At 46.2% G+C, this 144,179-nt stretch overlaps 5 protein-coding genes and 1 pseudogene across 5 annotated transcripts; 1 reads left to right on the top strand and 5 right to left on the bottom strand.

Moving 5' to 3' along the window:
- Positions 1-23,522: 23,522 nt before the first annotated feature.
- Positions 23,523-24,461, bottom strand: LOC135873598 (olfactory receptor 52N4-like). Its single transcript, XM_065398226.1, has one exon. The coding sequence runs from the start codon at positions 24,459-24,461 to the stop codon at positions 23,523-23,525; it is 939 nt and encodes a 312-aa protein (XP_065254298.1).
- A 36,154-nt stretch (positions 24,462-60,615) lies between these two features.
- Positions 60,616-61,560, bottom strand: LOC135884172 (olfactory receptor 52P1-like). Its single transcript, XM_065411468.1, has one exon. The coding sequence runs from the start codon at positions 61,552-61,554 to the stop codon at positions 60,616-60,618; it is 939 nt and encodes a 312-aa protein (XP_065267540.1). The 5' UTR covers positions 61,555-61,560.
- A 10,941-nt stretch (positions 61,561-72,501) lies between these two features.
- Positions 72,502-73,341, top strand: LOC135873589 (olfactory receptor 52P1-like; annotated as a pseudogene).
- Positions 73,342-79,326: 5,985 nt separating this feature from the next.
- On the bottom strand, positions 79,327-80,265 carry LOC135887604 (olfactory receptor 52P1-like). Its single transcript, XM_065415326.1, has one exon. The coding sequence runs from the start codon at positions 80,263-80,265 to the stop codon at positions 79,327-79,329; it is 939 nt and encodes a 312-aa protein (XP_065271398.1).
- A 19,360-nt stretch (positions 80,266-99,625) lies between these two features.
- Positions 99,626-100,624, bottom strand: LOC135882811 (olfactory receptor 52R1-like). The gene has a single exon (XM_065409840.1). The coding sequence runs from the start codon at positions 100,622-100,624 to the stop codon at positions 99,626-99,628; it is 999 nt and encodes a 332-aa protein (XP_065265912.1).
- Positions 100,625-126,776: 26,152 nt separating this feature from the next.
- Positions 126,777-127,730, bottom strand: LOC135873582 (olfactory receptor 52N2-like). The gene has a single exon (XM_065398203.1). It carries the CDS (start codon positions 127,728-127,730, stop codon positions 126,777-126,779), a length of 954 nt encoding a protein of 317 aa, XP_065254275.1.
- Positions 127,731-144,179: the final 16,449 nt, after the last annotated feature.

Here is a 144,179-nt window from a genome sequence, read left to right as displayed (position 1 = left end):
ATGTGTAACTTTGGGGAACACACTTTCTGCGTAAGGTGAATTTAACATCACTGCATGAGACGGCTTCCCACAGACTGGTATCATATAAAACCTTTTGACTGTACTATTTTAGTATGGAGTTTGAGCAGTAAATCTGGCATTGTTTATTTGCCCTTTTGAACATTATAAGAAATGAAATTTGGGTCAAGGAATTGACTACAATGTGATCACCAACCAGTATGAATCACTCCTTTCTTACAGGCTATGTCTACACTGCCACTTTCAGTGCTAAAACATTTGTCGCTATGGGGGTGTAAAGAAAACCAAACAAACCCTGAGTGACAAAAGTTCTAGCACTAAAATGTGCCAGTGTAGACAGAAAAATCTTCCACTTCTCATTTGGGGTGGTTTTCCTGTAAGGTGAGTTGTGTAGACATAGACTCCAATTTCAGTTTGTAGCCACAATTGAGGCACCCACAGAAATATTTCTCTGAGCAAAAATCCCATTGAAACTTATGAGCCTTTAGCATTAAAGAAATTAAGGAAAATGTTAGTTTTCTTTTTCTCATCGTGCTCCAAAGAAAGATTCTGCAAATGGTAAATGCTGTTTCAAAACTGCTACAATGCAAAGACACAGACCTATACAAAGCAGCAGGATTACTTCCCAAAGCCACTGAACTTGTAGCTACATTTCAAATTGACTTCAAAGAAGTCAAACGTTCAGCCAATAAATTATGAGAATAATGGGGCAGACAAATCAAGTCTGAAGAAAAGTGCTTCAGAAAGGCAGGGGAGCAGCTCGTTTTATGGCAGACCAGGGAGGAGAGAAGACCTGCTACCATCATCTCCAGGGTAGATGAGCTGAGGGAAGGCAGAATCTTCCCCTGAACAACTGCCCATAAGTCCTTCCCTGTGCAAAGGGAGGGCCAACTGCAGGGACAGCCCAAGAGGGAAGCATTCATCTCTCATATGTATGCTGGGCTTGATTAGAATAATAGACTATCAGGGTTGGAAGGGAGCTCAGGAGGTCATCTAGTCCAACCCCCTGCTCAAAGCAGGACCAATCCCCAGACAGATTTTACCCCCATTCCCTAAATGGCCCTCTCAAGGATTGAACTCACAACCTTGGGTTTAGCAGGCCAATGCTCAAACCACTGAGCTATCCCTCCCCCCAAGAATTGAACTCACAACCCTGAGTTTAGCAAGCCAATGTTCAAACCACTGAGCTATCCCTCCCCCCAATTTTAGATTGAGCCTTTTTATTTGCTCTTTGGATTACCACAGCATGGGAGAGCCTTTGGACTGAGCTGGCCCTTGGAGATTGGCCCATACCCCAGGAAGAGGCCGTTGCTGCTGTGATACAGGAGGGCCAGGGAGGAGTGGTAGAGGGTATATAAGCCCTAGGCTAATTAAGGCGTGGTTCCCTGTAGACTAAGGAGGGTGGCTACAGGTTAATTGGAGCACCTGTAGTCAATTAAGGCCCTGTTAGCAACCTAATAAAACCCCCTGCTTTAGGCAGTCAGGAGAGAAGGAGGAAGGAGAGAGGACTGGAGCTTGGAGGTGTGCTGTGAGACTTGGAAGGTAAGAAACCTGGAATAAGGTAGACCCTGCCCCAGCAGGGGAGGGAGACCTCCTCCCCCAGCATTTAAGGACCGAAGGACCTCCCACCCAAGGGGGAAGAGGGTAACAACCTGCAGGGGTTGAGAGGGGCTAGGGCTCAGAGTAAGGAGCAAACACAGACTCCTACCCTGCTTCCCTCCTTTACCACCTTCACGGACCACTAGTGGGGCCCTCGGAGCCCCAAGAGCAGGTGCAAGGGGTGGCATCTTAGCACCTCTGCCAAGAAAAGCACAGGATCCACCATACTACATCGGTCATCTTGTCATACGTGGTGTCAGGAGTGGGATCTCTGCACCGTGAACATAATCCAGGGTGGGTCACAACCACCCTGCCTCAAGATGGAGGATGTGGTCAAAGCACTGGTGCAAGCCACTGCCGCCCAGCAGGAGGCTACCTGGGTCCAGACAGCTGCCCAACAGGAGGCCATGCGGCTGCAACAAGAGACCAATCACCTGCTGATGACCCAGGCCACCCAAGATCAAGCCATGCTACAGGAACTAGTGAACCAAGTGAAGGCCCTTATGGAGCTGAGCTGTGGGTATGATGGGACATTGACCAGCTACTGTCTGCAGAAAATGACCCGGGAGGATGATGTGGAGGTGTACCTCCTGGCCTTCGAGAGGACAGCCCTGAGGGAGGCCTGGCCCCGAGACCAGTGGTCAGGTATCCTTGCCCCATTTTTGTGTGGGGAGGCCCAGAAGGCCTACTATGATATGACCGCAGAGGAGGCAGCAGATCACCCCCAACTGAAGGCGGAGATCCTGGCCAGGGCAGGGGTAACGATGGCTTTGCAAGCCCGGAGGTTCCATGAATGGCAGTACTGTGAAGACAAGACACCACGATCACAACTATTTGACCTAATCCACCTAGCCCAGAAGTGGTTACGCCTGGAGACTATCAGCTCGGAGAAAGTGATGGAGCTCCTGGTGCTGGACCACTATACAAGGGGACTACCCTCGGGCCTCCGAGCCTGGGTAGGCCAGAATGACCCCTCCACCTATGACGAACTAGTCACCCTTGTAGAGAGGCAACTGGCAGCCCGTGAACTGTTTGAAACCTCGGGAGGTGAAACACAGCGTTTCAGGAAACCAGCCCCGACCCCAAGGCCCCGGAGCATCGAGAACTACAGGAAAGCAATAGCTGGAAGAACAGGCACCAAGGAGCAGCCTGAGGCCCCAAAGGGACCTGGGGGGTCCGAGGGGAGAGGGTTGGGGAAGCGAGTCAGAGGGCCCAAGACAGAGGGCAACCTCCGGAATGAGATATTGCTGTTTTGAGTGTGGGGAGTTGGGGCATATAGCAGCCCAGTTCCCCAACAGGGAGGAGCCCATGCAATGTAATCGGGGGATCCTGGCCTAATCAGCCTGGTAGGGGTCGCGACGGCCCAACATGAGTACACCAGGCCGGTAAAGATGAATGGCATTCAGACCATAGCTTTGGTGGACTCTAGGAGTGCTGTCACATTGGTCTCAGGGAAGTTAGTGGAGCAAGACCAACTGAGCCGGGCCAAGAGCACTGGAGTGACATGTGTCCACAGCACAGTAAATTTCTACCCCACAATTCCAATATGGATTGAGATCCAGGGAAATACTACCAAGATGACTTCAGGGGTGATCCCCAAGCTCCCCTACCCGGTCTTAATTGGCAGGGACTTCCCTGGGTTCGAGAGCCTACTCCCCCACATCAAGTTAGGGGAGAGAAGTAAATCCCAAGCAGAATTTGAGGTGCCCATGGATGACCTTACCACAATTTTTGCTGGGTTTTCCCAAGAGTTATTTTCATCCCTCAGGAAATCCCAGAAATCCAGATGGGGAAGGAGGGCAGACAAAAGATTAGGAACCAGGATCTGGGCAGCAAACCAGAGAGCTGCCCTGGTTGGGAAGAGGCCCCGTGGAGAACCAGAGATGGCCCCCAGCATGGGCGGAAGCACCCCAAAAGAAGGAGGGAAGCCCAAGTCAATAGAATCAGGCCAGATTGGTCCCGCAAGTGAATGTTTTGGGCAGGACCAAGTCAATGACCCACTATATGCAAACATGAGGGAGGCGGTAGTAGAGGTAAATGACGTGCCAGTAGAAGGGAAAACCAAAGGCCCAAGGCCATACTACTGAATCAAGCAGGATCTGTTGTACCGGGTAGTGCCAATACGGGAGGAAGTAGTAGAACAGCTCTTGGTGCCATGGAAGCACACAAGGGCCGTATTAGCTTTAGCTCATAGTCATCTGTTTGGGGGACATTTAGGAGCAGACAAGACCCTAGATAGAGTCCTAAGAAGGTTCTACTGGCTGGGGGTACGGGCAGAAGTCCAACGCTATTGCACCTCCTGCCCAGAGTGCCAGCTGCATAGTCCCCGACATCAGTTAAGGGCCCCGTTGGTACCCTTGCCTATAATAGAAGTTCCTTTTGAAAGGATAGCAATGGATCTAGTGGGCTCACTAGAAAGAATGGCCCAGGGCCACCGAAGCATACTTGTCATCCTGGACTATGCTACACAGTACCCCGAAGCCATTCCTTTAAGAAACCCCACGTCCAAGGCAATTGCAAAAGAACTGGTGCAGGTTTTTGGTGGGTTAGGCATCCCTAAGGAGATCCTGACAGACCAAGGGACTCCCTTCATGTTGAGAGGAATGAAAGGCTTATGTACCTTGCTCCATGTCTAAGCCTTACGGACCTCGGTCTATCATCTCCAAACAGATGGTCTGGTTCAGCGATTTAACCACACTCTCAAGAGTATGATCCGAAAGGTGGTGGCCCAAGACGGAAAAGACTGGGATACCCTCCTACCGTACCTGATGTTTGCAATACGAGAAGTTCCCCAAGCATCTACTGGTTTCTTGCCCTTCGAGCTACTGTATGGACACCACCCACGTGGCATATTAGACATTGCGAAGGAGGAATGGGAGGAACAACCCAACCCAGGGAAGAATGTCATTGCACACGTAGCCCAGATGAGAGAATGAATAGCCCAAGTGACCCCCATAGTACCAGAGCATTTGGAGAAAGCACAAGAGGCCCAACGAACCTAGCTCTGTTGGTGTGCGGTGCCATCTGCTGTCGTGCTGGGTGATAACAGGGTTGGGAGAGGATGAATCACCAGTGTGAAAAGCAGTGTGAAAAAAGGACAACCTAGCTGGGTGGTTGGAGGGGTGCAGAAGTTCCCTCGGCTCCCAGACTGCACACTGAGGATGAAAATGTGTCACACTCATACTCTTCGGAACCCACGTTAAGGCTCAAGGCACTTGTGACACAAGCATAGGGGAGGATCTGTATCCCAAACAAAAGATCCAGATGTAGCAGTTGTTTGACTCCTTTCCCACTGTGTTCTCACCCTGGCAGGGCACAGCTACGTAAAGTACCACCCTAGTGAAATGGCCCTAGTGCAACAGATTAGTGAAATTCTGAGGCTGTTCTTTCATACAATGTGGGACAAAATGTGAGGAGAATTCCAGGACATTTTGGCTCGGGGAGTGGTGAAGGAATCGGAGTGCTAGTAATGGTTCTGACACAGGTTAGCACAACCCATTTCTGCATGGATTTCTGAAAGATCAACACATTAATGAAATTCTATGCTTATTTGATGCAGAGAGTAGATGAACTATTAGAACAGTTGGGAGCTGCCAGATATATATATCCACTTGAGACATCACAAAGGGATACTGGCAAGTAACTTTGATGCCATATTCCTAGGAGATGAAAGCCTTTTCCAAGCCATTTGGCTTGCTTCAATTCAGGATTTCATCTTTTGGCCTCCACAGGGTGGCAGTGAATTTCAGAGTCTAACGGAATGAATATTACAACTGCTTAGGTGGTATGCAGTGATACGCTGCTACAATCAATTGAAAATGATTTTTGGTCTTGTATGGTGTGGCAGCATTCCCACACATAGTGCAGATGACAGTACATTACATACAGAAAAGAAAGCAATCGTCAGTTGTTAGGCTGAACAGTCTGCAAGACTCAGTTTCCCCTGAGAATCTGAGTCCTGGGAATTGGCAAATCATTTCTCTCCCAGGGCAGGGTCTCAGGTCTATTTTCTGCTCTTCCTGCTTGCTGATCTTGGAGCGGAGGGAATTGTAAGTGAGTCCTGGCCAACCTGAGAGTCCACAGGTGAATTATAAAGGTCGTTGTCCGGCATGCTGAGTCTCAGACATTTGAGATTCATACGCTGATTCTCAGGGCTCTGCCTTCCTGTCGCTGTAAGGAGATTTCCTCTCTCTGCTGAGCGGGATTTTGGTGAGTTGCCTGTTTCTGCATTAAAGTTAGTGCTAAGGGCTCAGGAAGGGATCCTGGGTTCAAGTCAAGAACTGTTTGCGCAAGAATTCACCAGCACGGAGACTTGAACTGTTTAGTATTGTCAGAAACACAAAGGAATTTACCTGGTAAAATTGGAACTACAAATATATTGGAAATAGTTTAGACAAGTATTTCTTTTTCAGATCAGTTCCTTGTCAATTACTGTGTCCTTCTATCTGTCTCAGTAGCTTCCTTTTTGGGCTGTGTGGTTTTCCCTCTGGTTCACTTAAGTTTTCCGATTCAGTAACTTCACTGTGCTTTAAGGAAGTGCAGCCAAAGCCTCTGCAGTGGGTATCTGGGTTACCAGAGGGTTCACGACAAGAATGGGTTGCACAGGGGTCAGATTCTGCTCTCACATTCTGCCTTCAGTGGCCACTCCTGAGAGCAAAATCACGGCTCACGTGTTTTGGAATCCCCATCTTTCATATACGGTCTCAGAATGCCACATCAACTGGGGCTTTCCTTCAGACTCAGCGCTCTCTGTCGCAGACCGGAAGCCGTGATTTTTACTGCTGGGAGCTGAAAGTTAAACACTGAGGGTGAATCTGATCCCAATGGCAAAACTCCCAACACATCCAGGAGTTCACCCTAAATCAACACCTAGGGACGGAACTAAATGACTTGATTTACTCGAACCATGAGCCTCCAGTGACTTCAACTGGAGTTGTCACATGGCCTTTGAACTGAAAAAAAAAAAGAACTGACAGGAGAGAAGAGTTGCTGAAATCTCAAACTTAGAGGTTCAAAGAAATTAGTATAACAATTTTTTGTATGGAGAGAGGGGTTTGCTCTCTCTGTGCTCCTGCGTCTCCCATTCAGCAGAGAATGAGAAGCACAAAACTGCAGTAATAATATCAGCATGTCTCTGGCTTAGAGGATGTCATGGAAATATCACCTGGGGAGTTCCAGGAATGCACGATGTGTGTGTGGGGAGGGAGCAGGGGGGGAGCCAGCAGGAAATGCAATATCCAGATCACAGTGGCATGGAGTCCTAAAATGAGGCGATATAGAGAATGCACATCCTGCCTAATGCACAAACCAAAGATGCGTAAGGAGCATCCTGGGGTAGGGGGTGTCTCAGACTGTAACATACTTTGGACCACACTGTAGCAGGTTGTCTCTGACACCATTCTCCATCCGGACCATCCCTCCTCTCATGAGCAATCCCAGTACACAACTGCAAACACGGAAAAGCAGCCTCAGGAAGGGGTGTCTGGGTTTCTAGCGGGCTGCAATACGTCGAAGCTTTGTGAAGTTTTGTGGAAGAGTTACTCACGCTGGCTCCTTTTAGTCTCCACGTCATATCTCCCTCCCACCGGGTTAGTCCATCTGTCCTTCCCTGCACAGGCTGAGCAGTTGCTGAGGTTCCCTTTGCCCCCAGAAAGGCAGTTCAGGCTGATCTCCCCGGTTTCCCTGGTGCAGGCAGACACTGAATTTAACCTAGTCTGAGGAGATATTTCTGTGAGCTGTCGCTGTGGGATCTGGCCCATGGTTTTGGTCCTGGCTGAGGGATATCACTGTGTGGCAGGGCTGGAAGTTGTGGGGGTCGGGAACTGAAATCGACAAGTGACCAGCACTGGGGGACGTGGGGCAGAGAACGGGATGTACATGGTCAAGCAGGCAGTTCTGAGTGTTGAGAGTGTGTGGAGTTGCATGTACTCTTGTGATTGTGAGTACAAAGCCAGTGCTGGGACCTTCCCTGGCCCTGAGTGTGTTTAGGAGATCTCAGGGTCTCCTTGCCCTGGCAAGTCACAGAATTGCAGCGTGGGTGTCACAGCCTTTACTCAATTCTATCTGAAGTTATGAACACTGACTATGTATCTGTATTTCAAATGTAGTTAGACCTGGGTACAGCCCACGAGGCAACATTCTTTCAGTCTAGTTAGCTGGATGGGAAGGGCCTATTCAGGACAATGAGCCATTAGGGAAGACAGTAGGCCACCGGAAAAAAATTATCTCCAACCTTGTGAGGCTTCCTGGGAATGCTCCAGACAGTCATTAAGGAATGGAGGTTTTGTATTTACAAGAGCATGTGACCTGGCCACATATCTCTGGACTCCATCTTGGGATGTCTCTACTTTTACCGCAAACTGGTGTGAGAACCAAATTTTGAAACAAAGGGTTTCTGACATTTGTTAGTTATATAAGGCAGGGGGTGACGTCATTGGTGGTTCATCAATCCCCAAACAAGAGGAGGCGTCTGGGGGGGAAATCTCAGCTTGGTTACCAGAAGTGTGCATTCTCCTTTCCATATTGAGGGAGGGGTGAACTGGATAACAAATTCATACTGGATGGAGTTTGGACCAGGGCAGGACAGTAAAAGTTTGGGGTTGTCGGCTAGGGAGCTGATGGTTATTTTGGTTGTATCCTCTCTATTATTGGTTCATCCAGTGGCTGGTCAGAGAGCCTGCATGTAATTGCCCCTCGGTGTGTCCCTGCTTGTGTGAATGTTGGTGGAGGTGCAGGACCAGGAGTGGGTCTGCGGCTTGTTCCAGCAGCACAATGAGAGAGGGAGCCCAGGCTGGTGAGTCAGTAGGCTCTGTGGTTCTCCAGTTCTAGGTGTCACCCTTGGGGGAACCCGACACACTTTGCTTCTCAGCTGCTTAAGTATCCCATCACACTCCGAACCCCTGTCTGCACTCTCCTTCCCCATCCCAGTCTGCCCCGATTCCAACAGCATGCTGGTCACCAGTATCTCCTCCATGCTTCCCAGTCATCCTTGCCTCCCACAATCTCTGAGCTGCTCCACTCTCTCCACAACTCTTGCTCTGCAGGGTGTGAGGTGCCTCCCATCACACCTGCTCCCTTGGTTGGGGAGTAATCAGTGACTGTATCTCACCTGTGCAAGCTTCTCTTTTTACATCCATACACACGGTGTGGCGCTCCCAGGGCTGCTACACAGGAAGAACTCACAAACTGAGGACAATGCACATTATATTATGAGAGCAGGAAACTCTGGGATATGTGAGGGCCTAGATAAATACAGCTGCCACATGTAGTAGCCAATGGTAGCAGCCTGAAACAGTGGGCCACTAGCAAAATGAACATTATGCCCAAGATGCTCTGGGACCATTTCTAGCCAACACTGTTAGTCATTAATGGCAAAAGTTGAACATTCATTCCTCAGTGTGGAGATTTTATGGGGTCAAATTATTATTTTTATTTTTATGTCATCTCCAAATTTCATCGATATTCAGGCATGAGCAGGGTAAGCAGCTGAGTTGCTGGCACGTGTCTCTGCTTACACTTGTCAGGTAACATCTATAACTTATGTCTCAGCCAAAGCTGGGTGCCTGCAAGAAAGTGTCTCGCAAGAAGAAACAAGGGTAGTAACCGAGGTGCTGGCCTGTAGCCTTAAATACCAAGACCCTTTTGCCCTTCCTGACCATTTTGTTGAGCACAAAGTCATAGTGTTTCCATGGGAGAAACTTGGTTCCTTCCCAACATAGGAAATGTGTCGTATATCAGACTTGTCCAGGTGCTGCAGAAGAAGGTCTTAGAAACCCACTGATGTGTGATTTGCCTGTGATGAGGGTGTCAGCCTAATAAATAACAGTTAGAGATTGACTTGAGCCCTGAAATATGTGCACGTATGAATTTTCCAACATATTTATTTAGCTGTAACTTTTGAGACTAGATAATCTCACTTTCCATGTAAATGTCCAAACCCTTCCTGTTTCTTACTTACCTCATGGACCGAACTACCTTTCTACCAGTCAGTATTTTCCCCATACCACTCCTCCTGGAACCCAGTGTTTTGCTCAGTTTCTGTCCGTGCTTGCACTGTGAGCAGGGTTTCACAGAGCTGTGTATCATGACACCCAGATCCCTGTCCTGAGTTCACACATTTAAATTAGAACACTGTTACGTGATTGAGGAGCTCATGTTTTCCCCTCCAATGGACACACACGTTGCAGTTATTGACATCAAAGATCATCTGCCATCATGCTGCCCATTCACTGGCTTCATTGGCTTTCTTGATGTGTAATAACTATAAAATATTTACTGTTCTATTTCCTATAAATCGGGTAACCCACCTCTCTACGCTTCTATCCCTTCACAAGCACCTTGAGTATTTCCGAGGCCATTAGACCCATTGAACAACTCATGGCAGGTATCAACCTCACCCCTTCTGACCCTTCAACTTTCATCATAACGGGCATCTCTGGCCTGGAATCTGCCCATGAAAGGATTTCTATCCCTTTGTTTATATCCTACATTATCAACCTGCTGGGAAATGCAATGCTTCTCTTTGTTGTAGGCAGAGAGCAGACCTTGCAGAAGCCCATGCTCCTGCTGCTCTGCATGCTTTCGCTCACAAACATTGCCACATCTACCTTCGTCGTGCCGAAGGCACTGTGTATATTTTGGTTCAATTTGAAAGGCATTACTATGGGTGGCTGCCTCACCCAGATGTTCTTCCTTCACATGATTTCTATTATGCACTCAGCCATCCTTGTAATAATGGCCTTTGATCGCTATTTTGCCATATGTAGCCCTCTGACATATGCCACCATCCTCACCAATGCACGAATAGCTAAGCCAGGGCTGGTGGGTTTGATAAGAGCTGTTCTCTCCGTTCTCCCCTGCCCCTGCTCCTGAACAGGCTGCCCTTCTGTGCCAACCGCAATATCCCCCATACGTACTGCGACCATATGGCTGTGGTGAAGATGTTGTGCGGGGACATCGCAGTCAACAAGATGTATGGTTTGGTGATAGCATTTTGCGCATCGGTTTAGACCTGACACTCATTGCCCTGTCCCATGGTCTAATCATCAGGGTGGTCCTCAGAATCTCCTCCAAGAAAGCCCATCAGAAAGCCCTCAGCACTTGCTCCGCCCACAGGTGTGTGATGCTGACATATTATATTCCCGGCCTCTTCTCCAACCTGACACACCATTTCGGTCAGGGCATTGCTCCCCACATTTACATAATATTGAACAACCTCTATCTTGTTGTTCCTCCCATGCTCAACCCTATCATTTATGGGGTCCAAAACAAAGAGCTTCGTGACAAAGTGGGCAAATGCACCTGCAGAAGTTAATCGCTGTGGGGCCACTGCTTTGAAACCTGTGTGACAAGAGGGGAAAGGAGATCTCCTTGTTAATCAGGGGTGCTCTGTCCTAGTTTGGCTGAACACACCATTGTGCAAGTTCACATCCTGAGAAGTTCCTCACACCTAATGTCTTATCGCTCTATCACCAACCACTGCTCTCGCCATTGCTGAGTTCCCTCTCTCTAACCATCACCTGTCCTTTTTCTTTGTCACCCATCAGACCCTAACCCCACACACCCTGTCACTCGACCTTTCCATAACTCCTAGGATACCAGAAGATACTGCAACATTCGGATGCAAGGTGGCTTTTCTGTTAATGTGGACAAACTCCTGCTGGGGCTTGCAGCTTTTTTTTTTTTGATTAATTCTGTACTGGATATCTAACGAAAGCTTTCATTTGTTATTTGATGTATAGACCAATGTGCTAATAAAAAAAAAACACCTTTGTTTGAAGAAATAGATTGGGCTATTATTGGGTTAGGGTTTATGTGGTTTGGAATTATTAATGCAATAGAAATCTGGCAAACCTGATGTGACGTTACTGACATAACCTGTGACCTTATAGATCATTGTTGCAACCACTGTTATATATTTGCAGCAAATATTGTACAAAGTTTGTCGTGTAAGGTATCTATGGAAAGGTTATGATTTGCGGATTATAAGTATGCTATCTCTATCGGTGTGTCATTATTGTAGTTGAAGTTATGAATATTGGCTATATACTTGTATATCAATGTGTTTTCATTCTAAGTAGCCTCAGTGAAACATTTGGTCACCTTCTTGAGAAGGGACTATTCTCAGTAAGTGTGACGTTATTGATATAATCTGGGACCATATAGATCATTGTTGCAATCAAGGTCCTGTAGTGGCACGCAAATCTTGTATAAAGGGGGTCAAATGAGGTGTCTAAGACAAGGTTATGGTTTACTGGTTATGATTAGGCTGTCTATATGTGTGTATCAATTTTGTAGTTGAAGTTATGAATATTGGCTCTATACTGTCTGTATTTCAAACTTATGCTATGCTGCTGGGTGACATCCCAGACAAACTGGTGTTAGCTCTGCCTAGCCTGCTTGATGGCCCATTAAGGACCATCAGCTATACAATGGACCCATTGAGAGAAGGCAAATATGCCTTGAGACTCAGCAAAGTATGCAGGGACTGGCCCATGTGACTGCAGACTCCATCTTACTGTAATTTTCCACAGTAAGAACAAAGAGGTGTTCTTACACCTGGAAAAGACTATATAAGGCTGATTCCTCATCTCCATCTTGTCTTCAATCCTGCTTCATACCTCTGGAGGAACTTTGCTACAAACTGAAGCTCTGAACAAAGGACTGAGGACCCATCCCAGCGGGGGATGTATTCCAGAGACTTGATTTGAACCTGCAGTTTATTCTATCGCTGCTGCAAGCCTGAACCAAGAACTTTGCCATTACTGTATGTAATTGATTCCACTTAACCAATTCTAGCTCTCATCTCTATCTTTTTCCTTTTGTCAATAAATCTTTAGATTTTAGATTCTAAAGGATTGGCAACAGCGTGATTTGTGGGTAAGATCTGATTTGTATATTGACCTGGGTCTGGGGCTTGGTCCTTTGGGATCAGGAGAACCTTTTTCTTTTACTGGGGTCTTGGTTTTCATAACCATTTGTCCCCATAACGAGTGGCACTGGTGGTGATACTGGGAAACTGGAGTATCTAAGGAGATTGCTTGTGAGACTTGCGGTTAGCCAGTGGGGTGAGACCGAAGTCCTCTTAGTCTGGCTGGTTTGGTTTGCCTTAGAGGTGGAAAAACCCCAGCCTTGGGCTGTAACTGCCCTGTTTGAGCAATTTGTCCTGAGTTGGCACTCTCAGTTGGGTTCCGCCAGAACCGCATTGTCACAGTAAGTGCCCAATAAAGAAACACTTAAATGACAATGGACTTTGGAACATGCCAATCCACATCTGAGCTTTCCTGGGAACATTCAAACTAACATGTAAACAATGGCTCGGCCAGTAAAGAACTGAGTCATGCGTAGACATCTGGCTTGCCCACGTGACTCCAGGCTCTGTGCATGACATTTTCACCAGATCATTGATCATTCTCATTGCCCTTGCATGAACCCTTCTAGATCTGCAATATCCTGTGTGAGAAGGGTGCCCAGTACTGTACAGACGAGTTCAGAGGAGGGTGAAACATTGACTGACTCTTTTCATGGCATTGTATTTCCTGTAGGATTCCCCATCCCACAACTCCTGGAACCCAAAGTTTTGCTCAGTTTCTCTCCGTGCTTTCACTGTGAGCAGGGTTTCACAGAGTTGTGTTCGTGACACCCAGATCCCTGTCCTGAGTTCAGACATTTAAATTAGAACCTTGTTACGTATTTGAGGAGTTCAAGTTTTTCCCTCTAATGGACACACATAGTTGCAGTTATTGAAATCAAAGTTCATCTGTCATCAGGCTGCCCATTCACTGGCTTGATTAGCTTTCTAGATGTGTAATAACTATAAAATATTTACTGTTCTATTTCCTATAAAGCAGGTAACCCACCTCTCTACGCTTCTCTCCCTTCACAAGCGCCTTGAGTATTTCTGAGCCTGTTAGACCCATCGAACAACTCATGGCAGGTATCAACCTCACCCCCTCTGACACTTCCACTTTCATCCTAACGGGCATCTCTGGCCTGGAATCTGCCCATGAATGGATTTCCATCCCGTTCTCGATATCCTACTTTATCGGTTGGTGGGAAATTTCATGCTTCTGTTTGTTGTAGGCAAAGAGCAGACCCTGCATAAGCCAATGTACCTGCTGCTCTGCATGCTGGTGCTCACAGACATTGCCACATCTTCCTTCGTCATACCAAAGGCACTCTGTATATTTTGGTTCAATTTGAAAGGCATTACTCTGGGTGGCTGCCTCACCCAGATGTTCTTCCTTCACACTATTTCTATTACGCAGTCATCCATCCTCGTGACAATGGCCTTTGATCACTATGTTGCCATATGTAGCCCTCTGAGATACGCCACCATCCTCACTAATGCACAAACAGGTAAGTTAGGGCTAATGCGTTTTATAAGAGCCGTTCTCCTGTTCTGCCCATGCCCCTGCTCCTGAGCAGGCAGCCATTCTGTGCCAACCGCATTATCCCTAACACATACTGCGAGAACATAGCTGTGGTGAAGATGTCATGTGGGGACAGCACACTCAACAAGATGTATGGCTTGGTTATAGCATTTGTGGTCATCGGGTTAGATCTGGCACTCATTGTCCTGTCGTATGGCCTGATTATCAGGGCCGTCCTCAGAATCTCCTCCAAGAAAGACCACCAAAAAGCTCTCAACACTTGCACAGCCCACATCTTTGTGATGCTGATGTATTATACTCCCTCCCTCTTCTCCATCCTCACAAACCGGTTCGGTCAGGGCATTGCTCCCGACATTCACATCACCTTGAGCAATCTCTATCTTGTTGTTCCCATGCTCAACCCTATCATTTATGGGGTCAAAACCAAAGAGCTTTGTGACAAAGTGGGCAAATACACTTGCAAAAGTTAATTGCTGGGGGGCCACTGCTTTGAAACCTGTGTGACAAGAGGGGAAAGGAGATCTCCTTTTTATCAAGGGTGCACTGTCCCAGTTTGGCTGAGCTCAGCATTGTGTAAGTTCACAGTCTAAGAAGTTCCTCACACCTAATATCTTATCACTCTATCACCAAGCACTGCTCTCTCCATTGCTTAGTTCCCACTCTCTGACCATCACCTGACCTTTTCCTTTCTCACCCATCAGACCCCAGCCCCACACACCCTGTCTCTCGGCCTTTCCATAACTCCTAGAATAGCAGAAGATACTGCAACTTTCAGATGCAATGTGGCTTTTCCATTAATGTGGACAAACTCCTGCTGGGTCTTGCAGCTTATTTTTTTTATTCAAAACTGTACTAGATATCTAATGAAAGCTTTCATTTATTTTTTGATGCATAGACCAATGTGTTAATTAAAAAAAAACGTTGTTTGAAGAAATAGATCGGGCTACTTTTGGGTTGTTTTTTGTGTGTGATTTGGAATTAATAAGGCAGGAGAAATCTGGCAAACCTGAGCAGCACCTCAATGTGGCTGGAGCCGGAGAAGCAGCAGCAAGAAACACAAGGGCCAGAAAAACAGCCCGGGAGGCAGAGTCGGGCTGGAGCCAGAGAAGCAGCACTGAGCCAGAAGAGTCAGGGCTGGGCTGGAGGCAGAGCAGCGGTGCTGAGGCAGAGCTGGGGAGCTGCATCTGGAGCAGACCAGAACCGGGAGCTGGGTTAGCACAGACCAGCTGCTCCAATGGGGAGTCACAGCTGAGCTAGAGCCGGGAGCTTCAGGGAAAGAGCCAGAGCAGTGGATGCTGGCTATGCCCCAAGGAACAGCAGAACAAAATGAGTAGCTGGTGGACGTCACCAGACAAGGGGCCTATAAGGCTGAACTCAGAACCTGGAATGTGAATTTGATGAGAGGTCAGATGCTGGGGAGAAGGGTTCTGCCGCCAAGAGGCTGAAGGCATGTGGCCACTGCCAGAACAATTGTGTGACACCAATGGTATCACTGCAGGGCAGCCACAGACTGGGCAGGAGGCCTGGGACATGTGAGGAAATGACAGTGAACTTTCCTTACATCCCAGAGACAGCTGTTTGCTATGTCCCTGTGCCCACACAGTGAGGTTTCTTCTTTCCTTGAAGCTTTCCCATTTTTTCCTTATTTTTCTTATAGTTTCTGTTTAAGAAATTATATTTGGTTAGAATTTAATGTAGTGATCAGTGGGTCAGGGAAGCATCCGGTGTGACTACAGTATCCTGGAGTGAGGACACCCTAGGCCCTGATCTAAGTGACCATGATGAGACTGGGGGTTCAGCCTCCAGGAATCCTGGTGTGACGTTATATGAGTATAATATTATATCTCATTGAAAGGTGCCTCAGGGCCAGAAAGAGTTAATTAACTCATAGACTGACAAGACTCATGGCTGAACTTTAAAGACTTGTTAGGAAGATATGTAAATGATTGTTGGGTTATTGAGTTAGGTTAGAATAGAACTTTGAAATGCAGCCTGCTTTGTTAGAGATAGAAGGGTAGATGTTTGCTCAGGTCGTGTGATGTAAACAAACAATTCTTGTCTATTACTTTGATTCAAAGATCAAAATAGGAATATTAACATTTATGATGACACTTGAGTGAAACAGTATTATTGTCTGTATGTCTCTTTGAAGGTTGTGGTAACCTGTATATAAACTGTTTAATGGATAAATTACCCTATGCTAATTGCCATGGTGTTTGGGAGACAGAAAGTTAAGCCTATTGTTCTCTCATGCCAAGAGGCTGCTGGAAATGAATAAAGACCCTGCAACACGATCCTCCTTTATCTCAGATCTGCTTAGGGTTTCAAGACGGGGAAACCCTAAGCCATTAGAATTGAGATTCCCTAGTCATTGGCTGGAGTCACCCTTAATATGGACATTGGAGTATAAGCAATATACTATTTTTAAAAGAACTTTTGGCAACTACAAACTCATCATCTCTGCTATGTATCTGGACCTCAAGAATTGAACTCATGTCTGTGTGTATATTGATCGTTCAACCAACTCTCTCTCTCTTTTCTTTTTTAATAGATTTTAGTTTAGTTAATAAGAATTAGCTATAAGTGTTTATTTGGGGTAAGATCTAAGTTATAATTTGACCTGGGTGTGTGGCTGATCCTTTGGGATTGGGAGAACCTTTTCTGTCACATGATGAGATAATAGTTTCAGAAATTATCATCATCCATTTGACATGTGTGCCTGGATGGAGGCCTGAGGCTGGGTACTTTAAGGGAACTGCGTTGTTTGGACTTCTGAGTAACCAGTGAGGTAATACAGAAGCTGTTTTGTGCTGGCTTGGTAAATCTAAATATTGGAATATCCACCAGCTTTTGGGCTTGTCGATCCCATCCTGTGTGCAGTTGTGAAATCTTCATATACATGAAAAAAGCTGAAATGTGTAACTTTCTGTCTAAAGTGAATTTAACATCACTGCATGAGATGCCTTCTCAAAGGCATAGCTTCTGATTTCAGTTTTTAGACCACAATTGAGGCACCCATAGAAATATTTCTCTGAGCAAAAATCCCATTGAAACTTATGAGCCTTTAGCATTAAAGAAATTAAGGAAATTTTTAGTTTTCTTTTTCTCAATGTGCTCCAAAGAATGATTCTGCAAATGGTAAATGCTGTTTCAAAACTGCTACAATGCAAAGACAAAGCAGCAGGATTACTCCCCAAAGCCACTGAACTTGTAGCTACATTTCAAATTGACTTCAAAGAAGCCAAACATTCAGCCAGTAAATTATCAGAATAAGGGGGCAGACAAATCAAGTCTGAAGAGAAGTGCTTGAAAAAGGCAAAAAGGCCAGGGAGCAGCTCGTTTTATGACAGACAGGGAGGAGAGCAGACCTACTAGCAACAGCGCCAGGGGAGATGAGCTGAGGGAAGGCAGAATCACCCCCTGAACAACTGCCCAAAGGTCCCTGCCTGAGCGAAGGGAGGGCCTGCTGCAGGGACAGCCTGAGAGGGAAGCATTCATCTCTCATACGTACGCTGGACTTGATTGATCCCCTTTATTTGCTGTTTGGATTACCACAGCATGGGAGAGCCATTGGTCTGAGCTGGCCCTTGGAGATTGGGCCATACCCATACCCCATACCCCAAGGTAAAGTCATTAGTTTTTGCCCTCTTTATCACTGAAAGAGAGATATGCACAAACAGTTAGCCTCCTCAAGTAACAATTACTTACACTGGGTTCCTCCCCCAAGGCCCCAACCGCTGGCCAGTGAAAAACAGAACCATATTTTAAAGCAGGCTATGGCCTGACGGCTCCCCAAGTTTCAGCCCCCTTACCTGAGTTACTCCAGCATCAGTAGGCTCAGCAGCAGGAGGAGTCCCTCAGCTGGGCCAGATGTAGGAGCAAGACATCAACCAAAGAGCAAGGGCATATAAATGCCATGGGCAATTAAGTGGTGCAAAGTCCAAAGGCGAGAAAGTGAACTAGGGACACTAGAATAAGCAAAGTTGTGTCTCGGTCTTTCACATTTACATTGGAATATTACAAGACATTTTCATTTTTTGAGTACAGTGAGCAGGCAGATGTTTTCTACTTTCCCTGCAGACAGTTTTCCAGTGGTTTGAGAGACTTCCCATGTGCCAAAAACGGAATAAGACATTGGAAAATATATGAAAAAAGCTTCAGAAATATATACCCTCTGCCATACACAAATAGTATTCTGAAAGGTGGCATTTTTTTCAAACAGTCAAAAGAAGCGGGCTCTACAGTGGCACAGTTATGAAATTCTCACAAGATGCCGTTACATAAAAAGAGAGACTATGCTGCAAGAATCAACAATGCACTTCTTTACCTGGCTAATCAAGGAATTGCACTGCGGGGTTAGGATGCAAGAGACAAATCAGCAAAAGGGAGAAACTTTCTGGAATTATGCAGTTTGTTTTCACTTATGATGAAGTATTTACCAAATAAATAAATAAACCCCCCAAAAGCCCTACGTGATATTTTCAATTTCACAAACCGCTCAATTCAAAATGAACTTTTCGAAATTACTGCTGATATTGTGAATAGCATAATCATTCAGAAAGTTCAGGAACATGGCTTCTGTACTGTTCTTGGTGACAAGGACTGCAGTTTTAAACAAGAAGAAATGGCAGTCTGTTTGAGCTACAAAGAAAATCTGCTAAAACAACAAGGAGTCCTGTGGCACATTAAAGACTAATACATTTATTTGGGCATAAGTTTTCTTGGGCTGGAGCCCAGTTCGTGAGAGGCATGAAGTGGAAGCTTCAGTTTGTCAGGTATATATACACATGCAAAGATGGGTGTGTTACATTACTGTGCAGAGGACCAGTGCTAATGAGGTCAATTCAATCAGGGTGGATGTGGCCCACTCCCAACAGCTGATGAGAAGATGTGAATACCAATATATATATATGCCATTACGTGGTGTGATTGAATGGGACTCTTTCATTTGACTGTTTCCCATCAGATCCTACCCATATTTTGTCAGCTTCCATCCTCTCCTTCTCATTAGGATATAGAGAATCTCCATTAATAGATGTATGGTATGCTCTCCTTGAAACAGACTGAGAACTGTTAACATCTCTTTGTCATGGTTTTATACACAATAGCTCCAAGATTTCACTCTGTGAAACACTTTCTGAAAAGTACAGAAAAGACAGAGCTCTGTCCTGGGCTCCAACAAAGAGCCAAACTGAGGTGCAGGACAAGGAGGAGCATAAGAGAGTTATACATAATATTACCTCAGAATCCCCCATTCAGTAAAGTCACCCAGCACGGCATCCACCTGAGACAGGAAGCTATACAAATCCTTCTTAGTAGTTGTTCTCTACTTGCCTTGCCTGTAAAGTGTTAAGAAGTCTCACTGAAATGCTTAGGTAAGAGGAACTCCATTGGCACCTGGCCAAAGGAGCCAATGGGAAGACTAGAAACTTTTAAAATTGAGAAAAAAAACTTCCCCTTCGTCTGTGTGTTGTTGTTCTATTGGCTGGAGAGACACAGAGCAGCAGGTATGCTATGAAGCTTGGGCCAGGTATGAAAAATCATCAGCATTATACCTAGAAACTACACATTTGGAACCACAGATACGTAAGTAGCACAGGAAATGTTTAGTTCCACGTGATCAGGTTTATCTCTTTATTTTGGGCTTGTGGATTCCTCTGTGCTAAAAAAAGGTAGGGTGACCAGATGAGAGGAAGAAAATATCGGGACACATGTTGGGGGGGGGGCAAAAAAAAAAAGGCGAGTGCTGCCGGTGGAGGGGAAAAAAAAGAAAAAAAGCTGGCGGAGCGAAATATCAGGACAAACACCTAAATATCGGGATGGTCCCGATTTTATCAGGATGTCTGGTCACCCTAAACACAGGTGTTTTTGTAACTTTTAAGCTGGACCCCAAGAAAGCCATTATTGGTGTTTAATCCTTTCAGTTGCTCTTTTAAAATCTAGCATCACCTGGATTTTCCAGATGTGTTTTCTTTCTTTTTTTTAAATAAAATTTACCTTTTTAAAAAACAGGATTGGATTTCTGTGTCTGACATAGTCTGTGCCTATATTTCTCAGTTAGCTGCTAAGAGGAGTTCAGCTGGTGAAAACAGCTCATTTCTTTTTCTTTCATTTTCTTGGCTCTTTCCCGGAGGAGGGGTGAAAGAGCGTGGGGTACGCCACAGGAAGGAACTCCCAAGTGCGCCTTCCTGGAATCTCAAAGGGGGTTTTCACTTGGGTGGTGGCAGCATTTACCAACCCAAGGTCAGGGATCTGTAACCTTGGGAGTTTAATACAAGCCTGGAGTGGCAAGTATTCATTTTTAGAGTCCTTGCAGGCCCACACCTTCTTCACTTGACACGCCAGAGTGTGGAATCAGCCTTGACAGCCCCCATTCCTACTCCTCTTCACATGTGGGGGAGGCACAGGGGGAGCTGATCCTACACACATTTATCTCCTGTGCACCCTCCTGCCTGAATTTGGGGAGGCAGCCCCTGGGACCTAGCGAGAGAAACTTCTGATCCAGGGAAGCAGGGATGAATCTTACCTGCTGATGATGGGAGGGCACACTTTAAAGATTCCCCCCAACAGCTCCAGTCACGCCCCCCCTCCCAGGCAGCCTTCTCCTCACCCTCAGTTTCCCTATTGGAAACGGTTGCTGTACCCCTACATACCTCTCCCTACGGAGCTAAAGTAGCAGCCTCTCCCTGCGGCTCCCAGCTATTTGGTGCACGTGCTGTTTGTTTACCACTCTTGGTCCCTGGCTCCAGCAGGTTCTGTGCAGCAGGGGGGGCGGCTCGGCAGGCAAACCCTGGCAGAAAACTTTGGGGGTTATATGACCCTGCATATCCCCTCATGTGTCACTTCTTTGCGGGGGAGGGATGGGAGCAGGCTGCAGCCTCCCCAGTTAGTGTAGTAATCACCTGTGTAGAATGACATGTGTGCTCCCCTACCTGTCGGCAGTGCCAGGGAAAGAGTGAGCCCTTTCCTGGGCAAGTGTGGGACTCTTAGTGCAGTCCCACCCCCCAATCTAGATAGCAGGGAGGCTCCAAGCCCCCAGCTGGCATATTGGGGGTAGAAATTGAGAGAGGGGAAAGGATCAACTCTAGAGGCAGGACCCTAGATCGCCGTTTATTGCATCCGAATTGTAACAAACTTGCAAGCTGCACTGCCCATTCCCCTCCTCCCTAAGCCTGAGGAGTGAGCCCCAAGGTTTGTTTGCATTTCCCCTTTATTGTAAGCATTAGCCCTCCCCCTAATCGGGTGGGCGGTTCTGATCTTGGCCCAATAATTATCCTCTAATTACCCACTAAATTCTCTGCCCTTGTTTACTGTTTATCACTGCCATGCCCTTTGGTTGCCTTACAGGGGTTGTTTTTGAGCACTTGAGTCCGGTAGCTTTTGCATGTTTCTGTGTCTTGCATCACAGAACTTTCCGTATTTGTGTCTGTCAGCTCTTACTAGACAGATTTGAGCATTTAGCTGTTTAACACCTGAAAGCTTGTGGTTTGGGGGCCTCCCTCCGGAGCTCTACCAGATAGATTCAATGTCAGATAGAGCCAGTCCCCAACACAGGACACAGAGCTGCTGGCATATGCCCCTGTCCTCCTCCTTTCCCCCACCAACCGCAGCTGCCCATCCCAGAGATCAGATTGGGAGCCTCTTCCAGCCCAGCCCCACTCCAGGCATGGCTTCTAATGCAGGGGGCCCTCTGTCCTGGGAGAATGGGGAGCCCTGTGCACCCCTGATCCCACTGGAGGAGTTACCTGGCTGAGTGCCTGTCTGGTCAAGCTGCAGCTTGGGTCCACCCTCTCCAGTGCTGTGTGTCTCTCACCTGGCAGACTGGTTGCCTGCCTCCATATGCCCAGCTGGCTCTTGGTCGGCAGATGACATCACGTGGGAGGTGCCAAACCATGCCCCGTACAGTACCTCAATATGAGACATCGCCCACATAGAAGGCCAGCCCTGGGTTTTACCCCCAGACTTATTTTGATCACTTAGGACAAGGTGACCCCACTCTGGGTGCTTTCTCTGCCCCAGCCTTTTCCCTGACCTGCTGAACACTGCATGACGTTAAAACCACATACAATTTATTAAACAACATAAAAAATAAATGGAAAAGGTTTAGGGAAACAAGGAACCCCGCTCTGTGGGCACAGGGACACCACAAACCGCTGTCTCTGGGATGTAAGAAAAGTATAGTCTCTTCCTCACACGTCCCAGGCCTCCTTCCCAGGCCCTGGCTATACAGTACTGTCTCTTATGACACATCACTGCTGCTCTGCCTCCAGCCCTGCTCTGCCTTCTGGGCTCCTTCTCTGGCCTTCTGACTCCGACTGGGGCTAACAGATTTCTGCTGCATTAATAGCCCAAAGTCACTTCAAAACTAACTTCAAAGCAGCCCAATTAATTTCTTGAAACAAAGTTGTTGTTTTTCTTTTATTCACACACTGGTCTATAACAAATGAAAGCTTTCATTAGATACTTAGTACAAATTTGATGACAAAAAAATGCCCACATGCCCCAGCAGCAGGTTGTGCACATTAGCAACAAACGTAACAGATGACAAACAAATTCAAAATCAACCCCCCAGTACTGGGACCTGTATCCCTGTTGAGGGTTGGCAGCTGTTTCAAACAAAAAATGACAAATGATGGCATTAAAAATAGCCCCAACGAAGCCCAAAACATATGTACTGTAAAAACAAAAATAACATTATTATATTATTTATTCCCAATTGCATTCAGTGACGGTAGTGAATGTCCACATTTTGTGTTGAATTAGTTTGTTACTGTTAGTCTGTGTTGAATTAATTTGTTACTGTATCAGAGGGGTAGTCATGTTAGTCTGAATCTGTAAAAAGCGAAAAAGAGTCCTGTGGCACCTTATAGACTAACAGATGTATTGGAGCATAAGCTTTCGTGGGTGAATACCCACTTCGTCAATGGGTATTCACCCACGAAAGCTTATGCTCCAATACGTCTGTTAGTCTATAAGGTGCCACAGGACTCTTTGTTGCTAATTTGTTACTGTTAGTCTTTATTTGCTTTATCCTCCAGGTTTTCTCAAGGATTGGAGGTAAAAAAAATTGCTCACCAGATGAATGTACATATGATAAAGAAGTTCAGCATTATAGGATCTTTCTTTTCTCTTTGGCTATATGAAAGTCTAGGTTCTCTTCCTCAATCTGATCAGGAACATAGTCACGCAGGCATTAATGGAAAGCAACCTTGCATCAGACAGCTCCAGTATCTTCTGGTGGTCTAAGAGTTACAGAAAGGCCAAGTGACAGGGTGTGTGGAGCTGGGGGCTGACGCGAGCCAATGATAGAGGACTGATGATGGTGAAAGAGAAGGAACAAAGCAACAGAGAGAGCAGTGCTTGGTGATGGAGTGACAAGACATTACATGAGAGGAACTTCTCAGAACTTCCACAATGCTGAGATCAGCCAAACTGGGACAGAGAACCTTGATTAACCAGGAGATAACTTTTCCCCAGATGTCACACAGGTTTAAAGTCAGTGGCCCCCAGTGATCAACTCCTGCAAGTGTATTTGCCCACTTTGTAACGAAGTTCTTTGGTTTTGACCCCATAAATGATAGGGTTGAGCATGGAAGGGATGAGGACATAGAAGTCAACCAAGATGATGTGAATGTGGGGAGCGATGCCCTGACCGAACTGGTGTGTCAGGCTGGTGAAGAAGATGGGACTATAAAACATCAACATCACACAGATGTGGGCTGTGCAGGTGTTGAGTGCTTTTTGGGGGGCTCTCTTGGAGGAGATTCTGAGGACAGTCCTGATGATAAGACCATAGGACAGAGCAATGAGCATCAGATCTGACCCCATGAGTACAATGGCCATCAGCAAGCCGTATGTATTGTTGACTGTGATGTCCCCACAAGACATCTTTGCCACAAGCAGGTGCTCACAGTGCGTGTGGGGGATAATGTGGCTGGCACAGAATGGTAGCCTGCTCAGGAGCAGGGGCAGAGGCAGCATGAAGACAGCAGACCTTATCAAACTTGCAAGCCCTAGCTTAGCTACTCGTGCATTGGTGAGGATGGTGGCGTATCTCAGAGGGTTACATATGGCAACATAGCGATCAAAGGCCATTGTCATGAGAATAGCAGACTGCATAAAAGCAACTGTGTGAAGCAAGAAAATCTGGCTGAAGCAGCCACCCACAGTAATGACTTTCAGATTGAACCAAAATATACACAGTGCCTTTGGCAAGATGAGGGTACACTTGGCGATGTCTGTGAGTGCCAGCATGCTGAGCAGCAGGTACATCGGCTTGTGCAGGGTCTGCTCTTTGCCTACAACAAAGAGAACCATGAAATTTCCCAACAGGCTGATAATGTAGGAGGTAGAGAAAGGGATGGAAATCCAGACGTGGGCATCTTCCATGCCAGGGATCCCCATTAGGATGAATGTTGATGGGTCAGAGTGGGTGAGGTTCAAAGCTGCCATGAAGTCGTCAATGCGTCGATTAGTCTTAGAAATGCTAACGTACCTTTGAAGGGAGAGAAGCTCAGTGAGGGGGGTTACACACTTTATACAACAATTAATATAGTAAATATTTTATAGTTATTACCAACCTAGAATGGGTGGTGAGCAGTGAGGTGACAACATTTGCAGATGGCACCAGATTATTTAGGTCACAGTCAAGTACGGAGAACTTCTCAGGGGGAGAGAGCCAAGCCAGGTTAATGGGGAGCATGTTGGCAGATGAATTTTGATGTCAGGAACTGCAATGTGTATGGCCAATGGAGGGGAAAGCTTGAACTCCTTAAACACCAGCAAGGTTGTAGTTTACCTGTATGAACTCAGGACAGGGATCTGGGCATCTTGGTACACAGACAGAAATTAAGCAAAACATTGGGGTCTAGGAGGAGTGGTATAGAGAATCATACAGAAAATACAAAGCCATGAGATCAGTCAGTCAATGTTTCACCCTCCTCTGGACTCCTCTGTGTAGTACCGGGCACCCTTCTCGCATAGGATATTGCAGAACTAGAGGGATTCAGGCAAGAGCAACAAGAATGATCAAGGGCATGGGAAAACTCATATTGAGAGAGAGGTTGAAAAGACTAACAAATTTATTTGAGCATAAGCTTTTGTGGGCTACAGCCCACTTCTTCGGATGCATAGACTGGAACATATATTGAGGAGATATATATACACACATACAGAGAGCATGAACAGGTGGGAGTTGTCTTACCAACTCTGAGAGGCCAATTAAGTAAGAGAAAAAAACTTTCGAAGTGATAATCAAGATAGCCCAGTACAGACAGTTTGATAAGAAGTGTGAGAATACTTACAAGGGGAGATAGATTCAATGTTTGTAATGGCTCAGCCATTCCCAGTCTTTATTCAAACCTAAATTGATTTTATCTAGTTTGCATATCAATTCCAGCTCAGCAGTTTCTCGATGGAGTCTGTTTTTGAAGTTTTTCTGTTGCAAAATTGCCACCCGCAGGTCTGTCATTGAATGACCAGAGAGGTTGAAGTGTTCTCCCACTGGTTTTTGAGTATTATGATTCCTGATGTCAGATTTGTGTCCATTAATTCTTTTGCTTAGAGACTGTCCGGTTTGGCCAATGTACATGGCAGAGGGGCATTGCTGGCACATGATGGCATATATCACATTGGTAGATGTGCAGGTGAACGAGCCCCTGATGGTATGGCTGATGTGATTAGGCCCTATGATGATGTCACTTGAATAGATATGTGGACAGAGTTGGCATCGGGCTTTGTTACAAGGATAGGTTCCTGTATCAGTGTTTTTGTTCAGTGATGTGTGGTTGCTGGTGAGTATTTGCTTTAGGTTGGGGGGTTGTCTGTAAGCGAGGACAGGTCTGTCTCCCAAGATCTGTGAGAGTAAAGGATCATCTTTCAGGATAGGTTGTAGATCTCTGATGATGCGCTGGAGAGGTTTTAGTTGGGGGCTGAAGGTGACAGCTAGTGGTGTTCTGTTATTTTCTTTGTTGGGCCTGTCTTGTAGGAGGTGACTTCTGGGTACTCGTCTGGCTCTGTCAATCTATTTTTTCACTTCAGCAGGTGGGTATTGTAGTTTTAAGAATGCTTGATAGAGATCTTGTAGGTGCTTGTCTCTATCTGAGGGATTGGAGCAAATGCGGTTATATCTTAGAGCTTGGCTGTAGACAATGGATCGTGTGGTGTGTCCTGGATGGAAACTGGAGGCATGTAGGTAAGTATAGCAGTCAGTAGGTTTCTGGTATAGGGTGGTATTTATGTGACCATCGCTTATTAGTACAGTAGTGTCCAGGAAATGGACCGCTTGTGTGGATTGATCTAGGCTGAGGTTGATGGTGGGATGGAAATTATTGACATCATGGTGGAGTTCCTCAAGGGCTTCTTTTCCATGGGACCAGATGATGAAGATGTCATCAATGTAGCTCAAGTAGAGTAGGGGCGTTAGGGGACGAGAGCTAAGGAAGCGTTGTTCTAAGTCAGCCATAAAAATGTTGGCATACTGTGGGGCCATGCGGGTACCCATAGCAGTGCCGCTGACTTGAAGGTATATATTGTCCCCAAATGTGAAATAGTTGTGGGTGAGGACAAAGTCACAAAGTTCAGCCACCAGGTTAGCTGTGACATTATCGGGGATACTGTTCCTGATAGCTTGTAGTCCATCTTTGTGTGGAATATTGGTGTAGAGGGCTTCTACATCCATAGTGGCCAGGATGGTGTTTTCTGGAAGATCACCGATGGATTGTAGTTTCCTCAGGAAGTCAGTGGTGTCTCGAGGACAGCTTGGAATGCTGGTAGCGTAGGGCCTGGGGAGAGAGTCCACATAGCCAGACAATCCTGATGTTAGGGTGCCAATGCCTGAGATGATGGGGCATCCAGGATTTCCAGGTTTATGGATCTTGGGTAGCAAATAGAATACCCCTGGTCGGGGTTCTAGGCATGTGTCTGTACAGATTTGTTCCTGTGCTTTGTCAGGAAGTTTTTTTAGCAGATGGTGTAGTTTCTTTAGGTAATCCTCAGTGGGATCAGAGGATAATGGCCTGTAGAATGTGGTGTTAGAGAGCTGTCTAGCAGCCTCTTGGTCATATTCCAATTTATTCATGATGACGACAGCACCTCCTTTGTCAGCCTTTTCATTTATGATGTCAGAGTTGTTTCTGAGGCTGTAGATGGCGTTGTGTTCAGCATGGCTGAGGTTATGGGGCAAGTGATGTTGCTTTTCCACAATTTCAGCCTTCGCATGTTGACGGAAGCAATCTATAACCTGTCTGGTCATTCAATGACAGACCTGCGGGTGGCAATTTTGCAACAGAAAAGCTTCAAAAACAGACTCCATCGAGAAACTGCTGAGCTGGAATTGATATGCAAACTAGATACAATCAACTTAGGCTTGAATAGGGACTGGGAATGGCTGAGCCATTACAAACATTGAATCTATCTCCCCTTGTAAGTATTCTCACACTTCTTATCAAACTGTCTGTACTGGGCTATCTTGATTATCACTTCAAAAGTTTTTTTCTCTTACTTAATTGGCCTCTCAGAGTTGGTAAGACAACTCCCACCTGTTCATGCTCTCTGTATGTGTATATATATCTCCTCAATATATGTTCCATTCTATGCACCCAAAGAAGTTGGCTGTAGCCCATGAAAGCTTATGCTCAAATAAATGTGTTAGTCTCTAAGGTGCCACAAGTACTCCTGTTCTTTTTGCGGATACAGACTAACACGGCTGCTACCCTGAAACCTGTTGAAAAGACTGAGATTGTTGCCTTACAAAGGATACAAAGAAGAGGGAACATGAGAAATGTCTATAAAATACTGACTGATAGCGGGTAGATTGAGAAAGTGTTCTCCCTGTCTCCTAACACAAGATCAAGTGGACGTTCAATTAAACTGAAAGGGGGCAAATTCAAAAAAGATTTAAAAATGCTTTTTTCACTCAATGATTAATTAGACCAATGAACTCATTGTCACAAGAGGTAATTGAGGCCATCAGCTAAGCAAGGATCAGGAAGGGTTTGGTCATTCACATGAGCAGTAAAACTACCCCATTATACTAGTTACAGCTAAATAAATATTTAAGAAAACGTATACACCAATGTGTGCCAGGGCATAAGTCAGTCTCTAGGTTTTAGGCATTAGGCTGACACCCTCTTGAGGCTCAAGTCACCTCACCCATCCATCTACTGCTCAGATTTGTACACATTCTCCTGCAACACTTGAGGCAGGAATAGATAGACCATAGGTCTGATCCAGGATGCAATGCCTATACTGGAAAAGAGCCAAGTTTCCCCCATGGAAACGGACATTATCATGCTGAGCTATGACTTTGTGCTCAACAGAATGGGCAGGAAGGGCACTAGGGTCTTGGTAATTAGGGCTACAGGCCTGCACCTCTGTTACTTTCCGTGTTTCTTTTGGTGAGACACTTTTTTGCAGGAACCCAGCTTTGTCTGAGACATAAGCTACAGTTGTTAACTGACAAGTGTGAGGAGAGACACATGTCAGCAACTTAGCCGCTTATCCTTCTCATGACTGAATATTGATGATGTTTGAAGATGACACAAAAAATGGGGGATCATAAATAATGAAGAGGACAGTTTAGTGATTCAGAGCAATCTGGATTAATTGGCAAACTGGGTTGAAGCAACACATGTTCTAACATAGCTATGTAGATATCTACATCTAGGAACAAAGAATGTAGGTGATGCTTCCACGATGGGGGACTCTCGTTGGAAGCGCAGTAACTCTGAACAAGATTTGAAAGGATAATTAGCTAAACATGAGCTCCCAGTGTGACCCTGTGGCCAAACATGTCAATGTGATCTGTGGATGATAACCAGGAGAATCTCAAAGAGAGAAACTTATTTTACCTCTATATTTGGCACTTTTGCGACTGCTGCTGGAATCTTGTGTCCAGTTCTGGTGTCTACAATTTAGAACAAAGTCACAAGAATTAGTAACATGTATCAGTGGGGTAGCCATGTTAGTCTGTATCCACAAAAACAACGAGGAGTCCGGTGGCACCTTAAAGACTAACAGATTTATTTGGGCATAAGCTTTCGTGGGTAAAAAATACAACTTCTTCAGATATATTTGGGCATAAGTCCCCTTCATCAGATGTGTGGAGTCAAGAATTAGTAAAATATTAGAAACCCTGCCTTATAGTGATAGACACAATGATCTCAGTAATTTTAATTTAACAAAGGTAGTTGAGAGGTGACTTAATAACAGCTATAAGTACCTACATGGGGAACCAATATTTAATAATAGGTTTTTCAGCCTAGCATACAGAGGTGTAACAGGATCTAATGGCCAGAAATTGTAGTTAACGAAATTCTGACTGGAAATAAAGCATATATTTTTTAAACCATGAGAGTAAACTTTGGAACAATTATCAAGAGTCTTGGCACATTTTTCATCACTGCTCTATAGGACATCAGAACAGGTGATCACAATGATCCCTTCTGACCTTGGAATATATGAACATCTCCCCAGGCGTCAGCTGGAGACATTTTGCCTACAAGATTGAACCTCAGCTTACTGAAGGATTTCTTTCCGTTCATGACCCTGTTGACTATAGTCCTGTGGGGAGAAATTCTCATGTGACTGCAGCATCTTGGAAATGTTACACTCGGGGTGTATTTCACGAGGCTGAGAGATCCCATGGATGAATGTTTTAGGTGATAAAATTAATGGCTTGGGAACATAAAATCGTTGTACTGAGGAATGAATATACAACAATCACCATGAATGGCTAACAGAGCTGGCAAGCAAATGGTCCCACAGCATCCTGGGTTTAACATCTGTTTTCCAGTGGCCCACTCTTTTGGGCAGCTTCCAGTTACAGCTCCTGCATGTAACAACTGTACATATCTATCACGTGTTTCAGAGTTGCCGGCTCTCATTATATAATGTGGATAATCCTCAGCTTGTGAGTTGTTCCTGTGTAGAAATCTATGAAGCACCATGCAGTGTGTATGGGTGTAACAAGAGAAGCCACATAGGTGCCTGCCTTGGCATTCCCCCCCCCCCACACACACACACACACCGGGCAGCAGCTACATCCTCTGGTTTCCCCGAGAAGACCAAAAATTTAGTCAGGGGTCTCTGGTACAAATCATGTACAGGTAATGGAGCTGTGAATTTTGGTTTATTGCCCATGACTTGTCCATGTGTTTTACTAAAAATGCCCATAACTAAATGTCTGCAGTGTTCTCAGGAAGACTCACCAGGTGGGAGATAAGTTTCTCCTAAGGCCTATTGTTTTCCCTTATGGCTCATTGTCGGTGTTACCCAGGTGTAAATACATGTGAAACACAGATATGTAGTCAATATTCATAACTTCAGATACTAAAATGATACATGCTTAGAAATAGGACAATCATATTCAGAAAATCATATATTTTCCAATAACATGTTATATAACCTGTCTTGCATAAAATGTATTATAATTATGCTATAATCATGTCATAATAATATCACTGTGAAGAATATGTGGTGCAATCTCACACAAAGATAAATGCTTCTTTTCTCCAGTGAAATGCCTGAAATTACATAACAACAACAGTTGGAAACAAAACTGAATAAAGGTTAAGATAGGGCTAAATGCAGTCAGGGCCAGAAAAGAACACAGTGCTGACCTTGGACCAACAGTCACCAAGAAAAATTTAATTTCAGCAGCGTTGCCCATTTGTCCATGTATATGCCGCTCCCCACCCCCACCCCCAGCAGCGCTGCTCACCTGTCCCTGTACACCTCTCAGTGCAGCCTGCTTCTCAGTGTACACTGCCCTCCCTCCCTCCAGAACCCCAGCACTGCCTGCATGTCCATCTATACACTGCTCCCCACCCCCACAACCCCAATTGCTGCCTGCCTATCCGTGTACATCCCGCTCCCTGCCCCACAATGCCCAGTGCTTGCCACTTGTTCCATGCAGGTCTCCCCCCACCACAACTTCCAGCCCTGCCACACAGTGATACTCCTCACCCAGGACCAAAACCAGGTGCCAGACCCCACAGCGACAAGTCACAGAAATACCTCCACAGACTAGGTTAAACTCAGTGTCTGTCTGCACCGGGGAAAAGGGGGAGATCAGCCTGAACTGCCTTTCTGGGGGCGAAGGGAACCCCAGCAGCAGCACAGCCTGTGCAGGGAGGAGAGATGGACAAACCAGGTGGGAGGGAAGAGGACGTGGAGACTAAAAGGAGACAGCATGAGTAACTGTTCCTCAAAATGACACAAAGCTTTAACGTATTGCAGCCCACTAGAAACCCAGACACCCCTTCCTGAGGCTGTAGTGGGGTTACTCATGGGAGGAGGAGGGTCTGGATGGGGGATGTTGTCAGAGACAATCTGCTACAGCGTTGTCCTCATGACGCCTCTTTGGTCTGTGCATTAGGCAGGATGTTTATTCCCTATTTCACCCAGTTTCAGGACTCCACACCACTGTCTCCCCCCTCCCTGCCCCACATACACACACTGTGTGTTCCTGTCCTCTCCAGAACCAGGGATGCAAGGGCACAGGGAGAACAGACCCCTCTCCCTCACTAAAAAGAATTGTTATCTTCATTGTTCTGAACCTTTAAGCATATGAGTTTGAGATTTCAGCAACTCTCCTTTCCTGTCAGTTCTTCTTTGGTCCAAACGAGCTCACCCATCCTTAGAGGCCATGCGACCACTCCAGTTGACATCACTGGAGGCTCATGGTTGGGGTAAATCAGGCCATTTATTTAAGTCTCTAAATGTTGATTTAGGGTGAACTCCTGGCCGTGTTGGGAGTTTTGCCATTGAACTGAATGGGACCAGATTCACTCTCAGTGTTTAACCTTTGGCTCTGAGCTGTGAAAATCATGGCTTTGAGTCCTGCTACAGAGAGTTCTAGGGTGCTGAAAGAGTTTGAAGGAAACCTCCTGTTCATTTGGCGTTCTGTAACCAGATATGAAAGGTGGGGATTCCAGAACACATCAGCCTGATTTTGCTCTCACGGAAGCCAGTGTCAATCTGGAGCGACCCAGTGAAGGCAGACTGCGAGAGCAGAATCTGGCCAGTGTGTGACCCATTCTTGTTGTGAGCCCTCTGGTAACACAGATACCCATTCCAGTTCAAGTCACTGGAGGCTCATGGCCAGTGTAAATCAGGCCAATTGTTTAAGTTCCTATATGTAGATTTAGGGTAAAATCCTGGCCGTGTTGGGAGTTTTGCCCCGATGTCAATGGGATGAACATTTCATCCTTAGTGTTTAACTTTTGGCTCTGAGCTGTGAAAATCACGGCTTCGGGTGCACCTAGAGAGAGCACCATTCTGTTAGGGTGCTGAAAGTGTTTGAGACCGGGCATGAAAGACGGGAATTTCAAAACACGTGGACCCGGATTTTCCTCTCAGGGAGGCCAGCGTCACACTGGAGTGATCCAATGAAGGCAGAATGTGAGAGCAGTATCTGGCCAGGGTGTGACCCATTCTTGTTGTGAACCCTCTGATAACACAGATACCCACTGCAGAGCCTTCGGCTGCACTTCCGGAAAGGGCAGTGAAGTTGCTGAGTTGGAAAAAATAGAATGAACCAGAGGAAAAACCTCACGGCCCCAACAAAGGAAACTACTGAAACAGACAGTAGGACAGAGGGACTGATCTTAAAAACAATTATTTGTCTAATCTATTTCCAATAAATTGGTAGTTCCAATTTTACCAGGTGAATCCCTGGGTGTTTCTGACAATACTAAACAGTTCAAGTCACCGTGCTGGTGAATTCCTACACAGACGGTTCCTGACTTGAACCCTGGAACCCTTCCGGAGCCCTCAACACTAACTTTAATGCAGAAACAGGCAACTCACCAAAATCCCGCTCAGCAGAGAGAGGAAATCTCCTGACGGACAGAAGAAGGCAGAGCCCTGAGAATCAGTGTATGGATCTCACATGGCTGACTCACCATACGCTGGGCAACAACCTTTATGATTCTCCTGTACAGTCCCTGCAGACTCTCAGATTGGCCAGGACTCCCGGACAATTCCCTTGACTCCATGAGCCATTGGATGAGCAGAAAATAGACCCTGGAGAACTTCAGCATGAGAGCATCTCCTGGGAGTGAAGAAATGATTATCAGATAACAGGGGCACAGATTGTCAGGGCAAACTGAGAATTGCAGACTGTTGTTCAGCGTACCGATTCACAATGGCTTTTTTCCCCTGTGTAATACACTATGTGTGGGAATGCGGCCACAAGATATGGGACCAAAAACCATTTTCAATTGACCCTAGTAGTGTACTGTTGCATACCACCCATGCAATTGTAATATCCAGTCTGTTAGCCTCTGAAAGTCACTGCCACCCTCTTGAGACCAAATGACTTGATAATGAATTGAGGCAAACTTGACAAAGCCCTGGCTGGGATGATTTAGTTGGGAATTGGTCCTGCTTTGAGCAGGGGATTGGACTAGTTCTCCTCCAACCCTAATCTTCTATGTTTCTATAAGGACGTGGCAAAGGCTTTTTTCTCCCAGGATTCTGGCATTGAAGGTCTTTGCCAGTATCCATTTGTGAAGTCAAAAGTGGATATCTATCTGGCAACTTCCAACTGTTCTAATAGTTCATTTACTCTCTGCATTGGGTAAGCATCACGTTTCAATACAGTGTTGATCTTTCAGAAATTGATGCAGAAATGGGCTGTGCCATCCTGCATCACAGCTAGTACAGTAACTCCTCACTTAAAGTCATCCTGGTCAACGTTGTTTCATTGTTACCACGCACCGCACCATAACAACTCTAACTCAGGAACCAACCCATGCAACAAACCTCGATGCCAACTCTGCCCACATATCTACACCAGCAACACCATCACAGGACCTAACCAGATCAGCTACAACATCACCGGCTCATTCACCTGCACGTCCACCAATGTTAAATATGCCATCATGTGCCAGCTATGCCCCTCTGCTATGTACATTGGCCAAACTGGACAGTCACTACGCAAGAGGATAAATGGACACAAGTCAGATATCAGGAATGGCAAGATACAAAAACCTGTAGGAGAACACTTCAACCTCCCTGGCCACACAATAGCAGATGTAAAGGTAGCCATCTTACAGCAAAAAAACTTCAGGACCAGACTCCAAAGAGAAACTGCTGAGCTCCAGTTCATTTGCAAATTTGACACCATCAGATCAGGATTAAACAAAGACTGTGGCCTGGTCTGCACTAGGCGTTTATGTCGAATTTAGCGCCGTTACATCGAATTAACCCTGCACCCGTCCACACCAGGAAGCTACTTAGTTCGAAATAGAGCTTTTTTAAATTCGACTTCTGTACTCCTCGAAAACGAGAGGAGTAGCGCTAAATTCGACATGGCCATATCGAATTAGGCTTGGTGTGGATGGAAATCGACGGTAATAGCTCCGGGAGCTATCCCACAGTGCACCACTCTGTTGACGCTCTGGACAGCAGTCCGAGCGCGGATGCTCTGACCAGCCACACAGGAAAAGCCCCGGGAAAATTTGAATTCCTTTTCCTGTCTGGCCAGTTTGAATCTCATTTCCTGTTTGGACATCGTGGCGAGCTCAGCAGCACTGGCAACGATGCAGAGCTCTGCAGCAGAGATGGCCGTGCAATCCCAGAATAGAAAGAGGGCCCCAGCATGGACTGATCGGGAAGTCTTGGATCTGATCTCTGTGTGGGGCGATGAGTCCGTGCTTTCCGAGCTGCGCTCCAAAAGACGGAACGCAAAGATCTATGAGAAGATCTCTAAAGCCATGGCAGAGAGAGGATACAGCCGGGATGCAACGCAGTGCCGCGTGAAAATCAAGGAGCTGAGACAAGGCTACCAGAAGACCAAAGAGGCAAACGGACGCTCCGGATCCCAGCCCCACAGATCCCGTTTCTACGAGGCACTGCATTCCATCCTAGGTGCGGCCGCCACCACTACCCCACCACTGACCGTGGACTCTGAGGATGGGATATTGTCGACGGCCGCTTCCTTGGACATGTTAGCGGACGGGGAAGATGAGGAAGGAGATGAGGAGGACGAGGCAGTCGACAGCGCTTACGAAGCTGATTTCCCCGACAGCCAGGAGCTCTTCATCACCCTTACAGAGATCCCCTACCAACCCTCCCCAGCATTTAACCCGGACACAGATTCAGGGGAAGGATCAAGCAGTAAGTGTTTTAAACATCTAAACATTTATTTTTAACAAAACTGGAATATTAAGAATAAGAACAATGTGTTCTTCATGATTTCTTTACTCTGGGCGCTTAAGTATTCAGTTCCAACTATTTAAAAAAAATCTAACAGTGTCCGGTTGTGCATGATTCTGCTGCCCAAGCTGCTCCACTCTTTAGTCCCTGCCACTGCAGCTATATTAAAATGCGGTCTATATGTCCGGGGATAGAGCTGAAATCCTCCACGGACATCTCGAGGAAGCTCTCCTGAAGGTAATGGGAAAGCCTGTTCATCAGGTTCCTGGGGAGAGCGGCCTTATTGGGTCCTCCGAAGTAGGAGACGTTCCCGCGCCAGGAGATCCTCAAGTACTCCGGGATCATTGCCTTGCACAGCATGGTGGCATAGGGCCCTGGTCTTTGCAAGCTTTCCCGAAGCATCCTTTCCTTATCGCTGTCCGAGATCCTCATTATTGTTATGTCGCTCATGATGACCTGCTTTGAATTAGGTAGGGGACTGTTAGTATTGGAACTGCTTGCAAGTTCCTTTACAGAACTGTAACCGCTGGTTTACAGCCACGCGGTGGAGGCGGGAGAGGGGCAGCATACAGGGATCTTTCCCTGGGACATCCGCGAGGGGGTGGGACAGGGCCAGAGTTCATGCTTGGCCGATTGCTGGCAGCAGAGACTGGCATTGCTTTCAATGTGAATGGAGGCCAGTGGTACTACAAAAGTTTTAAGCAGCCACAAGTCTACGGCAAACCATGTCTGCCTGCTACAGAAATTCCGGTGTCCTGCCCCGCTTCCCAGATCAGCAGTGCAAGACCCCAGGCACTGAAGGCGAGGTCCGAAAATTCGACCTTGTCCTGAGTGCGCATGTGATAGGTGCGGTGCATGGTCTTGTTCACAGAGAAAGACTATGTTCTTTGTTCACAACTACATGTATGTTTCGGAGGAATTCACTACCTTTTTCTCATTCCCACAGCCACATCTGCGACTGTCTCCCAACCCAGCCTGGCATCACACTCCCAGAGGCTAGCGCACATTAGGCGGAGGAAGAAGAAGACGCGAGAGGACATGTTCTCAGAACTAATGGGCTGCTCCTGAGCCCAGGCAGCACAGCAGAACCAGTGGAGGGAGAATTTGTCCCAAATGCACCGGACACACATGGAACGTGAGGAGAGGTGGCGGCAGGAAGACCAGCAGGCGACTCAAACGTGCTTGGACTTCTGAGGGAGCAAACGGACACGCTCCGGCGCCTTGTTGATGTTCTGCAGGAACGGAGGCAGGAGGACAGAGCCCCGCTGCAGTCTATCAGTAACCGCACTCCCCCGCCACCAAGTCCCATACCCCCCTCGCCCAAAGTCCAAAGAAGGAGGGGTGGCAGAGTCCGTGAAAACTCTCACTCGACCCCTGCAGACTGCTCAAGCACCAGAAGGCTGTCATTCCCCAAAATTTGAAAAGTCCTTTCCTGCCCGCCTCACCCAAGCCCCCGTCCAAGTTTCACCCCCCAGTTTCATGTGTGGTTGTTAATAAAAAATACGTTTCTGTTCATTACTGTTTCAATCATGTTCTTTTGTGGGAGAGTCTGTCTGAAGGGGGGAAGGGGCTTGGTAATTGGACAGGACAGTCACCTTTAGCAGGGTACAGAGGCAGGGGCAGGTCCAGCAGCAGGGCACATACACAGTGCAGTGACTAGTTACCCTGGTCAGTCTGGGAGGTGGTTTTCATGTTCTGTGCGTGGGGGGGGGGTTGCTCTGTGACTTTGTGGCGGGGGAGGGCAGTTACAGATCTTATGCAGCGGTCCCTGTCCTGGATCACAGAGCCACGCAGCAGGGGATCTGTAACCCTCCTCCCCCTGCCATAAAGTCACATAGCCCCCACATACACGCAGTCCCGCTCAGGAGGGCTGGCAGGCTCCGTTGAAACAACCAGTCCGCCACTGCGAATCCTGTCATTCCTGGAGTTTAGAAGGATCATTTGCATCAGTACACTACACCCGCTCCCCACCACAGTCTGCGTCCCAGGTTTAAAACATTCCCGCGAAAACAGTACTAAAGACAACGGTGTTCATTAACAAAATAAAACTAATTTTATTTTTTTGGAAGGGGGTGGAGGGGGTCTGTAACTGGAGAGGATAGTCAACATTAACTGGGTAAAGAAACGGGGGCAGGTTCCGCTTCTCTGTACAGAACCTTAAAAGTCACTGGTTACCCTGCTCACTGTGGAACCTAGCTTTCAAAGCCTCCTGGATGCACAGCGCGTCCCGCTGGGCTCTTCTAATCGCCCGGCTGTCTGGCTGGGCGTAATCAGATGCCAGGCTATTTGCCTCAACCTCCCACCCCGCCATAAAGGTCTCCCCCTTGCTCTCACAGAGATTGTGGAGCACACAGCAAGCTGCTATAACAATGGGGATATTTGGTCAGTAAGCTTCTCCATCTCCCCTTGAGACGGCCAAAAGCACACTCCACCACCATTCTGCACTTGCTCAGCCGGTAGTTGAAGAGTTCTTTTTCAGTGTCCAGGGCGCCAGTATAGGGCTTCATGAGCCAGGGCATTAGCGGGTAGGCTGGGTCCCCAAGGATCACTTTAGGCATCTCCACATCCCCAAGACTTATTTTGTGGTCCGGGAAGTAAATACCTTCCTGCAGCCGTCTAAACAGACCAGAGTTCCTGAACACGCGAGCGTCATGAACCTTGCCCGGCCATCCGACGTTGATGTTTGTAAAACATCCCCGATGGTCCACCAGTGCTTGCAGCACCATTGAAAAGTAGCCCTTTCTGTTAATGTACTGGCTGGCCTGGTGCTCCGGTCCCAGGATAGGGATGTGAGTTCCATCTATAGCCCCACCGCAGTTTGGGAATCCCATCGCGGCGAAGCCATCTATGATGACCTCCACGTTTCCCAGGGTCACTACCTTTGAGAGCAGTACCTTAACGATTGCGTTGGCTACTTGCATCACAACAACCCCCACGGTAGATTTGCCCACGCCAAAGTGGTTCGCGACAGACCGGTAGCTGTCTGGCGTTGCAAGCTTCCAGAGGGCTATGGCCACTCGCTTCTGGACAGTCAGGACTGCTCGCATCCGGGTGTCATTGCGCTTCAGGGCAGGGGACAGCAACTCACAAAGTTCAAGGAAAGTCCCCTTCCGCATGCGAAAGTTTCGCAGCCACTGGGATTCGTCCCAGACCTGCAGCACTATGCGGTCCCACCAGTCCGTGCTTGTTTCCCGTGCCCAGAATCGCCGTTCCACAACATCCACATGACCCATTGTCACCGTGATGTCCTCGGCGCTGGGTCCCGTGCTTTCTGACAGGCCTGTGCTACTCTCAGACTTCAGGCCCTCACTGCGGTGCCGTAGCCTCCTCGCCTGGTTTATCTGCATCTGCCTCTGGTAAAGGTGGATGATAACCTGCGAGGCGTTGACAACGGCCACAACTGCAGCGATGGTCGCAGCAGGATCCATGCTCGCAGTGCTGTGGCGTCCGCGCTGGCACTGACCGGAAAAGTGCACAAACTGATTTCCCGCCGGCGCTTTCAGGGAGGGAGGGAGGGTGGTAGTGACGGACAGATGACGACAATTACCCAAAAGCACCCTCGACCCTTTTTTTTTTACCCAGAAGGCATTGGCGGCTCGACCCAGAATTCCAATGGGCAGCGGGGACTGTGGGAACTGTGGGATAGCTGCCCACAGTGCACCGCTTCCAGTGTCGACGCTTTCCCCGTTAGTGTGGACTCACAAAGTCGAATTACTGTCCTTAGTGTGGACACACACGTTCGACTTTGCAATATCGATTCTACATTTTCGATTTAAGAGAAATCGAACTACCCTTGTAGTGTAGACATACCCTGTGAATGGCTATCCAACTACAGAAGCAGTTTCTCCTCCCTTGGTGTTCACACCTCAACTGCTAGCAGAGCACCTCACCCTCCCTGATTGAACTAACCTCGTTATCTCCATACTGATTTATACCTGCCTCTGGAAATTTCCATTACTTGCATCTGAAGAAATGAGGTTCTTACCCATGAAAGCTTAAGTTCCCAATACTTCTGTTAGTCTTAAAGGTGCCACAGGACCCTCTGTTGCTTTTTACAGATTCAGACTAACACGGCTACCCCTCTGATACTTTAAAAAATTGGCGACTTATTAGCTATCCTGCAGTCATTTGGTACAGAAGCTGATTTAAATGATAGATTACAGACTACAGTTAGCAATTCTGCAATTTCACATTTGAGTTCCTTTGGAACTCTTGGGTGAATCCCATCTGGTCCTGGTGACTCAGTACTGTTTAATTTGTCAATTTGTTTCTAAACCTCTTCTAATGATACCTCAATCTGGGACAGTTTCTCAGATTTGGCACCTAAAAAGAATGGCTCAGGTTTCAGAATCTCCCTCACATTCTGAGCCATGAAGGCCAATGCAAAGAATTTATTTAGTTTGTCCATGATGGCCTTATCGTCCTTGAGTGCTCCTTTAGCATCTCCATCATCCAGTGGTCTCACCAACTGATTAGCAGGCTTCCTTCTTCTGATGTACTTAAAATATAATTTTTACTGTTACTTTTTGAGTTTTTGTCTAGTTGTTCTTCAAATTCTTTTTTGGCCTTCCTAATTATATTTGAACACTTCATTTGTTAAAGTTCTATTTTCGTCAATGGAATTTAACTTCCACCTTTGTAAAGGATTCCTTTTTTCCTCTTTCTGCTTCTTTTACTTTGTTTTTCATCTGCGGTGGCACTTTTTTGGTCCTCTAACAAGTTTTTTTTTAGTTTGGGGGATACATTTAAATTGAGTCCCTCTTACAGTGTCTTTAAAAATTTTCCATTCACCTTGCAGGGATTTCATTTTTGCACTATACCTTTTAATTTCTGTTTAACTAACTTCCTCATTTTTGTGTACTTCCCCTTTCTCAAATTAAATGCTACCATGATGGGCTCCTGTGGTGTTTCCCCCCTCACCAATAGGGATGTTAGATTTTATTATTTTTTGTCACTATTACCAAACGGTCCAGCTATATTCACCACTTGGACCAGATCTTGTGCTCCACTTAGGATAAATCAGAAATTGCCTCTCCTCTTGTGGGTTCCAGGACCAGCTGCTCCAAGAAGCAGTCATTTAAGGTGTCAAGAAACTTTATCTCTGCATCCCGTCCTGATGAGACATGTACCCAGCCAATATGGGGATAGTTGAAATCCCCCACTATTACTGAGTTTTTAATGTATATAGCCTCTCTAATCTCCTTGATCATTTCACGGTCACTATCACCATCCTGGTCAGGTGATATCCCTACTGCTACACTCTTATTATTCAAGCATGGAATTATTATCCATACAGATTCTATGGCATGGTTTAATTCATTTAAGATTTTTATTTCATTTGATTCTATGCTTTCATATATAGTATCACTCCACCATCAGCATGACCTGCTCCGCCCTTCCAATATATTTTGTTCCCTCGTATTTACTGTTTCCCATTGATTATCCTCATTCCACAAAGTTTCTGTGATGCCTATTATATCTATATCCTCATTTAACACAAGGTACTCAAATTCATCCATCTTGTTTAGACTGCTAGCATTGATATATAAGCACCTGAAAATGGTCACTCTTTAGCTGTCTGCCATTATGTGAAGTAGTTGAATGAGACTCATCTTCATTTCTCATCAGATCCTACTTGTATTTTATCATCTTCCATCCTCTACTCTTTACTAAGATATAGAGAATCTCCATTAACAGATATATGGTTCTCTCTCCTTGAAACTGACTGGGAACTATTAATATCTGGAGTACTGTGTCCAGTTTTGGGCCCCACACTACAAAAAGGATGTGGAAAAATTGGAAAGAGCCCAGCAGCGAGCAACAAAAATGATTAGGGGGCTGGAGCACATGATTTATGGGGAAAGGCAGAGGGAACTGGGATCATTTAGTCTGCAGAAGAGAAGAACAAGGGGGGATATGATAGCTACTACCTGAAAGGGGGTTCCAAAGAGGATGGATCTAGTCTGTTCTCAGTGGTCGCAGATGACAGAACAAGGAGTAATGGTCTCAAGTTACAGTGGGGGAGGATTAGGTTGGATATTAAGAAAAACTTTTTCACTAGTGTTAGAGCAATGGTCAACTATTTGCCTATTATCCCAGATGTATCCTGTTTTCCCGCAAGTAGCTGCTTTCCCATACATTGCACAAGATAATCAATCAAGGAAGTCCAACAGATGTATCCTATTTACCCCTAGAAAGGAACTTAAAATTCCTTAGGTTAGCAGAATGTATGCACGCTAAGTTGTTTGTTTCTGTGTATAAAAAAGGCTTGCTCTGTGCTTGCAAGTGTGTTCCTCCCTCTGGCAATAGTTGAGGGAGACACCCACTCAGCTGACTGATCAATAAAGAACTTGAAGCCGTCTTCTAGACTCCCGTGCCTCCTTGGGGTAATTGGGCAGCTCCAGGGGGAAACGAGCCCATTTGGCTAACAATGGCGACTCCACCGGGACTTCTCTCCCTGTAGAGGACACTGACCGACGACCGAGGGCGATTCCGAGGAGTGGCCACCTCGAGCTGTTGGTTTGCTCGGGCCTCAGGTCGTCACAATCGGTCGGGGCGGCTGCGTCCTCTCTGAAGAGAACTCTGAAGGACACGGAAGCAAGACGGCTTCAGAAGAAGGGGAAGTCTGACTGCCGGACGTGGCCACTTCGGGCGGTAAGAGCGTTTACCTCCTGGGTTTGAGGAATAATGCCCCCGAGGTGTGGGTTGGATGGTGGAAATCCCCTAGGCAGCCTGTATACGGGAAGGTATATTAACTTCATTGTAGCTTTGTGAATGTCTTGTTGTTGTGTTTCTGGTTAAAGGGTAAGCAAGTAACAGCCAATGAGTAACGTCACTAACTCCACAAGTCCATGGGCCGTTTTTAACAATTATTGGGACTTGGAGCAACCTCAGGGATTACTCTTGTTTCTGGGAGGGGTAATCTTGTTTCTCCTCTTAATGGTATGATGGAAACCGAGATTGTAACTGATTAAGGGATCTGTGTGAAAGATGAATGAGTGCCGCTGACAGGTCTGAGGCTTAAGCTCACTTCAGCTGCCCCAAGACTCCTGCGAGGGGAAACCCGGTGACCAGGATATCTTGATTGCAAGGGGGGTCAGCCGAACCTCGTGACCCAGCGGATATCTGAGTTAGGACTAGATCCCTACCCCTTCCCCCTCTTGATACCTCTGTCTCGGAAAACTCTGGGTAAAGCATAATGGGGTCCGGACAAAGCACCTTCTCCGGGACACCCCTGGGATGTATGCTGGATAACTGGAAGGCGTTTAGACGCCAGGCTGATTATGGAATTGTATTATGTAAAGACAATCTTGTGAAATTCTGTACTCTTGAATGGACGACATTCGGGGTGGAATGGCCCGAGGGAGGGACGCTCAAACCAGGGATTGTACAAGCTGTACATAGCATTGTGACCCAGGACGGGCATTGGGACCAATATCCCTATATAGATATTTGGCAGGACCTTGTGGCCAATCCTCCCCCATGGTTGCAAAAATGTAGATCACAAACTATTAAAACCTTAATGGCCCGTGCCCCTGTTAGGAAACCCTGTCCCCCTGTTAAGAAATCTTGTCCACAGGCTGTGATTCCCTCTGCCCCTGATCCTATGCCCCCCTCCCCCTTTATATCCCGGCCTCCCGGCTCCGGTACCCTCAATTGGAGTCCCCACCCCCTCCTCTGAGGATAATGCCTCAACTGAAAGGGGTGAGCCAAGCCACCAGGGCTCTCCCAAACAGGAGCCTCCTCCAACCTCCCTGGGCTCTCCTGTGTCTAAGCACACCAGGAGCAAGACTGGCCCTGTAACAAATCAGAACTCCGTAACGCGGTGGAGAATGTCATCTGATTATAACCCTGGGGATACTAAGTTTACCCTTATTAGCCCATCGGGCAAGAGTGGTCCGATACACGAAATGCCCTTGCAACAGAATTATTTGTGTCCACTGCGGGAGGCTGTAGCCCCCGGTGGTGACCTCACTATGATATATGTCCCCTTTACCACTAGTGATCTATACAATTGGAAACAACAAAATCCCCCGTTCTCGGAAGATCCTGCCCCGCTAACAGCAGTGTTTGAAACCTTAATTACGGCCCACAACCCTACCTGGGGCGACATGAGGGTCACTCTTAACACTCTATTAACCGCGGAAGAAAGGCATTTAGTCCTTTCAAGGGCCCGCGAGTGGGTAATTGAGATGGGGGAGACTCGGCCACGGTAGCTACGCGGTTGCCTGAAAGCCCTCCTAACTGGACACATGATGACGCGGCAGGCTGGGCCTCTCATAGCCAATACGCCACGGCTATAGTCCAGGGGATGAAACGCTGTATTAGAAAAACCCCAAACTGGGCCAAATTATATAATATAAGACAGGAAAAGAATGAAAACCCAGCTGCCTTTTATGAGCGGTTTTGTAATACCTGTAAAAGATACACAGACCTCGATCCTGAGGATATCAATGGGAAGCGGGTACTAATCCCCCTTTTCATTGGGCAGTCCTACGAGGACATTAGAAAGAAGCTGCAAAAGTTGGAGGGGGCGTCGGGCAAGAATATAGAGGAACTTTTAGAAATTGCAATGAAGGTTTATGATCGGAGGGATGATGAGGAGCGAAAGAAAGGGGCCCGCGTTTTAGCCATGGCCCTAAGGGAAGGATATGAGGAAAGGGGGGACAAAGTTAAGGGACGGCCAGGGCCACCTGGGAAGGGGAGGGGCCCTCGCCTGGGTCGAAATCAGTGCGCTATCTGTAAGGAAGAGGGGCACTGGAAGAATGAATGCCCCCGGCGACAGGCCATGGGAAGGGAACGTAAAGATAAATCCCCATCCCTTCCCATCCTCTACAACAGTACGGGACGTTCAGGGGAGGGATCTTCCCCATAGCGGGACCGGAGGACCCAGCGGCCCCTCCTGGCGGCGCAAGCTGCCAGCCTGGATCCCACGGTAAAAATTAAAGTGGAGGGCCGCCCAATTGAAGCCCTTATTGATACTGGGGCCACCCTTAGTTTGCTCCCTCTTAATAAGGCTCCCCGAGGTAGAGCTCGGGAACGTGCCATGGTCCAGGGGATAGAGGGACAAACTACAGCTTTGGAAAAAACTTTGCCTCTCCTAGTAAAAATAGGGGACCATCAAATTTCCCACCAGTTTGTTTGCAGCCCCTCTTGCCCCATCGCGCTGCTCGGACGAGATATTCTTACTAAACTGCAGGCAGAAATCTCGTTCGATAAAGGGACTATGGAAGTTAGACTCCCTAAGCAGCAGTCCTCCAATTACCAGATGGCCCTGATAAGTGCTGGAAATCACTCCCCAGAATGCCAGGGGAGGAGTGAAGAGAGCCAGCTGTCAGGGGTTAACCTTGAGGTTTGGGCAGAAGAGGGAGGCGTCGCTCGGGCCCGGAATGCTTCACCAGTGCATATTTCCCTTAAGGAAGGAAGCAGCCCGGTCCGAATTCGACAATACCCTCTTAAGCTGACCACTAGAATCGGGTTAAAACCTCTGATTCAAAAGTTTCTGCAGTGCGGGTGGCTCAGGGAAGGCACGTCCCCATACAACACTCCGATAATGGGGGTACCTAAACCTAATGGGCAGTATCGGTTGGTCCAGGACCTAAGACAGATTAACAAGTTAATAGAAGCTCCCTATCCAGTCGTCCCGAATCCCCATACTATTCTGGGCCAAGTTCCCAAAAACCACAGTTGGTTCTCTGTCATAGATTTAAAAGATGCCTTCTTTTCCATCCCCCTTGATTTGGAGTCTCAGAGACTGTTTGCCTTCGAGTGGGAGGACCCAGATACCCACTACAAAGCTCAATACCTCTGGACGGTTGTCCCACAAGGACTTACCTGTGCACCCGAGATTTTTGGCAGCCAGTTAAGAAGGGACCTCACCCCATTCCTGGCTAGACACCCCTCATGTAACATAGTCCAGTATTGCGATGATTTGCTCTTAAGTACTGGAACAGAGGCAGCCTGTAAAGAGCAGACTATAAAGCTCCTTAATTACCTTGGGGCACAGGGGTATAAGGTCTCAAAGGAAAAAGCACAACTGGTTAGGCAGCAGGTCACTTTTCTTGGGTATCATTTATGCCAAGGAAGTCGCAGTTTGGGTAAAGAAAGAATCCAGGTTATACTTAATAGCCCTCAACCCCGGAGCCCCCGAGAATTAAGGGCTTTTCTGGGATTGACTGGCTTTTGTCAGCTCTGGATCCCTGACTACGGGGGAAGGGCCAAACCACTATATGAATCCTTAACTAAAGAAGGTCTGCTCCATTGGACGTGGACCAAAGAGATGGAAAAAGCATTTCGAGAGCTAAAAGAAGCCTTGGTTAAGCCTCCTGCTCTAGCCCTCCCCGACCCTCGGAGGCCATTCACACTATATGTTCATGAGAGGGGAGGGGTGGCTGCTGGAGTTCTGTGCCAGAGGTCGGGACCAACCTGGCGACCCATTGGTTACTACTGAAAGGTGTTGGACCCTGTCGCCAAGGGGTGGCCTGCCTGTTTACGGGCCGTTGCAGCAACCGCTCTCCTTGTACAGGAGGCTGAAAAATTGACCCTGGGAGGGGACACTGAGGTTGTGGTTCCCCATGGGGTGCCTCAAATACTGGGGACGGGCGCTGGGGAAAAGCATCTAAATCCCAGCCGACATACCAGATATGAAGTAGGGCTCTTGCTAGCCCCTAACCTAACCTTTAGGACAGTTAGCTCCCTCAACCCAGCTACCCTATTGCCCGACCCTCGGGTTTCCCATGAGACCGCCCCCACTCATGACTGTATTGAAGTCTTGCAACAGGAAACCAAACCCCGCCCTGATCTTTCAGACTTGCCGTGGCCCAACCCTGAAATTGAAGGGTACGTTGACGGGTCCAGCTATGTGATAGATGGCAAGCGGTTCACCGGAGCAGCAGTAGTAATTAAGGACAAAGGAATATACAAGTTTAAATTCAGCCCTAATTTGTCCGCCCAAGCGGCGGAGCTAGTGGCTGTTATCGAGGCGCTCCGGTTGGGAACTGGGCAAACTATTAACCTGTATACTGATAGCCGCTATGCCTATATGGTTGTACATGCTCACGGGACCCTGTGGAGAGAAAGGGGATTTATCACAGTGTCAGGCCAAAGAATTGCACATGGGAGTCTCATCAAAACACTTCTTGAGGCTTTGATGCTTCCCCTCCGGGTTGCCGTGATACATGTGCGTGCCCATGGAAGGGCCTCGGATGCCGAACAACGTAGATATAATCAATTGGCTGATCAGGCCGCAAAGGAGGCCGCACAGGAAGGGGCCTCATGGCTCCTCTTGGTTCAAGATACAGAAGCTAAATACCCCCCTCCCCAATATACAGCTGAGGAGGTATGCCACGCACAGGCTGCGGGGGCCCGGCAGGTTCCCTCGGGATGGCGGAAATTACCGGGGGGGAAAATTTTCGTCCCCCGGCCAGTGCTTCAGGAAATTCTTCGGCACATGCATAAAGAAGGACATATGGGGTCGGGGGCAATGGTTGATTTGGCCACCCGATCCCTTAAAGGGCTGGACATGCACATGGAAGCCCAGAGAATAGTTAGTAATTGCCCTGTCTGCCAACGAACTAACCAAAAGGGGTGTGGCCCTCCCGCCTCAATGGGAGGCCAGCCATGGGCCACGTACCCTTTCCAGAGATGGCAGGTTGACTTTGCAGAAATGCCCCCTTGCAGGGGCTATAAATACTTGCTCGTATTTGTGGATCAACTTACGGGATGGGTAGAGTGTTACCCCACCCGGCATTGCCAGGCCCGGGCTGTTACTAAGGCCCTGTTGCATGAAATACTTCCCCGATTCCACCTCCCCGAATCCTAATCCCGGGGTTCCGGGAGGATGTAAACTGGGAAATGGGGAAGGACTCCTTATGGAAACAGGTCTCGGGGCTGCAATCTGTTTTGTTACAGCTGCATTGATACGCGGTGCCTTTTCAGGCCCTTCCCTTGGATCAGCCCGTGCACCCATTCCAGATCGGTGATCAGGTCCTTGTCAAGAAGTGGAAGCGTGACCCCCTCACACCACGGTGGGACGGCCCGCACACTGTCTCGCTCATCAGCCAGGCGGCAGTTAAAGTTCTTGGGAGTGACAAATGAACACACCATACGCGGGTAAAACGGTTTCTGAACCAAAACCCGGAGACTGAATCAGCAGAAGAGGACACCAGCCCTCTGCCCGCCCCGGTTCCGGATGCCCGGGGTGGCACAGGCGAAGACTCCACCTGGGAGTATCAGCATCTGGACGGACTAAAGGGGCTGTTTAGAAAAATATAATGAAATTGTTATTAATATCCCTGTTTATGTACTTCCATCACTATTATGGTTGGGAGAATAGGTTTGTACAGCTGGGGGAGACAATAGCAAACTCCTTTAACCTCAGTAACTGTTGGGTGTGTGGAGGCCCAGGGGAATTAAATGAGTGGCCTTGGGTAGCCCAGCCGGTACAGCCCAAATGGTGGCTCAGTAATTTAAGTGTAGTCCACGATGGATCGGGAGTTTGGACTGAGGATAGTAGCCCCTGGCGACTTTATGCTTCTTGAGTGGGTGTTCTCTGCCTTAATCGGACAAGGCGGAAGGGAGAGGGAGTGTACTTGGGAGAAAGCAAGTGTGATTGGACTCTATCCCTAGGGTATGACTGCTGGGATCGCTATTGTCGCCCGTACGACTGTTCTAAATATCAGGGGCGATGGAACCAGACCCATGTAAGGCTTACCAATAATAGTTGGGTAAGATGCTCCTTCCAACGCTATACGGGCGAAGGTTGCAAGGTGGCAGGATGGGATAGGTTCTTTGATAGACTATTTTTAGTTTGCCCACGAGACAATACCACTAGTAAGGACCACGTGGTACGGTGGCATCGTTGGGCATGGCAGCATCAGAATGGAACTCGAGCATGGGGTTTCAGCCAGTTCTGGTCTAGCACCAATCAGCTAAAATGGGGCTGCGATTGTGTCTGGAAGGCGGGGGCTGGGGCGTGGAAATGTAATTATTGCAACTCAGATGATGGACATGTGGGGGGACCTTTGGGGCCAAGTAATCCTTTATATTTTGACCACATGAAGGACGACGAGGATGACGAAACCTGGACTGGCCCCTTTGCTAATGGAACCTGGGCTCTAAAGGGCCATTATTGGATCTGTGGATCCTATGCCTACCGAAGATTGCCTCCAAACTGGTCAGGAATATGTTATGTTGGATATATAAGACCCTTGTTCTTTCTGTTACCCCAGATGCAGGGAAATAAGTTGGGAATTAAGGTGTATGATGATTTAATTAGAGAAAAGCGGTTCATAGACTCCACCCTGGCCGCCAAAAGCTCCCAAAAGTGGGGAGCTCAGGAGTGGCCCCCTGAAAGAATTATACAACACTATAGACCGGCCACTTGGAACCCTAATGAGTTAATATCCAGGGCCAGAGAACCTATTTATAACCTAAATCGAATAATCAGGTTACAGGCTGTTTTGGAGATCTTAACTAACCAAACAGCCACAGCTCTCGATCTCTTGGCCGATCAATCAACCCAAATGAGGAATGCAATCTATCAGCACCATATAGTCCTTGATTATTTACTAGCAGAGGAAGGAGGGGGTTGTGCAAAATTAAATGAGTCTAATTGCTGTTTACAAATCAACGATAATGGAAAAGCGGTAAAACAGCTAACGAAGGAAATGAGAAAGTTAGCCCATGTCCCAGTTCAGACCTGGGGAGGGTGGAATATGGACTGGTTTACATCCTGGCTACCGCAACTAGGATGGCTTCAAAAAGGTTTTCTCCTCGTTGTACTCTTTATTATAACCCTATTAATTCTAGCTTGCTTTGCTCCCTGCATAGTTGCATTGATCCGACGAATGACTAATCAAATTGTATACCAACAAATGATGGCACTATACCAGCCGGTAAAAGCTGAGGATTGGGGGCCGTAAAGCTCTCAAAATGCTTTTAAGGGGGGAAAATCCTGTTAGAGCAAAGGTCAACTATTTGCCTATTATCCCAGATGTATCCTGTTTTCCCGCAAGTAGCTGCTTTCCCATACATTGCACAAGATAATCAATCAAGGAAGTCCAACAGATGTATCCTATTTACCCCTAGAAAGGAACTTAAAATTCCTTAGGTTAGCAGAATGTATGCACGCTAAGTTGTTTGTTTCTGTGTATAAAAAAGGCTTGCTCTGTGCTTGCAAGTGTGTTCCTCCCTCTGGCAATAGTCGAGGGAGACACCCACTCAGCTGACTGATCAATAAAGAACTTGAAGCCGTCTTCTAGACTCCCATGCCTCCTTGGGGTAATTGGGCAGCTCCAGGGGGAAACGAGCCCATTTGGCTAACACTAGGAGGGTGGTGAAGCACTGGAATGGGTTACCTAGGGAGGTGGTGGAATCTCCTTCCTTAGAGGTTTTTAAGGTCAGGCTTGACGAAGCCCTGGCTGGGATGATTTAGTTGGGGATTGGTCCTGCTTTGAGCAAGGGGTTGGACTAGATGACCTCCTGAGGTCCCTTCCAACCCTGATATTCTATGATTCTAGTAAAAATAACAGGAGTACTTGTGGCACCTTAGAGACTAACAAATTTATTAGAGCATAAGCTTTCGTCTGCTACAACCCAAAGCTTATGCTCTAATAAATTTGTTAGTCTCTAAGGTGCCACAAGTACTCCTGTTATTTTTGCGGATACAGACTAACACGGCTGCTACTCTGAAACCTATGATTCTAGTAATGTGTCCCCAGCAAGAAAGCTGCCAAGACTGACACAGCATTGATGGGTGTGGTTTCAGAGCTAATATATCTTCATTCCTCATCTTGTGCTGCCCCTTGATACAGAGCAGTTGTTGGAGACTAGGAGCACTGAAAATGTCAGCCGGAGTTCCTCAGCCCCCTCATATCAGTCCCATCCATGGGAGCTGGCGTACTCATTGTTCTGTCACAGGGTTATAACGGACTGCAATAGTCATCTAGTCTAACCCCCTGCCAAGATAAAGGATTTGTTGTGTCCAAGAGACATGGCTATCCATCTGCCTTTCGAAAACCTCCAGTGAAGAAGCTTCCACAATCTCCATAGGCAGTCTGTTCCATTGTCCTACTGTTCATACAGTTAGAAAGTTTTTCTTGAGATTTAATCTAAATCTGCTATGCTGGGTTTTTCCACCAGCCCAGGGAGTTCTTGACCTTGGTGGGCAGTGCCAGAGTTTTGTGTAGTCTGTCTCTGTTTGCTCTGTAGATCGAGCTGAACCACAGGTGGAGGTGGTATATGAAGCCTGGCATGAGATAGCACCACTGTGTCAGCCACCATATGCCCCAGAAGGTGGAGGCAGTGTCTGGCTGATATCTGAGGAATCTTTTGCATTGACTCTATGAGCGTGGCCAAGGAGAGGAACCTGTGCTGAGGCAGGAGCGCTTTGGCCTGTAACGATTCGAGGTTGGTCCCTATGAACTCTAGGCTCTGTACCGGGGTGAAGGTTGATTTTTGGATGCTGATCTGCAGACCCAGTTCCATAAAGAAGTCTAATGCAGTGTTGGTGGAACCTGGCAGGCCTTGTTGAAGGAGCAGGCTGTGAGGGGACAATCGTCTAAGTAGGGGTACATCATGATTCCTTGGGAGCACAGGTGAGCGGCCACTCCTGAGAGAACCTGGGAGAATACTCTTGGAACTGATGATAGCCCAAAGGGGAGTATTATGTACTGGTAGTGGTCTTGTCCTAGGGTGAATCTGAGGAACCGTCTGTGAGACAGTCAGATTGAGATATGCAAATAGGTGTCCTGAAGGTCAAGGGCTGAAAACCAGTCTCCCTGTTCCAATGCTGGAATAATCATTGCTAGAGAGACCATCTTGAATTGTTGAGCTTAAACAAACTTGTTGAGTGATCTGAGGGCTAGGCTGGATCTCCAACCTTCCTTCTCCTTGGGTATTAGCAAATAGCAAGAGTAAAAACCTTTGCCAGGTAGATGTTGAGGTGAAAAAGGAACGAGCACTTTAAGAGCCCAGTGTGAAGACCATGGTTCAAGTTTGCTATCCAACCATTAGCAATGAAAACATTTTCATCTCGTCCCTGAAGTGACACATTCAGAGAGTTCAGTCGCTCTCCAGTTGTATAGCATTTCCATGACACTCTTTGGATATCCTTGTTGTCATATCTGGCTGCATTATTCATATTGTTGGCAAGAAAAAATATGAACTTCACAGAGACTTCTCAGCATCTTGCCCTTGGACAGCCAACAAACTTTTGCATGTAACAACCACTGTGTGAAGTTTGCCCCCATCTCTTCACATAAAATGTCAAAACCCCTTGAATTAACCAGACGCGAGTTTATAAAGTTTATAATTTTTACTGCAACTGAAAGAACACTGCTGAGCAACTCTGCCATCTTCTTAGCAGCCAATGCCTGTCTGTGGATCATACAATGATTCCACACTGCTGTGGGGTCACTTCTTGTACCCTTATCACAAGCCTGCTATGCTGTCCCATCATAAACCATGATACATTGCTGCAAATTCCAAAACAGTGTCGTGGACAAAATTATTATATCAGTGGCCATCTCCACAATATGGCATGAAACTGTGTCGTTAGAGAATGGGATCACATCTAGTTGTGATGCTGCTTTCTCTGCTATCATCACCACACATATCATTTGCAGTTGGAAATAGTAGTTTCTCACCTGTGTTGTGTGGCTTACCAGCTTTGGCAATGTGAAAAGCCACACAGTAAGAAACCTCAGTAGCCTTCATGTTACCAGGGCTGTACACTTCAACAACTATTTTTGTCCTGTTAACTCATTGAGCTTCCTCTGAAAAAACGTGATGGGTTTAGGTATTAAGGTAGGGTGTCTTGTTTTGAGATGCTGCCGTAGCTTGCAGGGCCACATATTATTGTTTGCCAGTACTTTGCAACGTACAACACATGGAGGCCTCGGTGCATCGCTGGAACAATTGGCTAGGTTTTCAGCTCCTTCATACAAATCCTCGTCACGTGCAGAATTAAGCGTATTTGGCTGAATGACGCTCAATTGATCAGCACCTACCTGTAAGCTTTGAAAGTGATTGGAAAGCTGTGCATTTATTATATTGAGACACCTGTAAAACATGTTCACTTTGAAAAATATTTCTGAGTTGGCAAGTCTTTCACCTTTTGATGACTATTGTTGGTTGGCAGGGGAGTGCCAACTAGTAGTCTGGGCTTAGGCCTGTGACATGCAGGGGGTTGTTGGTAGGGGAGTCCAGGCCATTCCAGCGCACCGGGCTTTGACTCATGGCCCTTTGGGGGACTGTCAATACTCTGACAGCTGGGAATGAAAAGGCGGCATGGGTGGTGCATGGTTCTGGAATTTGGGGAGGCTGGCCCAAGCACTGGAAACTCCCCGGCACCCGGACCATGGCCCCTGCCCCCTGTTCCACCTCCCTTCTGCTAAGGCTCTCCTTCCCACCGCTGTCAAGTCCCTCCCCTCCTCTACCTCCCCTTCCACATGGTCCCACTGCTCACTGAGTTCCTCCACCCCCCATTCCCAGGACTCCCACCGTCCACCATCAGCTGAGTCCCTACCTCCTCTCCTCTCCCTCCTGTACCCCAAGGCCCAACCACCCACTGCCCACAAAGTCCCTCCACACCCCCATGCCTGAGACCCCACCACTCGTTGAGTCCCTCCATCTCTGGGTAAGGAAGTTTCAAGTTGATTGAAGGGGCACTTGCATATTTACTGAGCAGTCCATCAGTGCCCCCGGTCACATTTTAGCTATGTCCATTGACTGGGATGAAAACCTGTGATTACAATCACCTAACGGTCTGTCCAACACAGGAAAATACAGCTGACTGCTCCATTTTCCTTTAGCACTCTCATTTTTAGCTGGCTGATATTCTCTCAGAGTACTTGTAAGAACTGTACAGCCAAGAAAGTTTTTTTTTCCCCCATAGGTCGTTTGTGAGCATACTCTTCCTCTACACCAGGGGTAACAGGGACATCATGCAGCTCACAGAACTTTTGGGCTTCCTCCAAAAGAGCATCCTGCTTAGCGCTGGGTGGCATATGTTCTAACGCTTGGACAGTTCCCTGCTGTGCACTGCAGACCTGAGAAAGTACCGTGCCTTGTTTCCATAGAGCTTTGCATGCTACATGAATCATACTAAGAACATAGTAAAAAAAGACCAAGCACATACAAAAATGTATATTCTGCCCATTCTTCAACAAACCAAATGCTCCAATAAATCTTTGGTAGGGAGGCTCTGGCAGTCCCAACAAGCTGCTGAGAAGTGCCCTCATGGAGTTCTGTGCAAGAGATGCATTTTTTCCATCTGGATGACCATTTCTTGTCACTTAAACTGGACAATTTCAGTTTCACTCCAATCGTCTTCTGGCCCTTCAAGTAAGCATGGTGTGTGCCCGGCTGTGAAAAGAAGGTAAACAAGCCCTCTAGACTGTAAAAAAAAATCATGTTGCTATCCTGCTTACTTTGTATGCCTCAAATAACACCAAATACAATTCATGGGCCATGCAGTGTATATATATATATAGCCGGGGGGTGGGAGAATGATCTTGCAGCATTTTTGGAGGTACTCCAGTTACATTACCTGCCATGACAGTGGCCCCATCATAACACTGTGCTACGACCAGCAAATTTGCAGTCCCTGATGCTTGTAAAAACCATTTACTGCTGTGATAGATGGCACCAGCATCCCCATGCTCAGAGCAATCAATAAATCCGAGAAATCATTCCTTTATTTCCAGGTTTCAGAGTAGCAGCCGTGTTAGTCTGTATCCGCAAAAATAACAGGAGTACTTGTGGCACCTTAGAGACTAACAAATTTATTAGAGCATAAGCTTTCGTGGGCTACAACCCACTTCTTCGGATGCATATAGAGTGAACCATATATTGAGGAGATATATATACACACACATACAGAGAGCATGAACAGGTGGGAGTTGTCTTACCAACTCTGAGAGGCCAATTAAGTAAGAGAAAAAAATCTTTTGAAGTGATAATCAAGATGGCTCAGTACAGACAGTTTGATAAGAAGCAAGTGTGAAAATACTTACAAGGGGAGATAGATTCAATGTTTGTAATGGCTCAGCCACTCCCAATCCCTATTTAGCCCTGAGTTGATTGTGTCTAGTTTGCATATCAATTCCAGCTCAGCAGTCTCTCGTTGGAGTCTGTTTTTGAAGTTTTTATCTTAAAACAGAAAAACTTCAAAAACAGACTCCAACGAGAGACTGCTGAGCTGGAATTGATATGCAAACTAGACACAATCAACTCAGGGCTAAATAGGGATTGGGAGTGGCTGAGCCATTACAAACATTGAATCTATCTCCCCTTGTAAGTATTTTCACACTTGCTTCTTATCAAACTGTCTGTACTGAGCCATCTTGATTATCACTTCAAAAGATTTTTTTCTCTTACTTAATTGGCCTCTCAGAGTTGGTAAGACAACTCCCACCTGTTCATGCTCTCTGTATGTGTGTGTATATATATCTCCTCAATATATGGTTCACTCTATATGCATCCGAAGAAGTGGGTTGTAGCCCACGAAAGCTTATGCTCTAATAAATTTGTTAGTCTCTAAGGTGCCACAAGTACTCCTTTATTTCCAGATTTTCTGTCTCTCTCACACAGCCTGTCATTTCTCCTTGTTTAAAACTGTGTGCTCTGTCAACAAGAACAGTACAAAACCCATTGTCCTGAACTTTCTGAATGATTGTGCTTTTCACAGTATCAGGAGTAAATTGTTAAGGCTCATTTTGAGTTGAGTGGCTTGTGAGATTGAAAGTACCACTCTGTTTTTTCCCTTTGTTTCTTCTTGTTATTTTTTTGTGAATGGTTCATCATATTGTGAAAACAAATTGCATAGTTACAGAAAGTTTCCAAGGTTTGTTAATTCTTCTCGCTCTTCCTGCCCCTGCAGTGCAATTACTTGGTTAGCCAAGTAAAGCAGTACATTGGGGATTCTTGCAGCATAGTTTGAATTTGACAACTGTGTCAGTACAGAGCCCACTTCTTTTGACTATTTGAATAAATGCCACCTCTCAGGACACTGCTTGTGTATGGGAGATTGAATGTTTCTGAAGCTTTTATCATCTATTTTTCCAGTCTCTTACTCCTTTTTGGTGAATGCAGGATCTCTCAAACCACTGGAAAACTACCTGCAAGGAAAGCAGAAAACTGCATCTGCCGTCTCACTGTACTTGAAAAATGAAAATGTCTTGTTATATTCCGATGTCAATGAGAAAGACCAAGACACAACTTTACTTATTCTAGTTTCCCTAGTTTGCTTTCTCCCTTTCTTTGGACTTTGGACCAATTAATCACCTATGACATTGGCATGCCTCTGCTCTTTGTTTGATGTCTGGTTCCAATACCTGGCCCAGCTGTGGGATTCCTCCTGCTGCTCTGCCTGCTGCTATTGGAGGGACTCAGCTCAGGGGGCTGGAACACAGGGGGCCAGGAGGGCACTTTTAAATGTGATTCTGTTTTTCACTGGTGAGTGGCAGGTGGTAGGGGCCTCAGGGGAGGGGTGTCTGGGTGGAGTAGAGGAAGGACTCAGCAAGCTGCGAATGGAGGGGACATGAAGGAGTGGGGTGCGGGAGAGGAGGGAGTAAGGACTCAGTGAATGTCATGGCATACGCGGGGTCCACCAGGGGGATGGAGGGGGGAGAGATTTGATGAATGGTTGGCTGTGGGGCCCTCTCGGGGGAGGAGAGAAAGGATTCAGTGAGAAGCAGCGGGGGCCTCAGCAGAAGGACGGAGCAGGGAGAGGAAGAGGTGGAGCATGGGCGGTGCCACAGGAAAAAAGCGAGAGGGGGTATCTGGGGCAGAGCACAGGTGGGGCCACCACATCCCAGGGGTCCACGCTCTCAAAGGTGGCGGGACAGTGGCTGCACCACAGGGGAGGTTTAGCCTCCCATGGCCTATTATGCCTGCCGCCTATGTCAGGCAGCGCTCCCTGGGTCACTTCCTACCACCTCCCTGAGAATGTCCCAAAGTCTTACTCTGGGGTAAGGCAGCATGAAGGGTGTCTGTTCACCCAGAGGCACCTTCTGGTGTCTGCATGTAGCGAGGTCATTCACTTTTCCTCTCAGACAGCAACTGACTCTTCCTGTGGTTTGGCCCAGCATCCTGGGGCCAGCGCTATCCAAGGTCTCTCCCCGATGGGGTAGTCCAAACAACAAATAAAGTGGATCAATCAAGTCCAGCATTCATATGAGAGATGAATGCTTCTCTCTCAGGCTGTCTCTGCAGCAAGCCCTCCCTTCGCTCAGGAGGGGACCTTTGGGCAGTTGTTCAGGGGGAGATTCTGCCTTCCCTCAGCTCATCTCCCCGGGAGCTGCCGGAAGCAGGTCTGCTCTCCTCCCTGGTCTGCCACAAAATGTGCTGTTCCTCTGCCTTTTTGCCTCTCTGAGGCACTTCTCTTCATAATTTATTCGTCTGCCCCATTTTTATGATAATTTACTTGCTGAATGTTTGGCTTTTTGAACTCAATTTGAAATGTAACTACAAGTTCAGTGGTTTTGGGAAGTAATACCGCTGCTTTTTATAGGTCTGTGTCTTTGGATTGTAGCAGTTTTGAAACAGCATTTACTGTTTACAGAATATTTCTTTGGAGCACAATGAGAAAAAGAAAACTAGAATTTTCCATTAAGTTTTTTAATGCTGAAGGCCTATAAATTTCATTGGCATTTTTGCTCAGAACAATTATTTCTATTGGAGCCTTCATTGTGTCTAAATACTGAATCTGAGAAGAAGGAGTGATTCATACTTGTTCTTTGTCAGTTGCACGGTCAATTGCTCAACCAAGCTTTCACTTGTTATGAAATATATTCAAGAGGTCAAATAAACAATGACAGGTTTACTGTTCTAACCACATAATAAAATAGTACAGGAAAAAGGTTTTTTACGAAACCAGTTTCTGGGAAGCCATCTCGTGCAGTGACGTTACATTAACCTTATACAGAAAGTGTGTTCCCTAAAGTTACACATTTCAGCTTTTATCATTTATATGGAGATTTCACAAGTTACACATCTCTTTACCCGTCACTAAAATCCAACCCATCAGGTTGTCCCAATTCCCTAATGTAAGTGAGGAACTATTTTGGGGAACTTTCCTGGGTTCTTCACTACCCCAGGTGTATTGGCTAGTGAAAGGGTCTGAGTCCCCACTCCCTTTACCCAGAGGCCTTCCTGACCTCAAGGACTCCCCTTCCACTCTCTTGTGTGGCAGAGACCTCATAAGGGTGACACAGCTGGGCCCAGGATTCCTGGGAAGCTGAACCCCCATTCTCATCGTGGTCACCTAGAACAGGGGCTAGGGTGTCCCCACTCTGGGATGCTCTCTTCACACCGGATGCTTCACTGACCCACTGATCACTGCATTAAGTTCAAAACAAATATAATTTATTAGAAAAAATGGGATAGGTTCAAGGAAACAAGGAACAGGGAACCCCATTCTCTGGGCATGGGGACATCAGAAACAGCTGTCTCTGGGATGAAAGGAAAGTTCACAGTCTGTTCCTCACACATCCCAAACCTCCTGCCCAGGCCCTGGCTGTGCTGTGATGATACCATGGGTCACACACTTGCCTTGGCAGGGGCCAGACACCCTCAGGCTCTAGGTGGCAGGACCCTTCTCCCCAGCATCTGCCCTTCTATCAGATTCCTGTCCCCCATTCTGAGTCCAGCCTTCACGGCCCCCTTCTCTGATGACGTCTCCCAGTGCTGGGGCCTCTACCCATTGCCCCACCTTGATCTCCCCAGCTGCTCATCATGCTTGGCTGCTGTGCTACTTGTGGCACAGGCAGTGTCCACTATCCTGGCTCTGGCTCCGCAGCTCCCTGCTGTAACACCACTGGCTCCCCATTGGCAGAGCTGGTCTGTGCCGACCCAGCTCCCAGTTCTGGTCTGCTCCAGGTGCAGCTCCCCAGCTCTGCCTCAGCACCGCTGCTCTGAGTCCAGCCAAGCTCCGAATGTGGGACTGCTTCTCTGGCCCTTGTGTTTCTGCCTGGTGGTTTGCTAGATGTCTACTGCATTAGTAGGCCCAAATCACTTTAAAACCAACCTAAAAGTAGTCCAATATTATTTCTTGAAAGAAGTTTTTTTTATTAACATATTTGTCTATACAAGTAACAAATGAAAGCTTTTGTTAGATACCTAGTACAGATTAGGTTAAAACAAAAAACAAAAAACAAAAAACAAGCCCCAACAGGACTTCATCCACTTTAGCAACAAAGCTATGAGATGACAATCATATTCAAAATCGAAACCCCAATGCTAGTACTTGTATCCTAATTGAGGGTTGGCAGGTGTTTCAAAGAAAAATGGGTGAATAACAGTGTTAAAAATAGCCCCAAATATGCCCAAAATGTATGTAGTGTAAAATCAGTAATAATATTATTTATTTCTAATTCCATTCAATGATGGTAGTCAATGTCCATATTTTGAGTTGAATTAGTTTGTTACTGATAGTCTCTAAAAGGCAACATTTCATCATAGCTGTCTTCATCAGAAGTAGAATGCTTCTGCTGCTGGTCATACATGTCAGCAGTGACCAGTGCAATCATTTCTTACATTGGTGGAAACTGTTCACAACAGATTTTGTGTTGTTGCATCTACATCCTAACACGAAGAATGTTTACTAAAAGTTCCTCTTGCATCTGGTAGCACAGGTTTGTTTTTCTCAAATTCATCTGAGAAAAGAGTCTTTCAACTTTAGCGTTGCTAAAAGATAGGAACGACAACGAAAAAGCAAACAAGGCAAGTTCACTAAAGACTTTGTCCCCAGTGGCATTCATGTGTTCAAGACCTTCAACCCAAATCTGCACTACTTGGTTGTTCTGAGTATGAGGCCAGTGAACCATAGGCAAAACTCTCCACTGCTGCTCCAACTGTTCAAGGTCTCCACAAAGCAATGGCAAAAATGAGATATCAGCCAATCTAGGTCGTGAAGGACTTAGTACTGTAAGTGATTCTATAACCTGGACATTTGATGGCAATCTCTGTTTCATGTTTTACAAACCCCAAGACCTACTTTTGATGTCTTCAACAACGGGAATGGTTAGTGTGTATTTTGAAAGTTCCAGCTGAAAATGACTCCAAAATCAACAGTGCAAAGCAGTAAGTTATTTGACTCCAAGGTGACATCGTAATTTAACACAGCAGTCTGTTGCCTGGGGTTTTAAGAGCCCACAGCAGGGGCAACTTAAGTATTTCACTCTGGGCGGTGTCAGGAATAAATCAATGGGAACACAGCAATTCTGTCTCATAAAGGATTAAATGCAAGTAAGCATGCTCTTGGCCAGCACTTCAGTTTATTAGATTTAAGCACACACAGACATAAACAATAGGCTTAGAACATCCCAGATAGTAACCTAACATCTGGAACGGTATTGAGTAATTAACGGCAGGTTCACAGTGGCCAGTTGCTCAGCAACCAGGGAGAAAGGATGTCAGGAAAAACCTCTCTCAAGGTGGTTTCAGAGGACTTCTCCAAAGTACGCTGTATTAGCTAATCTTTTATAACTTCTACAAAACGCATTGGTCATAGTGTCCACTACTGGATCATCACCTTTCCTCACTTTCAATAAACTTCTAATATCAGAGGCAACTACACTCAAGGTTTCCATCCATTTACAATTTTTCATTCTCACTTATTTACTTCTCTTTTCCCTCCTCCCATTCTGATTAGTAGAACCTGCCACCTAGATTTTGACTTTGCATCTAAAAGCCTGATTTCCAATTAACCCTATACTGTGTTGTGTTCTATTTTATTAATTCATAGTGGCTGAGTGCACAACATATGGTTGCAATTGGATTGATCGCATTCTGCAGTATACGCCCCCATATCCAGAGTAACAGAGTACAGTTCTCAAAAACACACAGTTTCATATCTCTCACCAATAAGTCTAGTACAATGTCCTCAATTCCTGCAGCAGCTTTCCTGTATTAGCACTTTCCAATGGAAATATTTGGTGTATCCTCCAGGCTTCCTAAAGGATTAGACATAGAAAAATCAGGTGAATTGTGCTCACAGAATCACTGTACATATGACAAAGAAGTTCAGCATTGTAGTTGCTTTCTTTGTCTTTGTCTAGCAGAAAGCATAGCTTGAGTTCATCGAACTGATCTATAACCATGTTCACACAGGGTCTAATGCACAGCCACATTGCTTCACAAAGCAGTACTATCTTCTCATGGTCTGGAAGTCATGGAAAGGCGAAATGACAGGGTGGGTGGAAGTGGGGGATGATCGGTGACACTGAAAGAGATCAGGTGATGGTCTGAGACAGGGAACTCAGCAACGGAGAGAGCAGTCCTTGGTGATGGAGTAATAAGATCTTAGATGTGAGGAACTTCTGAAACTCTGAACTTCCACAATGCTGAGCTCAGCCAAACTGGGACAAAGCCACCTTGATTAACAAGGAAATATCCTTTCCCACTCTTGTCACACAGGTTTAAAATCAGTGGACCCAGGTGATCACCTTATACAGGTGTATTTGCCCACTTTGTCACAAAGCTCTTTGGTTTTGGCCCCATAAATGATAGGGTTCAGCATGGGGGGGATTAGGCAATAGAGGTTGGCCAATATGATGTGAACGTAGGGAGCGATGCCCTGACCGAACCGATGTGTCAGAGTGGAGAAGAAGAAGAAAGGATAAGACATCAACATCACACAGATGTGGGCAGTGCAGGTGTTGAGGGCTTTCTGGTGGGCTTTCTTAGAGGAGATCCTGAGGACAGCCCTGATGATCAGACCATAGGACAGGGCAATGAGCATTAGGTCTGACCCAATGAAGACAAAGGCTACCACCAAGCCATACAGCCTATTGACTGTGATGTCCCCACATGACATCTTTGCTATAGCCATGTGGTCGCAGTACGTATGGGGAATAATGTGGTTGACACAGAATGGCTGCCTGATCAGGAGCAGGGGCATGGGCAGAATGAAGAGAACAGCTCTTATCAAACCCACGAGCCCTAGCATAGCTATTCGTGCATTGGTGAGGATGGTGGTATATCTCAGAGGTTTACATATGGCAACATAGCGATCGAAGGCCATTGTCACGAGGACAGCTGAGTGCATCATAGAGCCCGCATGAAGGAAGAACATCTGGGCGAGGCAGCCACCCACAGTAATGCCCTTAAAATTGAAGCAAAATATACACACTGCCTTTGGCACGACAGAGGTAGATATGCTGATTTCTGTGAGCGCCAGCATGCAGAGCAGCAGGTACATCGGCTTGTGCAGGGTCTGCTCTTTGCCTATAACAAACAGAACAGTGAAATTTCCCAACAGGCCGATAATGTAGAACATAGAGAAAGGGATGGAAATCCAGATGTGAGCAGCTTCCAGGCCAGGGATGCCCATTAAGATGAATGTTGAAGGGTCAGAGGGGGTGAGGTTGAAAGCTGCCATGAGGTGGTTGATGCGTTGATCAGACTCAGGAAACCTCAAGGTGCCTGTGAAGGGAGATAAACACAGCAATGGGGTCATACACTTTATAACAAATAGGACAGTAAATATTTGATGGCTATTAACAATCTAGAAAGGGGTTGAGCAGTGAGGTGGCAACATTTGCAGATGGAACCAGTTTATTTAGGTCATATGCAAGTCCAGAGAAGTCCACAGCGGGAGCTAACAAGCAAGTGAATGGGCAGCATGATGGCAGATGAACTTTGATGTCAAAAATTGCAATGTGTTTGCCCACTGGAGGGAAAAGCTTGTTCTCCTCAAACACCTAGCAAGGTTCTAATTTAACTGTATGAGCTCAGGACAGGGACCTGGACATCATTGTACACAGCTCTGTGAAACCCTGCTCACAGTGCAAGCATGGACAGAAACTAAGCAAAACATTGGCATCCAGGAGGCGTAGGATGGGGAATTATATAGAAAATACAATGCCATGAGATCAGCCAGTTAATATTTCACCCTCCTCTGGATTCTTCTGTGTAGTACTGGGCACTCTTCTCACACAGGATATTGCAGAGTTAGAGGGGTTCAGGGAAGGGCAATGAGAATGATGAAGGACCCTGGGAAACTCTCTTAAGAGAGAGGTTGAAAAGATTGGGATTGTTACCTTACAAAGGAGATGAATAAGAATGGATATGAGAAAAGTCTACAAAATACTGAGTGGTAGAGACGAGATCGAAAAAGAGTTCTCCGTGTCTCATAGAACAAGATCAAGAGGATGCTTACATGATGGGGGACTATCATGGGAAGCACAATGACTGAACAAGGTTTGGGGGGTGTGAAGGGATAATTAGCTAAACATGAGCTATCAGTGTGACCCTGTGGCCAAAAGAGCCAATGTGATTCTTGAATGATAATCAGGGGTGTCTCACGGAGAGGTAGAGATGTTATTTTACCACTGTATTTGGCACTAGTGCGACTGCTACTGAAATCTTGTATCCAGTTCTGGCGTCCACTATTAAGGATGGATGTTGGTACACTGAAGAGCATTCAGAGAAGAGTCACAAGAATTATTAAAAAATTAGAAAACCTGCCTTATAGTGATAGACTCAAGGAGCTCTATCTATTTAGTGTGACAAAGTTCCTCCTCTATCTTGGTGGGTCCTGCGCATATTGGCGGATTTTCTTGCCTCAGAGATTCATCATGTGGGTTGGGGAACAGCCCAGAGACCTTCCCCTCTGGGAGAACCCACAGTCCAGGTCAATTGGGAGGTTTGGGGGGAACCCGGGCCCGCCCTCTACTCCGGGTTCCAGCCCAGGGCCCTGTGGACTGCAGCTGTCTATAGTGCCTCCTGTAACAGCTGCATGACAGCTACAACTCCCTGGGCTACTTCCCCATGGCCTCCTCCAAACACCTTTCTTATTCTCACCACAGGACCTTCCTCCTGGTGTCTGATAACGCTTGTGCTCCTCAGTCCTCCAGCAGCACACCCTCTCACTCTCAGCTCCTTGCGCCTCTTGCTCCCAGCTCCTCACACTCGCACCACAAACTGAAGTGAGCTCCTTTTAAAACCCAGGTGCCCTGATTAGCCTGCCTTAATTGATTCTAGAAGCTTCTTCTTAATTGGCTCCAGGTGTCCTAATTAGCCTGCCTGCCTTAACTGGTTCTAGCAGGTTCCTGATTACTCTAGTGCAGCCCCTGCTCTGGTCACTCAGGGAACAGAAAACTACTCATCCAGTGACCAGTATATTTGCCCTCTACCAGACTCCTGTACCCCACTGGTCAGGGTCTGTCACATTAGTTTAACAAAGATGGTTAAGGGGTGACTTGATAACAGTCTGTAAGTATCTACATGGGGAACCAATATTTAATTATAGGCTTTTCTGCCTACCATATAGAGGTGTAACATGATCCAATGGCTGGAAGTTGAAGTTAAATAAAATCTGACTGGAAATAAGGCATGCATTTTTTAAGCAGTGTATGTAATTAACTATTGGAACAATTTACCAAGGGTCATGGTGGATTCTCCATCACGGAGAATTTTTAAATGAAGGTTGCTCCTCTAACAGATCTGCTCTAGGAATAATTTTCAGGAATTTCTCTGGCCTGTGCCCTACAGGAAATCAGACCAGATGATCACAATGGTCCCTTCTAGGCTTGAAATCTATGAACATGTCCGGAGTCAGCTGGAGGCATTTTGCCTGCAAGCTCGTGCCTTTTTTTCTATTCATGACTGTTTTGAATTTAGCCCTATGAGGAGAAATTATCATGTGATTGTGGCGCCTTGAAAATCTTACACTGGGTGTCTATTTCTTGAGGCTGAGGGCGCCCGTGACACTACAAGGATGAATGTTTTAGGTGAGAAAAATAATGACTAGAGCCTGTAAAGTCTCCGCACTGAGGAATGAATGTACAACCCTTGCCAAAAATGGCTAACAGAGATGGCTAGCAAATGGTCCCAGAGCATCCTGGGTTGATCGTCTGTGTCCCAGTGGCCCACTGTTTCAGTGCCTGTGTCTCCTGCACATGGCAGCTATATTTATCTAGGCCCTCACATGTCCCAGAGTTGCCCGCTCTCGTTATATAATGTGCAAACTTCTCAGCTCGCGAATTGTTCCTGTGTAGCAGCCTCCAAAGCAGCATGCAGTGTATGGGTGCTCCAAGAGAAGCAGCACAGGTGTCGTGTGTGAGATTTCTCACCGGTGAGACGGAGTCACTGATCTCCCCCCAGTCAAGGGAGCAGGTGTGATGGGAGGCACTTCACTCCCTGCAGAGGAAGAGCTGTGGGGAGTGTGGGGTAGCTCAGAATGACTGGCAAGCATGGAGATAACATTGGCGACCAGTGTGCTGTTGTAATCAGGGCAGCCTGGGATGGGGAAGGAGAGTACAGATGGGAGGTCAAAATATGATGGGAGATTGAAGCAGCTGAGGAACAAAGATCAATGGTTCTTTCCACCAGTGAAATGCTGGAAGTTACATAATTAAAATTCAAGAACTACAATTGGAAACAAAATTAAGTAAAGGTTGTGACACCCAGTCTGCAGTTCTGTGGCTTGGCAGGGCAAAGAGACCCTGAGACCCCACCACCAATACACTCGGGGCCAGGAAATGACCCAGCGCTGGCCTTGGACCAACAATCACAGCGAAAAATTTAAGTTCAGCATCACTGTCCCCTTTCCGTGAACATGCTGCTCCCAGCCTCCGCAACGCCCAGCACTTCCCACCTCCCCATGTACCCCCTGGCTGCCCCACACCCCAGCACTGCCTGCCTGTCTATTTACACTCCCCTGCTAGTCCCACAACCCCCAGCTCTGCCTGCCTATCCATGTATACCCCCTGCCTACTCACACAACCTCCAGCACTACCCGCCTGTCCATGTACATGTCACTACGCACACCCAGAACTCCCAGTACTGCTCTCCTGTACCTGTACATCCCCTCCCTGCCCCCACAACCCTCAGCCCTACCAGCCTATATATGTATGCCATGCCTGACCCAAAACCCCAAGTGGTACCTGCCTGTCCGTAGACATCCCCTGCCTGCCCGACACCCTCAGTGCTAACTGCTTCTCTGCGTAAACCTCCCTGGTTGCCCCCCAATCCTCTGAGCTCTCTACCTGTCCGTGTACACCCCTCTCCCCACCCCAATAACCGTTAGTGCTACCCGCTTGTTCATATGGGCCCCCCACCCCCACAACTTACAGCCCTTCCACACAGTGATACCCCTCACCCAGGACCAAAACCATGTTCCAGACCTCACAGCGACAGTTCAGAGAAATATCTCCTCAGACTAGGTTACACTCAGTGTCTGTCTGCCTGGGGGAAAGGGAGAGATCAGCCTGAATAGCATTTCTGGGGCCAGTGTGTGGCACATTCTTCTTGTGAACTCGCTGGTCACACAGATGCCTGCTGCAGAGATATTGGCTGCAATTCTTAACAGGACAGTGAAGTTCCTGAATAGGAAAAATTGAGCGAACCAGAGGAAAATCCACATCAACCCCAAAAAGGAAGCTACTGAGACAGATAGAAGGACACAGTAAGACACAAGGAACTGATCTTAAAAACAAATATTTTTCTAAACTATTTCCAAAGCATTTATAATAATATAATATAAAGATATACCAATCTCATAGAGCTGGAAGGGACCCTGAAAGGTCATCGAGTCCAGCCCCCTGCCTTCACTAGCAGGACCAATTTTGCCCCAGATCGCTAAGTGCCCCCCCTCAAGGATTAAACTCGCAACGCTGGGTTTATCAGGCCAATGCTCAAACCACTGAGCTATCCCTCCCCCTTTTGTACATTTGTAGCTCTAATGTTACCAGGTAAATCCCTTGGTGTTTCTGACAATACTAAACAGTTCAAGTCACTGTCCTGGTGAATTCCTGCCCAGATGGTTCTTGACTTGAACCCTGGAACCCTTCCTGAGCTCTTAGCACTAACTTTAATGCAGCAACAGGCAACTCACCACAATCCCGCTCAGCAGAGAGAGGAAATATCCTTACGGTGACAGAAAGGCAGAGCCCTGAGAATCAGCGTATGAATCTCACATGTCTGACACTCGGCGTGCTGGGCAGCGACCTTTATGATTCCCCTGTACAGTCCCTGCAGACTCTCTGGTTGGCCGGATTCCCAGATAATTCCCTCAGCTCCGTGAGCAGCGGGAAGAGCAGAAAATAGACCCTGGAGAACTGCAGCTTGAGAGCCTCCCCCGGGAGTGAAGAAATGATTTGCCAATACCAGGGGCGAGATTGTCAGGGCAAACTGAGTCTTCCAGACAGTTCAGCCTAGCAATTGATGGTGGCTTTCTTTTCTGTGTGTAGTGTACTGCCCTCTGCACTATGTGTGGGAATGCTGCCACAAGATACAGGACCAAAAACCATTTTCAATTTATCATAACAGCATACCGATACATCCTGCCCATGCAGTTGTAATATTGAGTAAATTAGCCTCTGAAAAGTCACTGCCACGCTGTGGAGGCCAAATGACTTGATCCTGAATTAATGCAGGCCAAAGGGTATGGAAAAGGCTTTCTTCTGCCAGGATTCTGGCATCAAAGGTATTTGCCAGTATCCCTTTTGGAGGTCTAAAGTGGATATCTATCTGGCAGCTCAAACTGTTCTAATAGTTCGTCTACTCTCTGCAACGATAAAGCATCAAATTTCAATACAGTGTTGATCTTTCAGAAATTGATGCAGAAATGGGTTGTGTTATCCTGCATCAGAAGTAGTACAATGGGACTTCTCTACTCACTGTGTGATTCCTTCACCTCTCCCAGGGCCAAAATGACCTAGAGTTCATCTCACATGTTATCCCACATTTTACGAGGGAACAGCCATGGAGTTTGCCTGATCTGTTGCCCTGGGACCATTTCAGTGTGGTAGTGACCTTCTCCGTTGGATCATACGAACTGGAACCATAAACTCCCTGAACATTAAAACTCACCAAATGAGGGTCAATCCATCCTCATCATCATATCCACTCATTATACTCCACACCCGAACATAGCCACTCTATGAACTTCATACCCTCATATCTCAATGCCTGTATTTGACCCATCAACCTTTTACCCCCAATCGGGGATATTGCAGATTATGTATTCCTTATGCCACCTGATCTTAAACTAAACTTTGCACCCTCGTTAATCTGTATGTTATTCCCTGATAACCAAAAAACTACTATGCTCAAACTCTGTTCACTATTTTTATTAACATCATCTTAATAAAATTTTTAGGTAGGTGTGCCCTGCTGGGATGAGAACATGCTGGTAATGGAATCAAACAACTGCTACGTCTGGATCTTTTGTTCGAGCTTCTGTCCCTCTCCCATTTTTGCCTCAAGATGCCTGGGGGCCTTTTTGGGCTCCGGAGGGTATACCCAAAATGGAGTTCAGTGTCATGTGGTCTGGTCACATACCCTGGCCTGTGCTGCTGCATCATAGCAGCCATTACCCATAGGCTGTCCTGTACGTTCTCAGGAAAGCTCAACAGGTGGGGGATAAGATTCTCTTAAGGCCTATTGTTTCCCCTAATGACCCATTACCCTCAATAGGCCTTTCACAACCAGCTGTCTAGATTGAAAGGATTTTGCCTAGTGGGTGTTACTACATTTAAAATAGAGATACACAGTCAATATTCATAACTTCAGATACAAAAACGATACATACACACAAATAGGATAATCCTTTTAAGCAAATCACAACTTTTCCAATGACATCTGACAAGCCATATCTTGTAAAAAATGTATCACAATTATGGCATAATTGTATCATAATCATACAACTTTGAATAACATGGGGTGCAGTGTCACAATGAGGTTATGAGGAAGATCCCCTCGTAGGCTTTTAAAAGATTCAAATGATAGCAGTAAAGCACATTAGAAAACATAATCCCAACTATACGTATAAAATGATGGGGTCTAAATTAGCTGTTACCACTCAAAAAAGAGATCTTGGGGTTATCGTAGACAATTCTCTGAAAACATCTTTTCAGTGTTCAGTAGCAATCAAAAAAGCTGGCAGAATTTTAGTTCAATGGGGTTCAAAAAGAACTAGATAAATTCATGGAGGATAGGTGCATCAATAGCTGTTAACCAAGTTGTTTAGGAACACAATCCCATGTTCTGGGTTTCCCTAGACTCTGAATACCAGATGATGGGACTAGACAACCATAGATGGATCCCTTGATAATAGCCCTGTTCTGTTCTTTCCCTGTGAAGAACTTGGCATTGGCCCGTGTCAGGATACTGGACTAGATGGACCATTGGTATCACCCAGTATGGTCATTCTTATGTTCTTATCTGAGTCTCCTTTTTCTTCTCTGTGTGCTGCTCCTCATAGTAGATGGGGCCCACATACCTCACTATCTCAAACGGTCCCTGCCATGAACCAGTAATTTGAACAGCAAACTTGGAAGTAACAATAACACTCATTCACCCAGTCTGAACATTCACAGGTAGATTCCTTTGTTATAGGCCTTCCCTTGTACCTGTTGCCCATTTAGCAAAATTCTTCTAGCAAACACCCGCAAAGTTTAGAGGCCATTTCTTAATTAAAGAATGTATTGGACTATGTTCATTGCCTGGGGTCTTTGCTCTTCCATGTTTCTCCAAGCAGGTCTGGAAAGCCTCGAAGCTGCTTCCCAGACAGCAGTTCAAAGGGAGAAAACTTGGAGGCTTGAGGCACCTTCCTGATAGCAAAAAAGAGGTGGGGGAAGAGTTGGTCCCAATGTTTGCAATCTGAGGCTACAAACTTCTTTAACATCACCATCAGACTTCTGTGATATCACTCTACCAACCCATCATTGTCAAAATTGTTCTTAATGCCCTTACCCTCAGTAGATTGCACAGTTCTTTCATTAGTAGTACAGTGAAGTTAGGTCCTTGATTAGTAAGTATTTCTTTGGGTATTGCCACCCGGGAAAGGAATTTCATAACATTATTTGCTCATTTGGCTCATAACCAGGTTGCTAGGACTATGCCTAGAGGTCAGTAAACCTGGCTGAGTACATTTGTCACTGAACCGTGCCTGTGGTCTATCTTTATCAGTAACATCAAAGTTTGCTGTATTCGCAGGCTGCCTTATGACTAAAGCTCCAAAGCAGAAGCGATGAGCAACCTGAACAGCATTACCGAGGCAACAACATTCCAGCCTTCAGAACTTGACAACAGCCAGCTGACACTCTGAGCCCAGGGGTGAAGAACTCTAGCATCTGGAGCAAGTCAGCGACTGTTGTGCCTCCTGCCCAAAAGTGTGGCCACTGCCTCAGTCGCTGGGGTTCCACCACTTCCCCATTCACCGCAGCAAGTTGTTCATAGGCATGGCTAAGGATAAGATTATGTAACAGAAGTCATGGATTCTGTGCCTTTCAGAGACCTCCATGACATTTTCCACTTCAGCTTCGGGGCTGTGGAGCCAAAGCTCTCAGCCAACGGGAGCCCCTGAGCTCTCAGTTGCCATCAGTGGCCGAGGACCGTACAGATCTCAGACAACATGGGTGACTGGGGGACTCAGATCTGAGCTGCTGCAGGTGGCCAGGGCCCTAGAGCTCTGTGACACAGGGGCTGCGGTATGGGCTCTGGAGTTCTGAGTTGCTGGGGCTGCGGCGGAGGCTACAGAGCTATTAGCCGTGGCAGCAGCAGGTGCTGGACCTTTCCCTCTCCCAATGTAGGGACTGGGCTCTCATCCTCCCGATCGGGCTTTAATCATCCCTCTGTCAGTTCACCCCTTATTTTTCGTAAAAGTCACAGAAAGGTCATGGGCTTCCATGATTTTTTGTTTATTACCCATGACCTGTCCCTGAGTTTTACTAAAAATAAGTGTGACAAAATCTTAGCCTTAGGCATGACTGATCATATGCTCTGTCCTCGTTCCTGAACAAAATTGTGTGGTGGACCAGGAAAGCCACTCCCCGGGTGAATGTGTTACCCGTGGTTTTTTCAACCCAAAGCTCTTGGTAACTTTTACTCTGTGTGAGGTGGTATCAGGAAATAAATCAGGGGAGACACAGCCGTCTGACCGATAGATGGCTGGCACAAACAGGACAACACAAGAGTGCTTTCACTTAAAGCTAAACTTTACTGAGTGTCAAGCACTTACACATGTACACAACAGGTTAGTAACACACCTCCAACCCTCAATAATTACAAAAGCTGAGTGTGGCTCTCGAGTGGCAAAGTGGTAGCCCGTCTGTGGGGAACACAAGATGCATCCAGTGGCAGAGTTTCCCTACCTCAAACTTTTCCCCTTATTTATACATTAGCAATACAATGACATGTCACTTAAAGAAAACTTGTTAAGCCGCTTCAAAGGTCAAGCAAGAGGTTTCCTTCTGGTCATCGATTAACCAGGTGTTTTTTTTTCAGAGTTTGGACGCCTTGAGGCCACTAAAATGCATGTATCAGCAATTTCAACACAATTCTAATCAGGAAGGATGTGATTAGATGAAGATGCCCTTTTTGTGGCACCCAAAACCCCCTTCCCTCCTGCCTTGGTTAAGCTAAGGCTGCTGCATGGCCACTTGACAGCATGCTGACATGGGTGCTTTTAGCAATAAGCAATAGTGGTTTCAGGCACTTTACTGATTTGCCAAAATCTCCCTGTACAAATGCATTCTGGATGCTGTTGAGGGCTGTGGTCGTTGCAGGCCCACTGACCTGGCTGGAAGTGTCCTGCACAGCATCATGTTTTCTCCTCCCCTATTCCTATGAACTTTGTCAGTTCTACACATCCACTCACCAGGGTGTCCGCCTCCATCTTTTCATTCAGCCATTCCCCCCATTCCTTCAGGAACTTCTCCAAAGTGGTACCAGTCCCTCCCCAATATGACCAGGAAGGCCAGATATTGGAAATAATTTCCCTAATAAGTTTGTTAAGGTTTAGCACAACTAAGTTTCCACACAAGAATTCCTTTATTAGTCCAAACGGAACTTGGTGTCGATAACATCCAAAGTACAATTACAAGCAGCAACACACTTACATATTATATCCTAGCAACAATACAGTTATATACATTACCTAAATATTCACAACAGCATCATGCTCTGGAAATACCTTCCCATCATGGCATGACTCCAGAGGGGTAAGGAAAACCTCTGACAAAGGAACCCCCCCCCCAAAATTTGCTCTTTATAAGAATATAAAAACGGCCATCCTGGGTCAGACCAATGGTCCATATAGTCCAGTATCCTGTCCTCTGACGGTGGTCAATGCCGAGTGCTTCAGAGGCAATGAACAGAAGAGGTAATCAAATCATCCATCCCCCATCGCCCCTTCCCAGCTTCTGGCAAACAGAGGCTAGGGACACTTCAGTGCATTGTTTTGCATCTCTACCCATACCGGCTAATAGCCACTTATGGACCTATCCTCCTCGAACCTATCCAGGTCTTTTTTAAACCCTGTTGTAGTCATAGCCTTCACAACATCCTCTGTCAAAGAGTTCCACAGGTTGACTGTGCATTTACGAAGAAATACTTCCTTTTGTTCATTTTAAAACTGCTACCTATTAATTTCATTTGGTGACCCCTAGTTCTTGTGTTATGAGGAAGAATAACACTTCCTTATTTATCTTCTCCACACCAGTCATGATTTTATATACATCTATCATATCCCCACAGTCTTATTCATCTCTCCTCATATGGAAGGTGTTCCATACCCCTAATAATTTCTGTTGCCCTTCTCTGTATCTTTTCCAATTCCAATATATCTTTTTTTCAGATGAGGTAACCAGATCTGCATGCAGTATTCAAATTGTGAATGTACCATGGATTTATATAGAAGTGATATGATATTGTCTGTCTCATTATCTATTCTTTTCCTAATGATTCCCAACATTCTGTTAGCTTTTTCCACTGCTGCACATTGAGTGGATGTTTTCAGAGAACTATCCACAATGACTCCAATATCTCTTTCTTGAGTGGTAACAGCTAATTTATTAAGAACCCATTATGATATATGTATAGCTGAGATTGTTTTCCTATGTGCATTAGTTTGCATTTCTCAACCTTGAATTTCATCTGCCATTTTATGGCCCAGTCACCCAGTTTTGTGGGATCCCTTTAAAACTCTTCACAGTCCACTTTGATCTTAACTATCTTGAGTAGTTTTGTATCATCTACAAACTTTGCCACCTCACGATATATCCCTTTCTCCAGATCATTTAGGAATATGTTGAACAGTATTGGTCCCAGTATACCATCTGGTCCTGGTGACTTATTACTGTTTAATTTATCCATTTGTTCCAAAACCTCTTCTAATGACTCCTAAATCTGGGACATTTCCTCAGATTTGTCACCTAAAAAGAATGGCTCAGGTTTGGGAATCTCCCTCACATACCCAGCTGTGAAGACCGATGCAAATAATTCATTTGGTTTCTCTGGAATGACCTTATCATACTTGACTTCTCCTTTAGCATCTCCATTATCCAGTGGCTTCACTAGTTTATCAGGCTTCCTGCTTCTGATGCACTTAAAGCACTTTTTGCTGTTGGGAAATTTCACAGTTCTCTTTGTTGTATACAAAGAGCAGACCCTGCACAAGCCAATGTACCTGCTACTCTGCATGCTGGCACTCACAGACATCGGCATGTCTACCTCCATCATGCCGAAGGCACTGTGTATATTTTGGTTCAATCTGAAAGGCATTACTGTGGGTGGCTGCCTCACCCAGATGTTCTTCCTTCATGCGGGTTCTGTGACACACTCAGCTGTCCTCGTGACAATGGCCTTTGATCGCTATGTTGCCATATGTAGCCCTCTGAGATATGCCACCATCCTCACCAATGCACGAATAGCTAAGCTAGGGCTTGTGGGTTTGATAAGAGCTGTTCTCTATGCTCTGCCCATGCCCCTGCTCCTGAGGAGGCTGCCATTCTGTGCCAACCGCATTATCCCCCACACATACTGCGAGCATATGGCTGTGGCGAAGATGTCATGTGGGGACATCACAGTCAACAGGATGTATGGCTTGGTCTTAGGATTTGTATTCATTGGGTTAGACCTGACGCTCATTGCCTTGTCCTATGGTCTGATCATCAGGGCTGTCCTCAGAATCTCCTCCAAAGAAGCCCACCAGAAAGCCCTCAGCACCTGCACAACCCACATCTGTGTGATGCTGATGTCTTATGCTTCCAACCTCTTCTCTAACCTAACCCACTGATTCGGTCAGGGAATTGCTCCCCACGTTCACATCATCTTGGCCAACCTCTATTTCTTTGTCCCCCCCATGCTCAACCCTAGCATTTATGGGGTCAAAACCCAAGAGCTTCATGAGAAATTGGGCAAATACACTTGCAGAAGGTGATCACCGAGGGCCATTGACTTTAAACCTGTATGACAAGAGGGGGAAAGGATATCTCCTCATCAGTCAAGGGTGCTCTGTGCCCGTTTTGCTGAGCTCAGCACTGTGGAAGTTCAGTCTGAGAAGTTCCTCAGACCTAACGTCTTATCACTCCATGACCAAGCATTTCTCTCTCTGTTCCTGAATTCCCTCTCTCTGACCATAACCTGACCTCTTTCAGCATCACCCATCAGCCCCCACCCCCACACACCCTGTCAATCAGACTTTCCGTGACTTCAGGACAACTAAAAGATACTAACGCTTTCTGAGGCAAGGTGGCTTTCCATTACTCTCTGTATGAATAGGGTTCTGGATCAGTTCAGAATAACGGAACCCAAAAGAGCTTCAGAGAGCCAAAGAAAAAGAAAGATACTACAATACTGAACTTCTTTAACAGATGTGCAGTTATCCAGTGAACAAAATGTACCAGTTTTTTCTACTTCCAATCCTTCAGGAATCCTGGAGGATAAACCAAAAGTGTCAGTTGGAGGGTGCTAATACAGGAAAGCTGCTGCAGGAATTGAGGACATTCTACTAAAGCTTGTTGGTGAGAGTTGTGAAACAGCATGTTTTTCAGAAATGATTGTACTTGTCACTGTTGCTATGTATGACCAGCAGCAGAAGAATTCTACTGCTGACGAAGACTGTTAGGATGAAATGTTGCCTTGTAGAGACTAACAATAACAAACTAATTCAACTCAAAATATGGACATTGACTGCTATCATTGAATGGAATTATAAATTATAAATAAATAATATAATAATGTTATTGGGGTTTTTTTTACACCACATTTGGGCTACTTTTTGGCTATTTTAAAATCCATCATTCACCCTTTTTTTTTTGAAACACCTCCCAACCCTCAATCAGGATACAAGTACCAGTATTGGGGTTTTAATTTTGAATTTGATTGTCATCTCTTAGCTTTGTTGCTGATGTGGACAAACTGCAGCTGGGGCTTGTAGCATTTTTTGAAAATATCAAATCTGTACTGGATATCTGATGAAATCTTTTAAGAAATAGATTGAGCTACTTTTGGGTTAGCGTCTGAGTGAATTTGGGCTATTAATGCAGCAGAAACCTGGCAAACCACCTCAAGGTGAGCTGGAGGCAGAGCAGCAGCAGTCAGAACCACAGGGACCAGAGAAGCATTCCAGAAGGGAGAGCTGGGCTGGAGCCAGAGAAGCAGCAGTGAGCCAGAAGAACCGGAGCTGGACTGAAGGCAGAGATCGAGAGCGGCAGCTGGAGCAGACCAGAAGTGGGAGCTGGGTCAGCACAGGCCAGCTGCACCAACAGAGAGCCAGGGCTCATCTACCGCAGGGAGCTGAGTGGCTAGAGGTAGGATAGTGGATGCCAGCCATGCCACAAGTAACATGGCAGCGTAATGAGCAGGTGGGGAGAGAAAGGTGGGGCCACGGGGAGAGGACCCAGCACAGGGATAAATCAACAGACAAGAGAGCCTTGAAGGCTGGATTCAGAAGGGGGGACATGAATCTGAAGGGAGGGCAGATCCTCTGGAAAAAAGTCCTGCTACCTAGTGCCTGAGGGCATGTAGCCACTGCCAGAGCAAGTGTCTTACACACGGTTTCACCATAGCACAGCCAGGGCCTGGGCCGGAAGCCTGGGACGTGTGAGGAACTGACAGCGAACTTTCCTTATGTCCCAGAGACAGCTGTTTGTGTTGGCCCTGTGCCCAGAGTGGGGTTCCTTGTTTCCTTGAGCCTTTCTCATTTTTTCCTTCTTTTTCTTACAGTTGTTGTTTAATAAATTATACTTGATATGAACTTAATGTAGTGATCAGTAGGTCAGGGAAGCATCCAGTGTGAGAAGAGTACCCCGAGTGGGGACACCCTAGCCCCTGTCCTAAGTGACCACAAACGAGACTGGGGGTTCAGCTTCCCAGGAGTTCTGGGCCCAGACGTGTCACCATTCCGAGGACTCTGCCACACAGGAGAGTGGAAGGGGAGTCCTTGAGGTCAGGGAGGCTTCTGGGTAAAGGGAGTGGGAGTGGGGACTCAGACACTTTCACTAGCCAAATCTCCTGGGGTAATAAAAAAAAAAAAGAAAAGTTCCTCACAATAGCAAGACCATTCCCCCACTTACACTAGGGAACTGGGAGAACCTGATGGGTTGGATTTTAGTGATGGGTAAAGAGATGTGTAACTTGTGAAATTGTCATACAAATAATAAAAACTGAAATGTGTAACTTTGGGGAGCACACTTTCTGTCTACGGTGAATGTAACATCACTGCACGAGATGGCTTCCCAGAGATTGGTATAGTAAACAATCTTTTTTCCTGTACTATTTTATTATGGGGTTAGAGCAGTAAACCTGACATTGTTTATTTGGCCTCTTGAACATATTTCATAACAAATAGAAGATTGGTCAAGCAATTGACTCACAAATGATCAACAATTAGTGTGAATCACTCCTTCCTCTCAGATTTCGGTATTTAGACACAGTGAAGGCACCAACAGAAATCATTTTCCTGAGCAAAAATGCAGTTGAAGTGTATGAGCCTTTAGCATTAAAGAAATTAATGGAAAATTTTAGTTTTCTTTTTTTCATTGTGCTCCAAAAAAAGATTCTGGAAATGGTAAATGCTGTTTCAAAACTGCTACAATCCAAAGACACAGACCTATGCAAAGCAGCAGTATTACTTCCCAAAGCCTCTGAACTTGTAGTTACATATCAAATTGAGTTTAAAAAAGCCAAACATTCATCAAGTAAATTATCGGAAAAATGAGGCAGACAAATCAAGTCTGAAGTGAATTGCTTGAGGAAAGCAAAAGGGCAGGGGAGCAGCTGATTTCATGGCAGACCATGAAAAAAGTAAAATCAAACCAAACTAGAATTTTCCATTAATTCCGTTAATGCTGAAGGCTTGTAAACTTCAACAGCATTTTTGCGCAGGAGAATGATTTCTGTGGGTGCCTTCATTATGTCTAAATATTGAAATCTGAGAGGAAGGAGTGATTCATACTGGTTGTTGATAAATTGTGCAGTCAATTCCTTGACCAAGCTTTCATATGATATGAAATTTGTTCACGGGGCCAAATAAAATGGGTACCTAGGGAGGTGGTGGAATCTGCATCCTTAAGGCCCGGCTTGACAAAGCCCTGGCTGGGATGATGTAGTTAGGGTTGGACTAGATGATCTCCTGAGGTCTCTTCCAACCCTAATCTTCTATGATTCTATGATTCTATGAATAAACAATGTCAGGTTTACTGCTGTAACTGCATAATAAAATAGTACAGGAAAAAGGTTTTATATGACACCAGTCTCTGGAAAGCCGTCTCATGCAGTGATGTTACATACACTTTATGCAGAAAGTGTGTTCCACAAAGTTACGCATTTCAGCTTTTATCATTTATATGAATATTTCACACCTTACACATTTCTTTACATGTCACTAAAATCCAACCCAACAGTTTCTCTCAGTTCCGGAACTATTGTGGAGAACTTTCCTGGCTTCTGCACTACTCCAGGGGAATTGGCTAGCACAAGGGTCTGAGTCCCCACTCACAATCCCTTTACCCAGTGACCTCAAGCAATCCCCTTCCACTCTCCTGTGTGGCAGTCCTCATAATGGCGACATGGTTAGGCCTAGGATTCCTTGGAGGCTGAACCCCCAGGCTCATCATGTTCACTTACGACAGGACCTCGGGTGTCTCCACTCCAGGGTACTCTCTTCATAGAATCATAGAATATCAGGGTTGGAAGAAACCTCAGAAAATCATCTAGTCCAACCCCCTGCTCAAAGCACGACCAACAGCTACTAAATCATCCCAGCCAGGGCTTTGTCAAGCTGGGCCTTAAAAACCTCTAAGGATGGAGATTCCACCACCTCCCTAGGTAACCCATTCCAGTGCTTCACCACCCTCTGAGTGAAATAATTTTTCCTAATATCCAACCTAAACCTCCCCCACTGCAACTTGAGACCATTACTCCTTGTTCTGTCATCTGCTACCACTGCGAACAGCCGAGCTCCATCCTCTTTGTCAGGCTTGACAGAGCCCTGGCTGGGATGATTTAGTTGGGGATTGGCCCTGCTTTGAGCAGGGGGTTGGCCAAATGACCTCCTGAGGTCCCGTCCAACCCTGATATTCTATGATTCTTTGGCCCTTGTGTTTCTGGCTGTTGCTGCTCTCCTCCAGCTGAGCTTGGGGTAGTTTGCCAAATTTCTACTGCAGTAATAGCCTCAAATCACTTAAAAACTAACCTAAAATTGCTCAATCTATTTACTGAAAGAAAGTTTATTATTTATTTAGTCAGTTAGTTTTTATTATCACATTGGTGTATACATCAAATAACAAATGAAGGATTTTTTGTTTAGATTCCTTGTACAGATTTGATTTTAAAACAAGATCTACAAACCCAAGCAGGAGTTTGTCCACATTAGCAACAAAGCTATGAGATGACAATCAAAATCCCAATACCGGTACTTGTATCCCGATTGAGGGTTGGCAGGTGTTTCAAATGAAAAACGGTAAACAACAGAGTTAAAAATAGCCCAAAAGGACCACAAAACATGTGGAGTGTAAAAACAACAATATAATTATTATATTATTTATTTCTAATTGCATTCAATGACTGCAGACAGTGTCTATATTTTGAGTTGAATTAGTTTGTTACTTTTAGTCTCTAAAAGGCAACATTACATCCTCCTTGTCTTCGTTGGAAGTAGAATACTTCTGCTGCTGGTCATACATAACACCAGTGACCAGCGCAATCATTTCTTTCACTGGTGCAAAATGTTCACAAAAAGTTTTGTGTCATTGCATATATGCCTAACATGGAGAATGTTTTCTAAAAGCTCCCCTTGCATCTTGTCTCACAATAGATTTTATCAAGTTCATCAGGGAAAACAATCTTATCAACTGCAGCATTGCTAAAAGATAGTGAGAGCAACAACAGAGCAAATAAGCCAAGTTCACTAAAGTCTTTGTCACCAGCGGCATCCGTGTATTTGATACCTTCAGCCCCAAACTGCTCAAAATGGTTGTCCGCTGTATGAGGCCAGTGAACCACTGGCAAAACTCTCCACTTCTGCTCCAACTGTCCAAGGTCTCCAGAAAAAAATGGCAAAAATGAGATATCAGCCAAAACAGGTCATGCAGGGCTGAGCACAGTAGAAGGACTTAGTTCTGCAAGTGATTCAATTACCAGGATGTTTGGTGGCAATCTCTCTTTTAGAAAATCCAACATGAAATCTCAACACCAACTTTTGACATCTTCGACACCGGGAAGGGTTGGTGTGTATTTTGAAAGGTCCAGCTGAAAAGCAATAAGTAATTAGACTCCAAGGCAACGTCGTAGTTTAACACAGCAATCCAGTTCTAAAAAACACAGGGTTTCACAAGTCTCACCAACAAGCTCTAGTAGAATGTCCTCAATTCCTGCAGCTGTTTTCATGTATCCACACTAAACAATTGAAACTCTTAGTTTATCCAGCAGGCCTCCTGAAGGATTGGACTTAGAGAAGTCAGGTAAATTTTGTTCACTGGATCACTGTACATATGATAAAGAAGTTCAGCATTGTAGTATCTTTCTTTGTCTTTGGTTATCTGAAAGCATAGTCTCTGTTTGTCAAACTGAACAAGAATGCTGTTCACACACGGTATCATGGAAAGCCACCTTGCATCAGAAAGCTGCAGACTCTTCGGGTGATCTGGAAGTCATGGAAAGGCAGAGTGTAAGGGTGTATGGAGGTCGGGGCTGATGGGTGATGCTGAAAGTGATCAGGTGATGAACAGAGAGAGGGAACACAGCAATGGAGAGAGCAGTGCTTGGTCATGGAGTGATAAGGCGTTAGGTGTGAGGAACTTCTGAGAATGTGAACTTCCACAATGCTGAGTTCAGCCAAACTGGGACACAGCACCCTTGATTAATGAGGAGATATCCTTTCCCCCTCTTATCATACAGCTTTAAGGTCAATGGCCCCAGGCAATCACATTTTGCAGGTGTGTTTGCCCACTTTGTCACGAAGCTCTTTGGTTTTGACCCCATAAATGATAGGGTTCAGCATGGGGGGGATGAGGAAATAGAGGTTGGCCAAGATGCTGTGAATGTGCGGAGCGATGCCCTGACCGAACCGGTGTGTCACAAAGGAGAAAAGCGAGGGAGTATAAGACGTCAGTATCACACAGATGTGGGCTGTGCAGGTGTTGACAGCTTTCTGGTGGGCTTTCTTGGAGGAGATTCTGAGGACAGCCCTGATAATAAGACCGTAGGACAGGGCAATGAGCATCAGGTCAAACCCGATGACTACAAGTGCTATTATCAAGCCGTACGTCCTGTTGACTGTGATGTCCCCACATGACATCTTTGCCACAGCCATGTGGTCACAGTGTGTGTGTGAGATAACGTGATTGGCACAGAATGGCTGTATTCTCAGGAGCAGGGGCATGGGCAGAATGAAGAGAACAGCTCTTATCAAACCCACAAGCCCTAACTTAGCTACTCGTGCATTGGTGAGGATGGTGGCATAACTCAGAGGGTTACATATGGCAATGTAGCGATCGAAGGCCATTGTCACGAGGATGGTAGAGTGCATAGCAGAAGCTGCATGAAGGAAGAACATCTGGGTGAGGCAGCCACCCACAGTAATGCTTTTCAAATTGAACCAAAATATACACAGTGCCTTTGGCACGACGGAGGTAGACGTGCCGATGTCTGTAAGCGCCAGCATGCAGAGTAGCAGGTACATCGGCTTGTGCAGGGTCTGCTCTTTGTATACAACAAAGAGAACTGTGAAATTTCCCAACAGGCTGATAAAGTAGAACATAGAGAAAGGGATGGAAATCAGTATGTGGGAGGCTTCCAGGCCAGGGATGCCTGTTAGGATGAATGTTGAAGGGTCAGAGGGGGTGAGGTTGAAAGATGTCATGAGATGGTCGAAGCGTCGATCAGGGTCAGAAATGCTCGAGGTGCCTGTGAGGGAGAGATGCACACCAATTGGGGTTACACATCTTATAATAAATAATGCAGTAAATATTTGATGGCTATTAACAATCTAGAAAGGGAGATGAGCAGTGAGGTGGCAACATTTACAGATTGCATCAGATTATTTACATCATAGTCAAGTCCAGAGAAGTCCTCACAGGGAGCTAACCAAGACAGGTGAATGGGCAGCATGATGGCAGATGCACTTTCAAGTCCATAACTGCAACGTGTATGCACATTGGAGGGAAAAGCTCGAACTCCTCAAACACCTTACAAGGTTCTAATTTAACTTTAGGAACTCAGAACAGGGACCTGGACATCATGGTACACAGCTCTGTGAAACCCTGCTCACAGTGCAAGCATTGACAGAAACTAAGCAAACATTGGCATCCAGGAGGAGTGGGAGAGGGAATAATATGGAAAATACAATGCCATTAAATCAGTTAGTCAATGTTTTCATCATCTTTTTTACCCGCCTCACACAATCCTCGCTTCTACAAATCTCGCGTTATCAGAGTTACAGTTAGCCTAACTCTTGCTAACAAACTGTCATGCATTGCAGTTCTTTTCTGACAGTTCTTTTTCTGCTTCCACAACCTGGACTCATTTGTGTAGAACTGGGCACCCTTCTCACACAGGATATTGCAGAACTAGAGGGGTTCAGGGAAGGGCAATGAGAATGATCAAGGTCCTAGGGAAACTCTCTTACAGAGAAAGGTTAAAACACTGGTATTGTTACCTTACAAAGGAGATGAATAAGAGGGGACATGAGAAAAGTCTATAAAATACTGACTGGTAGAGAGTAGATGGAGAATGTGTTCTCCCTGTCTCATAACACAAGTTCAAGAGCATATTCAATTAAACTGAAATGAGGCAAAATCAAAACAGTTTAAAAAAAGAATGCTTTCAGGACCAATCCGCAACTTGAATCGGCAAGGGTTTGGACATTTACATGGATAGTGCAACTATCCAGTTACAATAGTTCCAGCTAAGTAAATATTTTGGAAAGGTTATTCATCCCCGTGTTTCAGGGCACAAGCCAATCTCTAGCTGTTAGGTATAAGGGTGATACCCTTATGATGGTCAGGTCATCCCCCCACATCCACTCACTGCTGGGTTTGTTACACCTTCTACTGCAGCACCTCGGGCACTGGACTAGATGGACCATAGATCTGATCCATGATGCAATTCCTAAGTTGGAAAGCAGCCAAGTTTCCCCCATGGAAACAGACATAATCATGCTGGGCGATGACTTTGTGCTCAACAGAATGGGCACTAGGGGCACAAGGGCCTTGGTATTTAGGGCTACAAGCCTGCACCTCTGTTACTTCCCTTGTTTCTTTTGGTCAGACACTTTCTTGAAGGCACACAGCTTTGCGTGAGATATAAGTTACAGGTTGTATCTGACAAGTGTAAGCAGAGACACGTGACAGCAACTCAGCTGCTAGCCCTTCTCATACCTGAATATCAATGAAGTTGCAAGTATCAGGGGGTAGCCGTGTTAGTCTGTATCTACAAAAACAACAAGGAGTCCGGTGGCACCTTAAAGACTAACAGATTTATTTGGGCATAAGCTTTCATGGGTAAAAACCTCACTTCTTCGGATGAAGTTGCAGCTGACACAAAACATTTGGGACGATAAATAATGATGAGGACAGGTCACTGATTCAGAGCAATCTGGATTGGTTGGCAAACTGGGTCAAAGCAAACAATATGTGTTCTAACATAGTTAGATAACATATATATCTACATCTAGGAAAAAAGAATGTTGGCAGTGCTTACACGATGGGGGACTATCATGGGGTGTGCAATGACTCTGAACAAGATTTGGGGAGCACTGGTGTGACTGCTGCTGGAATCCTGTGTCCAGTTCTGGTGTCCATGATTAAAGATGGGTGTGGACACTCGGAAGCGATATTTTTCTAATCAATTAGAAAAATATTAGAAAACCTGCCTTATACTGATAAGCTCAAAGATCACAATCTATTTAGTTTAAAAAAGGATGGTTAAGGGGTGACTTGATAATAGGCTCTAAGTACCTATACGTGGAACCAATATTTAATAGTCCGCTTTTCATCCTAGCATACAGATGTGTAACACGATCCAATGACTGGAAGTTGATGTTAAAGAAATTCTGACTGGAAATAAGGCGTACATTTTTTAAGGGAAAAGAATACTTAACCATTGAAACAATTTACCAAGGGTCATGGTGGAGTATTCATCAGCGAGAATTTTGAAATCAAGGTTGGAAGTTTCTCTGAAAGATCTGTTCTAGGAATAATTTTGTGGAAATTCTCAGGCCTGTGTTATACAGACTAGATAATCACAATGGTCCCTTCTGGCCTTGGAATCCATGAACATGTCCCCAGGAGTCAGTTGGAGGCATTTTGCCTGCAAACTCGTACCTGAGCTTACTGAAGGCACTGCATGGATGAAAGTTTTAGGTGAGAGAAATAATGACTTGAGTCCATAAAATCTCTGCACTGAGGATAGAATGTAGAACCCCTCACCATTAATGACAAACAGAAATGGCTAGGAAATGGTCCCAGAGTATCCTGGGTTTAACATCACGGTCCCAGTGTTCTATTGCTTCAGTCACCTACCAGTGGTTCCTGCACATGGCAGCTGTATTTATCTAGGCCCTCACATGTCGCAGAGTTGCCCACTTTCATTATATAATGTGCATACTTCTCAGCTTGCGAGTTGTTCTTGTGTAGCAGTCCTTGAAGCACCACACGGTGTGTATGGGTGTAACAAGAGAAGCCGCACAGGTGCCTGCCTTGGCATTTGCCACTCATGAGATTTCTCACTGCTGAGTCACAGTCACTGATTACCCTCCAGCCAAGGGAGCAGGTGTGATGGGAGGCACCTCACCCCCTGCAGAGGAAGAGCTGTGGGGATTGTGGGGCAGGTCGGAGGTTGTGGGAGTCAGGGATGACTGGGAAGCATGGAGAAGATACTGGTGACCAGAGTGCTGTTGTAATCAGGGCAGCCTGGGAGGGGAAGGAGAGTATGGACAGGGGGTCAGAATATGATGGGTGATTAAAGCAGATGAGGAGCAAAGTGTGATGGGTTTCCCCTGAGGTACTACCTGTAACTGGGTTACCAATGAGCCCTCTGACTCACCAGCCTGGGCCTCCCCTCTCAATGTGCTGCTGAGACAAACTGCAGACCCACTCCCAGTACAACACCTCCACCAGCAGTTACACAGGCAGGGACACACCCAGCTGCAGTTATATGCAGGTTTTCTGACCAGCCACTACATGAAACAAAAATAGAGAAGCTACAGCCAAAATAACCACCAGCTACATAGCCTAGGACTTCAGAGTGGTACTATCCTGCCCTGGACCAATCTCTGACCAGTATGAATTTGTTAACCGGTCGCCCCTCCCTCGTTGTGGAGAGAAGAATGCACAGTTGTGGTATCCAAGCTGAGATTTTTCTCCAAAACACTTCACTTAAAGGCACACTGGGTTTAGATTAAAAGATAGAACAAGTTTATTAATTGCAACAGATATATTTTAAGTGATTATAGGGGATAGCAAACATGTCAAAGCAGATTACCTAGAAAATAAACAAATATGCAAACTAAGCTTAACACACTAGTTTGATTGACTATGAATTAGCAGTTTCTCAACGTGATTGAGGATACAAGTAGTCTGGCAGATTCTCAAGGCACAAGCTACATTTGCTTTGCAGCTTGGGTTTCTCAGGTTTCCCTGCACAGCCTAGCAATCCCTTTAGCCTGGGTCCAGCACCTCCCCCAGTTCATTCTTTTTTCCTCAGGTGTTTCCGGAAGTCCCCTTGTGAGTTAGGAACCACTGATAATGTCACTCCCTGCCTTATATAAGTTAACATACGGTGGGAACCCTTTGTTTCAAAACTTGGTTCCCAGACCAGTTTCTAGGAAATGTACAGACTCCCCAAGATGGATTCCAGAGTTATGTGGCCTGGGCACGTGCCCTTGTAGGGTCATAACATCCATTACGTACAGGCTGTCTGGAGCATTCTCAGGAAGGCTCACCAGGTGGGAGATAAGCTTCTCCTTAGACCTATTGTTTTCCCTAATGGGTCATTGCCCTGAATAGGCCTTTCCCAAACAGCTATCTAGACCAAAAGTGTCTTGTCCAGTGGGCATTACGCAGGTGTAACTAGATTTGAAATACAGATACATAGTCAATATTCATAACTTCAGATACAAAAATGATACATAGATACAAATAAGATAATCATATTCAGAAAATCTTAACTTTTCCAATGATATGACCCATCTTGCATGAAATGTATCATAATTATGCTATAGTCATATCATAAGGATATCTCTATGAAGAATATTGGGTGCAGTGTCACAAAAAGATCAGTGGTACTTTCCATAGGTGAAATGCTAAAAGTTACAAAACAACAACAGTTGGAAACAAAACTGAGTGAAAGTTGTGACACCCAGGCTGCAGTTCTGAGGCTTGCCAGGGGAAAGAGATCCTGAGTCCTACCAACACGCACTTGGGACCAGAAAAGATCCCAGCGCTGGTCTTTGACCAATAATCACAAAGAACAAATTAATTTCAGATCCCTGTGTGTGTACATGCTGCACCCCGCCCCCGCAACTCCCAGCGCTGCCTGACTATCCCTGTACAGCACTCTCCCCGCCCCCCATAACCCTCAGTGCTGCCCACCTGCCTGTGGACATCCCATTCCCTGCCCCAGAACCACTTGGCCATGTAGGTTCCCCACCCGCACAACATTCATCCCTGCCACACAGTGATACCCCTCACCCAGGACAAGGGCTGGATTAGCTTTTTGTGGGCCCAGCGCGAAACTTACTTGTGGGACCTCTGGGGAATGAAGGGCAAGAGTGCAGTGGGGCTTGGGGGGGGGTAAGGATTGGTCCCCAGCTGGAACGAGGCAGAGGCAAGAGCACAGCGGGGCATGGGGGAGGGGAGGATTGGTCCCCAGCTGGAGCGAGATGGGGCCAGGGGCAGGACGAGCATAGTGGGGCATGGGAGGGGGAGAGAATTAGTCCCTGCTGGCTGGAGCGAGACAGGGGCTGGGGGCAAAAGCACAGCAGGGCGGGACCTAGGGTTGGTCCCTGGAGTGAGGGAGGTGCCAGGGTAAACTGCAAGCACCACAGGACTGGGGAGGGGGTAAACAGTATTCCCACCCACCCACCCCACATAGAGCAGGTACCTACCTTCTCCCTGGTCCTAGCCCCCACACAGAGCAACTGAACTAGCTGAGCAGCAGGCAGGGACTCTGTCCCCTCCACTCCACTCCATTCTGGGCGACTGGTTGACAGTCCGTGGCTTTGTGCTTCCTGACCCCGGGGAAGCCCGTAGCGGCAGACTGTCTGTCACCTGCAGCCTGGAGGAGTGGCAAAGCAGTGGCTGAGGCCTCCTGTCTGCCCGCTCCCCCCACCCCACAGGCTGCTTGCCAGTGACAGAGGGTGGGGTGGTGGAGATGAAAGGAGCCCTCAGCCGGCCAGCTGAGAGGAGGAGCAAGTGGGGGGGGGGAAGAAGAGAAACCCAGGGTCCGAGTCGTAGGGGAATGGGCTGTAGAGCCATTATAAATCTGGTACTGCCCAGGACAAAACAAGCTCACAGAAACGCCTCCTCAGTCTAGGATAAACTCAGTGTCTACCTGCACTGGGGAAAAGGGGGAGGTCAGCTTGAACAGCTTTTCCGGGGGCAAAGGGAATCCCAGCAGCAGCTCAGCCTGTACAGGGAAGGAGAGAGGGACACACCCAGTGGGAGGGAGCAGGGACTTGGAGACTAAGAGGAGCCAGCATGAGTAACTCTTCCTCAAAATGACACAAATATTTAACGTATTGCAGCCCGTTAGAAACACAGACACACATTCCTGAGGCTACTCTTCCATGTTGGCAATTGCTGACATTGCCACGAGGCTGTAGTGGGGTTGCTCATGGGAGAAGGGATGGTCTGGAAGGAGGAAGGTGTCCGAGACAGTCTGCTACAATATAGTCCATATTACATTACAGTCTGAGATGCTCTGCAACCCAGGAGACCTCGTTACACCTCTTTTATCTGTGCATTAGGCAGGATGTCCATTCCCTGTTTCATCCAGTTTCAGGACTCTGTGCCACTGTGCTCTGGGTACCGAATGTCCCAGCCTTCCCCGTCCACATATACTGTGCATTCCTGGACCACCCCCAGTGAGATTTCCAACACCGCCTGGTTTCCTCTAAGACAGAAACATGTTTTTATTTTTACTGCCTTCTGGTGTTTCTCTTCCTCTTCCTTGCCAACCAGAAATGCAAGGGCACAGAGAGAGAAGACCCCTCTCCCTCCATGAAAAAAAAAGTGATCCTATTTGTTTTAAACCTCTAAGCCTTTGAGTTTGAGATTTCAGCAACTCTCCTGTCAGTTCTTCATTGATCCAAATGAGCTCACCCATCCTTAGAGGCCACTGGATGCCTCCAGTTGAAGTCACTGGAGGCTCATAGCGGGTGTAAATCAGGCCATTTATTTAACTCCCTACATGTGGATTTAGGGTGAACTCCTGGCTGAGTTTGGAGTTTTTCTTTTGATCTTAATGGGACCAAGATTTCACCCTTAGTGTTTAAATTTCAGTTCCAAGTTGTGAAAATCATGTTTTCGGGTTCTGCTACAGAGAGCGCTCTTCTGTTAGGGTGCTGAAAGAGTTTGTAAGAAACCCCCAGTTTATGATTCACTACGAGACCGGATATGAAGGACAGGGATTCTGAAACACATGCCCCTGATTTTGTTCTCAAGGAGGCCAGTGTCAATCTGGAGTAACCCAGTGACGGCAGAATGTGATTGCAGAATCTGGCCAGAGTGCGACCCATTCTTGTTGTGAACCCTCTCGTAACATAGGTACTAACTGCAGAAGCTTTGGCTGCACTTTCTAAAAGGACAGTGAAGTTGCTGAATTCAAAAACTTGAATAAACCAGAGGAAAAACATCACCGCCCCAAAAAAGGAAGCTACTGAGACAGATAGAAGGACAAAGTAAGAGACAAGGAACTGATCTTAAAATCAAATATTTGTCTAAACTGTTTCCAGTACATTTGTAGCTCCAATGTTACCGGGTAAATCCCTTGGTGTTTCTGACAATACTAAACAGTTCAAGTTGCTGTGCTGGTGAATTCCTGCCCAGGTGGTTCTTGACTTAAACCCTGTAACCCTTCATGAACCCTCAGAACTAACTTTAATGCAGAAACAGGCGACTCACCGCAATTCTGCTGAGGAAATGTCCTTACTGGAACAGGAAAGCAGAGCCTTGATAATCAGTGTATTGATCTCACATATCTGACACTCACTGTGCTGGAAAGCGACCTTTATGATTCTTCTGTACAGTCCCTGCAGACTCTCAGATCGGCCAGGATTCACAGACAATTGCCTTGGCTCCATGAGCAGCAGGAAGAGCAGAAAATAGACCCTGGAGAACTTCAGCTTGAGAGCCTCCCCCGGGAGTGAAGAAATGATTCTCCGATGTCAGGGGCTCAGATTGTCAGGGCAAACTGAGTATTGCAGTATGTTCAGCCTAGCAATTGACAATGGCTTTCTTTTCTTACCCACCTGCTGAAGTGAAGAAACAGATTGACAGAGCCAGAAGCATATCCAGAAGTCACCTACTCCAGGACAGGCCCAAAAAAGAAAGTAACAGATCGCCACTAGCCATCACCTTCAGCCCCAACTAAAACCTCTCCAGCGCATCATCAAGGATCTACAAGCTATCCAGAAGGACGATCCCTCACTCTCACAGATCTTGGGAGGCAGGCCAGTCCTCGCTTACAGACAACCCCCCAACCTAAAGCAAATACTCACCAGCAACCACACATCACTGAACAAAAACAGTAACCCAGGAACCTATCCTTGAAACAAAGCCCTTTGCCAACTCTGTCCACATATCTATTCAAGGGACACCATCATAGGACCTAATCACATCAGCCACACCATCAGAGGCTCATTCATCTGCACATCTACCAATGTGATATATGCCATCATGTGCCAGCAATGCCTGTCTGCCATGTACATTGGCCAAACCAGACAGTCTCTACGCAAAAGAATAAATGCACACAAATCAGACATCAAGAATTATAACATTCAAAAACCACTCAGAGAACACTTCAACCTCCCTGGTCACTCAATTACAGACCTCAAAGTCGCAATACTCCAACAAAAGACAGACTCCAGTGAGAAACTGCAGAATTGGAATTAATTTGTAAACTAGACACCATTAAATTAGGCTTGAATAAAGACTGGGAGTGGATGGGTCATTACACAAAGTAAAACTATTTCCCCATGCTATTTTCCCCCTACTGTTACTCACACCTTACTCACTATGTGTCGGAATACTGCCACAAGATATGGGACCAAAAACCATTTGTAATTGATTGTAGTAGTGTATCGCTTCATACCGCCCATGCAGTTGTAATATCCAGTCCATTCGCCTCTGAAAAGTCACTGCCACCCTGTGGTGGTCAAATGATGTGATCCTTAGGTCAAAGAGTGTGGAAAATGAAGGTCAAAGGGTGTGGAAAAAGCTTTCTTCTCCCAGGATTCTGGCATCAAAGGTATTTGACAGTATCCTTTTGCAAGGTCTAAAGTGGTATATATATGACAGGTCTCAATTGTTCTAATAGTTCTTCTACTCTCTGCATTGGGTAAGCATCAAATTTCAATTCTGTGTTGATCTTTCAGAAATCGATGAAGAAACGGGTTGTGTTATCCTGCCTCAGAACTAGTACCAAGGGACTTCTCCACTCACAGTGCCATTCCCTCACCACTTCCAGGGCCAAAATGACCTGGAGTTCATCTCAGATGGTATTCCACATTTTTTGAGGGAACAGCCATGGATCTTCCCTGATCTGTTGCCCTGTGGCCATTTCAGTATGGTGGTATTTCAGCCTACTGGGGTAAGAACACAATGGTAAAGAAATCAAACAACTGCTACATCTGGATCTTTTGTGTGGGCTGCAGTCCCTCAACCATCTTGTGTCACAAGTATCTGGGGGCCTAATTTGGGCTCTGGAGGGTGTGAGTGTGATGGGTTGTCACCTCAGGGTGCAGTATGGGAGCGGTTGGAATTGCTGCCCCTATCTAACCACCCAGCTGGGCTTGCCCTTTTTCACACTGCTTTGCTGTTGATTTAGCCTCTTCAGGCTCTGTTATAAATCAGCACGACAGCAGATGGCACCACACACACAAACTGAGCTACCTGAGGTCTTACCTAAGCCAACCAAGTACAAACAGGAGATACCAGCCAATTTCCCAGCTCCCTTGCACTTCACAGTGCTCTGTTCAATGTAAGTTCATTAATAGAGTTCACCAGGTAGAAAGTAGATTGAGAATGTGTTCTTCCTGTCTCATAACACAAGATCAAGAGGATATTCAACTCATAGTGCCTGAGTGCACATCATATGGTTGCAATTGGCTTGATAACATTCTGGGGTACACAACCCTCAAATCCAGGGTAACACAGTCCAGTTCTCAAAAACACACAGTTATACAACTCTCACCAATAAGCTCTAGTAGAATGTCCTCAATTCTAGCACCAGTGTCCTGTATTAGCACTTTCCAGCGGAAACATTTGGTTTATCCTCCATGCTTCCTGAAGGATTGGAAGTAGAAAAATCAGGTAAATTTTGCTCACCAGATCACTGCATATATGATAAAGAAGTTCAGCATTGTAGTTGCTTAATTTGTCTTTGTCAATCAGAAAGCATAGCTTCAGTTCATCGAACTGAACAAGAACCCTGTTAACACAAGTTCTAATGGAAAGCCACCGAGCTTCCAAAAACTGCTGATGGGTGATGCTGAAAGAGATCAGATGATGGGAAGAAAGGGAACTCAGCAACTGAAAGAGCAGTGCTTGGGTCAGGTGTGAGGAGCTTCTCAGACTCTGAACTTCCTCAGTGCTGAGCTCAGCCAAACTGGGACAGAGCACCCTTGATTAATGAGGAGATATACTTTCCCCCTCTTGTCACACAGGTTTAAAGTCAGTGGTGCCAGGTGATCACCATCTGCAGGTGTATTGGCCTGCTTTGTCATGAAGGTCTTTGGTTTTGACCCCATAAATGATAGGGTTGAGCATGGGGAGGATGAGGAAATATAGGGTGGCCAAGATGATGTGAACGTCGGAAGTGATGCCCTGACAAAACTGGTGTTTCAGAGTGGAGAAGAGAACGGAAGGATCAGACATTATCATCACATGATATGGGCTGTGCAGGTGTTGACAGCTTTATAGTGGGCTTTCTTCTTGGAGATTCTGAGGACAGCCCTGATGATCAGACTGTAGGACAAGGCAATGAGCGTTAGTTCTAACCTGGTGACTACAAATACTATCACCAAGACATACGTCCAGTTGACTGTGATATCCCCACAGGACATCTTTGCCACAGCCATGTGGTCTCAGTACGTATGGGGGATAATGCAGTTGGCACATAATGACTGCGCGATCAGGAGCAGGGGTATGGGCAGAATGAAGAGAACAGCTCCTACCAAACCCACGACTCCTAGCTTAAGTATTCATACATTTGTGAGGATGGTGGCGTACCTCAGAACATTACATACGGCAACATAGTGATCAAAAGCCATTGTAACGAGGATATCTGAGTGCATCATAGAACCTGCATGAAGGAAGAACATCTGAGTGAGGCAGCCACCCACAATAATGACTTTCAAATTGAATAAAAATATCCATAGTGCCTTCGGCACTACGGAGGTAGACGGGCTGATTTCTGTGAGCACCAGCATGCTGAGCAGCAAGTAGATCGGTTTGTGCAGGGTCTGCTCTTTGCCTTCAACAAACAGAAGCATGAAATTTCACAACAGGCCCATGACATAGAAAGCAGAGAAAGGGATGGAAATCCAGATGTGAGCAGTTTCTAGGCAAGGGATGCCCGTGAGGATGAAAGGTGAAGGGTCAGAGGGGGTGAAGTTGAAAGATGCCATGAGATGGTCGATGTGTCGATCAGACTCAGAAATGCTCAAGCTGCCTGTGAAGGGAGAGAAGCACAGTGAGGGGGTGGATTAAACACTTTATAGCAAATAGTACGGTAAATATTTTATAGTTACTAACAATCTAGAAAGGAGGGTGAGCTGTGAGGTGACAACATTTACAAATAGCAACAGATTATTTAGGTCACAGTCAAGTTGACAGAAGTCCTCAGAGGGAACTAACCTAGCTAGATGAATGAGCAGCATGATGGCGGATGATTTTCGATGTCAATCACTACAACATGCATGCCCATTGGAGGAAAAAGCTTGAACTCCTCAAATACCTAGCAAAGTTCTAATTTAACTGTATGAACTCAGGACAGGTACCTGGGAGTCATGGTACACAGCTCTTTGAAACACTGCTCACATTGCAAGCACAGACAGAAACTAAGCAAAACATTGGGATCCAGGAGGACTGGGATGGGGAATCATACAGAAATACCATGCTATGAGATCAGTTAGTTAATGTTTCACCTTCCTCTGGATACTTCTGTGTAGTACTGGGACCCCTTCTCACATAGAATAATGCAGAACTAGAAGGGTTCAGGCAAGGACAACGAGAACGATCAAGGGTCATACAGAGAGAGGTTGAAAAGACTGAGATTGTTACCTTACAATGGAGATGAATTAGAGGGGACATGAGAAAAGTCAATACAATGCTGACTGGTAGAGAGTAGATTGAGTACTTCTCCCTGTCCCATAACACAACATCAAGAGGATATTCAATTAAACTGAAATGTGGCAAATTCAAAACAGATAAAAAAAGAATGCTTTCTTCACTCAATGCCTAATTAGACTGAGCAACTTGTTTCCACAAGCAGTAGTTGAGACCATAAGCTAAGTCAGAATCAGGAAGGGTTTGGACATTTAAATGGATAGTGAGACTATCCAGTTACAATACTTACAGTGAAATAAATATTTGGCAAGCCGATACGCCCATGTGTTTCAGGGCACAAGCTAATCTCTAGCTGATACGTGTAGGGAGTGATACCCTCAGGATGGTTAGGTCATTCCCCCCCATCCACCTATTGCTGGGTTTCTTACACCTTCTACTGCAGGACCTGGGGCTGTTGTGACAGATTTTTTCTACAAATTTGCCTGAGGCATCAGGTGATTAGGCTGAAGCAACAGGATTTTTTTAGGGGAGGAGATGATGAAATACACCAAGTGTTTAAGTTTTAAAGCTTTATTAATAAAATAACAGTGGGGAGTGATGGGCACTCCCCACGTCACTCAGAGGAAGGAAGAAAGCATTAGTGTCCCAAGCCCTAACCCACTTTCAGACTCACACACGCTCTACCCACGGCTGGCCAAGCCTGGTTGTAACGTAAGAAGAAGAGGGGTTAGGATGGACCGGAGTTCTGTCCTGAGGCCAGGCCGTTCGAGGTCCGCTATTGATCTCCGACTTTCTTTGGCTTTTCGGAAGGTTTTTAAGTTTTGGGTTCTTTTGGGGGTGTTTTCGTTCAGGGCCCTCTATTCCTGGTGCTTTTTGTACCAGTCTGCTTTTTGTGGCCTTCTTATCTTTCCCCAAAACACACCAGCTCCAGGGACGCACAGCTCTGCTTCGCCCCCCCCCCCCTCGTCATTTCGCCTGTGTTTTCCATCTTTGCATCCCTGGTTTAATGTACTTTTTTTCTTTTCTTATGGCTCTCTGTGGCTGAGTGAGAGATAAACGCCGCTGCAGATTTCTGTGACCTTGGACTGGGGCCAGCGTAACGTCTTACCATCGGACTGAGCTAGTTAGCTACAGTGTTGAGTTAACCCATTTTTTGCTCTCTTCCTTGTTTCCCCTCTTGGCCTCTTGCTACCTGTAAAGGAATCTTCCATTCCACATTCACACCTTTGACCTTCCCTTCCCAACCCCCAAAATGCCTTGCAATGCTTACAACCATGATAAATAAATAAATAAATAGAGATATCCCATCTCCTAGAACTGGAAGGGACCTTCATAGGTCATTGAGTCCAGCCCCCTGCCTTCCCTAGCAAGACCAAGTACTGATTTTGCCCCAGATCCCTAAGTGGCCCCCCCTCAAGGATTGAACTCGCAACCCTGGGTTTAGCAGGCCAATGCTCAAACCACTGAGCTGTCCCTCCCGCCCCCCATACACTGCTGATCTGCCTTTCCATGGGACCCCCTGAGAGAGGGAGTTCTTGGGCCTGTGACACTGTCACTTTCATGGAGAGGACACTGGACTAGATGGGCGATAGGTTTGATCCATGATGCTATTCCTGTTTTGGAAAGGAGCCAAGTTTCCCCCATGGAAACAGAGATTATAATGCTCGGTGATGGCTTTGTGCTCAACAGAACAGGCATGAGGGGCCCAAGGGCCTTGATATTTAGGGCTACAAGCCTGCACATCTGTTATTTCCCTTGTTTCTTTTGGTGGGGCACTTTCTTCAAGCCACCCAGCTTTTTTTGAGACATAAGTTTCAGGTGTTAACAGACAAGTGTAAGCAGAGACATGTGTCAGCAACTCAGCTGCTAATCATTTTCATACATGAATTTTGATGAATTTTGCAGATGACACAGAAATTGGGGCATGGTAAATAATGAAGAGGACAGGTCACTGTTTCAGAGAAATCTGGAATGGTTGGTAAACTGGGTTGAAGCAACCAATATATGTTCTAATATAGCTATGTTGATATCTACATCTAGGAACAAAGAATGTAGGTGATGGGGGACTATCGTGGGAAGCACAATGACTCTGAATAAGATTTGGGGGCGTGAAAGGATAATTAGCTAAAAATGAGCTCCCGATGTGACTATGTGGCTGAAAAGAGAAAATTTGATCCTTGGATGATAACCAGGGGAATCTCAAGTAGAGGTGGAGAAGTTATTTTACCCCTGTGTTTGACACTAGTGAAACTGTTGCTGGAGTCTTGTGTCCAGTTCTGGTGTCCACGATTAAAGATAGATGTTGATACACTGAAATGGGTTCAGAGTAGAATCACAGGAATAAGTAAAAGATAAAAAAAACCCTGTCTTATAATGATAGACTCAAATATCTCAATCTTTTCATTTAACAAAAATTGTTAAGGGTGACTTGATCACAGTCTGTAAGTACCTACATGGGAAACAAATATTTAATAATAGACCTTTCAGCCTATCATACAGAGGTGAAACATGATCTAATGGCTGCAAGTTGAAGTTAAGGAAATTCTGACTGGAAATAAGGCATATTTTTTTTAACGGTGAGCGTAATTAACCTTTGGAACAATTTACCAAGGGTCTTTGCACATTCTTCATCACTGAGAATGTTTAAATCAAGGTTGGGTGTTTCTCTAAAAGATATACTTTAGGAATAATTTTGGGGAAATTACCAGGCCTGTGTTATACAGACCTGTGCTATACAGACTAGATGATCACAATGAACCTTTCTGATCGTGGAATCCACGAACATGTCCCCAGGGGTGACCTGGAGACATTTTGCCTGCAAGCTCATGCCTGAGCCTAATGAAAGCTTTTTTTCTATTCATGACCATGGTAAATTTTGCCCTATGTGGAGAAATTCTCTTGTGATTGAGGCGCCTTGGAAACACTGCACTAGGTGTGTATTTCACAAGGCTTAGGGATCCCATGAGGCACTGCATGGATGAACGTTTTAGGTGAGAAATATAATGACTTGAACCCATAAAGTATCCGCACTGATAAATGAATGTACAACCCTGGCCATGAGTGGCTAATTGAGCTGGCGAGGAAATGGTCCCAGTGTCACAGTGGCCCACTGTTTCATTCAGCTATCAGTGGTTTCTGCACATAGCATCTGTATTTATCTAGGCCCTCACATGTCCCAGAGTTGCCAGCTTTCATTGTATAATGTGCAAATTTCTCCGCTTGTGAATTGTTCTGTGTAGAAGTCCTTGAAGCACCAGGCAGTGTCTATGGGTTTAACAAGAGAAGCCACAGAAGTGTCTGTCTTGGCATTTGCCACTCGTGAGATTTCTCACTGGTGAGATACAGTCACTGATTATCCCCCAGCTGACGGAGCAGGTGTGATGGGAGGCACCTAACCCCGTACAGAGGAAGAGTTTTGGGGTCTAGGGGCAGCTCGGAAATTGAGGGAGCCAGGGATGACTGTGGAACATGGAGAGGACACTGACGACCAGCATGCTGCTATAATCAGGGCAGCTTGGGCGGGGAAGGAGAGTACAAAGAAGGTCAGAATACGATGGGAGATTGAAACCTCTGAGGAGCAAAGTGTGATGTGTTCCCCCCCGGTATGCCACCTAAGCCATCAGACTCACCAGACTGGGCTCCCTCTCTCAATGTGCTGCTGGGGCAAGCTGCTCCTGGTCCTCCACCAGCATTATAAGCAGGCTATCTGACCAGCCATTGCATGAACCAACAATAGAGAGGCTACAGCCAAATACCACCAGCTCCCCAGCCTAGCACCCCAGAGCTCTACCATCCTACTCTGGTCTAAACTCCTACCAGTATGAATTTGTTACCCAGTTCGCCCCCCAGCTCCTCCTTGAATGTGGTGAGGGCAATACACACTTGTGGTAACCAAGCTGAGATTTCTCCCTCAGACACTTCACTTAAAAGCACACTGAGCTTAGATTAAAAAATAAAACAAGTTATTAACTACAACAGTGATTATAAGGGATAGCAAACAGATCAAAGCAGATTACCTAGCAAATAAACAAAAACACAAACTACGCTTAATACACTAGCTAGACTGACTATTAATAAGTCGTTTCTCACCCTGATTGATGCCAGAAACCACCTGGGAGATTCTGAAGGCACAAGCTGCATTTGCTTTGCAGCTTGGATTTCTGAGGTTTCCAAACACAGGCTAGAAATCCCTTTGGCCTGGGTCCAGCATTGCCCCCACTTCAGCCTTTGTTCCTCAAGTGTTTGCAGGATTCCTCTTGTGTGGGGAGTGAAGAACCACCGATGATGTCACTCCCAGCCTTATATAGCTTTAGTATATGGCGGGAACCTTTGTTTCAAAACTTGGTTCCCAGACCAGTTTGTGGGAAAATTACAGACTCCCCAAGATGGAGTCCAGAGTTATGTGGCCTGGTCACATGCCCTTGTAGAGTCATAGCATCCATCACTCACAGGCTGTCTGGAGTGTTCTCAGGAAGCCTCACCAGGTGGGAGAAAAGTTTCTTCTATGCCTATTGTTTTCCCTAATGGGTCATTGCTCTGAATAGGTCCTTCCCAACCAGCTATCTAGCCTGTAGTCAATATTCATAACTTCAGATACAAAAACGATACATGCATATATATAGGATAATCCTTTTCAGGAAATCAAAACTTTTCCAATGGCACCTGAAAAGACGTATATTGTACAAAATCTATTATACTTATGTCATAATTATACCGTAATCATACAACTATTAAGAATCTGGGGCACAGTGTCCCAGACACTGATTCCGAGTTCTGAAGAGCAAGACTCCAATTGGGCCCATTTGGCATCCATCGGTGAGCCGGTCTGATTTTCTGGAAGTTGCATCTTCTGCGTCACAATCCCAACTTTAATTTAAAAGGAAAAAAAAAAACCTATAAAGTCTTTAGCGCTTCTGTTTGCAAAGGGACTTTCCCCATCATGAGCCACATAGAACAGGTGCAGCATTGTACTGACCAGTGCCTAACACACATACCACTATTTATATAATTTCTGCATTTGGCCTTCAGTCTTTTGCAGACACTCTGAGACAATTGCTGTGTTTCTTTGCATCCTAACAGGGTGTTACCACGGAAGCCCAGCGATCATCATTGAAACAGTGACCTTGTGAACTATTCCACTGCTAAAGATGGCACAGCTGGGGAAGTTTGTACAATGAAGATATCCACAAGCTACTGCAAGCAGCACCCAAGTCCTACAGAGGGGCAGGAGAGTCCAGAGAGCTCAGAGGCCAGCATCTGATCCCTCTCAAGCATCTGGTGCTGCTCAGAGACAAGCTACTGGGCTAGACAGACTCTGATCTGATCCACTAGGGCAGGGTTATTAAGTGAACATTTGTAAAACCCTTTGAAGGTGGGAAGTGCTCTCTGCAGGGAGGTATGTTGTGTATTAAGCAGTTACAATCCCTGAACTCATTTGATTCCTTGCAGCACATTGTTGGGCTCTATGCACTGTATGTGGTCCATGGTAAACAAGCAAGACAAGGCTGAAGAGTGAGCTATGTGGAAACCTGGTTTTGTGGCTGTAGTTTTAGCTATTTGTTTAATAAATTCCTCCTGTTTAAGTAGGACTGCATTTCCACAGGTCATGACACACAAATAGCCTCACTGCATCTAATACAACTGAGAGGATCAATGTCAGCCTTGTGTAAATCAATTTATCACTGCGTGGCACAGTCCGTCCATGACATGGGGATAACAATGCCTAGCAACATAGCTAAAGATCTTCTAAATGTAGTGATCAAAATCATCATGCAGAGCATATGTTAGACTAAGTTTTACTGTCCAGCTTCAGCCCCTGGGCAATGCCAGCTTCATCCCCTGGTCAATAGATGCCCTGTAGTTCCAGATAAGGTGCTGTGTACATGTGTAAATAGCTGCCTAATTGAAGGTGTGCCATTTATCTCCCTCCCTGTGAAATATCAATGCCATCCCTGCCTCTGCCCAACTAGCGCAGGGGCTTATCCTTCCAGGTTACTCAGCTGTTGTCCTAGCTTCAAAGCTGATCCCTTGCCCTGCCCCTGTTTCCGTGCTCAAGGCAAAGTGTTCCCACTGCAGGGACCCTGCCTCCTTCCATCCCCCAGCCAGGAGGAAGAAAAGGGAACTGAAAGCTAAAGAAATAAGCCATACAATTGTCTATTCCTTCATGACTTTGTAGCCTAGCTTTAGGGCCCACAAGTTGTATGATACACAATCTTGCCCACTTGCCACACAGCCCTACTGCCAACCCTCAGCTGCTTTTATATGGTTTCCTGGCTTCCCTCCATGCTCCTCATTGGCCTGAACACCCCAGAGCTGTATCTTCACTACAATTATTGCAGTCTCTTTGTCAGGCTGCAGCAGCTCCCAACTCAGCTGGGGCGGGGGAGGGAGGTGGAGATGACCAGCAAGTGATAGGGAGAGGAGAGGAGAGGAGCTAGAAGCAAGGTCAAGGACTCCTGAGAGGTTTTTAAGGTCAGTCTTGACAAAGCCTTGGCTGGGATGATTTAGTTGGTGTTGGTCCTGCTTTGAGCAGGGGGTTGGACTAGATGACTTCCTGAAGTCTCTTCCAACCCTGATATTCTATGATTCTATGATTCTATGACTTGGGGGAAGAGGCATAGAAGGGAGCTGGGCCTAGAGGTAAGAGATGAGCAGGGGCTGGGCCTTGGGGGAATAGGTGGGGCGGGGAGGGTCCTTGGGGGAAGAGGTTGGGTAGGGAGCGTGGCCTCAAGGGTCATTGTGGATAATTCTCTGAAAACATCCACTCAATGGATAGTGGCAGTCAAAAAAGCTAATAGAATGTTGGAAATAATTAGGATAGGGATAGATAAGACAAAAGGTATCATATTCCCTCTATATAAATCTGTGGTATGCCCATATCTTGAATACTCCATACAGATCTGGTTGCCCCATCTCGATAAAGATATATTGGAATTGGAAAAGGTTCATAAAAGGGCAACAAAAATGATTAGGGGTATGGAACAGCTTCCATATGAGGAGAGATTAATAAGATTGGGAGCTTTCAGTTTGGAAAAGAGATGACTAAGGGGGGATATGATTGAGCTCTATAAAATCATGACTGGTGTGGATAAAATAAATAAGGAAGTGTTATTTAATCCTTCTCATCACACAAGAACTAGGGGTCACCAAACAAAATTAATAGGCAGCAGCGTTAAAGCAAACAAAAGGAACTATTTCTTCACACAGCACACAGTCAACCTGTGGAACTCTTTGCCAGCAGATGTTGTGAAGGTCAAGACAAGTTAAAAAAAAGAACTGGAGGATCAATGGCCAGGATGGTCAGGGATGGTGTCCCTATCCTCTGTTTGACAGAAGCTGGGAATGGGTGATGGCATGGATCACTTGATGATTGCCTGTTCTGTTCATTCTCTCTGGGGAACTTGGAATTGGCCATGATCGGAAGACAGCATACTGGCCTAGATGGACTTTTGGTCTGACACAGTATGGCCGTTCTTATGTTCTTAGGGGTCCAGTGACTGGCAATTAAAAAACTGGAACCCAATGAGTTTTACATAGACTGATTCCCCAGTTTGGCATGCTGACACAGCACAGTAAGGTCAGGAAAGGCTTTAATGTCTCTTTGATTGTCCAGTAAGTGTCCAGTAAGTGATTCAAGGAAGAGGGCCCAGCACCATGTCCCCAGACAGCTCTGCACGGAGCTTGGTCTGAGACCCAGAGCACCAGGAGAAAACTTTAGGTCTCTTTATGAGTAACAACATGGAGCAGCCTGTCCCGGATCTGCTTGGTCCTCACCCCGTAGATGATGGGGTTTAGCATGGGGGGCACCAGGAGGTACACGTTGGCCATGAGAACATGGAAATACAGGGGCACATTGTATCCATAGCGGTGCGTGAGAGAGGAGAAGAGAGATGAGATGTAAAAGGTGAAGATGGCACAGAGGTGGGAGCCGCAGGTCCCAAAAGTCTTGAGCCGGGCGTCCTTTGTGGGAAGGCTGAAGATGCTCCTGAGGATCTGGATATAGGACACGACGATAAAAATTACATCCAGACCCTTCACACAGAATAGCACAAAGAGGCCATAGTAATTACTGACGTGGGTGTCTGCACAGGCCAATTTCACCACGGCCATGTGCTCGCAGTGCGTGTGGGGGATGATGTTGGTTCTGCAATATGGCCAGTGCCTCGCCAGGAAGAGATAGGGCAATATGAGCATGCCGCCGCGCAACATCACAGCCAGGCCAATCTTGGCCACCACAGGGTTTGTCAGGATGGTGGAATGTCTCAGGGGGTCGCAGATGGCCACGTAGCGATCCAAAGCCATGGCCATGAAGATCCCAGACTCCACCACTAAGAAGCAGTGAATGAAGTACATCTGGGTGAGGCAGGCACTGAAATCGATCACCCTGGAATTAAACCAGAAGATGCTCAGCGTCTTCGGCAGGATGGACGTAGACAGGACCAGGTCAGTGATGGCCAGCATGCAGAGGAAATAGTACATGGGCCCATGGAGGCTCGGCTCCCTCTTCACGACGAACAGGATGGTGAAGTTCCCCAAGATGGCTATGGTGTACATGGTGCAGAAGGGGATGGAGATCCACACATGGGCACTCTCCAGGCCTGGAATGCCCAGCAGGATGAAGGTGGAGGGATTGGTGAAGTTGGTTGTGTTGGAATCTGACATGAAGTAGAGGAGAAGGTGTCCAACTCTGAGACAGAAAGGTGTCTCCTGCATGTACCATATGTTTCCCTGACTTTCTGTATGTACCCAAGGTTCCAGGGTTATGGCAGCAGTACAAATGCCTGGTTGGAGAGACAATGTTAATATGAGACACTACATGCACTACTGGAGGCTGTTCTCATGGGTGAAGCAGATTAGTCCCTCTTCACACACTGAAAAATGACATTTTCATTGTTCAGAGAAATGAATTATGAACAATTGACCCTACTAATGCCAATTCCATATTTGATGGTGCTTCATGCGTCTATAATTCCTACATGACGGTGTGTGGAAAACCTTAACATGCACCAGCAGGAAACACGCGTGCGAATACTGGCTATCCATCATTAACATAAAAATGGCCATACTGGATCAGGCCAAAGGTCCATCTAGCCCAGTATCCTGTCTTTTGACAGTGGCCAATCCCAGGTGCCCCACAGGGAATGAACAGAGCAGGTAATCATCAAGTGATCCATCCATCCTCTGTCACCCATTCACAGCTTCTGGAAAACAGAGGATAGTGACATCATCGCTGCCTGCCCTGGTTAATAGCCATTGATGGACTATCCACTATGAACTTATCTAGTTCTTTTTTGAATCCTGTTATAGTCTTGGCCTTCACAACATCCACTGGCAAGGAGTTCCACAGTCTGAAAACTGACCTTTTATTCCTACCCTTTGCTTCCTATCTTTTAACCACATACCAGTCCATGAGAGGACCTTCCCTCTTATGCCATGACAGCTTACTTTGCTTAAGAGCCTTTGGTGAGGGACCTTGTCATAGAATCATAGAATCATAGAAGATTAGTGTTGGAAGAGACCTCAGGAGGTCCTCTATTCAAACCCCCTGCCCAAAGCAGTACTGTACCCAACTAAATCATCCCAGCCAGGGCTTTGTCAAGCCAGCCTTAAAAACCTCTAAGGATGGGGATTCCACCACCTCCATATGTAACCCATTCCAGTGCTTCACCACCCCCTGAGTGAAATAGTTTTTCCTAATATTCAACTTAAACTTCCCCCATTGAAACATGACAACATTGCTCCTTGTTCTATCATTGGCCACCACTGAGAACAGCCTAGCTCCATCGTCTTTGAAACCCCCATTCAGGTAGTTGAAGGCTGTTATCAAATCCCCCCTCCCCGACTCTTCTCTTCTGCGGACTAAATAAGCCCAATTCCCACATGAATGAAGTTAAAAGCAACAGAGGGTCCTGTGGCACCTTTAAGACTAACAGAAGTATTGGGAGCATAAGCTTTCGTGGGTAAGAACCTCACTTCTTCAGATGCAAGTAATGGAAATCTCCAGAGGCAGGTATAAATCAGTGTGGAGATAACGAGGTTAGTTCAATCAGGGAGGGTGAGGTGCTCTGCTAGCAGTAGAGGTGTGAATGAAGTTGTTGAACAAAACTGGCCCCAGAACTGACCCCTGGGGCACTGCTCTTCATACTGGCTGCCAAATAGGCATCGAGTCAATGATCACTACCCGTTGAGCCCGACAATCTAGCCAGCTTTCTATCCACCTTATAGTCCATTCATCCAATCCATACTTTTTTAGCTTTGCTAAAGTCAAGATATATCACATCCACTGCTTTTCCCATATCCACAGAGCCAGTTATCTCATTATAGAAGGTGATCAGGTTGGTCAGGCATGACTTGCCCTTGGTGAATCCATGTTGACTGTTCCTGATCACCTTCCTCTCCTCCAAGTGCTTCAAAATGCATTCCTTGAGGACCTGCTTCATAGTTATGCCAGGGACAGAGGTGAGGCTGACCGGTCTGTACTTCCCCAGGTTCTCTTTCTTCCCTTTTTAAAATATGGGCACTACATTAGCCTTTTCCCAATCATCCAGGACCTCCCCTAATCACCATGAATTTTCAAAGATAATGGTCAATGGCTCTGCAATCCCATCAGCCACCCTCGGATGCATTAGATCTGGACCCATGAACTTGTGCACGTCCAGCTTTTCTAAATAGTCCTTAACCTGTTATTTCATCACTGAGAGCTGCTCACCTCCTGCCCATACTGTGTTGCCCAGTGCAGCAGTATGGTAGTTGACCTTGTCTGTGAAGACCGAGGCAAAAAAAAAGCATTGAGTACTTCTGCTTTTTTCCACATCGTCTGTCACTATGTTGCCATAAAAAGAATGGCTCAGGTTTGGGAATCTCCCTCACATCCTGAACTGTGAAGACTGATGCAAAGAATTCATTTAGTTTCTCTGCAATGATCTAATGGTCCTTGAGTGCTCCTTTAGCATCTTGATCATCCAGTGGTCCGACTGGTTGTTTAGCAGGCTTCCTGCTTCTGATGTATTTAAAAAAATTGCTATTACTTTTTGAATCTTTGGATAGTTGTTCTTCAAATTCTTTTTTGGCCTTCCTAAATCTTTTCTTTTTTACACTTCATTTGTCAGATTTTATGCTCCTTTCTATTTTCCTCGCTAGGATTTAACTTCCATTTGTTAAAGGATGCCTTTTAGCCTCTCACTGCTTCTCTTACTTTGTTGTTTAGCCACAGTGGCACTTTTTTTGGTTCTCTTTTTATATTTATTAATTTGAGGCATATATTTAAGTTGAGCCTCTATTATGGCATCTTTAAAAAAATTTCATGCAGCTTGCAGGGAATTTACTTTTGGTGCTGTACCTTTTAATTTCTGTTTAACTAACCTCCTCATTTTTGTGTAGTTCCCCTTTTTGAAATTAAATGCTTCAGTGTTGGGCAACTATGGTGTTTTCTCTGCCACAGGGATGTTAAATTTAATTATATTATGATCACTATTACCAAGCTGTCCAGCTATATTAACCTCTTGGACCTGATCCTGTGCTCCACTTAAGACTAAATCAAGAATTGCCTCTCCTTGTGTGGGATATATGAAATCCCCCATTATTATTGAGTTTCTTTTTATTTTAATAGGCTTTCTAATCTCCCTAAGCATTCCACATTCACTCTCACCATCCTGGTCAGGTGGTCAGTAATATATCCCTACTGCTATATTTTTATTATTTGAGCATAGAATTACTATCCATAGAGATTATATGGTACAGTTTGGTTCATTCAAGATTTTTACTTCATTTGATTCTTCACTTTCTTTCACATAAAGTGCCACTCCCCCAGTAGCATGACCTGTTCTGTCCTTCCGATATAGTTTGTACCCTAGTATTACTGTGTCCCGTTGATTATCCTCATTCCACCAAGTTTCTGTGATGCCTATTATATCAATATCCTCATTTAATATGAGGCACTCTAGTTCACGCATCTTATTATTTAGACTTCTAACATTGGTACATAAGCACTTTAAAAACTTGTCACTTTTTAGCTGTCTCCCATTACATCATGTAATTGAATGAGACTTTTTTTCATTTGACTGTTTCTCATCAGATCTTACCTGTATTTTATTATCTTCCATCCTTTCCTCCTTACTGGGACATAGAGAATCTCCATTAGTAGATCCTCCCCTAAGGGAGGTTTCTGTCCAAACCACATTCTCCTCCACACCTGTCAGCTTTCCACCAGCCCTTAGTTTAAAAAACTGCTCTGCGACCTTTTTAATTTTAAGTGCCAGCAATCTTGTTTCATTTTGGTTTAGTTGGAACCCTTATTTCCTGTATAGGCTCCCCCTTTCCCAAGAGTTTCCCAAGTTCCTAATAAATCTAAACCCCTCCTCCCTACACCATCATCTCATCCACACATTGAGACCCTGCAGTTCTGCCTGTCTCACTGGCCCTGCACATGGAACTGGGAGCATTTCAGAGAATGCTACCATGGAGGTCCTGGACTTCTGTCTCTTCCCTCGCAGCCTAAATTTGGCCTCCAGGATCTCTCTCCTACCCTTCCCTATGTCATTGGTACCTACATGTACCACGACCACCAGCTCCTCACCAGCACTACACATAAGTCTGTCTAGATGCCTCGAGAGATCTGCAACCTTCGCACCAGGCAGGCAAGTCACCATGCAGTTCTCCTGGTCATTGCAAACCCAGCTATCTATGTTTCTAATGGTTGAATCACCCATTACTAATACCTGTCTCTTCCTAATAATTAGAGTTCCCTCCCCTGGAGAGGTATCCTCAGTGTGAGAGGATACCACTACATCATCTGGAAGGACAGCCCCAACTATGGGATCGTTTCCCTCTGCTCCAGCTGTATGTTCTCCTTCCCTGAGACTTTCATCCTCCTCAACATCACAGAGGCTGTTACACCGGGGGTGGGACTGTTCTACTGTGTCCTGCCAAGTTTTATCTATGTACCTCTCTGTCTCCCTTAGATCTTCCAGGTCAGCCGGTCTGGTTTCCAAAGCCCGCACGCAGTCTCTGAGGGCCAGGAGTTCCTTGCACCGAATGCACACATACACCACCTGCCCATAGGGCAGGTAATCACACATGCTGCTTTGGATGCAATAAACTGGATAGCCCCCTCTCTATTGCTGGACTTCTGCCTGCATTCTCTTTTTACTCCTGAAGTTAGTTCCTTTTTTGATGTTTTTTTTTTAATCAGGGGGTATTTTTGGCTTAAGTTTAAAGAAGTCTAAGGAATGGTAAGTGTATCTAGCCCCCTTTCACACTCCCCCTGTAAATTCCCTTGCAAAACTCCCCTGTTAGCAGCTCCTCTTTGCTATATTCTCTGATTGCTTAGGAGAGGGCTTTTTCAAGCCTTGGTCTTCCCGGGTAGCCCCATCCCTGGGTTAAGGGTTGATGGGTGTTAAAGGCCTTAGGGATCAAAGCCTCGTTAAGAAGCTCTCAGCCTTGCCTAGCAGGCCACTAGGCTCAGCACCCACATGGTCAGCACATGGCCCCCCAAACAGACTACACAGTACATTTCAGTCCAGCAGCAAACACACACACACACACAACAGACAACAAACTTACCCCAAGGGTCACATAATCGTTCCGACTTCACCTGGAGAGTCAATACTTTAGAGTGTTCCCCATTTACCCAGTTGCTCAAAATCTGATAGTGGAAAAATCCCAAACTGTTGCCAAGACATGTGCCGGGGGAAACATCCCAATTAGAACAAACCTTAGGGAAGGCATCATTGATAGCAGCTCAACAGAAACACCTGCTCATCTGCAATAGTGGCCAAAACAAAAACAAAGTTCAGATGCCTAAGGAATGGGATGGAGAATAGCTTGCTCTGGATATAACAGATAGAAAGGGGGTTTCAGAGACAGGCTATGAGAAAGGGGGAGGCTTCCATATGCGGACAGAATGAAAAGTCAGGGACTGTTTAGTTTAGAGAAGAGACAAATAAGGGGGCATATGATAGAGGAGAGCAAAATAAAAATGGAACTGGTTACATTTAAATGGACAGAGAACAGTTCCCAGCCAGTAATATCTATAGATACTTAGTGCATCAAAAGGGCTAATTCCCCAAAGCTGAGGAAAATTATTAGCAAAACTGATTGGGAGGAAAAATTTAGACAGAAAAATGGGAATGAAACTCGGGAGTTCTTTAAGAAGAGTTAATTAGATAGTTAAAAAGCCACAATTCCACAGTCAAGAAAGTGGCGAACTTTGGCTAAAAACCCAATTCAGGGGCAAAGTGGAGGAAGGAATTAGGGAGGGGAAAATAGATAGCAAGGAATACAATCAGAAGTTATGAAAATTGATAGGTGATGTTAAAGCTATCAGGAAAAATCTATGCTTGGCAAGGCTAAGGATCACAAAAAAGGATGTTATTAAGTATATTAAGAACAAAAGAAATCCTAGAAAAGGTTTAGACTAATTCCTAGGGAGTGAAAGGGAACTTGTTAATGTACCTGAAAAGGTAGATGTGTTCAAGAAATAGTGTATTTCTGCATTTGGAAAGAAGCAGCATGACGTACACGTATCATATGAAGTGATTAAATACTTTCCAGTCCATTAGCAGTCAAGGAGGATGTTAAACAGCATCGACAGTAGAACCTTAGAGTTACAAACACCAAAGTTACAAACTGACCAATCAACCAGACATCTCATTTGGAACCAGAAGTATGCGACCAGGCAGCAGCAGAGCCAAAAAAACCCCAAAAAGATAATCCAGGACAGTTCTGTGTTAAACGTAAACTATTAAAAAATAAAACGAAAGTTATAAAAGGATATTTGAGAAGATTCATAAAAAATGGAAAAGCTGGCATGGGTTTAGTCTAGGAATATAATTAATGTCAGTCAGCAACATGGTTTATGGAAACAGGCCTTGTCAACTAAACCCGATTTCATCCTTTAATGCGAGTACACGTTTGGATGATCAAGGGAACCACGCAGATTCAATAAACTTTGATTTCTCTGAGGCAGTAGGAGAAACATTAAGATAAAAAATAAACACGATATAATATCAGTAGAGCACACATTAGATGGACTAAAAACTGGCTAACCAGAGATCTCAGAAAGCAGTTTTCAGTGGGCCATTGCCAGGGAATGGGAGTGTTTCTAGTGGGGTTCTGCAGGGATCAATTCCAGACCCGATTTTATTAAATATTTTCATCAATGATCTGGAAGCAAACAGAAAATCACTGCAGATAAAATTTGTGGATGACCCAAAGATTGGCAGAGTGTTTACAATGAGGCAGCCAGGGCAGGCATAATGATTGATCTGGAGCATTTGGTGAGCTGGGCTCATGCAAAGAATATGTTTTAATACAGTGAAATGCAAAGCGATCCTCTCAGAATAGGCAATGCAGGCCCGACACACAGACTAGTGCAGGGTATTATGGAACGCAGGGAGCCTGCAAAGGATTGAGGAGTCATAGTGGACACCCAGCTCATTGTGAGCTCCCAGTGTGATGCTCTGGCCAAGAGGGCTGATGCAATCCTTGGATGCATAAACAGGGGAGTGGTGAGTTGGAGCAGGGGAAGGATTTTACCTCTGCATGTGGCATTGATGAAATCGACTATGTCCAGTCCCAGGGTCCACATTTAAAAAAGATATTGAACTATTGGAAAGGGGGCAGAAAAGAGCCACACAAATGATTCAAGGCTGGAGAAAATGAATGACAGAGAGAGACTTAAAGAGCTTTGCCTACTTATCTTATCAAAAAGACGATCAAGCGAGACGTTCATGGGGAGAAAAACATTGGTAATAACTGGCTCTTTAATCTGGCGGAGAAAGGCAGAGCAAGACTCCATGGCTGGAAGTTGAAGCCAGACAAATTCCAGCTGGAAATAAGGGCCAAATTGAGGGTGATTAACCATTGGGAAAGAGTGCAAAGGGAAGTGGTAGAGTTTCGAACTCCTCATGTCTGCAGATCGAGACTGGATGCTAGTCTCGGAGATCTGTTTGAGGGCTTGTCTACACTTAAAATGCTACAGTGTCATTGCCCCAGTGCTTCAGTGTAGAAACTACTTACAATGATCACACTGGTTCTCCCATCAGCGTAGGTGATCCACCTCTCTGAGAGGTGGTACCTAGGTCAATGGAAGACTATTTCTGTCAACCTCATGCTGTTTACATTGGGTTTAGGTTGATATAGCTACATCTCTCAGGAGTGTGGATTTTTTTGTTATTGAAAAAAAAAAGAAAATGCAGTTTTGGGTTGCATTATCAGAGGCAGAGCCTGAAAGTCACAGGAGGTGATTGTACTACTCTACTCGGCACTGGCTAGACCACAGCTGAAGTATTGTGTCCAGTTTGGGTCACCAAAGCACAGGAAGGATGTAGAGAAACTGGAAAGGATCACAGGCAAGAGACAAAGACGATCGAAGGGATGGAATGCAAACCATACGAGCAAAGGCTGAAGGAACTGGGTATGTTTAGTTTGAAAAAGAGGAGATTGAGGAGGGACGTGACAGCGGTCTTCAGATACTTCAAAGGCTGCCATAAAAAGATGAAGAAAAGTTGTTCTCTCTTGCCACAGAAGGCAGGATAAGAGCCAATGGGTTCAAACTGCATTAAATCTTCCTAACTGTAAGAACAGGAGGACAATGGAGCAGACGCATCGGGAGGTCTTGGAAGCTCCTTCACTTGAGGGTTTCCAAAGGAGGCAGGATAGTCATCTGTCTGGGATGATTTACATGCAACACATCTTGCATCTTGGCAGAGGGTTCGACTAGATGGCCCTTGCGGTCCCTTCTCCCCCTATGGCTCTATGATTCTATCATGTAAAATCCTACTTTAGATCAGGTCTTAGTCAAACACCAGTTATGGAGCTCAAAACAGGGGTAGTTAGGTGAAATTTAATGGCCTGTGTTATACAGGAATTCAGACTGGTCTTAAACCCTATGAATCTATCAATAAAATAAGTAGAACAGGCATTTATATTTACTCTGTCTCATAACACATAAACAAGGGAACATTCAATTACATTTAAAATCTGAACATATAACACTGATAAAAGAAAATTGTTTACATAATACCTATTTAGCCTGTTGAACTCCTTGCCACATACATGGGATTCCCACATGGATTGGCCATTCTAGGTGGTGCTAGTGGCACCACCGTTAGTTAAGGCTGCCTGATACCTTGAATTAGAAAATATCATTTTCATTTGCTTATAAGTTTGCCAAACTTTAAGCGTTTGGACTGAAATTACCCATGCTGGGTGTCTGCTTCCGGCTGAATTGTTTTTTGAAAGTTTAATGCATAACAGTTCAGCTGACTTCTCGAATGAAGCTAGGAGAAAATATGTCTTGCCCAGGGTGAAAAATCCTTATAATTGTTCCAGTGAGGAATCCTAGCACCTCCATGCTTTGCAGCAGGTAAAATTTCAGTAACAGCCCCCCATTTACTGTCAGAGCCCTGAAATGCAAGAGGAGAAGATAACAGTGTCAGTGCATTAAGACACAGCTGGTTTCTGAGGTCCTTACTCAGTTCTCACTCCAACAGGAGTTTTGCCTCAGTGAGGCCTGACCAAAGTACAGGCTACGGCCCCAGAATTTGGCCTTGTATTGTACATCTGCTAACACCTTTCATCTTGAAGGATTCACTGTGCCACTGATATGCAGCCACCTTGGGGCTGAAGGCCATCAGTTGGGGGCAGAGCAAAGAGGGACATTTTGGCCCATGATATTGGAACAAACTCATCCCCTTTGGCAAGGGTCCTGGCATGTTTAATGGGTGTGCAGAGCAGAAAGGACCACAGACTTACTCTCTATGCCATCACACCCACGTTGCCCTGGGTTTGTCAAGCAGGTGAGCTCCTCAGCAAGAGATGGGTATCTGTGAATTCTGAGATGGAAGTGTCTTCCCTGGGAATCCCCCTCAGGTAGCTGTGTCCCACACCTCTCTCACTCCAGCATCTGCAGCAACACCCCACGCTAAGAGCTGACACAGGTGTGTGCACCGTTTATAATATAGCTCTGTGCAATCCCAGTGGGGTTCGCTCAGCCTCTAGGAGAGAAGCGGCAGCTGAATGTAAACAGGTGGGAGACTGGAGACATTCTAGCCAATGTCTCTCTTTCCATATCTGTGCTTCTGTGTTCTTTATCCAGCTTTATGAGTAAACAGTAATTAAGGGATCTTCCCATAGGTAAATGAGAACTCTTGGGCTCTGTGCTGAGTCAGAGAGGAATTGGCTGATCTGTGTATTTGTGTATATTTAAAAATTATAGTTGATTACTAAGAAGACTAGGGATAATGCCTAGGTTTACATATTTCAGAGTAGCAGCCATGTTAGTCTGTATCCGCAAAAAGAACAGGAGTACTTGTGGCACTTTAGAGACTAACAAATTTATTTGAGCATAAGTTATCGTGGGCTACAGCCCACTTCTTCCGATGCATAAAATGGAACATATAGTAAGGAGATATATATACATACAGAACATTATGCTCAAATAAATTTGTTAGTCTCTAAGGTGCCACAAGTACTCCTGGTTTTTTTAGGTTTACACAGGGTCTGATACCCTGTAAATGTCCAGGAGGGATGGGTAGATAGTAGACAGACATATCTGGAGACAGATGAATGCAGGGAGACACGAGCTATTTGTGCAGACACACAGAGCTGTCGCTAAGGGATGAGAGATCAGTAACTATCGTCATACTGTGCAGCACGTTTCATTGAAGGATCTTCAAAATACCTAGCAAAGGAAAGTCACTATGAACATATCCCCAGTAGGTAAACTGAGGCACGGGGTGATGTGATTTGGCCAAGTCACATGGAGTTTGAGGGGCCGAATGACAGGCAGAACTCATGAGTCCTGACTTCCCCGCCATAAGCACGGTGTCTCCATCACGTCAACAGGGAAACGGACTCCCGCTCTGGCAGGGGCTGTTCGTTGGGTGGGATGCAGAGGAAAGGCGGGAAAAGGGAGCTGAGCTTTTGCCACCCTCTCAAGGCGAGTCTGAGGTTTTCAGAACTAGCTGGAGGTTGTGAGCTCCCCACTCCTGTGAGGTGTGAACTCTGGGAGTCCACTTCCATACGCTGCTGGATGGATGTGAGAGAGATGAAATGCACAGCCCTGCCCCGGGTGTTAGAAGTATGTCCTGGGTCTTTAAAAGCAGAGCATGTGCTCGGGGGAACTAGATTGGGGCTAGCGAGAACGGGCCATTAAATGGCAGATGCACCAGACACACAGCTGGGAGCGCGTGGCTCTCTGTTAGCTTTTGTAACCCTGCTTTAGTTCTAAACACGCTTCTTTTTTATGCATGCTTGGTGGGTGGAGCCCCCCTATGGGGTGGCTAGCCCCCGGCTCCACCCCTTCATTCTGCACCCTCCACACAGCCGGAGCCCCGAGACTCTCTGTCCCCCCCACAACCGGAGCAACAAGGCCCCCCCACCCAGAGTGCTGCCCCCCGGCTGCAAGAGCCACAGGCTGGCCGCAGCCCAGAGCACCCCTGCTCTCAGCTGGAGAAGCCCCAGGCTCGCTGAATACTCTCCCTGTCCCCAAGGAGCCCGGGGCTGGCCAAAACCGCACCATGCCTCCCCTCCCTGGACTTAACCCACCCAGGGAATAAGCTTCTGTTACTTAGAAGACAATTTTGATATGCCCCATGCAGGTTCCGTGGCAGCTGAGGAGGCGGTATGTGCCTCCTCAGCCACGCTGGAACCAACATGGGGTATCATAAAACAAAAACTTCACCACCAAACCCCACAACCAGGGGTCCAATGGCCACGGCAGAGCTGGGGGAGACAGAGCCTCCCCTGGCCTATTATACTCACCGCCCATGCTCTTATGAATTCCCAAGACAACCCCTGATACCAGAGGGGAGACCAGAGGAGGGAGCAGAGAAAAAAGGGCTGTGATAAAGGAAGGAAGGAAGGAAGGAAGGAAGGAAGGAGCCATCCTGGAGATGGAACAACTGAAAGCCCCCAAGGAGTTGAAACTCTCAGATAATGCAGCCGACATTCAGAGAGAGTTTAGAGATATATCTGTGCAAGCAGCTGGGGAAGTGGACGTCTTTACTATCATGCAACTCAGGATTTGTCTACACTAGCACTTTTGTTGGTAAAAAAAAATTCAGTCAGGGGTATGAAAAAACACTCCCCTGACCAACCAAAGGGCTGTTGTGCAGAGCGCTATGTCGGCGGGAGACGCTCGTTGGGGGTGGTTTAATTGTGTCGGCAGGAGAGCTCTCTCCCATTGGCATAGAGCAGCTACACGGAAGACCTTAGGGCGGCTCAGCTGCAACAATACAGCAGTGCCACTGTAAGGTCTGTAGTGTTATCCTAGCCTCAGTCAGGCAGAGGGAGCCGGTTATTACACGTTTTGCAGACATTTGAAGAGCCTTGGGTAGCTTAAAATTGCAAAAAAAATATTCAAAGGGGGAAAGTTTCACCTTAGAAGCGAAAAGTAAGGTGAGTCCTTTGAAGAATTCCTAACAGATGTAAGTGGGGGAACGGTCCTGCTCTTGTGGGGAACTTTCCTGGCTTATACACCACTCCGGTGGAATAGGCTAGTGAAAAGAGCTGAGTCCTCGCTCCCACATCCTTTACCCAGAGGCCTGCCTGACCTCTAGGACTTCCCTTCCACTCTCCTGTACGGCAGAGTCCTTGTAACCCCAACAAGGCTGGGCCCAGGATCCCGGGGGCACTCGACCGCCAACCTTGCCATGGTCACTTAGGACAGAGACTAGGGTGTCCCCACTCCGGGGTGCTCTCTCTGCTGTGGACATTTCTCTGACCCACTGATCATTAGGTAAATTTCAAGCAAATATAATTTATTAAACAGCAATAAATTAAAAAAAAAACAAGGATAAAATGGGAAATGTTAAAGGAAAACACATCACCCTGCTCTGTGGCAACAGGGACACCACAAACAGCTGTCACTGGAAAGTAAGGGCAGCTCACAGTCTGTCCCTCACATGTCCCAGGCCCCTTCCCATGCCCTGTCTGTGCTGCAAGGATGCCGTGGATCGGACCCTTGCTCTGGTGGTGGCCACATGCCCTCAGGCTCTAGGTGGCAGGGCCCTTCTGCCCAGCATCGGCTCCCCCACCGGGGTTACAATTCCCCTCCCAGTGCAGCCTGCAAAGCCTCTTCGACTGGGGCATCTCCCTGGCTGGGCCCTGTGCCCAGGGTCCCCCCCTCGCTCTTCCCAGGGACTCACCACACCAGGCAATGGGCTGCTCCAGCCTCAGCTGCAGCTCCAGCCCCAGCCCCAGCCCAAGCTCCAGCCCTAGCACTGATTCTGCTCTGCCTCCAGCTCCCTGCGTGGCTTCTCTGGCCCCTCTGGTTAGGATTGACACAGCTCTGCTCACAGCTCAGCTCTCTGGGCTGCCGTGGCTCTGCTCCCAGCACTGACCTGCTCCCTGGGGTGCTCCTCTGACCCCTTTGGCTCTGCTCAGCTTGTCTCTGCTCCCAGCTCAGCCCAGGCCCCTGCTCTCTCCTTAGCTCAGCCCTGCTGTGGCCAAGGCAGCCCCAGTCCACACGGAGGACAGAACCCCGCGACCTCCTGACTCCTTCATTGGCCTGCCTCTCCTGTCAATCAGGCTGACTGTGAATATTGGCCTCTACCCATTTTCCCTGGGGCCTGTCTGTCTCAGGGGCCTGGTTTCCCATTGACCCTTCCCCTTCCTTTTGGTACTGGAAAAGGGCCAATCAAAAATCCTCACTAACTTTTAGTGAGGGTCCAACAGCCCCCTTACATTCCAACTTGCTAAAATTCTGCCACAGCCAGGATATTCTCACCAGCACATATGGGCCCCATATTAACAAGATTTACCGTAATCATAAATGATCTGGAAAAAAGAGTAAATAGTGAGGTCTCAAAATTTGCAGATAATACAAAACTATTCAAGATACTGAAGTCCCAGGCAGACTGTGAAGAGCTACAAAAGGATCTCTCAAAACTGGGTGACTGGGCAACAAAATGGCAAATGAAATTCAATGTTGATGAATGTAAAGTAATGCACTTTGGAAAACATAATCCCCACTATACATATAAAATCATGGGGTCTAAATTAGCTGTTACCACTCAAGAAAGAGATGTTGCAGTCAGTGTGGATAGTTCTCTGAAAACATCCACTCAATGTGCAGCAGCAGTCAAAAAAGTGAACAGAATGTTGGGATCATTAAGGAAGGGATAGATGATAAGACAGTAAGGCCTTTCAGATTGAACCAAAACATACGCAGTGCCTTCAGCACAATGGAGGTAGACATGCCGATGTCTGTGAGCGCTTGCATGCAGAGCAGCAGGTATTTGGGCTTGTGCAGGGTTTTCTCTTTGCCCACAACAAAGAGAACCATGACATTTCCCAACAAGCTGATAATGTAGAATGTAGAGAAAGGGATTGAAATCCAGACATGGGCAGCTTTCAGGGCAGTGATGCCGATTAGGATGAATGTTGAAGGGTCAGAGGAGGTGAGGTTGAAAGCTGCCATTAAGTTGTCAATGCATCAATTGGGATCAGAAATGCTCAAGTTGCCTGTGAAGGGAGAGAAGCACACCAAGGGGGGTTACATACTTTTATAACAAATAGTAGGGTAAATATTTTCTAGTTATTACCAATCTAGAAAGAGGGGCGATCAGTGAGGTGGCAACATGTTACTTCAAGGTATGACCCTTAGCACATCAGAAGTGACTACAGGGCTCTGGGAGTAAGGGTGAGGGAGTTGGGAGTGCAGGGGGTGTTCTCTTTGATCTGTCCAGTCAAGAGTAGGGGGCCAGGCAGAGACAGATGCATCCTGCAGATGAATGCCTGGCTGTGAAGATGGTGTCTCCAGGAGGGCTTCAGCTTCCTTGACCACGGGATGCTGTTCCAGGAAGGACTGCTAAACAGAGATGGGGTCCACCTATCGAGGAAAGGGAAGAGCATATTTGGTGCAGAAAGGCTAACCTAGTGAGGATGACTTTAAACTAATGTTCAAAGGGGGTAGGGGACCAAAGCCAAAAGGTAAATCAAGAACATGGAGACCTGGGAGAAAGTTTGGAATTGGGGGGGGGGGCATGGGCTGTTATAGCAGGGATAAAGGAGAGACAAGACAGAATTGGGGGAGATAAACTCAGAATGTTAGATGTCTGTATACTAATGCAAGAAGTATGGGGAATAAGCAGGAAGACATCAAAATACTAGTAAATAAATACAATTATGACATAGTTGGCATCACAGAGACCTGGTGGGATAATACACATGACTGGAATATTGGTATAGAAGGGTACACCTTGCTCAGGAAGGACAAGCACGGAAACAAGGAATGAGGTGTGGCCTTATATATTAAAATGTATACACTTGGACTGAGGTTGAGATGAAAATAGGAGACAGACTTGTTTAAATTCTCTGGGTAAGGATAAAAGGGGTTACAAACAAGGGTGTTGCCATGGAAGAGGTCTACTAAAGACCACCTAACCAGGAAGAAGAGGTGGATGAGACTGTTTTAAAACAACTACCAAAATCATCCAAAGCACAGGAGTTGGTGGGAAAATAACACAGCAGGGCAGAAATTTTCCAATAAATTCTTGGAATGTATTGGAGACATTTTTTTGTTTCAGAAAGTGAGACAGCTACTAGTGGAAAGGCTGTTCTAGATTAGATTTTGACAAATAAGGAGGAACTGGTTGGGAATTTGAAAGTGGAAGGCGGTTTGGGCAAAAGTGATCATGAAACAATAGAGTTCATGATTCTAACGAATGGTAGGAGGGAGAACAGCAAAATAAAGACAATGGACTTTAAGAAGGCAGACTTTAGCAAACTCAGGGAGTTGGTAGGTAAGATCCCTTGGGAAGCAAGTGTAAGGGGAAAAACAGTTGAAGACAATTGGCAGTTTTCCAAAGAGACATAGTTAAGGGTGCAAGAGCAAATTATCCCACTGCATAGGAAAGATAGGAAGTATGGCAAGAGACTACCCTGGCTTAACCAGGAGATCTTCAATGATCTAAAAATTGAAAAAGAGTCCTACAAAAAGTGGATACTTGGTCAAATTACAATGGATGAATATAAACAAATAACACAAGTATGTAGGGACAAAATTAGAAAGGCCAAGTCACAAAACAAGATCAAATTAGCTAGAGAAATAAAGAGTAACCAGAAAACATCCTACAAGTACATTAAAGCAAGAAAAAGACCAAGGACAGGATAGGCCCGTTACTCAATGAGGGGAGGGGGGGGGGAAATAATAACAGAATATGTGGAAATGGCAGAGGTGCTTAATGACGTCTTTGTTTCGGTTTTCACCAAGGAGGTTGGTGGTGATTGGACATCTAACATAGTGAATGTGAGTGAAAATGAGGTAGGATCAGAAGAGGCTAAAATAGGGAAAGAACAAGTTAAAAATTACTTAGACAAATTCGATGTCTTCAAGTCACCAGTGCCTGATGAAATGCATGCTAGAATATTCAAGGAGCTGAATGAGGATATGTCTGAGCCATTAGCAATTATCTTTTAAAAGTCATGGAATATGGGAGAGATTCCAGAAGATTGGAAAAGGGCAAATATAGTGCCAATCTGTAAAAAGTGAAATAAGGACAACTCAATGAATTACAGACCAGTCAACTTAACTTCTGTACCTGGAAAGATATTGGAGCAAATACTTAAGCAATGAATTTGCAAACATCTAGAAGATAAAAAGATGATAAGTAATAGCATGGATGTGTCAAGAACAAATTGTGTCAAACCAACCTGATAGCTTTCTTTGGCATGGTAACAAACCTTGTGGACAGGGTGGAAGTGGCTGACATGGTATATCTTGACTTTAGTAAAGTTTTTGATACTGTCTCGCATGACCTTCCCATAAACAAACTAGGGAAATACAACCTAGATGGAACTGCTAGAAGGTGGGTGCAAAACTGATTGGAAAACCGTTCCTAGAGAATAGTTATCAGTGGCTCGCAGTCATGCTGGAAGGACATAACAAATGGGGTCCCGCATAGATCAGTTCTGGCTCCGTTTCTGTTCAATATCTTCATCAATGATTTAGATAATGGCATAGAGAGTACACTTACAAAGTTTGTGGACGATACCAAGCTGGGAGGGGTTGCATGTACTTTGGAGGATAGGATTAAAATTCAAAATGATCTGGACAAACTGGAGAAATGGTCTGAAGTAAATAGGATAAAATTGAATAAGGGAAAATGCAAAGTACTCCATTTAGGAAGGAACGATCAATTGCACACATACAAAATGGGAAATGGCTGCCTAGGAAGGAGTACTGCGGAAAGGGATTTGGGGGTCATAGTGGACCACAAGCTAAATATGACTCAACAGTGTAACGCTGTTTCAAAACATCATTCTGGGATGTATTTGCAGGAGTGTTGTAAGCAAGACACGAGAAGTAATTCTTCCGCTCTACTCCGTGCTGAATAGGCCTCAACTGGAGTATTGTGTCCAGTTCTGGGTGCCACATTTCAGAAAAATCCAGAGAAGAGCGACAAAAATGATTAAAGGTCTAGAAAACATGACCTATGAGGGAAGATTGAAAAAATTGTTTAGTCTGGAAAAGAGAAGACTGATGGGGGACATGATAACAATTTTAAAGCTCGTAAAAGGTTGTTACAAAGAGCAGCATGGGAGGATTAGGTTGGACATTAGGAAAAATCTTCCTAACAGTCAGGGTGGGTCAGGGCCGCCCAGGGAGAGGGCAAGTGGGGCAATTAGCCCCAGGCCCTGGGCCCCGCAGGGGCCCCCACGAGAGTTTTTCGGGGCCCCTGGAGCGGGGTCCTTCACTCGCTCCGGGGGCCCCGGAAAACGCTTGCGGGGCCCGGGCCCCCGGAGCTTCTTCCGCTCCGGGTCTTTGGCGGCAGTTCAGCGGCGGGAGCCCTTCCGCTCCGGGACCCGCCGCCGAAGTGCCCTGAAGACCCGCGGCGGGGGGGTCCTTCCACCCCGGGACCCGCTGCCGAAGTGCCCTGAAGACCCGCTGCGGGGGGTCCTTCCGCCCCGGGACCCGCCGCCGAAGTGCCGGGTCTTCGGCAGCAATTCGGCGGCGGGGCCCTCTGCCGCCAAAGATCCCAGGCCCCCTGAATCCTCTGGGTGGCCCTGGGGTGGGTAAGCACTGTAATAAATTGCCTAGGGAGGTTGTGGAATCATTGGAGATTTTTAAGGGCAGATTAGACAAACACCTGTCAGGAATGGTCAAGATAATATTTAGTCCTGCCATGAGGCAGGGGTGTGGTTTAGATGACCTCTTGAGGTCCCTTCTAGTCATAAGTTTCTACGATTCTATCATTTACAGATGGCACCAGATTATTTAGGTCATAGTCAAGTCCAGAGAAGTCATCAGAAGGAGCTAACGAAGCCAGGTGAATGGGCAGCATGATGACAGACAAACTTCGATGTCAGTAACTGCAATATCTATGCCCATTGGAGGGAAAAACTTGAAGTCCTCAAACACCTTACAAGGTTCTAATTTAACTGTATGAACTCAGGCTAGGGACCAGGGTGTCATGGCACACAGCTCAGTGAAATCCTGCTCATAGTGCAAGCACGGACAGAAACTACACAAACTGTTGGATCCAGGAGGAGTGGGATGGGGAATCCTACAGAAAATACAATGCCATGAGATACATCAGTCAATGTTTCACCCTCCTCTGGACTTCTCTTGTAGTACGGGGCACCTTCTCACACAGGATATTGCAGAACTTGAGACGTGCAGGGAAGGGCAACAAGAATGTTGAAGAGCCTGGGGAGGTTGAAAACACTGGGATTGTTACCTTACAAAGGAAATACATTAGAGGGGACATGAGAAAAGTATATAAAATACTGACCGGTAGGGAGTAGATTGAGAATGTGTTCTCCCTGTCTCATAATACAAGATTAAGAGGACGTTCAATGAAAATGAAACATGGCAAATACAAAACAGATAAAAAAGAATGCTTTTTTCATTCAATGACCATCCTGTGCCTGAAGTGACCAGCAATATGTCCGTCTCCTAGGCACCCAATGGGAGTGTGGAGTCGGTGCTCGGGACAGGGGCAGCATGTGTAGCCCCATGGCCCCTCGCCTAGAAGCCGGACCCACTGCTGGCCACTTCCGGGGCGCAGCATGGTGTCAGAGCAGGTAGGCTCTAGCTTGCCTTAGCTGGGCAGCACCACCGACGGGACTTTTAACATCCCAGTCGGCGGTGCTGACCACAGCACCCCAGTGTCTGATATGCCACGGCCCAGTACTGGGTCACGACCCAAACTTTGAAAAATGCTGCACTACAGAAAGTCAGATGAGAAGATCACAATGGTCCCTTCTGGCCTGGGAATCAATGAACATGTCCCCAGAAGTCGGCTGAAGGTATTTTGCCTGCAAGCTCATGCCTGAGCTTACAGAAGGCATTTTTTCTGTTCATGACCATGGTAAATGTAGCCCTATGGGGAGCAATTTTCATGTGACTGTGGTGCCTTGAAAATATTACACTAGGTGTGTATTTCACGAGGCTGAGGGGTCCAGTAGCACACTGCATGTATGAGCGCTTTAGGTGAGAAAAAAAATGACTTGACCCCATAAAATCTCTGCACTGAGGAATGTATGTACAAGTGTCACCGTGAATGGCTAACAGCTAACAAACCATCACAGAGAGTCCTGGGTTTAATGTCTGTGTCCCAGTATCCCACTGTTTCAGGCAGCTGCCTGTGGGATTGTGGGAAGCAGGGATGAATGGGGAGCATGGAGCAGACACTGGCGACCAGCATGCTGCTGGAATCGCAGCAGCCTGGGATCAGGAAGGAGAGTACGGAGACGGGAGTCAGAATATGATGGGAGATTGAACCAACTGAGGAGCAAAGATCAGTGGTTCTTTTCACCAGTGAAATGCCAATAATCATAAAGAAAAATTGAATTTCAGCAGCTCTTCCCCCTTGTTCGTTTCCACCCCACTCCCTGCCCCCACAACCTCCAGCGCTGCCCACTTGTCTGTGTACACACACCTGCCTGCCCCCCAACCCTTTGCACTGCCCACTTCTCTCTGTACACCCCCTACCTGCACCCACAACCCCCAGCACTGCCCCTTCTCTGTGTAAACCCCTCTGCCTGCCCCCACTACCCCCATTACTGCCTGCTTCTTTGTGTACACCACCTGTCTGCTTCCACAACCTCCACTGCTCCCTGATTGTCCAAGTACACACCCTGTGTGCTCCCTCAACCTCCAGAGCTGCTCACCTGTACATGTATGTTCCCTGATCGCACAGCCCCCACCCCTGCCACACAGTAATATCCCTCACCCAGGATCAAAACCAGGTGCAAGACCCTACAGCGAGAGCTCACAGAAAAATCTCCTCAGAAATAGGTTAAACTCAGTGTCTGCCTGCACCGGGGAAAAGGGGGAGATCAGCCTGAACTTCCTTTCTGCGGGTGAAGGGAACCCCAGCAGCAGCTCAGCCCGTGCAGGAAGGAGAGAGGGACACACCCAGCAGGAGGGAGAGAGGATGTGGAGACTAAAAGGAGCCAGTGTGAGTAACTTTGCCTCAAAATGACACAAAGCTTTAATGCATTGCAGCCCGCTAGAAACCCAGACACCCCTTCCTGAGGCTGCTTTTCTGTGTTGGCAATTTCTGACTGTGCCACAAGGCTGTAGTGAGGTTGCTCACAGGAGGAGGGATGGTCCGGATATGGAATGGTGTCAAAGATGTACATTAGAGTCTGAGACACCCCTCCCCGGACCCAGGAGGGTTCATTACGCCTCTTTGGTCTGTACAGTAGGCAGGATGTCCATTCCCTATTTCGCCCCCATCATTTTACAAGTACAGTTGGGATTATGCTTTCCAATGTGCATTACTTTGCATTTATCAACACTGAATTTCATCTGCCATTTTGTTGCACAGTCAGCCACTTTTGTGAGCTCCTTTCATAGCTCTTCACAGTCTGCTTGGGACTTCAGAATCTTAAGTACTTTTGTATCATCTGCAAATTTTCCACCAAACTGTTTACTCCTTTTTCAGATCATTTATGAATATGTTGAATAAGACTGGTCCCAGTACAGACCCCTGGCAGATAGTAAAAGATCAAACCAGTATCTTAGATGCCTATATACAAATGTGAGAAGTATGGGTAATAAGCAGGAAGAACTGGAAGTGCTAATAAATAAATACAACTATGACATTGTTGGCATCACTGAACCTTGGTGGGATAATACACATGACTGGAATGTTGGTGTGGATGGGTACAGCTTGCTCAGGAAGGATAGACAGGGGAAAAAGGGAGGAGGTGTTGCCTTATATATTAAAAATGTACACACTTGGACTGAGGTAGAGATGAACATAGGAGACGGAAGTGTTGAGAGTCTCTGGGTTAGGCTAAAAGGGGTAAAAAACAAGGGTGATGTCATGCTAGGAATCTACTACAGGCTACCTAACCAGGTGGAAGAGGTGGATGAGGCTTTTTTTAAACAACTAACAAAATCATCCAAAGCCCAAGATTTGGTGGTGATGGGGGACTTCAACTATCCAGATATATGTTGGGAAAATAACACAGCGGGGCACAGACTATCCAACAAATTCTTGGACTGCATTGCAGACAACTTTTTATTTCAGAAGGTTGAAAAAGCTACTGGGGGGGAAGCTGTTCTAGACTTGATTTTAACAAATAGGGAGGAACTCGTTGAGAATTTGAAAGTAGAAGGCAGCTTGGGTGAAAGTGATCATGAAATCATAGAGTTTGCAATTCTAAGGAAGGGTAGAAGGGAGAACAGCAAAATAGAGACAATGGATTTCAGGAAGGTGGATTTTGGTAAGCTCAGAGAGCTGATAGGTAATGTCCCATGGGAATCAAGACTGAGGGGAAAAACAACTGAGGAGAGTTAGCAGTTTTTCAAAGGGACACTATTAAGGGCCCAAAAGCAAGCTATTCCGCTGGTTAGGAAAGATAGAAAATGTGGCAAAAGACCACCTTGGCTTAACCACGAGATCTTGCATGATCTAAAAAATAAAAAGGAGTCATACAAAAAATGGAAACTAGGACAGATTACAAAGGATGAATATAGGCAAATAACACAGGAATGCAGGGGCAAGATTAGAAAGGCAAAGGCACAAAATGAGCTCAAACTAGCTACAGGAATAAAGGGAAACAAGAAGTTTTTTTATCAATACATTAGCAGCAAGAGGAAGACCAAAGACAGGGTAGGCCCACTGCTTAGTGAAGAGGGAGAAACAGTAACAGGAAACTTGGAAATGGCAGAAATGCTTAAGGACTTCTTTGTTTCGGACTTCACCGAGAAGTCTGAAGGAATGCCTAACATAGTGAATGCTGATGGGAAGGGGGTAGGTTTAGCAGATAAAATAAAAAAAGAACAAGTTAAAAATCACTTAGAAAAGTTAGATGCCTGCAAGTCACCAGGGCCTGATGAAATGCATCCTAGAAAACTCAAGGAGCTAATAGAGGAGGTATCTGAGCCTCTAGCTATTATCTTTGGAAAATCATGGGAGACGGGAGAGATTCCAGAAGACTGGAAAAGGGCAAATATAGTGCCCATCTATAAAAAGGGAAATAAAAAGAACCCAGGAAACTACAGACCAGTTAGTTTAACTTCTGTGCCAGGGAAGATAATGGAGCAAGTAATTAAGGAAATCATCTGCAAACACTTGGAAGGTGGTAAGGTGAACAGCCAGCATGGATTTGTAAAGAACAAATCGTGTCAAATCAATCTGATAGCTTTCTTTGATAGTATAACGAGCCTTGTGGATAAGGGTGAAGCTGTGGATGTGGTATACCTAGACTTTAGTAAGGCATTTGATACGGTCTCGCATGATATTCTTATCGATAAACGAGGCAAATACAATTTAGATGGGGCTACTATAAGGTGGGTGCATAACTGGCTGGATAACCGTACTCAGAGAGTTGTTATTAATAGTTCCCAATCCTGCTGGAAAGGCATAACGAGTGGGGTTCCGCAGGGGTCTGTTTTGGGACTGGCTCTGTTCAATATCTTCATTAACGACTTAGATATTGGCATAGAAAGTACGCTTATTAAGTTTGCCGATTATACCAAACTGGGAGGGATTGCAACTGCTTTGGAGGACAGGGTCATAATTCAAAATGATCTGGACAAATTGGAGAAATGGTCTGAGTTAAACAGGATGAAGTTTAACAAAGACAAATGCAAAGTGCTCCACTTAGGTAGAAAAAATCAGTTTCACACATACAGAATGGGAAGAGACTGTCTAGGAAGGAGTACGGCAGAAAGAGATCTAGGGGTTATAGTGGACCACAAGCTAAATATGAGTCAACAGTGTGATGCTGTTGCAAAAAAAGCAAACATGATTCTGGGATGTATTCATAGGTGTATTGTGAGCAAGACACGAGAAGTCATTCTTCCGCTCTACTCTGCTCTGGTTAGGCCTCAGCTGGAGTATTGTATCCAGTTCTGGGCACCGCATTTCAAGAAAGATGTGGAGAAATTGGAAAGAGTCCAGAGAAGAGCAACAAGAATGATTAAAGGTCTTGAGAACATGACCTATGAAGGAAGGCTGAAAGAATTGAGTTTGTTTAGTTTGGAAAAGAGAAGACTGAGAGGGGACATGATAGCAGTTTTCAGGTATCTAAAAGGGTGTCATAAGGAGGAGGGAGAAAACTTGTTCACCTTAGCCTCTGAGGATAGAACAAGGAGGAATGGGCTTAAACTGCAGCAAGGGAGGTCTAGGTTGGACATTAGGAAAAAGTTCCTAACTGTCAGGGTGGTTAAACACTGGAATAAATTGCCTAGGGAGGTTGTGGAATCTCCATCTCTGGAGATATTTAAGAGTAGGTTAGATAAATGTCTATCAGGGATGGTCTAGACAGTATTTGGTCCTGCCATGAGGGCAGGGGACTGGACTCGATGACCTCTCAAGGTCCCTTCCAGTCCTAGAATCTATGAATCTATGAATAGTACTATTTACTTCTCTCCATTCTGAAAACTGACCATTTATTCCTACCCTTTGTTTCCTATCTTTTAATAAGTTACCAGTCTATGAGATGACCTTCCTTCTTATCCCGGGACAGATTACTTTGCTTAAGAGACTTTGGTGAGTGACCTTGTCAAAGGCTTTCTGAAAATCTAAATACACTATATCCACTGGATCCCCCTTTTGCACATGCTTGTTAACCCCCCTCAAAGAATTCTAGTAGATTGGTGAGGTATGATTTCCCTTTACAGGAACCATGTTGACTCTTCCCCAAAAAATGATGTTCATATATTTGTCTGACAATTTTGTTCTTTATTCTAGTTTCAAGCAGTTTGCACGGTATTGAATCACGCTTATCAGCCTGTAATTGCCGGTATCATCTCTGGAGCCCTTTGTAAAAATTGGTGTCACATTAGCTATCCTCCATACATTTGGGAAAGAAGCTGATTTAAATGATAGGTTACAAACCACAGTTAGTAGTTCTGCAATTTCACATTTGAGTTCCTTCAGAACTCTTGGGTGAATCCCATCTGGTCCTGGTGACTTATTGCTATTTAATTTATCAATTTGTTCCAAAACCTCCTCTAATGACACCTCAGTCTGGGACATTTCCTCAGATTTGTCACCTAAAATGAATGACTCAGGTTTGGGAATCTCCCTGACATCCTCAGTCATGAAGACCGATGGAAAGAATTCATTTAGTTTCTCCGCAAAGGCTTTTTCATCCTTGAGTGCTCCTTTAGCATCTCGATCATCCAGTGGCCCCACTGGTTGCTTAGCAGTCTTCCTGCTTCTGATGTACTTTAAAAAATTGCTATTACTTTTGGAGTCTTTGGCTAGCAGTTCTTCAAATTCTTTTTTTCCCTTCCTAATTATATTTTACACTTCATTTGCCAGAGTTTCCACTCCTTTCCATTTTCCTCACTAGGATTTAACTTCCACTTTTTAAAGGATAGCTTTTTGACTCTCACTGCTTCTTTTTCTTTCTTGTTTAGCCATGGTGTCACTTTTTCGGTTCTTTTACTATGTTTTTTTTTTTAATTTGGGGTATACATTTGAGATGAACTTCTATTATGATGTCTTTAAAAAATTTCCATGCAGCTTGCAGGGATTTAACTTTTGCCACTTTACCTTTTAATTTCCGTTTAACTAACTTCCTCATTTTTGTGTAGTCCCCTTTTCTGAAATTAAATGCTACAGAGTTGTGCTACTGTGGTGTTTTCCTCGTCACAGCGATGTTAAATTTAATTACATTATGGTCACTATTAATAGCATTTCAACTATATTCACCTCTTGGACCAGATCCTGTGCTTCACTAAGGACTAAATCAAGAATTTCCTCTCCTTTTGTGAGTTCGAGGAGTAGCTGCTCAAAGAAGCAATCAGTTAAGGTGTCAAGAAACTTTCTCTCTGCATCCCGTCCTGAAGTGTACCCAGTCAATGTGTGGATTGTTGAAATTTCCCATTATTTTTGAGGGTTTTTTTATAGCTTCTCTAACCTCCCTGAGCATTTCACAGTCACTATCACCATACTGGTCAGATGATCAGTAGAGTATTCCTACTGTTATCATTCTTATTATTCGAGCATAGAATTACTATCCACAGAGATTCTATAGTACAGTTTGGTTCATTGAAGATTTTTACTTCATTTGATTCTTCGCTTTCCTTCACATATAGTTCCACTCCCCCACTAGCATGAGATGTTCTGTCCTTCTTTTCTCCAAACGAGCTCACCCATCCTCGGAGGCCATGGGACAACTCCAGTTGAATTCACTGGAGGCTCATGGCCGGTGAAAAACAGGCCATTAATTTACGTCCCTACATGGAGGTTTAGGGTGAACTCCTGAACAAGTTGGGAGTTTTGCATTGATCTCAATGGGACCAGATTCACCCTTAGTGTTTAACCTTCTGGTCCTGGCTATGAAAAACATGGCTTTGGGTCCTGCTACAGAGATACCTATTCTGTTACGGTGCTGAAAGAGTCTGAAGGAAACCCCCAGTTTATGTGGCGTTCTGAAACCGAGCATAAAACACAGGGACTTCAAAACACATGGGCACTGATTTTGCCTTCAGGGAGGTCATTGTCAATCTCGAGTGATCCACTGGAGGCAGAATGTGAGAGCAGAATCTGACCAGTGTTGGGCCCATTCTTGTTATGAACCCTCTGGTAACACACATACCCACTGCAGAGGCTTTGGCTCCACTTCTTAACAAGGGAGTGAAGTTGCTGAATTGGAAAACTTGAGCTAACTTTAGAAAAAACACACCTCCCCCCCCCCCCCCAAAGAAAGGAAAAAGGAAGCTACTGAGACAGATAGAAGGACACAGTGAGAGACAAGGAACTGGTTTTAAAAACAAATATTTCTCTAAACTATTCCCTATACATTTGTAGTTCCAATTTAATCAGGTAGACCCCTTGGTTTTTCTGCATTCAGCACCCCAGGCCTCCCTCCCATGCCCTGGCTGCGCTGTGCTGATACCTGGAGTCAATGTCCACATTTTGTGTTCAATTATTTTGTTACTGTTTGTCTTTATTTGGTTTATCCTCCAGGTTTCCTGAAGGATTGGACGTAAAAAAATCAGGTAAATTTTGCTCACCAGATCACTGTACATATGACAAAAAAATTCAGCATTGTAGTTTCTTACTTTTCTCTTTGGCTATCTGAAAGCATAGCTTCTGTTCATCAAACTGATCAAGAACCGTGTTCACAAAGGGACTAATGCAAAGTCCCTGGCTTCAAAAAGCTGCAGTATCTTCTTCTAGGCTGGTAGTCATGGAAAGGCCGAGTGACAGAGGGTATTGGGGTGGGGGCTGACCGGTGACAATGAAAGAGATCATGTGATGATCAAAGAGAGGGAACTCCGCAATGGAGAGGGAAGTGCTTGGTGATGGAATGATAAGACATTAGGTGTGAGGAAGTTCTCAGACTCTGAACTTTCACAATGCTGAGCTCAGCCAAACTTGGACAGAGCACACTTGGTTAATGAGGAGAAATCCTTTCCCCCTCTTGACACAGAGGATTAAAGTCAGTGGCCCCAAGAGCACATTCTGCTGGTGTATTTGCCCACTTTGTCACGAAGCTCTTTGGTTTTGACCCCATAAATGATAGGGTTGAGCATGGGGGGGATGAGTAAATAGAGGTTGGACAAGATGATGTGAAGATGGGGAGCGATGCCCTGACTGAACCGGTGTGTCAGGCTGGTGAAGAGCCCAGGAGTATAAGTTGTAAGCATCACACAGATGTGGGCTGTGCAGGTGTTGAAGGCTTTCTGGTGGGCTTTCTTTGAGGACATTTTTAGGATGGCCCTGATGATCAGACCATAGGAGAGGGCAATGAGCATCAGGTCTATCCCGCTGACTACAAATGCCATAACCAAGCTATACATCCTGCTGACTGTGATGTCCCCACACGATATCTTCGCCACAGCCATGTGCTCGCAGTGCGTTTGGTGGATAGTGAGGTTGGCACAGAATGGCAACCTACTCAAGATCAGGGGTAGAGGCAGGATGAAGAGAGCAGACCGTATCAAACCTACAAGCCCTAACTTAGCGACTCGTGCATTGGTGAGGATGGTGGTGTATCTCAGAGGGTTACATATGGCAACGTAGCGATCGAAGGCCATTGTCACGAGGATGGCTGACTGCGTAAAAGAAACCATGTGAAGAAAGAACATCTGGGTGAGACACCCACCCACAGTAATGCTTTTCAAATTGAACCAAAATATACACAGTGCCTTTGGCACAACCAAGGTACACGTGGCGATGTCTGTGAGCGCCAGCATGCTGAGCAGCAGGTACATTGGCTTGTGGAGTGTCTGTTCTTTGCCTACAATAAACAGAAGCATGAAATTTCCCAACAGGCTGATAATGTAGGACATAGAGACAGGAATGGAAATCCAGACGTGGGCAGCTTCCAGGCCAAGGATCCCCGATAGGCTGAATGTTGAAGGGTTAGAGGGGGTGTGGCTGAAATTTGCCATGATAGGATGCTCGATGTGTCGATTAGGCTCAGAAGTGCTCAAGGTGCCTGTGAAGAGAGAGAAGTACAGCAAAGGGGGGTTACTCGCTTTATACAATCAATAGTACGGTAAATATTTTATACTTATTAACAACCTAGAAAGGGGAGTCCGCAGTGAGGTGGCAACATTTACAGATGGCACCAGATTATTTAACTCATAGTCAAGGCCAGAGAAGTCCTCAAAGGGAGCTAACCAAGCCAGGTGAATGGGCAGTATGATGGCAGATGAACTTAGGTGTCAATAACTTCAGTGTGTATGCCCACTGGAGGGAAAAGATTGAACTCCTTAAACACCTTATAAGGTTCTAATTTAACTGTATGAACTTCAGACAGGGACCAGGGCATCATGGTACAGAGCTCTGTGAAACCCTGTTCAAAGTGAAAGCATGGACAGAAACTGAGCAAAGCATTGGGTTCCAGTAGGAGGGAGATGGGGAATCATAGAGAAAATACAATGCCATGAGATCAGTCGGTCAATGATTCACCCTCCTCTGGACTCCTCTGTGTAGCATTGGACACCCTTCTCCCCCAGGATATTGCAGAACTAGAGAGGCCAGGGCAGTGAGAATGATCACGGGCCTGCGGAAACTCTCATATGGGAGAGATTGAGAAGACTGGGATTGTTACCTTAGAAAGGAGATGAATAAGAGGGGACATGAGAAAAACCTTTAAAATATTGACTGGTAGAGAGTAGATGGAGAATGTGTTCTCCCTGTCTCATAACACAAGATCAACAGGACATTCAATTAAACTGAAACTTGGCAAATTCAAAATAGATTATAAAGAATACTTTCTGCACTCAACGTCTGATTAGACTGAGGAACTCATTGACAAAAGAGGTAGTTGACGCCACGAGATAAGCAAGAAGCAGGAAGGATTTGTAGATTAACATGGATAGTGAGAGTGTCCAGTTATAATAGTTACAGCTAAATAAATATTTTGGAAAGCCTATACACCCACGTGTTTCAGGGCACAAGCTAATCTCTAGCTTTTAGGGATTAGGGTGACACCCTCTTGATGGTCAAGTCACCCCACCATCCCCCTACTGGTGTGTTTCTTATACCTTCTTCTGCAGCACCTGACATTGTCACTGTCAGAGAGAGGACACCTGACTGGATGGACCATAGCTCTTATGCACGATGCAATTGCTATATTGGAAAGGAGCCAAGTTTCCCAAATGGAAACAGACGTTATCGTGCTGGGCTCTGACTTTGTGCTCAATAGAATGGGCACAAAGGGCATAAAGGACACAAGACTCTTGGTATTTAGGGCTACAGGCCTGCACCTCTGTTACTTCCCTTTTTTCTTTCGGTGAGACACTTTCTTGAAGGTACCCAGCTTTGTCTGAGCCACAAGTTACAGGTGTTAACTGAGAAGTGTAAGCAGAGAAATGTGTCAGCAACTCAGCTGCTAACCCTTCTCGTGGCTGAATATCGATGAAGTTTGCAAATGACAAAAAAAATGGGGGATTGTAAATAATAAAGAGGACAGGTTACTGATTCAGAGCAATCTGGATTTGTTGGTTAACTGGGTCGAAGCAAACAATGAGTGTTCTAATATAGCTATGCAGAGATCTACATCTAGGAACAAAGAATGTAGGCGATGCTTACACAATGGGGCATTATCCTGGGAAGCAAAATGATGCTAAATAAGATCCGGGGGTGTGAAGGGATAATTAGCCAAACATGAGTTCCCAGTGTGAGCATATGGCCAAAAGAGACAATGTAATCCTTGGATGATAACGAGGGTAATCTCAAGGAGAGATAAAGAAGTTATTTTACCTCTGTATTTGGCAATGGAGTGACCGCTGCTGGAATCCTGTGTCCAGTTCTGGTGTCCACGATTAAAGATGGATGCTGATATATTAAAGAGGGTTCAGAGAAGACTCACAAGAATTATAAAAAGATTAAAAAACTTGCCCTATAGTTATAGACTCAAAGATTTCAGTCTATTTAGTTTAACAAAGATGGTTAATGGGTGACTTGTTAACAGTCTGTAAGTATCTACACGGGAGCAAATATTTAATAATAGGCTTTTTAGCCTATCATACAAAGGTATAACATGATCCAATGACTGGAAGTTGTTGAAGAAATTCTGACTGGAAATAATGCATACATTTTTTAAATGGTGAGAGTAATTAACCATTTGAACAATTTACCAAGGGTCTTGGTGGATTCTTCATCACTGAGAAGAGAATTTTTAAATTAAAGTTGGATATTTCTCTAAAAGATCTGCTCTAGGACTAATTTTTAGTAAATTCTTTGGCCTGCGCTCTACAGAAAGTCAGACCAGATGATCACAATAGTTTCTTATGTCCTTGGAATCTACGAACACGTCCCTAGGAGTCAGTTGGAGGAATTTTGCCTCCACGCTTGTGCGTGAGCTTATTGAATGCATTTTTCCTATTCATGACTGTGTTGAATTTAACCCTCTGGGGAAAAATTCTCATGTGACTATGGAGCCTTGAAAATGTTACAGTAGGTGTGTATTGCACAAGACTCACAGATCTCGTGTGACACTGCATGGATAAACGTTTTACGTGGGAAAAATAATGACCTGAGCCCATGTAACCTCTGCACTGAGCCCTCACCATTAATGACTATTAGAGATGGCTAGCAACTGCTCCCAGAACATCCTGGGTTTAACGTCTGTGTCCCAGTGGTCCCATTTCATTCAGGTGCCAGTGGCTCCTGCATATGGCAGCTGGGTTTATCTAGGCCAGGGGTTCTCAAACTGGGGGTCATGACCCCTCAGGGGGTTGCAAGTTTATTACACGGGGCGGGGCGAGGGGTCAGGAGCTGTCCACCTCTACCCCAAACCCTGCTTTGCCTCCAGCAATTATAATGGTGTTAAAAATATAAAACAGTGTTTTTAATTTATATGGGGGTCACACTCAGAGGCTAGCTATATGAAAGGGAACACCAGTACAAAAGTTTGAGAACCACTGATCTAGGCCCTCACCTGCACCAGAGTTGCCTGCTCTCATTGTATAGTGTGCATACATCTCAGCTTGTGTACTGTTCATGAATAGCAGTTCGCGAAGCTGCACACAGTTTATAAACGTGCACCAAGATCAGTAGCACAGGAGCCTTGGTACTTGCAACTCTGTGTGAGATTTCTCACAAGTCAGACACAGTCACTGATTACCACCCGTCAATGGAGGAGGTTAGACAGGGTATAACAAGAGCAGCATCAGAGGTGACCTGGCATTTGCCCCTCTCTGTGGGAGATTTCTCACCAGAGCGAGACAATCACTGATCACAGTGGGAAAGAATCAAACAACTGCTACATCAGGATCTTTTCTTTGAGCTACATCCCTCCCCCATGCTTGTGTCATAGGAGGCTGGGGGCCTAATTTGAGCTCCACAGGGTATGAGTGTGATGGGCTGTCATCCCCGGGGTGCACTCTGTGCCACTGTGATCTGGATACTGCACATCCCATCATCCCACCTTCTCCTCCCTCCCCCCGCCGCCACAGACTTTGCGTTCTTGGACCTCCCCCGGTGAGATTTCCAGCACTGCCTGGATACATCTAAGCCAGGAACATGCTTTTATTTTTACTTCTTTTTGGCACTTCTCATTCTCTCCAGACCCAGAGATGCAGGGGCACAGAGAGCAGACCCCTCTCCCCCGTGAAATAAAATTGTTATTCTAATTGTTTTGAAACTTTCTTGCCACTCATCTCCATGGGACCAGATTTAGACTTAGTGTTCAACATTCGACTCCCAGCTGTTAAAATGATGTTTTTGGGTCCTGCTACAGAGAGCGCTATTCTGTCACGGTGCTGAAATAGTCTGAAGGAAACCCCCAGTTTATGTGGCGTTCAGAGACCAGGCATGAAAGATGGGGATTTCAAAACATGTGGGCCCTGATTTTCCTCTCAGGGAAGCCAGTTTCAATCTGAAGTGACCCACTGAAGGCAGAGTGTGAGTGCAGAATCTGGACAGTGTGGGGCCCATTCTTGTTGGGAACTCTCTGGTAACACAGATACCCTCTGCAGAGGCTTTGGCTTTACTAATTAAGAGCACAGTGGAGTTGATGAATTGGAAAAACCACACGGCCCAAAAAAAGGAAACTGCTGAGACAGATAGAAAGACAGTAAGAGACAACAAGGAACTGATCTTAAAAACAAATGTCTGTCTAAACTATTTCCAATACATTTGCAGTTCCAGTTTTACCAGGTAAATCCATTGGTGCTTCTGACAATACTAAACAGTTCAACCCTGGAGCACTTCCTGAGCCCTCAGCACTAACTTTAATGCAGAAAGAGGCAACTCACCGTAATACTGTCAGCGGCGAGAGGGTATCTCCTTACTGCGACAGAAAGGCAGAGCCCTGAGAATCACTGTATGAATCTCACATGTCTGACACTCGCTGTGCTGGACAGCAACTTTTATGATTCCCTTGTACAGTCCCTGGGGACTCTCTGATTGGCCAGGACTCTCAGACAATTCCCAGGGCTCTGTGAGCAGCGGCAAGAGCAGAAAATAGACCCTGGAGATCTCGAAGCTTGAGAGCCTCCCCCAGAGTGAAGAAATGATTTGCCAATACCAGGGGCGAGATTGTCAGGGCAAACTGAGTCTTGCAGACTGTTCAGCCTAGCAACTGATGATGGCTTTCTTTTCTGTGTGTAATGTACTGCCATCTTCACTATGTGTGGGAATGCTGCCATAAAATAGGGGACCAAAAACCATTTTCAATTGCTCGTAGCAGCATAGCGCTCTTTACTGACCATGTAGTTGCAATATCCAGTCCATTAGCCTCTTAAAAGTCACCGGCACCCTGTGGAGGAAAAATTATGTGATCCTGGATTGATGCAAGCAGAAGGGTATGAAAAAGGCTTTCATCTCCCTGAATTCTGGCATCAAAGGTATTTGCCAGTATCCCTTTGTGAGGTCTAAAGTGGATAAATATCTGGCAGCTCAAACTGTTCTAACAGTTCATCCATTCTCTGCATCGGGTCAGCATCAAATTTCAATACTGTGTTGATCTTTCAGAAATTGATGCACAAACAGGTTGTATTATCCTGCCTCAGAACTCGTACCGTGGGACTTCTCCACTCTCTGTGTGATACCTTCACCCCTCCCATAGCAAAAATGACCTGGAGTTCATCTCACATGGTATACCAAAATTTATGAGGGGAGAGCCATGGAGTTTCCCATGCCTGATGCCCTGGGACCATTTCAGTGTGGTGGTATTCTAGGTAGCTGCGCCCTGCTGGGTTCAGAACACAGTGGGAAAGAATCAAACAACTGCTACATCAGGATCTTTTCTTTGAGCTACATCCCTCCCCCATGCTTGTGTCATAGGAGCCTGGGGGCCTAATTTGAGCTCCACAGGGTATGAGTGTGATGGGCTGTCATCCCCGGGGTGCAGTCTGGGAGCTGTGGGAACTGCTGTGCCCCTCTTACCACCCAGCTGGGCTGGTCCTTTTCAAAATGCTTCTCTTGCGATTCAGTCTCTCCAGGCCCTGCTATCACCCAACACGACAGCCTATGGCACCACACACCCAAACAGAGCTACCCGAGGGATTACTTAACCAACCAAGTACAAATGGCAGACATCAGGTCAGTGGGCCTGCAGTGACCACAGCCCTGGACAGCATCCAGAATGCGTTCAGCTGGAGACTGGATATCCTGGCCTGAGACACAATATTATTTAGGAACAAGGGGCAGACCAACTGATCATTCATGCCTAAAGTCGTGGGCAATAAAAGAAATAATCACAGAATCCGATGACCTGTCTTTAATATTTACAAAAAAAAAAAATAATGGGAATGGGAACGGACAGGGTGATGATTAAAGCCTGATCAGTAGGATGAGAGCCCAAGCCCTGCTTTGGGAGGGTCGAGAACCTGTTGCTTCTGCGGCTGATAGTGCTCAGTGCTCTGAAGCCCATGACACAGCCCCAGCATCACGGAGCTATGGAGACCCCCACCACCCATGGTAACTCAGAGCTCTGGGTCCTCCCGCAGTAGCTCAGAGCTCTGGGTTCCCCATCACCTATGTTGGCTGACAGCTGCTGGGTCCTTGGCCACCCATGACACCTACGAGCTCAGACTTCTGATACGGTCTCCTACAGTATTCTTGCCAGCAAGTTTAAAAAGTATGGGCTGGATGAATGGACTATAAGGTGGATAGAAAGCTGGCTAGATCGTCGGGCTCAACGGGTAGTGATCAACGGCTCCATGTCTAGTTGGCAACCAGTATCAAGCAGAGTGCCCCAGGGGTCGGTCCTGGGGCCGGTTTTGTTCAACATCTTTATCAGTGATCTGGATGATGGGATTAATTGCACCCTCATCAAGTTTGCAAATGACACTAAGCTGTGGGGAGAGGTAGATACGCTGGAGGGTAGGGATCAGGTCCAGAGTGACCTAGACAAATTGGAGGATTGGGCCAAAAGAAATCTGATGAAGTTCAACAAGGCCAAGTGCAGAGTCCTGCCCTTAGGAAGGAAGAATCCCATGCACTGCTACAGGTTGGGGACCAACCAGATAAGCAGCAGTTCTGCAGAAAAGGACCTGGGGATTACAGTGGACAAGATGCTGGATATGAGTAAGCAGTGTGTCCTTGTTGCCAACAAGTCCAACAGCATATTGGCCTGCATTAGTGGGAGCATTGCCAGCAGATTGGGGGATGTGATTATTCCCCTCTATTCAGCACTGGTGAGGCCACACCTGGAGTATTGCATCCAGTTTTGGTCCCCTGACTCCAGAAGGGATGTGGACATATTGGAGAGAGTCCATCGGAGGGCAACATAACTTACAAGGAGAAGCTGAGGAAAATGGAGTTATTTAGTCTGCAGAAGAGAAGAGTGAGGGTGATCTGATAGCAGCCTTCGACTATCTGAAGGGGGCTTCCAAAGAGGATGGAGCTCAGCTGTTCTCAGTGCTGGCAGATGACAGAAAAGGAGCAATGGTCTCAATTGCAGTGGGGGAAGTCTAGGTTGGATATTAGGAAACAGTAGGAGGGTGGTGAAGCACTGGAATGGGTTCCCTAGGGAGCTGGTGGAATCTCCATCCTTAGAGGTTTTTAAGGCCCGGCTTGACAAAGCTCTGGCTGGGATGATTTAGTTGGTGTTGGTCCTGCTTTGAGCAGGGGGTTGGACTAGATAACCTCCTGAGGTCTCTTCCAAACCTAATATTCTATGATTCTGATTCTACTCTAAAAACGAAAATGTCTTGTAATATTCCCATGTAAATGGGACAAACAAAGACACAACTTTGCTTATTCTAGTGTCCCTATTTCACATTCTCTCCTTCTTTGTACTTTGTGCCACTTAATCACCTATGGCATTTGCATGCCTCTGCTCTTTGGTTGATGTCTGGCTCTAATACCTGGCTCAGCTGTGGAATTCCTCCTGATCCTGTGTCTGCTGATTCTGGAGAAACTCAGCTACAGGTGCTGGAACATGAGGGGCCAGGGGGCCAGGGGCCACTGTTAAATGTTGTTTGGTTTTTCACTTGCGCACGGCAGGCAGTAAGGGCCTTGAAGGGCAGGGTTGTGGTGGAGGAGAAGAAGGACTCAGAAAGTGGCAAGTGGTGACTACGGGGGAGGTAGGTGGAGGAGAGGAGGGAACTGGGACTCAGCGAATGACGTGGCATCCAGAGGGCATACGGGTTGGTGGGTTGGAGGATGGTGAGTGGTAGGCTGTGGGGGCCTCTCAGGGGAGGAGAGAAAGGATTCATCGAGAAGCGGCGGGGGCCTTGGTGGCGGCAGAGCAGGGAAAGGAAGAAGTTGAGCATGGGTGGAGCCACGGGGGAGAAATGAGAGTTGTCATCTGGGGCAGAGCGTAGGTGGGGCCACCACAGCCCAGGCGTCCACGCTTTCAAAGGTGGCAGGGCAGTGGCTGCACCAAAGGAGAGGTTTAGCTTCTCCTGGCCTATTATACCCACTGGCTATGTAAGGTGCCCCCCGCCCGGGCCACTTCCTACCACCTCCCTGCGAATGTCTCAAGGTCTCCCTCTGGGGCAAGGCACCGTGCAGGTTGTCTGCTCACCCCGAGGCATCTTCTGATGTCTGAATGTAGCAAGGTCATTCTGCTTTCCTCTTGGGCAGCAACTGTCTCTCCCTGTGGTACGGCCCGACCTCCTGGGCCCAGCTCAGTCCAAAGGCTCTCCCTTGCTGGAGCAGTCCAAACAGCAAATAAAGGGGATCAGTCAAATCCAGAATTTATATGAGAGATGAATGCTTCACTCTCAGGATGTCCCTGCAGCAGGCCCTCCCTTCCCTCAGGGAGGGAACTTTGGGCAGTTGTTCAGGGGGAGATTCTGCCTTTCCTCAGCTCATCTCCCCTGGAGCTGCCGGTAGCAGGTCTGCTCTCCTCCCTGGTCTGCCACAAAAGGAGCTGCTCCCCTGTATTTTTGCCTTTCTCAAGCACTTCTCTTCAGACTTGATTTTTACGCCCCATTTTCATGATAATTTACTTGATGAATATTTGGCTTCTTTGAACTCAATGTTAAATGTAGCTACAAGTTCAGTGGCTTTGGGAAGTAGTTCTACTGCTTTGTATAGGTCTGTGTCTCTGGATTGGAGCAGATTTGAAACAGCATTTACCGTGTCCAGAATCTTTCTTTGGAGCAAAATGAGAAAAACAAAACCAACATTTTCCATTGATTTCTTTAACGCTGAAGGCTCATAAACTTCAAAGGCAATTTTGCTCAGGAGAATAGTTTCTGAGAGTGCCTTCATTGTGTCTAAATAATGAATCTGAGAGGAAGGGGTGATTTGTTGATCAATTGTGTAGTCAATTGCTTCACCAAGCTTTCATTTGTTATGACATATGTTCAAGAGGCCAAATAAACAAGGTCAGGTTTACTGCTCTAACCCCATAATACAATAGTACAGAAAAAAGTTTTTATACAATACCAGTCTCTGTGAAACCCCCTTGTGCAGTAATGTTACATTCTCTTTATGTAGAAAGTGGATCCCCAAAGTTACACACATTTCAGCTTTTATTATTTATATGAGGATTTCACAAGTTACACATCTCTTTACACATCACTAAAATCCAGCCCATCAGTTTGTCTCAGTTCCCTAAAGTAAGTGGGAAACTGTAGCCCTTAAGGCCAGTTTGCTAGCTGGGTATATTGCATAATGGTTTTTTTTTTGGTCATTAGTTTGATTGATTATATTATTTTCTTGGGTTTTGTTTATGCTGAATTCCAGTATATGTTATTCATAATACTTATTCATAATAGTCGACTGTAATGCAAGGAACCTACAGGCCTGTATCCTGTATGATTAGCTAGAGTATGTTAGCATAAGTGTTTATAACCTTTGGCATAGATAAATGGCTTACTGGTTACCCCTTTTGACTTTGGGGAACTGACTAGAGAAGTGAACAAAAATCTGAATATGTTTTCCATAGGTCTGTAACAGACTGGTAACTGCAGGTACACCGCAGGACATGGAAGTCATAAGTTAGGCCAAGGGTAACAGTTTCGGAGATGAGATAATCGAACATATTAACCGAGAGAGTAAGTGTACCCAAAGATTTATGTGGGTGAGGAAATAAGATTTCGGCATGGTAGGTTGGGGACTGATTAAGGAAGTGCCAGGATACTATAAGAAGGCAAACAACCTTGCAGGAAGGTGACTCTTTCCTATCTTCTATCAAGCAATCAGCTCAGCTTTGCAATAAAGGGTATGTCTACACTACGAAATGAGGTCAATTTTATAGAAGTCGATCTATAGAAAGAGATTTTATACAGTTGATCGTGTATGTCCCCACTAAGTGCAGTAGGTCGGTGGAGTGCGTCCTCAATACCATGGCTAGCATCATATCATGGAGGGTGCACTGTGGATAGCTATCCCACAGTCCCCACTGCCCATTAGAATTCTGGGTTAAGCTCCCAATGCCTGACGGGGCAAAAACATTGCCGCGGGTGGTTTTAGGTACATGTCATCAGTCTCCCCTCCCTCACTCCCTCCCTCCCTTCTTGAAAGCAACGGCAATCAATCATTTCATGCCTTTTTTCCTGGGTTACCCATGCAGACGCCATAGCACGGCAAGCATGGAGCCCGCTCAGCTCAGCGCTGCTGTTGTGAGCATTGTAAACACCTCACACATTATCCTGCAGTATGTGCAGAGCCTGGCTAGGAGCCACCAGCACAAGGACAATTGTGAGGAGGACATGGACACAGACGTTCCTGAAAGCACGGGATGTGGCAATTGGGACATCATGGCAGCAGTGGGGCAGGTTAATATAGTGGAACACCGATTCTGGGCCAAGCAAACAAGCACAGACTGGTGGAACCATATAGTGTTGCAGGAATGGAATGATTCCCAGTGGCTGCGAAACTTTTGCATGAGTAAGGGCACTTTCATGGAAATTTGTAAGTTGCTTTCCCCCACCAAGAAGCACAGGAGTACCAAGATGAGACCTGCCCTGACAGTTGAGAAGCGAGTGGCGATAGCCTTGTGGAATCCTGCAACACCTGACTGCTACCGGTCAGTTGGGAATCAATTCGGAGTGGGCAAATCTACCGTGGGGACTGCTGTGATTCATGTAGACAAGGCAATCAGTGACCTTCTGCTAACAAGGCTAGTGACTCTGGGAAATGTGCAGGTCATAGTGGATGGCTTTGCTGCAATGGGATTCCCTACCTGTGGTGTGGTGATAGAACGCATATCGCTATCTTGGCACCGGACCACCTTGTCAAGCAGTATGTGAACCGCAATGGGTACTTCTCAATGGTGCTGCAAGTATTGGGGGATCACAAGGGATGTTTAACCGACATCAACATGGGATGGTCCAGAAAGGTGCATGACGCTCGCATATTTAGGAACTCCGGGCTGTTCAAAAAGCTGCAAGAACGGACTTTCTTCCCAGACCAGAAAATTACCGTTGGGGATGTTGAAATGCCAATAGTTATCCTTGGGGACCCAGCCTAACCCTTGCTCCCATGGCTCATGAAGCCATACACAGGCAGCCTGGACAGTAGTAAGGAGCAGTTCAACTATAGGCTGAGCAAGTGCAGAATGGTGGTAGAATGTGCCTTTGGATGTTTAAAAGCCCACTGGCGCTGTTTGTTGACTAGGTTATACCTCAGCACAACCGATATTCCCATTGTATTGCTGCTTGCTGTGTGCCCCATAATGTCGGTGAGAGTAAGGGGGAGATGTTTATGGCGGGGTGGGAGGTTGAGGCAAATCGCCTGGTGGCCAATTTTGAACAGCCAGACACCAGGGCGATTAGAAGAGCACAGCTAGGCATGCTGCACATCAGGGAGGCTTTGAAAAACAGTTTCATGACTGGCCAGGCTACTTTGTGACAGTTGTGTGTGTTTCTCCTTGATGCAAAAACGCTCCCTTTGTTGAATGTACTTCCCTGTAAGCTAATCCCCCTCCCCCCTTCGACCACAGCTGGCAAAGGAAATAAAGTCCCAATTGTTTTGAATCCATTTTCATTATTTATTTAAAAAAAAGCGAGATCACTGACAAGGTAGCCCGGCTGCGGTGGGGGAGAAGGGAAGGACAAGGCCACATTGCTTATTGTAGTCACACTACAAATCAAAGCTGTTTGAATGACAGCCTTCTGTTGCTTGGGCCATCCCCTGGAATTGAGTGGCTGGGTGCCTGGAGCCTCCCCTCTGTGCATTCTTGGGTGTCTGGGTGAGGAGGATATGGAACTTGGGGAGGAGGGCAGGTGGTTATACCATGGATGCAGTGGCAGTCTGTGCTCTTGTTGCCTTTCCTGCAGCTCCACCACATACCTGATCATGTCCATTTGCTCCCCCATTAGCCTCAGCATCTCCTCCTATGTGTTCTGATCACGCTCACTGTATGCTTTCCTGGCTTCTGCCACCAAATGCCTCCATGCATTCAGCTGTGCCTTATGTGCGGGAGGACTGCATGAGCACGGAAAACGTGTCATCGTGAGTGCGTTTTTTCGCCTTCTAATCTGCAATAACCTCAGGGATGGAGTTGATATGGGGAGCATAGAAATATTTGCACCTGCAGGGGGATAAAAAGGGAGAGTAAAATTTAAGAAGATACATTTCTGAGAACAAAAGGGATACTTTCACAGTGAATCAAGCAATTCACAGCTGACAGCGCATGTGCTTTAGGTACAAGGTCGCATTTTGCCTTTTAGATTGAGCACCTCCCGGTATGGTGACACATCACACACGTCTGGGCAACAGAATTCAGTTTCTAGGCAGCCATGGTAAGCCACAGGGTACGCGGGGTTGGCTTCTTCCACCTTCATAACATGTGGGAATGGTTTCAAACTGCAACACCCTCCTTTACCATAGCAAGCAATGTCGGTTGGGTTTGCCGTTTAAAAGGAGGGGCTGTGGCTTCGGGGTGGATGTGCAGCACATCCCTCCCCACACCGCGTGGCTATTCTCCGGGATGATCCCTTTTAGCCAAGTGCAAACAGCCCAGCATGAATGGGGTCCTTTTACTGTTCCCTTACAAAAATTCCCCTATTTCAACCAGGTGACCATGAATGATATCACTCTCCTTTGGCTGACACAGAAAGATATAGACCGAATGTTGCATGAATGCGACCAAACCCCAGGACCATTCACTGCCATGCTTTGTGCTGCAATGATTCCAGACTACTTGCTACTGGCTTGGCGTGGTAAAGTGTCCTACCGTGGAGGACAAAATAAGGCAGACCTCCCCAGCAACCTTCTGCAAAGGCTTTCAGAATACCTCCAGGAGAGCTTCATGGAGAAGTCCCTGGAGGATTCCTGCTCCATCCCCAGGCACATTAACAGACTTTTCCAGTAGCTGTACTGGCCACGAATGCATCCCAATTCTTCAGGGCAAATCAAACATTAAACACAATTGCTTTTAACCCTGTAGTGTACTTACAAATGTGCACTCACCAGACGTGCCTTCTCCGGCTTCAGGGTCCGGGAACCCGCCTTGGGAGGGTATTGGCTCCAGGGTGATGAAATGGTTCTGGCTGCCGGGGAAAATGGATTCTCCGCTTCCCTGCTGCGCATTCTCCTCCTCATCCACTAAATCCTCCTTCATGTTGCATGAGACTCCCCTCTTGGAGGTGTCCACGGATAGTGGTGGGGCACAGGTAGGGTCTACCCCTAGAATGGCATGCCTCCTTTGTCTTGTAGTAGGCTTGCCTGAGCTCCTTGACTTTCACGTGGCACTGCTGTGTGTCCCTGGTGTAACCTCTCTCCACCATGCCCCGTGAGATTTTGGCATATATATTAGCATTTCTTCTGCTGGATCAGAGTTCTGCCTGCACAGATTCTTCTCCCCATACAGAAATCAGAACCAGTGTCTCCCGTTCGCTCCATGCTGGAGCTCGTTTGCGATTCTGGGACTGCTTGGTCACCTGTGCTGCTGAGCTCACCACGCTGACCAAACAGGAAATGAAATTCAAAAGTTACCGGGGCTTTTCCTGTGTACCTGGCTAGTGCATCGGAGTTGAAAGTGCTGTCCAAAGTGGTCACATTGTAGCACTCTGGGATAGCTCCCGGAGGCCAATACCATCGAATTGCACAATGCTGTGTCTGCACTACCCCAAATTCGACCCAAGAAGGTCAATTTTAGTGCTACTCCCCTCATCAGGGAGGAGTACAGCAGTCGATTTTAAGAGTCCTTTAGGTCGACGGAACGGGGTTGGTTGTGTAGCCGCATTGCTTATAAAATCGACCTAATGCGGCAAAATTCAACCTAACCTCATAGTGTAGACCAGCCCACAGCTTAGCTGCTCAACTTTCAAATCTAATCCCTACCAACTTGGGAAGCGTAGACCATTGAATTCATCAGGCATGCCAGAGACAAGGCTGTTGCTTTGTCTCCCACTACCAGGTCTTCAAGGAAAGGTGTGATTATGCTATTTTAAGTAGTCTTTTAGACTAGAGATGTTAACACCAGGGGTTATAGAATTTTATTACCTCTTTGTGACTCTGTGTTTTATATAAATTAAATAAATTATAAATAAATTAATGGAGATATCCTATCTCCTAGAACTGGAAGGGACCTTGAAAGGTCATCGAGTCCAGCCCCCTGCCTTCACTAGCAGGACCAAGTACTAATTTTGCCCCAGAACCCTACGTGGCCCCCTCAAGGATTGAACTCACAACCCTGGGTTTAGCAGGCCAATGCTCAAACCACTGAGCTATCCCTCCCCCCCAAATAAATATCATTTATTATTCTTTCATTCATTTTAATAAAGATGTTAACAATTCGATATTGTCCTCAGTATAAACGTCCTTGCCACATAAGCCAAGGGTCCTCTCACAACGTTGAACTCTCTGTGTTCTGTAACCCTGTAGCCTGAATTGGGACAAGAACCTAAATATCTTCTGGTCAGATCATTGACAAGCTGTAATAAACTAGCCCATAAATTCAGGTCAATATAACTATTATGGAGAACTTTCCTGGCTTCTGCATTACCCATTGGGAATTGACTAACGAAAGGGTCTGAGTTCCCACTCCCACTCCCTTTACCCCCAGGACAGCCAGGCCTCAAGGACTCCCCTTCCATTCTCCTGTGTGGCAGAGTCCTCGTAATGGTGACAAGACTGGACCCAGGATTCCTGGGAAGCTGAACCCCCAGTCTCATCATGGTCACTTAGGACAGGGGCTAGGGTGTCCCCACTCTGGGGTACTCTCTTCACACCGGACGCTTCACTGATCCAGTCAGCAGTGCATTAAGTTCAAAACAAATATAATTTATTAAACAGCAACTATAAGAAAAATAAGGGGAAAAAATGGGAAAGGTTCAAGAAAACAAGGGACCCCGCTCAGTGGGCACAGGGACATCACAAACAGCTGTCTCTGTGAGGTAAGGAAAGTTCACAGTCTGTTCCTCACACGTCCCAGGCCTCCTTCCCAGGCACTGGCTGCTCTGTGGTGGTACCAGGGCTGGCTCTAGGTTTTTTGCCGCCCCAAGCAAAAAAAATGTTGGCTGCCCCCCGTCCCAGACATGGGCTCCTCGCTGCACCCCCCTGCCGCCCCAACCCTGGGCTCTCCCCCACCACCTGCACCCCCCTGCCGCCCCAGCCCTAGGCTCTCCCCTCCCAACCTGCACCCCCCTGCCGCCCCAGCCCTGGGCTCTCCCCCACCACACACACACACCCTGCCGCCCCAGCCCTGGGCTCTCCCCCCCCCCCCACACACACCCTGCTGCCCCAGCTCTGGGCTCCCCGCTATCCCCCCACCATTGCCTCCCCCACACACCTCGTGCCGCCCCAGCCCTGGGCTCTCCCCCCCCCCCCACCTGCACCCTCCTTCCGCCACAGCCCTGGGTCACTGGTAACTCGCTCCCAGGGCACGTCATTCAGCAGGAATTTTAGATGTGCACAGAACACAGACAGGACTGGTTCCCGCATGGTTACAGAACTGCAATAAAGTGGAACAATTTTCAGCTTGTGTGATTGGAGGATATCTGGATGCATATTATAAGACTGTCCTACATAAATGAAGAAAAGTTGAGGTGCCTTTATTATTCTTTTGTTCCACTCTTTCTTTCTATGGGGAATTTGCCAATGTAATATCACTGTCTTCTTTTTAAACAAACAAACAACCAAAAGGCAATGGCTGTTGAAAATACCAATTCCAGTCCTAATAACCACTGGGAAGCACTTCTTGCTCAATTTTATCCTACTTTTTCTACAGCAAGTTACAGTGGATCAGTATATTTGATTTGGGAGAAATGAAGTAACAGCTGCCCAAACTGGGCTTGAGCACTCCTGAATTTTGAGGTGTTCAAATCTGGAAGGCAGGTGCTGGGGGCGGGAGGGGGCTGTGGCTCCACAGGGGAGCACGGCAGCATGTATGCAGCAGCGTGTCTGGCACTGCGCAAAGCCAGACACGCTGGTCTGAGTGGCACGGTAAGGGGGCTGGGGGGTTGGAGAAGGGGTAGGGGGTTCCGGGGGGCAGTCAAGGGACAGGGAGAAGGGGGGGTTAGATGGGTCAGGGGTTCGGGGGGGCAGTCAGGGGACAGGCAGTGGTTGGATAGGCATGGGAGTCCCAGGGGTTTGTCAAGGGACAGGTAGGGGGTGGGATCCTAGGGGGGAAGTTGGGGCAGGGGTCCTGGGAGGGGGTGATCAGGGGACAGGGAGCAGGGGGGTTGGATGGGTTGGGGTTTCTGTGGGGGGCAGTCCGAGGGAGTGGATGGTGGCAGGGTGGGGCTACCCTCCTTCCCCGTGGAGTATCCTATTTTTTGAATGTTAAAATATGGTATCCCTACTCACAGTGCAGTTCTCCATTCACTGCAGCATGAAGTCTCAGCTACCTCCCTCCCTCCCCCTCTTTCCTGTTGGTAGTGGCCAAGGGAATGCTGGGAAATGTAGTTCTTTCCCTCCTCCAGGGCTGGCTCTGTAGGCAGGGAGCTAACCAAGGAACTACAGCTCCCAGGGCCCCCTGTTGGTTCTCAGCTCCCATGCTGGATCCCTGCCGCCCCTGCAAATGGGCTGCCCCAAGCACG

This window comes from Emys orbicularis, chromosome 1, assembly GCF_028017835.1.
Source record: "Emys orbicularis isolate rEmyOrb1 chromosome 1, rEmyOrb1.hap1, whole genome shotgun sequence".
In the NCBI taxonomy this organism is placed as follows: Eukaryota; Metazoa; Chordata; order Testudines; family Emydidae; genus Emys; species Emys orbicularis.
This window is presented reverse-complemented; position numbering and strand designations above follow the sequence as displayed.

Coding starts and splice junctions, on each gene's coding strand:
- LOC135873598 (XM_065398226.1), bottom strand. CDS start 24,461: ATGGCAGCTTTGAACCTCACCCACTCTGACCCATCAACATTCATCCTA.
- LOC135884172 (XM_065411468.1), bottom strand. CDS start 61,554: ATGGCAGCTTTCAACCTCACCCCCTCTGACCCTTCAACATTCATCTTA.
- LOC135887604 (XM_065415326.1), bottom strand. CDS start 80,265: ATGACATCTTTCAACCTCACCCCCTCTGACCCTTCAACATTCATCCTA.
- LOC135882811 (XM_065409840.1), bottom strand. CDS start 100,624: ATGCAGGAGACACCTTTCTGTCTCAGAGTTGGACACCTTCTCCTCTAC.
- LOC135873582 (XM_065398203.1), bottom strand. CDS start 127,730: ATGGCAAATTTCAGCCACACCCCCTCTAACCCTTCAACATTCAGCCTA.